Source organism: Tinamus guttatus, unplaced genomic scaffold (assembly GCF_059628265.1).
Source record: "Tinamus guttatus ecotype Peru unplaced genomic scaffold, ASM5962826v1 Tinamus_guttatus_pri_ptg000139l, whole genome shotgun sequence".
In the NCBI taxonomy this organism is placed as follows: Eukaryota; Metazoa; Chordata; class Aves; order Tinamiformes; family Tinamidae; genus Tinamus; species Tinamus guttatus.
In genome coordinates this window covers 661,184-798,800 of record NW_028288673.1, presented here as the reverse complement: position 1 = coordinate 798,800, position 137,617 = coordinate 661,184, and the positions used below count along the sequence as shown (strand labels likewise).

The 137,617-nt window shown below is 56.5% G+C and overlaps 11 protein-coding genes across 11 annotated transcripts in view; 9 read left to right on the top strand and 2 right to left on the bottom strand.

The window, feature by feature from the left end:
- The window catches only part of LOC104566007 (scavenger receptor cysteine-rich domain-containing protein DMBT1-like), a 36,913-nt gene extending 35,607 nt beyond the window's left edge, over positions 1–1,306 (bottom strand). Inside the window, 1 exon segment of the mRNA XM_088521939.1 lies at positions 1,234–1,306. Within this exon segment, the coding sequence (XP_088378065.1) occupies positions 1,234–1,306 (73 nt within the window).
- An 8,876-nt stretch (positions 1,307–10,182) lies between these two features.
- On the top strand, positions 10,183–12,468 carry LOC148595232 (uncharacterized). The gene is made up of 2 exons (XM_088521938.1): positions 10,183–10,370; positions 11,951–12,468. Exons 1-2 carry the CDS (start codon positions 10,183–10,185, stop codon positions 12,399–12,401), a joined length of 639 nt encoding a protein of 212 aa, XP_088378064.1. The 3' UTR covers positions 12,402–12,468.
- Positions 12,469–24,805: 12,337 nt separating this feature from the next.
- On the top strand, positions 24,806–97,215 carry LOC104580690 (scavenger receptor cysteine-rich domain-containing protein DMBT1-like). The gene is made up of 16 exons (XM_088521937.1): positions 24,806–24,848; positions 26,519–26,827; positions 28,232–28,584; positions 29,074–29,386; positions 30,411–30,725; positions 31,680–31,988; positions 32,086–32,094; positions 33,239–33,541; positions 34,221–34,535; positions 35,938–36,252; positions 92,269–92,583; positions 92,895–93,209; positions 94,417–94,731; positions 95,646–95,822; positions 95,941–96,255; positions 97,082–97,215. The coding sequence occupies exons 1-16, from the start codon at positions 24,806–24,808 to the stop codon at positions 97,213–97,215; spliced, it is 4,155 nt and encodes a 1,384-aa protein (XP_088378063.1).
- ATF5 (activating transcription factor 5) lies at positions 55,795–57,000 on the top strand. Its single transcript, XM_088521941.1, has 2 exons — positions 55,795–55,936; positions 56,435–57,000. Exons 1-2 carry the CDS (start codon positions 55,795–55,797, stop codon positions 56,998–57,000), a joined length of 708 nt encoding a protein of 235 aa, XP_088378067.1.
- Positions 57,472–66,003, bottom strand: LIG1 (DNA ligase 1). Its single transcript, XM_088521926.1, has 26 exons — positions 65,987–66,003; positions 65,287–65,331; positions 64,930–65,029; positions 64,016–64,115; positions 62,924–63,016; positions 62,637–62,780; positions 62,405–62,516; positions 62,151–62,249; positions 61,930–61,986; positions 61,687–61,859; positions 61,434–61,600; positions 61,245–61,321; positions 61,050–61,141; positions 60,867–60,966; positions 59,763–59,848; positions 59,579–59,694; positions 59,409–59,504; positions 59,125–59,235; positions 58,914–58,985; positions 58,647–58,791; positions 58,423–58,505; positions 58,184–58,336; positions 58,051–58,104; positions 57,827–57,970; positions 57,646–57,738; positions 57,472–57,552 (listed from the first exon to the last, which is right to left on the bottom strand). Exons 1-26 carry the CDS (start codon positions 66,001–66,003, stop codon positions 57,472–57,474), a joined length of 2,610 nt encoding a protein of 869 aa, XP_088378052.1.
- Positions 73,261–77,921, top strand: LOC148595231 (serine/threonine-protein kinase SBK2-like). Its single transcript, XM_088521925.1, has 4 exons — positions 73,261–73,411; positions 74,765–74,967; positions 76,558–77,145; positions 77,916–77,921. Exons 1-4 carry the CDS (start codon positions 73,261–73,263, stop codon positions 77,919–77,921), a joined length of 948 nt encoding a protein of 315 aa, XP_088378051.1.
- On the top strand, positions 80,852–83,893 carry ZNF628 (zinc finger protein 628). Its single transcript, XM_088521924.1, has 4 exons — positions 80,852–82,915; positions 82,976–83,047; positions 83,108–83,755; positions 83,795–83,893. The coding sequence occupies exons 1-4, from the start codon at positions 80,852–80,854 to the stop codon at positions 83,891–83,893; spliced, it is 2,883 nt and encodes a 960-aa protein (XP_088378050.1).
- Positions 85,388–87,677, top strand: NAT14 (N-acetyltransferase 14 (putative)). Its single transcript, XM_088521923.1, has 2 exons — positions 85,388–85,459; positions 87,147–87,677. Exons 1-2 carry the CDS (start codon positions 85,388–85,390, stop codon positions 87,675–87,677), a joined length of 603 nt encoding a protein of 200 aa, XP_088378049.1.
- A 227-nt stretch (positions 97,216–97,442) lies between the features above and the next one.
- On the top strand, positions 97,443–98,660 carry LOC148595228 (uncharacterized). Its single transcript, XM_088521936.1, has 2 exons — positions 97,443–97,545; positions 97,693–98,660. Exons 1-2 carry the CDS (start codon positions 97,443–97,445, stop codon positions 98,658–98,660), a joined length of 1,071 nt encoding a protein of 356 aa, XP_088378062.1.
- Positions 98,661–103,136: 4,476 nt separating this feature from the next.
- On the top strand, positions 103,137–105,124 carry LOC148595227 (CD5 antigen-like). Its single transcript, XM_088521935.1, has 4 exons — positions 103,137–103,170; positions 103,956–103,985; positions 104,319–104,633; positions 104,718–105,124. Exons 1-4 carry the CDS (start codon positions 103,137–103,139, stop codon positions 105,122–105,124), a joined length of 786 nt encoding a protein of 261 aa, XP_088378061.1.
- Positions 105,125–112,584: 7,460 nt separating this feature from the next.
- On the top strand, positions 112,585–119,053 carry LOC104568319 (serine/threonine-protein kinase SBK1). The gene is given in 5 exon segments (XM_088521933.1): positions 112,585–112,756; positions 113,080–113,282; positions 113,940–114,339; positions 114,342–114,482; positions 118,956–119,053. Coding segments are annotated over 5 exon segments (1,014 nt in total).
- Positions 119,054–137,617: the final 18,564 nt, after the last annotated feature.

The following is a 137,617-nucleotide window of genomic DNA, read 5'->3' as shown; positions in this document are numbered from 1 at the left end:
ATATACAGTCCCTCAAAACTAGCAGGGCCAAAATGAGTGCTTACTAATTCCTGTTAAAGTGCCTGGCTCCACACAGGTTTTAAGGTGAATGTACAAATCTAAATATACTGTGTAGCTGCACATGTAGTTGAGTTACAGACTCTTCACAGAAGCAATGTTGAGCAAGAATTCACAGTAGAAAAACATAGAAAGGTGGAAATACTATCACATGCCAAACATTCTCCTCAAATAGATGTCCTAGCATAAAGGTTTCCATAGAGATCTTCACTGGCCCAGACAGCAGAAGAAAACATAACGGACAAGAACTTGCCAAAACATAACATGTGCCCAGAAAATGACTAGGTCTAGTTGGAATCACCCCCTGCAGGAATTTTCCCAGAAGATCCAGCCAAAAAATACGGGTGTTGCATGGCCTCAGGTAAAGGCTTACAGATCAAGAAGAGACATGGATGAAGATGCAAACAGGGAAGATTCAGCCTAAAACTCCTGAAAGTCCTGATATGTAAGTGAACATGATTTGGTCTATTAATAGTAAAAGGTTACCAAATGATGAGGCAGAGATGCTATTCACACAGCTATACCTGACTGCCTTATTTTCTGAAAGCACCTGTCTTGGTTTCTCCTTTGCCCACTTTTTTTAACCCTCCAAACTCTGCAGCATATCATCTTGGCTGAGATGGCAGCAACACACTCATTCAGCACACTGTCAGCTCTATACTTCTTTCTTCCCGTGCTTTAACTTGACTGCCTATTTGGCATCATCTCCTTTGCAAATGACTCTCTGTGTTTTTTTTTTTTTTTTTTTTGTCTATTGACCATGATTTTGACAGTGACCTATAAGCTGTTTGCTAATTTGCTGAAAAAAAAATCTCACCTTTTGTGGCATCCATCTCCTAGAAAATGCTAGCATTTTTGAAAGATATTTGAGCCCTCTCCAGAAATCAGGTGGAACAGAGCTGCTTTTTGTCATCTGTGCTTGGTAGTTCTGCATGAACCCTCCTTGCTGCTGTACCCAGCAAGCTATGGATGTTACTCACACACCACTTTCTAAATGTTTTCCTTATAAATCTGCAGTTAACAACAATCAAACTGCACAGAAATGAAAAGGAGCAACAGCCCTCCAGTGTTGCACATCCCCAAAATATATACAACGAATATGAGGGGTCATGCAAGGAAATGCAAGAGCACAGTAGCAGGCAGGGGAACATTCTGCCCTGCATGAAAGGCACTCACCACACAGTCCTGCTAGGAGGATGAGGATCTCTGCAGCCACAGGTTCAGCACGGGCAGAAGGCCTTTGGCCCATGGGATATCCAGTCAGGAGCAGACTCATGCAGAAGCCATTCCTAGACTTGTGCAGGAAGAGATGATTCAGCAAGGGCAGAGCTCAGGTCCACAATCATGAGCTTGAGAGAAATAAAGCAAAGATCTAACAGAAGGAATTTTGTGAGGACACTTTCTACACTGCTCTTCTCTTTCTCACAGTTACGTTTGCATCACGTAGAGCCAGATTTATGAAAGGGAACTGAATCTTCTGTTTTCAGCTTTATCCCAAGTATGCTCTGGAATCAACGACTGTGAACCCTAAGGGTGATGTCCTACACAAGAGGCCATCTGAGACAAGATAGGAAGGCTTGTATTTAGGATCTCTTTTGACATCAAAAATTATACCTGGTGTAATAGCCTACTTTCTTACAATGCTGACTATAAAATCAACTGCAGGAAACATCTCTTTTTGGAGACCTCCCATAAAAATCAAGGCTTCTGACTCCTAGATCTGCTAAGGGTAACAGGAATTCCATTCAGGAATGTCTTAGAGCCCTAAGAGAGGCAGCAAGTGCTCTTGGGGAATGGGAAATGTCTCTTCCACTTCCAGCATAGAGGCAATTTCTAATGAACTTTAAGCAGGAATTCAGCCCAAACCTATTGACCCTGTTCAGAAAGAAAAGGTCCTTTTCTTGCTCTCCAGAGCAAATGTGCACAACACAGCAAGGCTGCTTCCAGCCTGAAGATGTTCTTGTGTTCTCTGAACCTCCAGTCACCACCTAGCATGATCCTGCCACGGCTGCTCTATGAACTGCAGATCAGGAGCAACACAACCATGCTGTGCTGGACCGGGGAGACTCTGACTGGCAACAGCTCTGATCAGGATTGCCTGATTATTAATAGCTGAGAAGAAAGTGCCAGACTCCCTTTCCTCCTTCCTGACTCTTGGTCTCTTTTTCATCATGTGGGGTGGAGGAAAGGAACAGCTGGAGCACAAAATATTGATGGACTGTGACATCCTCAACTCTGAGGCACTGCAGGGCTGCAGGGATGGTGGAAGAGAAACATGAATTTGGGTTCCTGAGCATCTTCCCCCATTGCCTTGCTGCTTCCTGGCTCAACATGCCATCTTCTGCATAGCTCTTCCTCCTCTTGGGCCTCCCCGAGACATGGCATGGGATAAAATCTCTATGATTTGCCCCAGGATTGCCTCACTGGGGACAAGTTAAAGAAATAGTTGGAGCTGATACTAATTTAAGGCTGTTGTTAGCATTGGATTCGTTCCTAACCACAGATCTCATGTTGAACTATGATTTCAGTTTCGGTCTTTGTTTAAGGTAGGTGAGGCAAGGCTTAGATCTAAGGCACATGAAAAAGGTAGGGATTCTACTAATGCAGAAGCTAACTTGGAGTCATCCTCTGTAACTTAAGTCAAAGCCAAACACTTGGACAGCCCTTGAAGTCAGTGGAAAGGAATCTCTACAGAAGATGGTTGGTGTGATGACTGTGATGACTGGTTGGTATAAACCACCCCCAGAAATGCTTGTCTCATTGCAAATCAGTCCAAAGAAACTTTAGAATGGAGGGTGGAAGGCAAAACAAGCTTATTTTCCTTTTTTCTTCCCCTCCTCCATTCCCTCCAAGTGGTAAAAAAGATCAGTTTGATAGACCTAAATTGGTACAAAGGCATGAAAAAATTAAGCCACAATTTGCTGTATTCATTCTGCTTGAGTTTCAAGATACTTCTTGCACTGCCTCTGCATAGGACACTGATTTCTCCTCAGCAGCCTCTTGTATTCATGCGCTGTGAGAAGTGAGAGAACAACCTCTACCTGGGCCATCCCACTAGAAGTTCCATCCGATACTATTCTCCCCTTAAATTTAGAGTACCTTGTCAGTCTGCTGGGAGAGAAGCATGTGCAGCTACAGCCCTCTTCAGAAAGGCTGGTGTATGACATGCACAAAATGAGCGTGCCCCAAACATGTGGTAGAACGTTTCTTGCAACGGGCAGGAAAGTGAAGCATCATCTTTACAAAGGACACAGCTTCGAGGAAGTCTGTGTGAGCTCTGCTGCAGAGGAAAACTGGGATCTAACTGAAGTTTTGGCATTACAGAAGCTTGCTTGGGGTGCTACACAGTTGCCACTTCCAGGATGGTTGGTAGCCACAGACTCTGCTCCTCCACTCCTCTGCTGCCTCTGTTCCCTGGGCAGCACAATCTGCCCTCCTCACAGCTGCAAAGGGGAGTAACGGAGGATGGAGCGGGGTGAAGACACCGTGGCCAAACTCTGTTGCACTCCCTGTGCTGGGTTGCTGATAAGCCGCACAGTGGCTGTCTAATGGGAGATATACGATAACATCTCCAGTGCTGAGCCAGCAAAGGTGGCAAATCACTCCTTTCAGATCAACTTGGCTTGAACTTTGCTCATTATAATGTGAAAACCACACCTCCATCCCAAAAGTTACCCGCCTCCGAGGTACGACCACCCCTCACCGAGCATGCGCTCTAGATTTTCGATTGACTGTACCTTTAAATGAAAGCGAGAATCTTTTTCACCAATCAATAACAATATTAAGTATGACTCTAGTCACTCAAGCTCCACCTGAATGTAAATAAAAGTATAAAAGGTGAACTAAGGATGAAAAGGAGGGGGGAAGAAACCATCGTAACTCCTGGGTCAGTCGACAGGCTGAGCCCCCTTCCCTCCCCTCGCACTGGGATGCTCCCTGAGGAGACTAACAAGTGAGAGGGAAGAATCCATCATAAATTCTGGATCAGTTGATGCGCTGATCCCCCTTTCCTCCCCTCGCATCAGGATGCCGCCTGAGGAGACTCGAGACTGAGAGCCCTCTCCCATCTTCTGGGGTGAGTGATGATTGCACATTTGTACATCAGAGCTAGCTAAAAAACCCCACGCTCTAGTAGAAAATTTCCTGTACTGACATCCAAAACCTGCTCTGTAAATGTTGCATTTGAATAAATCATACTGTTTATGAACTCAACTGCTTGTTTGGAGGAAGGCGATTGGACCTACGGTCCACGGACTGTTCGTGAATCCGATACTGATTTGATATCTCCTTTCCCCCCCACTACCACGGCTTTCAAACTGCAACATTTTCACAGCTGCTAAAGGGGTTTTGCCTTCAAAGCTCTGGTGAAGGCGCAAGAGCCCTTTGATATTTGGCATGAGGTGCCCACGTCCTCTTCCCAGGGAAGCCCCCAAATTGGTTTATTCCCCAAAGCCCCAGGCCTGGGTGGATGCAGGACTCTTGATTCTACTTGCTCTCAGATCTGGGGTGTTTCTCACCCAAAGCAGTTACGAGTGCTGATATTGCACCACCCTGCAATAATCTACCCTACCCACCCATGATGGGGCCTGGACAGAGACTTATGGGGCAGTGCTGGAGGCTACGGAGCAGTATTGAGTTGTGCAAGTTGTGCAAGGCTTTATAGGCCAGTGCTGGGCAGGTGTACTGAGATCTTTAGGTGAATTTTGAACTACCATATGGCAGTTCTGGATGACTGTTTGGAGAGCTGCAGAGCAGTGCTGGGTAGCACAGTGATGAGGGCAAGGGGAGCTCTGGGGCAGTGCTACAGGGTTGTGCAGAGACCTATAGGGCAGCGCTGGGGGCTTTGCAGAGAGCTCTAGGGTGGTGCTCATGGGCACAGCGCTATAGGGCAGAGGTGGGGATAGTTGGGCAGAGAAATATGAAGCAATGCTGGTGTCCCAGAGAGTCACAATTAGAGCTGGAGGCTTTAGGAGTGGGCTGCGAGGCAGTGCTGGATGGCACAGATATAGGGCAGCCTTGGAAAGCTGAGTCGAGGGCTATAAAGGTATCCCAGAGGGCACAGAGTGACACAGAGGAGTGCTGGGGGGGCAGTGTTGAAATCTATAGGGCAGAACGAGGGGCACGATGAGCTATAGGGCCATGCTGGGAGACCGTGCAGAGATCCATAGGGCAGTGCTGGATGTGGGGAGATTGACAGAGCAGAGCTAGAGGACTGTGGTAGGGCATAGCTGAGAGACGCTGATGTCTACATGGACAACTATAGGAGCACGCAGAGGGCTGAGCTGTGTGTTAACTGTGGAGTGAAGCCACTGAGAGCAGCTGCTTACTTGCTGCACGGATGGCTGCTCGTCTTTTCATAGAATCGTAGAATGGTTAAGGTTGGAAGGGACCTCTAGAGATCATCTAGACCAACCCCCCTGCACACGCAGGGTCACCTAGAGCACGTGGCACAGGACTGCATCCAAGGGGGTTTGGAAGATCTCCAGAGAAGGAGACTCCACAACCTCTCTGGGCAGCCTGTTCCAGTGCTCTGTTACCCTCACTGTTAAAAAAATTTTCCTTAAGTTCCTGTGGAACTTTTGGTGCTTCAGTTTGTGGCCGTTTCCTCCAGTTCTGTCGGTGGCCACCAATGAAGAGGCCAGCAGCATCCTCCTCACTCCCTCCCTTGAGCTACTTCTAGACACTGCTCAGGTCCCCTCTCAGCCTTCTCTTCTCCAGGCTCAACAGGCCCAGCTCCCTCAGCCTCTCCTCACAGGGCAGATGTTCCAGGCCCCTGATCATCCTCGTAGCCCTGCGCTGGACTCTCTCCAGCAGCTCCACATCCCTCTTGTCCTGTGGAGCCCAGAACTGGACACAATACTCCAGATGTGGCCTCACCAGGACTGAGTAGAGGGGCAGGATCCCCTCCCTTGACCTCCTGGAGGTGCTCTTCTTAACGCACCCCAGGATCCCATTGGCCTTTTTGGCTATGAGGAGCCCCTTTTTGCCACTCATCCGCACCCAGACAAGGCAGGAGAAAGTCATCTCTTCTTGGGGGCTGTGTCTTCTCATTGCCTGCGACTTTGGAGGGCTGAGGATGGAGGTCCAAGGAGGGCCTCCCAACAGCCTTGAGGGGCCATGTGGCTCTTGGCAGCCTCGCTGGTACCACAGCAGTTGGAAGAGGATGGGAAGAGGCACAAAGAGTCCCCTCGGTTATCTCTGCAGCCCTCTCCTTCCTTCCCTGCTGCATCGTCTTCTTCTTTTTATGCAAGCTAGGTGATAACATTATCACTTAATAGTCTTGCAGCTGGGGCTTTGAATGAGGGTGAATGCAAGAAAAAAAGAGAGAGAGGAAGGGGTGGGGAAGAAGGAAGCGGAGAGGGGGGTGAAGCAGAGAGGAAGGCTTTCCAAAACAAGTCTTTAGTAATTGGCACAAAAGCAGGCAAGACTTTGAAAGACTTATTCTGAATAACTGTGGCATTAATGACAAAGTGCGTGCTTTGTCACATACTCTAACAAGACACCCAATGCAGGGTGCACCCATGCTCCACTCCACATCCAAGTACTGAGGCCTGAGACCCGAAGCCCTTTCCCTGCCCTCCAAACCCACTCCCTGCTTGCACATTCCCCTAGCACACGTTTTGCACAATCCCTTCCTTTACACTTTCTCACCTTCCCACTTCCAGGGAAGATTCCTCAATTGCACCCTTTCCATGTCTGCTTTATCCCTATTTCTCCCTGTGTCGCTGCTGCCCCATAGCTCAGACACCTCCCTCCACTTTGCACCATTTACCATAGAGCAAGCAGATCCCCTGTGTCTCCCAAGGACATGGAGGGTCTTTCAGACCGTGTCCTCCCCTAAGTGCCACTGAGTTTCCCTCTCCAGAGCTGCTAATCACAGCCTTCCTCCTGCCAAATATAGAAACCAGCACGAAATTTGCCCTGGAGCCTTTTTATTCCTCCCAGCTTCCTCCTACCCACACACAAGATGTAACATGGAAAAATTGGAGGGGATGGGTGTTCTCCTGAGGCTTTTATTTCCCTCACTGCAGTAAAAAGGCACCAGTGCATGTTCCTGAGATTGCTCTTAAATACATGGCATGTGTATGGTCTTCACCCATCCTGGTCAGAAGCATCCCAGACCTGACTTCTTTCAGAGGGTGCACAGGGCTCTGCAAAGGCTGGTCTGCATGGAAAGGCAGAATTTCCCCATTGGAGCAGCCGTGTGGAGCACTGCAGGTGCTTTCCATTTGGAAGGCACTGAGAATACAACTGTCAGGTCTGTGAGCAGGGCCTGGCAGCAAGATGAGCAAGGGTGCATCACATTCCTACCCTGCAGTGGGAACGGGAGGTTTCTTGTTCCCTGGCATGTGATTCCTGAGAGGTTTCTTGTTCCCTGGCATGTGATTCCTGAGAGGGGAATAAAGCTTCTGGGATGTGAGCAGGGATAGACCAACCTGCTCAGAGTCTGCTCTGCAACTAGGGCAACCACAGCAGCATCACCAAGCTGATGACAAAAATCCTTTTTGTGGGGAGTAGGGCAGACTGCGCAGAAGTGGAGGACAGGACTACCCTGCAATAGACACCCTGGGACATGAGCAATCTGCTTGCAACATCTTTCAACTCACTAAATTATGCATTTTGAGTTGTTTGTTATAAGTGGTTGCAAGTTGTTTACTACAGTTCATTCTCTAAAGAACCTGGCTTTGGTATTGCAAAAAAAGCCTCCCTTACCCTCTCAGTATCTTCCAGGAAGGAATTCTGCTAAAGGAAAAGGCAAAGGTTTAGGTGCTTTTATTGTGGCAAGTCATACTCTGTATATTTTGAAAAGTCCTGTCTGCTCTCATAGCAAACACACAGGCACAGCACTTGGCTGTCAGTGTGTTTTTCATTTCAGTGAGTCAAATGGAAACCAAAAGCACTCTAGAAAAATTCTTTTCTCAGAAATAGTGTGGATTTTGGCTTCATGCCCAGAAAACAGCGTCGGAAACTCTGACAGAGTTGCTATATACTCTGTGCTTAGATGCAGCCGTCTCTGGGGCCACAGGAGACTTTCAGAGCTGCATCTTCTTGCTTGATCCTGGCTGTATTAATGTCTCAGGGCACCTGAACACACACATGCTGTTTTTTCTTGGAAAAGAGTAAGGGAAAGACTGGCAGGTTGGCTTGTCTGTTGTCAAAGTGGAAGGTGCTTGGGGCTGGGGTGATGACCATGCACTGCCAGGGTGCTGAACCATCCCTATCCCTACAAACCCTTCCTATTTGCTGCCCTGAAATTTGCTTCTGCTCCATGGAACTAACTGCCACTTCCCTCCCTGTTAGTGTCCTGCTGTAGGGGAGGATTTACAGCCTCCTCCACCCAGAATCCCACAGGGAACTGCTTGCTTGCCAAGGCACAATTCACCCTTCATGGGAGCCTGAGGGTTAGGACATATGAGACAAACCATGCTGGCCATCATGTTTTCCACTCCTCTCCAGAAGGCCTTTGATTGCATGGCCTTTACCTTTGAAATCATCATAAACTCTCCAAATAAATCTATTGCGACATGATACAGAACTTTCATTTCCTTACTCCTTTCCTTCCCCATCTGGCCAACCACCAGAGGTCAAGGAAGAAAACATCCATGCAGAAAATGATGATGTGGAGCACATTGATGCTTTTGCCACCAGGCAGCTTCTACCTCCTTCAGCCCTTGGTATGATCCGTTGCAAGGACCTTCCCCACAGCGCTCTGCACACAAAAACAAGTTATTTATCCAGTTCATTCTCTAAAGCACCTAAGGAAGGACTAAGAAGAGCTAGAGATGGGACAAGGCCACCATTGCAGTAAGATCCCCTTATCCTCAGCGCATGAAAAGATCTGCAATAGATTTGAGGATGGAGATCACATGAACCTGGCTTTGAGTGTCCTGTGATCTGCACACTGAATCCTGAGCATCTCCTGGAGCATCTCTCTAATACAACATGAGAGGGAAATACTACCATGCGTGCTCCAACATACCATAGCACTAAGGGTACTGGAATGAGTACTGACACAGGGCCAGTGGTCAGGGGATGATTGCCTGAAAAAACTGCCCACTTTACACTTACTTTCATATATATATAAGTCTGTCCATGGGAGGAAAGATGTGATCCTGGTATCCCCAACTATTCTGGGAGGGAGATTCCCTTACCCTAGAGGTACCATTTACTCCACTTAAGAACAAGAAAGAGTATGAGTTTTTAGTTAGTCCGGTGTGAAAAATGGAAGTTTTCACCAGGAAATGTGTACTTCAGACTCAAATGCACCCCTTTCATGTTCCCTATAGCTGGGATTAACAGAGTGTCACAAGCTCAGAGTCACTTGTGGCAGCCCAAGCCAGAAGGTAAGTAATGACAGATAATAGATATATAGTTAGATTGTTCATAAGGGAAATGAAAACACAAAGGTAGTCATTCAGTTTAAGAGAATCTTTTAGCCCATCACTGAAATGTAGCCATAAGCAAATGCAAAGACGAAAACAGGAAACCCAGGGCAGGCACACAGCATCCTTTCCCGTGTGAGTGCACATACTCCAGCTCAGGAACTTCCTGAATTTTATTTAATAATTCTACATGGCTTCCTGTTTCATGAACTTTCCGTTGGTGCCGAGTTTAAACAATATGTAGGTAAGCAGGCAAATCCAGGAGCTGGATGTGTAAATAGCCAGCGAATTATCTCAGCAGCATGCTTACTTGAAGAGGAAGGCTGTGGCAAAGTGGCTTATCGCTACTCTGCACTTGCTTTTGGGACTCTCCTGACCAGTGTGTGTTGCACAGTTCCTTTCCAAGAACTGTCAGCAGGACTGGCCAAGAAAACAGATCCCAGCCATGGATATTTGTGTAATAGTTTCCACTATTAGATCATTCCAGCGTCAGGGATACACACTTGGGGAGGGTTGGATGGAGCAGGAGAGCTACACTTCCCTGCTCTGTTCCAGGCAGGATCTGCCCTTTCCTGGCCCTGGGAGGTCCTTCAGGATATTGGGGAGGAGCTGTGCGATGCCTTGCACCCCTTAACTGGGCTTACGTGGGCAGTTTGATGCTCTACCCACCTCATCTGCATTCTTGCGCTGTTTGTGTTTGCTGCTCTAAGCCTTGCAATGCTCCTGTGACCGCACGGAGAAGATGCAGGAGGAAAAGAGGCGTTTTGAGAAGGTGCAAGCAGAAAAGGAGGATACAGAAGAGCCCCGGAGGTCCAGCTCCCAGACCACTATGACCAGCACAGAAAGCCTGCTGAGCAGCATCACTGTGTCTCGGGCTGTGGTGATTGAGATCACAAACAAGACCAACAGTGTGACACTGAAAGACTTCAGGTACTTGTCTCTGCTCCTCTTCCACTCCCTGTGATGCTCTCCCTCTGTTTTCTGCCTCCTGCACATAGGCTATGGCAACTCGCCCATACCCCTCTACATTACCACCCTTTCTGTGGGTCCCAGCACTTGGCTTCCTATGTTCCTCGCCGTTCTCAAGCTCCCAACATGGTCTCCTCTCTCCGTCCATGTCGAGACAGCACCGCAGTGGAGGCTCAGGGCCAAGGGCAGGGATGAACTTCTGTGAATTCCTCCAATTTCTTCGGGGCTCTCTTCACACCCCAGCTGCTGAGCTGTTCAATGCACCCCCCTGTGAGAAAGTCACCCCATGGCCATGTTTGAAACCCTTTAACTGATAACTAAGTCGGGTCTGCTGGGTCCTGGGGTGCATCAAGAAGAGCATCTCCAGGAGGTCAAGGGAGGGGATCCTGCCCCTCTACTCAGTCCTGGTGAGGCCACATCTGGAGTATTGTGTCCCGTTCTGGGCCTCACAGGACAAGAGGGATGTGGAGCTGCTGGAGAGAGTCCAGCGCAGGGCTACGAGGATGATGAGGGGCCTGGAACATCTGCCCTATGAGGAGAGGCTGAGGGAGCTGGGCCTATTGAGCCTGGAGAAGAGAAGGCTGAGAGGGGACCTGAGTAGGGTCTAGAAGTACCTCAAGGGAGGCAGCGAGGAGGATGGTGCTGGCCTCTTTTCAGTGGTGACCACTGACAGAACTAGAGGAAATGGCCACAAACTGAAGCACCAAAAGTTCCACAGGAACTTAAGGAAAAATTTCTTGAGAGTGAGGGTGCCAGAGCACTGGAACAGGCTGCCCAGAGAGGTTGTGGAGTCTCCTTCTCTGGAGATCTTCAAAATCCGCTTGGATGCAGTCCTGTGCCACGTGCTCTAGGTGACCCTGTGTGTGCAGGGGGGTTGGACTAGATGATCTGTAAAGGTCCCTTAACCATTCTGAGCTTCTGTGATTCTTCGTTCCCTCCAAGAAACAACAGCCAGTCTGCATGTTTTGATATCTATTGAGCACTTAATTGACATTTTCAGGGAATAATCCAGGTGTAATACGAAGCAGTTACTGTCGCATGGGCAAATACCTTTTTAAGGCAAAGAGCCAGGGAAGCAGAATAGAGGGAAGTCCCTGAAAGCAGCCAATGGCAACCCCTGCCAGAACTGCTGTGGTGCAACTCATTCATGAATGACAAGGGAGAGGTAGTAGTAACGCACCAAAACTAGTGGACGGCAGTGACAGAGAGGAGCAAAGGCCTGTGATTCCCGTCTTGATGACAATGAATTCTTTGGACCATGCCGCTGCTTTGGGTTCAAAGGACAAGCTTTGGGTTCAAGAAGGCTTGGTGAAGGTGGGGTTAGAAATGTCACCGATCCCCCAGCTATAGACACTGGTGATGTTTACTTTTTGGATAAGGCTGAACCTCCCTTTCTGTAAGTGGAATGTGGTATCAGTCCATAAGAGTTGTGGAAGAAGAGGTGAGAGCACATGTGAACTCTCCTCACCCCATCCACTTTTATCATCTCCTTTCCTCTGGACTCCTGCAAACGTTTCATGTCAGTCCCACTCTTTCCACAGGAGTTTTTGCTTCAGTGGTGTGACATGGATCCCTCCCCCATTCGAGGTGTGCCCTGGCTCCACAGAAAGATGTGCATTTGCAAAAAGTGCATACAGCCTTCGTGGGAGTGTGGGTGCCCTGGTGTGCAAAGTAGACTCTTCTTTCCTGGCCATCATGTTTTCCAACCCCTTTGACTACATCCTTTATAACGTTGAATTTGCACTGGAAATCTTCACAACAGATAATGACGCGGGAGGACTCTACGATATCTATCACAGAATGATGAAGAAGAAAAGCAACAACTCCACACGATTCCAGCGAGGTAAAGCTAAAGATCCTGAAAATCAAGTGCTGGAGGTCTCCAAAGGCAAAATTCGTGTCGTAGCCAGGATGTCCAATAACAGCAAAGCAATCCTGAAGGTTCAGATTCATGATGAAATCCCTCCACCTTACTCCCAGAGTCAAGTGTAGTGAAGATTAGGACAATCACCAAAGCTTCCTGCATGAGCTATTCTTTGACAGCACTGTTACAGGCTTGACTGAGCTGCCCAATCTCTGGTAGGTTAGTGGTCATCAGTGGTGAATAGTGGTGTTGGATCCAGGGTCAAATGGACAAATATTACTAGAGAGAAATCCAGCCTAAATGTTCCTGACTGTGCATGCATAGTGAGCAAAGACCCTTCTGGTATCTCCTGGGCATAGTGATCTTGCTAATAAGCTAGTAATGCTTAGCATCTTGTTAAGTCCTCATTAAATTGTTGTGCTAGCTAATAAAATATTATTTTTAAACCTTGTAAGATGCATGTATTCTTCCTCCAGAAACTCTAAATGCATAAAGTGCCTAAAGAAAGTGAAAAAGTGGAACAGTGAAACTTCTGAGAGAGTAACTCTGCACCCAACTGCACTTTCAGGTGGCCAGGGGCTCCAGAGCTTTGGGTCAGCCCCAACCAAGAAGCTGGTGCCTGCTTCCATCAGGTGTGTTACTTATTTGGGTTGTTAAGGAGACCTCAGTAGCACCTTGGGCATCGGTCTCCCACGCAGCCCTTGCACTGGACATATCACAACCTCCCCACGCTCGTGCAATGGAACTTGGGCCACATAACCCATTCCCTTTTCCCATCTTGCCCCATTGAGTGTGCTGACTCCAGCAGGTCTTTCCATAAGCCAGGGCCTACAGCAGAAAACACAATAGGAAAAGAGCCAGCCTTTCCAAACAGGCACATCTATTAAAAAAAAAAAAAAAAAAAAAAAAAACAGAGAGAACAGAGAGAGAGAGAAACCCAAAAAAACACACATACCGGAAGAGCTTATGAGACCTGATATACTGGGTGGAGTCTGCAGAGGTCCTCACCTCAGGCAAGCAAGAAATCACATTATTTCCAGGAAAAGCCAGCCCCAGAGCAGCTCATGAGCAGCAGAGCACAGCGAGTAGCAGCTCCTTGCAAACACGTGGGGCTCAAAGCACCCAGGGTCCCCACAATGTCCTATTCCCACAAGCACCTTTTTTTCTTTCATCCTAAACACTACCTGGCCCAATTTCGTCTCTGTCTCCCCACAACTATGTAGAAAACACTTTTTTTTTTTCCCCTTCTCAACCTCTCTTTTGCTTTCCTGTGAGAATTTGGGAAGGAAGGAAAAACCCCACTGCAAAAGCAGCATATAAGTTTCCCAGGAGACTTGGGAAGGGGCATGTTTCACCCTTTGTGGAAGTGTCTTGTGCGAAAAATCTGTTCTAGAATGGAGTTGTCTTATTGGGAGGATCATCTCTCCTAGCTTTAGTCATTGGCTTTGATGAGGTCGTCCCCATTCTTGTGGGCCTAGAGACCCCAGTAAGTCTTACAGGTGTCTTGACAGGCTTATGAACTCTTCACAATGTTTTTAGCTGCTTCCTGAACCCAACGAGGTACCAGGGGATCAAAGCATCACACTTTTTTTTTACAGTTGGCAGCAAATATGGCCTTGCCCATTCCTGTTTTCCCTGCTCTTTCTGGAGATATGATCAGCCAGCTCCTGGGTTTGCTAGAAGTGCTTGTCCACAGCTTGGGAAAGTCACCCAGGGAACATTAACTCTTACAGTAGTTTTTCTCTGCAAAAGATGACACGTGGACACATCTCACAGCTAAGATTTTTATTTTTATTTTATTTTATTTTATTTTATTTTATTTTATTTTATTTTATTTTATTGCATTGCATTGCATTGCATTGCATTGCATTGCATTGCATTGCATTCCATTGCATTTCATTGCATTTCATTTTACTTCATTTTATTTTATTTCATTTCATTTCATTGCATTGCATTGCATTCCATTGCATTCCATTTCATTTCATTTCATTCTATTTTATTTCATTGCATTGCATTGCATTGCATTGCATTGCATTTCATTTCATTTCATTTCATTTCATTTCATTTCATTTCATTTCATTCTATTGTATTTCATTGCATTGCATTGCATTGCATTCCATTGCATTCCATTTCATTTCATTTCATTCTATTGTATTTCATTGCATTGCATTCCATTGCATTCCATTTCATTTTGGAGGAGAGCCCCAGGGATGTCTCGCGGCACCTCCTGCACCCACCTCCTCTCCTGGCCTCCTCTCTGCACCCGCAGCGCTGCAGCGCGGCTGCCACCGCAGGGTCCCAGCACGGGGCTGTCCCCAGCTGCACCGGGGTTGGCTTTTCCTGGAAGTAACATGATTTCTCCCTTGCATGAGGTGATGCCCTCTGCCGTTTGGCAGCTGCTGTGTGCAGAGAGCCAGTCCAGCAGGAATGAGAGGAATTCACAGAAGTGCATTCCTGCCCTTGGCCCTGAGTCCCCACTGCGGTGCTGTCTCGATGGAGAGAGGAGAACAGCAGGGAGCAAAGGAAGCCAAATGCTGGGATCCACCGAAGGGGTGGTGATGTGGAGAGGTGTGGGTGAGTTCCCACTGCATAAGAGGGATGGCAGTAAAAAGAGAGAGCGCTGCAAGGTTCAGAAAAGAAGCAGGAACAAGTACCTGAAGTCTTGCAGTGTCACGTTGTTGGTCTTGGTTTTTCTCTCTTCATTGCTTCACCTGACGTGCTTGTGTTTCTAACCAGGCTTTCCTCGGTCATGGTGATCTGAGCTCTTCCTGGAAATAATGTGATTTCATTAAATAACCTCATTCCTCCTGCCTGGTCTGAGAGCTCCTTCTTTGCTTCTTTTTGGGGGGAAGAAAGGAAGCCAAATGGGGAGAGGTCACCAAACGAGTTGTCTAGGGTCTCATACTGGCCATACTCATTAGGAACTGTGAAGTGCCATAGTCTGTTGATGACAACCGTTCCACACAGCAAAGGCAAAGCCCATCCGTGAAGATTTGCAGAACCTCCTCATAGTGATCAACCAGGAAACAAACTGGCAAATAAAACCCACAGAAGGTGAATGTGTCCTTGGTACACCACCTCCATCATGTAGATGTTTACAGCATAAATCCCTGGAAGTGCTTTCACTGTAAGTGAACTAATGAAGCTAAATTGGTGTCCCTATGTTCCTAAGGTGAAAATCAGATGACCAGGCAGGTGAGAGTTGGGGTGATGATACTTCTGCCTGGCAGGTGCAAACTCTCCCTGTACCTCTCCTGTGGATTCCAGCAGTATTTTCATCTCAATCCCCCTCTTTCCTCAGCAGTTACTGCCTCAGTGCCCAGACTCCCTTGCCACTTTGGCACTTGACACCCTCCTAGGGTCCACGGGAAAGTATTTTTGCAATGTCATCAAACTTCTTCAGGTCTCCTAACCTTCAGGTCTTGCCTCTAGTTGCATGAACCTGCCCCTCTGCAGCTGTCCACCCCACTTGTTTCCAGGCAGAACTTGGTGCAATCCAGTACTGTTTGAACCTGCACAAAAACCCTGAAAAGTTGTAGGTCCATCCCAATCTACCTCAGGTAGCTTCCCCTGCACTGTCCCTGTCAGCACTCTTCACATCCATCTTTGGGGTAAATAGGGTGCTTAGAAATTGATTACACTGAAAAGTTCCCCACAAGACTTTGGAGGTCCCTTCCATCACTTCCAAAGACCTGACTTGCATGCTCCCCTTATGTCTTATTATGGATTCCTCTCAGCATCCATACTGGTCTCCCTGTACCAGGTCACTGTTATGTACTAAAACACATAAGGTGGGGACAGGAAAAGCAACACCAGAAACCTCCCAGGCTTGTCATTTCATGTGAAACCTTCCTCAGAGTTCTGGAATGGGTATTTCCTGGTGTCTTCTGACTTTGGATGACACTAAAGAATCCCATGGTCCTCAGTGCCTGTACCCCGAGCTGGATGCTGTCACCCATCCTGGTCCTGCTCCCTCCACACAGCTCCCAGTGCAGCTGCTCTCATGCCCCTAGACCAAGCCCACCATCACATCTGCCTGCACCCGAAATGAGGAAAAGGACTCTGGAAACCTGAGCCCTAGGGTGGATCAGGGGCTAAGGTATTTTCTTGTTATTTCCATGCTTACGCTGTGTTCAAGGCAATGGTTTGCCTCATCCAGAAATAAAACTCTGGCAACATGAACTCCCTCTCAGGCATGTCCACACACGCTTTGTGCAGTGGCAGAACAAATTAGTGCTTCCACTGGGCTTGATATGCCATTTTGCTGGCCATGCCAGGCTAGGGTGGTGCTGCTTCCATCCCTACGTGGTCTCCTTTGTTTTTCAAGAGCGATCCCCCCATATCACTGGCACAAATGCCAATGCTGAAACAGAGGAAGGAACTGGCTGACCTAAAAAGAAATAGCATTTCTGCCAGTTTTTTTCTCTGCCAGCTCCAGTTCACAGTGGGACTGTCTTGTTCTCTATGACTGCACAAGTGCAGGAAGGAGGAAGAAGCAGGTTAAAAGGCTGTGGGGAATGGGAAAGAGGTGCTACCAGCCCACATTCTGCAGAGCATCCTAGAGTACCTCATCAAAGGCTTTCAGTCTGCAGCTGTTAGGAAGTCTTTGTGTGAGTGGAAAGCCAAGAGGAAAATACTAATGAGGAAAACAAAAGAGAAGAAGATGTTTGCATGAAGTGGGGCTTTCCTCGGTGTAGACACCAGGCATAAGCACATATGGAGAGATAGGACAGAGACTAAATTTTATATCAACATGGGGTCTCTTCTCCAAAGCAGGTTTCCCTCTGGCAAGATGAAACCAGCTCCTGCCTTCAAGGAGCAGAGGGTGAAAAGCTGCTGTGTGGCTTCTGGTGGGCTCGACCTCTGGATACCCAGGATTTCTATATGGCAGCAAGCCCCTTCCCAGCATGAGTTTCCAATGGTGTGTGGTGCATGTATGCTGCTCCTTGCAAGCTGAGCTGTGTGCCAGGATGCAAGACCTGCTGCAGCTCTGCACCTGCGGCACCTGCAAGGGTCATAGATCAGTTGTGAGTGCTACATGATGGCAACTCTATATCTGATGCTGTCCAAGAGAGCATCTCCATCACTACTGCAGGAGCGCAGGCAGCACCATGCCTCTTGCATATTCCCATGGCTTGGCCATGAATGTCACCCCCTCTCTGTGACCTCAGTTTCTGCCACTATCCCATCTCCTTCAGAGCTATCCAGAGCTGCGGAATCCCTCTGCTCCTCATTAAAATATTTCATTGACACACCCAGGCAATGTAAACAAAGGCAGGATAAGAGCAGATGTCCACCCTGCCCAGTATCCCGTCCCCGACAATGGCCAGGAAAGGGCTGGGCCTTATCCCATCTCCTGCTGCTCCAAGACACCTCTTCCCCAGCCTCATGGGGTCTGTACTTCCTGGATATTGAGGGGGCAGATGAAGGTGCCCCAATGACGTGGTCACTTGTACCCTCATCTTCATCATCCCTGTGGCATGCCAGTGCTCGGCGCCACAGTAGAGACAAGCTGTCCTCACTGGCCACATCTACCAGCAATGCTTAAACCATCAACTTCCATAATGGGAACCAATCCTTACCTTCCTTTTTCTGCCTCACCATGCAGCTCCCAGTTTCCCTGCTTCATACTTGCATGAAATTCATTGCTACCGTAGTTCAGCCCTGCCCAGCCTCCTGCAGATTTCTGCACATCCCTTCTCATCCGTTGCCCATGCTCAATGCAGGTGGAGAAAACAGGATGTTCTGTTTTCCCTAACCTGAAACAGCTGCCCAAACATTTACATGCTGCCCTTCCCTATCTCTTCTGTGCTCCCACGAGGAATGTCTCCAACCTGTAGCTTTCCCATGAAAGGAACAGCCACTCAGGCCCACTGCAGGATGGGAGGGTGGGTGCCTACAAGAAGAAAGAGAAGATCATGTAAAAGAAGCAGGAGAAAGAAAACTGAAACTTGACAGCAGCAAATTTGCACTGCAATAGCAGGAGCATTCATGGCCCAGCTATGGAAACAGGTCCTCTCTCTCCGACCCAAAAGTTTATGGTCTATTGTCTTACCTTGCCTGGCCATATTTTCTGCCACATAGCCTCTAGTGTCCAACCCTGGAGTTTCCAGCATCTCCTGAAAACCTCTTCAACACCTTCATTGAGCTGCCCTTGAGTGGCTAATACACACATGGGGCTGGAGACCCATGGCCTTTGTAGTAGCATTTAAGAGGCCAGGTGAGAACCCCAAGACCTGTATAGGGGCTGACTTCCACCTTAGATCACATTGCATGAGGACCTGTCTAGGCAGGTTTTGAATACTTAATGGAAGTGAGGTCCAGACTTAAGTCCCAACCTGCCATGTTCTCCACCATTCCCACCATGTTACTCCCACCCAGGTCAGGCTCCAGGATAAGCTTCTGAACTACCCCAGGCCTCTGCAGGGGTCTTCACCTTCCACCAGAGGAGGGGTAAAGGATAGAGCCTTGTCCACATCCAGAGGGACCTCTATACAGTGAATTAAGCTGGGATCCCCCATGTACAAGTAGCACCGATGTCTTGGAGTGCAGGAGTGGTGTACTATTGGCCTCTTGGCCCATGAAATGGTCAAGATCATGAAGGTTCATAGCAGGTCATCTGCTGGTTTTGAGACCTATTTCTCATCCCTGGTACGTCTAGATAGCTCTGGACACCTCTAAGTGGCATTCGCAGTCAAAGGGTCTCTGCTTGTCTTCTCCAGTTTGCTAGTTTTAAACAGTAATCTACAAGCTTTAGATCCCAGGATTTCCATTATTTTCCCAAATTTTAATTTGACTTCCTCACCTCCAGCACTGTTCCCAGAAATCTGCCTCCCTTTGCCTCACTAATACCAGGCCTTATTCTGCAACTCTTCCCCTTTTTCCCACCCTCACAGTGATTTCCCTGCCTTAGTGACTTTTTCCCCCAGTACAAAGCCAAGAAAGCAATGGAGAAATAAGATGCCCTGAAGGGAAAATCATAGAGCTGCAAATATCCACTACAGGCATCTACCCTGTAGGCCAGAACAGAACAAAGTCCGAATGTGGGAGGAATACAGGGATGAGGCACCTTCATCTCATCATACTGCTGAAAAAGGACAGCATCCCTCTTACATATGTTCATCAGATGCCAGTAAAGCAAAAGGCTTACTATGCTGACTGTGACCACAGAGAGCTCTTTCAGTTTTGTTTTGTTTCCTTTTAGAGTTTTCCTGTGGAACAACAGAGGAACCGACACTCCTGAAAAATACACTGGAGTCTGGCCAAGAGCCACAAAGCAAACAGCATCCCAGACCCTTTCTAATATCAAAGATCTGCTCACTCTGAACTCCAGGAGAATATTATAGTGGTGCAAGGAGTGCACAGTAAGTGACATGAAGGACCAAACATGCAGCCACTGTGACGTGGATATGCCTGTTCACCTCATTTCTGCTGTGTGCAGAGCCCGGTTCATCATAAAATATATTATCCATGTGCTGAACTGGATGTCAAGGACTTGGATTCTGAAGCAGAAGAAACTTCACCTTGAGCGCTGCAATACTGGACCGTGTGGACATCAGGTATGATGGGAAGCAGATGGGTAAAATTATCTGATGCAAGGAACGAGTATGGGTAGTTGCATTGCCACTCCAAGAACAAGAGGTCTCAAACCTTCTGTCTCCTTTGGATGACTTATAAGAAAGGAGATAGCATGATATATATATAAGGCTGAATGAAAGGTAGCAGTTGCTGTCCATCAACCCCTATGAGAATAGGAGATGACTCACTGTGGGACTACAATATATGACCCACAGGATCTCAAACACATCTCCCTCCACAGTGTGTGAATATAAATGCTTTTCACAGACCACAGCATAGAGCACCATAAAAAAATCCTCTAGGCAAACCTTTGCCAGGACCCTGCTTCCCTTTGGGACCGTTTTTTCCGTCCCCAGTTGGGAGCAGACATTTCCTGACCTCAGAAGAGTTGGGAGGAGCCGACAAAAGCCCAGCATTGCCCTGTTGCTCTACATTGGTGCAAGGCAGCTCCCTCCACTCTCACGGTGCTGCCCCTCATCTTGCCTTTGTTGTTCCTCAGTGTCACAGCCACTATCTCCATCTGCCTGGTGTCCCTGGGGACCACCCCAGAGCAAAGTACCCCGGGAGTGAGCATCAACCGCCCGGTGGACTTGGTGGAGAACAGTCTTGAATGGGAGCCTGGATGATCAGAAGTTGAGAGATGACCCTCCAGCACCTCAGGTAAAGAGCCTCGCTGTCGGGTCCCCAGTCCCTCCTGACTGTGTTTACTCTCTGCCTTCACTGTTCGCCAGCTCCTTGCCAGCCCTACCGTAACTCTGTCCTGCAAGCTCTGTCCCTCTGCTCTGCTTCCCCTCTCCCATCCCCACCCTTTCCATTAACTCCTGCAGCACTATTCCCTTCTGCCTCAAAACAGCTCCATGCAGCTCGTGTCATACCCTATAAAAAAAAAAAAATGCGACTAAAGATCACGTACTGGAGGGGAACGAAAATTAGAAGAGTTATCCAAGTGCTCAGGGAAGAGTATGTTCCTCTCTCCCGCTTTCTTCTGCAAGGTCTGAAATGCTCCTCTGACCTAACATTAGGAAGAAATAAACTGTCCTCTGAAAAAAACCTCTTACTATCCAGTGGCTATAAGGGTAACAGGAGATAAATGGTTCTGAGTGATCTCTAGACCCATATCCAACCACTTTCAATGATCCAAGCCCAGTGACTAGGGAAGAGTATAAATAAGAGGAAAGTATGTATGAAACTCCCCCCAGATACTCTTCCAGCCTCCACTGTCAGGTTTTTCCTGATCCGGGAATGTGTTCTGCATAGATTTCTGTTCCACAGAATCTACTCAACTCCCTGCAAACTCATATGAGCTTTTAGCATCCTCCACATCTGGGAATGAAGAGTCCCACTGCTCAGTGAAAGGAAGGGCAAAAGTTTGCCTCTTTCTGCCTCTTTGATTGCTGCTTTCCAGGTTTGGTGGCACTGGTTTTTGTGTTGGACGAATGGACATTCTTTTCTTACCTAATACTTGCAAGGATTCCCATGATGGTCTAGTTCTATCCCATAGTCCTCAGTCAGCTCTCTTCTAAATTACAAAAGCCTAGTTTACTTAATTGTTCCTTGTATAGACCTACTTTGATGCCCTCTTCTGTAAGAAAGATAACTCAATTCCCAAAGCCTGGGTGCAGTCCAGTTTATAACATGGGTGTCCAGGACCATTCAAGACATGCCGTGGTTTCCTGCCTGGCCTCCACTGTTGCTTCCTCCAAACACATAAGACTGAGCAAGTTGTAAATAGTAAATTTTGCTGGAGTCACAAAACCTGCGTGAGTGCATAGCGAAAAATGTCAGGGCAAAATTTATTTAACTTGACTTCAGTCTGTGAAAAAGCCTCCTGTTTTTAAACGTATCCTTTGGATAAATCTGTGCTGCTGTCCTCTGTCCATCTGCAGTCCCTTCCAGATCCTCCCCATGTCCCAAGGCATAGAGATGTCTAACTCAGCAGAGCCACGTTACCTTCTTTGTGGTGTAATAAGGCACAAGAGAAATTCATTTCTGCATCTCTGAAACATCATTGCAGTGAGGAGCACCTGAGAAGGGTTTGCTGCAGGAGGCCATCAACGGAGGCTCAGGATGCCAAATCATTTCAAGCAGAGATTTGCCATATATCCTGTTCCCCTACAGGGTCTGCGATAGCTGCAGGGGCTACCTGGCTAAGTGTGCTGGACCCAGCCTCACAAGGACCCTTGTCCTCTTGGCAGGGCTCTGGGGTGAGTGGATTTTTTCCTCTCTTTCAGCTTTCCCGACAGCAGCAAAATGTGTCTCTTTCAGGGCTTCCAGGACTAACCATGGTCCTTCTAAGACGACAAGACTATAAAGAGCCAGAGGTTTGCCTTGTCCTGTCATTTCTAAGACTATGTAAATGATCTATTTTTTTGCCTCAAATATTAACATAAATTACTTAACACCCATTAACAGTGTTTTTTTAAGGAGAACACACCTTATGACTGGATAATGTCAACAGTCTGTGGTGTAGGGGTCTGATAAATCAGGCCACTGTCCCCATGTGCCTGGACTGAGCTATCAAGCCACTGCACTCACTGCTAATTGCCAAGATATTTGTGATTGGATTCAATCTGTGTTCAGCTGGTGTCCAGATACCAACCCAGAAAGGCACAGGTTACTCCTCTGTCCCATGTCACAGCCAACAGCTCCTGGTGCTTAGTTTCTATCTAGATGCCCATGTGTGATCAGATGAGTGGTAACATAAATTTCCATAAATTATCATGGAGATTTAGATGCCTCATTGGTGCATGAACTCTTACACGCCTCTACATCTCCATTTAAGTTTCTCCATAGATAAATGGTTCATGCTTTAAGTTCTACCCATAAATCCCTAGAGAAATTGCTAAATATCCAGACCTTTGCACAAGACTATGGTTATTTGCTTGTGTGATGCAATGCCATGAATTTCGATGTGCAGCAAGGTTTTTATTTGCATTCCGAATGGTTTCACTATAATTAGCAAATCCTACTTACCTGCATTTCCTAGCCAAAGGGAACCCCTCTGTTCACCACCTTCTCTTAGCTGGTTTCTGTATATCCCTGATTCTTTACACATTAATACATGTCTGCTAAACATGTCAACAGAACATCTAGTCAGGAGTTATCTAAATGTAGCGAAGGAACAGCAGATATGCATGAATTGTCTGAAGACGACCTGAAAAAATAATGCAAAACAAGCCCTTAAGTAATATGCATGTGGGCAGTGTTCAAGAAACATGCAGATGAGGCACTTACAGACATGGTTTAGCAGGCATGGTGGTGATGGGTTTACAGTTGGACTGGATGTTCTTGAAGGTCTTTTCCAACCATAATGATTCTGTGATTCTATGTCTTTTCCATGAATGACTGCAAAGCGGAAAAACAACTGTCTCTTAGGGGGATGTAATGGGAGCTGCTGTATCTTTTCCATCAAGAAAGCTAGTAAGATCATTCCTACAGCCCAGGATAGCCTGAAAAGACAATTTAGTCCCAAATCCACTGCAACAAGAATCACAAAGTAGCTTGTCCTGTTTTACCTCCTACTGGATAGCTTGTGTGTGAGTTAATGTACAGTGCGCAGATTTTACCAAGCTGTAGGGATAGAGACTTACAGCCTGCATTTCCTTTTTTGCAGTTTCCTTCCCTGGAGTGATGGTGGCAGGTCAGTATTAACCGTGGTGAGTGGTACATAAGGATGATGTGTGAATCACCGTGTGCAGGATGCAGTCATCCCATCTGCTGGGTGAGGAGAGCGGGATAAAGCTTGTGTAATGTTGCAAAGGGTAATTTGGATCCAAATTTAGGTCCAGTCATTGCTTCATCCTCCACCTTTAGTGCTGGTAGGAGGAGACCTTGGAAATCTACAATCCAAACTCCTACTCACAGCACAAGGATAGCACTAGGACAGGGTAGCTGTCACTTCACCCAATCAAGCCTTGGACACCTCCAAGGATGGAACCCAGTACTGGAAGATTCCAGCATCATTCTTATCATCACAGTAAATAGCTCTTTGGCCACAGTTTCCTGCAGAGCATTTTAAATGGGGAATATTGGTTAAAATGCAGTCCTCAGCTTGAAGACATCGGGAGAAGCAGAGATGGTGGCAGAAAATCCGTGGAGATTTTAGACAAATGTCATCCCAAAGGAAGAGGCACTCCCAGCTGAGCCAGGAGCCCAGTGACAAAGGCAATAGAAACTGTAAATGAGGTTATGAGCTGTTACTCATGAATCCTTGGAGTTTCTGAGAACATGTGGAGTGACCTTGGTTTGATTTAGAAACCCTACCTTCCCTCTCTGCAATTTATCAATAGGATTTGAATAGCTAAACACAAGGATCAGTTTCCACTGGAACCAATGGGATCATTTGGTGAGGCACAGCAACAAGGGAGCTCCACCATTAGGGCTCATCTCCAACTTGAAGCAATGCAGAGGTGTCTATGATGCATCCTTCAACAGGACTATAGATAAGATGATGTCCAGAGAAGAAACCAGGAAAAGCAATGCCATCCAATTCAACTGGCTTGGGATATATAAGATGCAGAAGTATGATGTAGGCATCTGGGCCATGGGACTGGCCCGGGTGCTAACTGCAGGTTCAGGCTGCAGTTGAACTGAATGGTGCATGTTTTATGGAGGCCAGATAAACTGGGCCGTGAGACTAGTCAATATGTCAATATGCTGAGACAACCTGGCCAGTGTTATCGTGAGGCTGCTCTCCACCACCTTTGAAAGGTTGTGCTTAAAAAAAAAAAAGAAATAAAAAAGAAGAAAAGAAATTGCACCATCTTCAAAGAGAGTAATGAGGAAAACTGAGAGAACTACGTACTGGTCAGTCTCACCTCAGTCTCTGGGAATGTTTAGTGGCACCTAAGAGAAAATTGCACAGCTTCTGGAAGCTATTTCCAGATAAATGAAGGACAAGAAAGACATTTGGAATGACTATCAGAAATTTGTCAAAGGCAGCTTATTTCTGAACATGGTGGATGCCTTCTGTGATGATCTGACTGGCTATGTGGATGGTGCCGTGTACCTTGAATTTAGCAGGGCATTCTTCACCATCTCCTATAGCATCCTTACAGCCAAAGTGGTCAAGATATGGACTGGATAAGTGGTTGATAAGGGAGGTGGAACAGAAGGCTAGATCACCAGTCTCAAAAGGTGCTGGTCAGGGTTATGAAGTCCAACAGGCACCTTGTTACTAGTGATGATTCTCAGGGATTGGTGCTGGTCCAAGACTGTCTAAAGTCTTTATTAACAGCACTCTAAGCAAATCTGTGGATAATATCAAATTGGAGAGAGCAATCCGTATTCTGTAGAGCAGATTAGTTATGCAGAGGGACCTCAAGAACCTGGAGAAACCATCTGAAGAACCTCAAGAAGTTCAACCAAAGCAAATGCAAAGTCATGCTCCTAGGATGCAAAAACTGTGTGCAACAGGACAGCCTGGGTAGGCAACTGCATAGAAAGCAGCTTTGCAGAAAAGGAGGTGGGAGTCCTGGTGAACAAGTTGATCAGGAGGCAACAGATCACCCTTTCGGCACGGACCAGCTGCATCCTAGGTTGTATCAACAGGAGTGCAGCCTGTAAGTCAAAGGATGAGGCTCTTCCTTTCTCTTCGATACTTCTGAGACCACATCTAGGGTACTCTGACCAATCTGGAGCTCTGCAGTGCAAGAAAGACATTGACATACTAGGGTGCATCCAGTAGAGTCCATTAAGATGACTGGGGACTGGAGTATGACAAATATGCAGAGGTTGAGTTGGATTTGTTCAGTTTGGAGAAGAGGCCTTACTGTCTGCAGCTACCTGATGGGAGGATGCAGAGAAGAGCGAGACACACTCTCCTCAGAGATGCAGTGACAGGATGAGAGGCAGCAGTCACACTCTGGAAGAACAGAAATTCCTATTAGAGAGTTGGAGGAATGTTTCCTCTATGAGGATAGTCTGACACATGGGAGCAGAAGCCCAGAGAGGTTGTGGGATTGATATCTTTGGATTATCCAAACTTCAACTGGACAAATCTGAAACAATTGGTCTAGCAGAAACTGCTTTGAGGACAGGGCTGGGCCAGAGATGAGCAGGGTTTGTTTCTAGCCTCAATTATTCGGTGATGCTGTAAGAGGAGATATTGTCTCTCAAAAAGCATTAAAAGCCTAAGGAATCCACCACAGTAGGACTAGCACTTGGACTCTCAACATACCTTTTATTTTAATATTGCTATTAAATGTGCAGCATAAAACTGTTTCCTTAGTATAGTCTATGCAACAATACTGTGTGCATAGATACATACACACACATATATATGCATATTTTGTGTATTAAAATGATGCACTGTGTATATATATATCCAATGTCCACCTTGCAGCACTAGAGTGAATAGCAGTCTGTGGGTAAACCCTGGGATACCCTTAGCAAATTTAGCACTATTTATCGTTTCTAGCTCCTGCAAACTGCCAATTACTAGAGCCTTAGGTGGGGTGAATGATACCTAAACGCAGACGTCATCCCCGTGCTCATGTCTAGCTGTGATCCTGGGACAGGATCCATTCAGGTGCAGGTGTCCAGGAATATTCAAGGAGCTCCAGGGTGCCTGTGACATTTGCACAGGGATGGCTCCCTGCGCACTTCCTCATAGTAACCTGGGAAAGGTGCTTAATTCTTTACATGTCCCCACCTCTCTCTCTTCCAGACCCAGTTCTGCTGCAACTAGTGAATGGCTCCAGCCGCTGCACAGGGCAAGTACAAGTGTTCATCGAGCAGCAGTGGGTCACAGTGTGCAATGATGGCTGGGATCTCCTGGACGCTGCTGTGGTGTGCCGGCAGCTGGGTTGTGGCATGGCCCTGCTGGCCTCGAGCTCAGCTCCATCTGGGAAGACACCCAAACCGTTTAGTCTCAGTTCAGTGCAGTGCTCGGGGGCAGAGGGGTCCCTGATGGAGTGCAGTGTCCGGAAAGTCAAAGACTGCCATCACAGAGAAGATGCTGATGTGAAGTGTGCAGGTAATCACCATTCTCCTTACAGGCGCAGCAGAGTTGAGGTCTTGGTGTTGTGGGCAGGTGGGACTGTGCTGATCTGCTCACGATGTAAGGGCTTTAAGACAAAAAGCCATAAAGCCATCTGTGGCATTTCACCACACACCCAAGCACTGAGTTACCATGAATGGGAGTAGGAACATGCAAGAGAGACACAACATGGGCAGCTGTGTGAATGAATGCTAACCCCTCTTTCAAAGAAAGCCATATCTGACTGCTTAGCCTGGCTTCACCAATCTCTGCTTTTGCTCATGAAATTCTCCTGCAACACAAACAAAATCGTACGTCAGATATTGACTGACCATGGAATAACAGCATGGGTTTGACCAAAGATAGGTAAGAGTCAAGCCAATATCAACCGAATGGCAGATCTGGCGATGGTCATTCATGGCCAGAGGGGATCAGATGGCTCAGTCAGGCAGGAAAGAGTGTGATGGCCTGGGAACCACGATGCGGGACCATGGCACGCCAGCAGACTGCCCTGGGGATCTCTGCTCCAACCATCTGCTTGGATACCCCAGTGATGCCCTGGCCTTCCCAACCAAGACAACGAAGCAAGGGGAATGCAAGGCTGAAGCAAATGCATTTCTGTGACAGCAGGGAACAGCCTTGATACTGACTCTGGGAGAAATCAGCTCACCTGCTCCATTGCGGATATCACAGAGCCTGCTGGGCATCCCTTTTGCATGTGTCTTCTGCACGCACATGCTGCATGCACTATCCTCTGCCACATCCTTCATGCATCTGAACATGCATCCTCCATGTGCTGTGCTCTTTTCCAGTGCATCCAGTACAGACTGTGCTATGGTATGTCCTCCATACTTTGCCCTCTCTCACAGTGCATCCTCCATATGGTTCTGTCCGTGTGGTGCATCCTGCACCATTCCCCTTCAGTTACCAGCCACTGAAATCTCTGCTTCTTCAAACCACAAATACCATCTCAGGCTAAAGCAGAGCATTTCCCTGACCAGTGTTTTCTGGGTCACCAGAAAGTGCCATCAAGAGCTTTCTTCTACCCAGGGCTGTCCTTGTTTTCTAGGGGCTGCTTTGTGTCCTGCCATGTCCCCAGGTCTCTGAATAAGTGGAATGAGCTGCATATAGCTCTGGGAGTACTTCCCTGCACAGGACACATTCTTTCCAGTCTATTTGTGTCTCTCGTCTTGGTTCATGTGAATGGGAATAGCCCCATGCCCAGGCCAGACAGAAAGACTCTTGACTAGAAACATGGCCAGCACAGCCAGAAATGGATGGGGATAATGAGACGTGGGGGGGGTCCCACTACTCTACAAACCCATCTCACGTTGCAGTTCCACATAATAAGTGATGTTCATGCCTCTTACCCCCATATCTCCCCTAATCGGTGCTGTCTGTGCTCCCTCATTGCAGAGCCACCCCAACTGCGCCTGGTGAACGGGCTGGGTCCTTGCACCGGGAGAGTGGAGGTGCTGCACAACGAGCAGTGGGGCACGGTGTGCGACGAAGGCTGGGACCTGCCGGATGCAGAGGTGGCCTGCTGGCAGCTGGGATGCGGGGTTGCCATCTCAGCCAATGGCTCGGCGCAGTTTGGGCAAGGATCTGGCACCATCTGGCTGACCGAGGTGCAATGCCAAGGATCAGAGGGTTCCCTGGCCGCATGCAGGGCCAAACCATGGGGAGTGCATCACTGCAGCCACCAAAACGATGCCGGTGTGGTGTGCGCAGGTACCTCCTTTCCTGCCCCATTTGCCATGATAATACTGGTCTCTGGGAAAGGCAGGTGGCAACCGAGGGAGGGTCTCTGGCCCTTTGTACTGGTGGGAACCCCGCAGGTAGGAATGCTGTGGAAGTGTGGTGTTCAAAGGGCTGGGTCTGGTGGGGAGCTGGTCATCGTTTGCAAATCCATCGTGATGCCTAGCGGAGTCCCTACAGACATGATCTTGCTGCCTGTGCAGCATGTGGAGCTGAGCATCAGGGGCCCAAGGGAGCTGGCCCCACTGGAACACGGAGCAGAGCTAGGAGCAGTCCTGCTTCTGGTCCCACCCAAGCTCCTGCTGCAATGCCTGCTCCTCTGCTGTTTGCATGGGTCTGTCCTGAGCACCTCTTTGCATTGAGTCCCATGCCTCTTCAGCCATGTGTGTGGGGGGACTGCATTGGTCAACATGGGGGTAAAAGGACAGAGGAGACGTCTGTGGCCACCGGGTCACTTAGCCTTTGTGTTTGTGCTTCTTGCAGAGCCGAGCGAGGTGCGGCTGGTGAACGGCTCCGGGCGCTGCTCGGGACGGGTAGAGGTGCTGCACGAGGAGCGCTGGGGCAGCATCTGCGGCCATGGTTGGGACCTGCTGGACGCGGAGGTGGTGTGCCGGGAGCTGGGCTGCGGGGCTGCGCTCTCTGCCTCTGGTTCAGCTCTCTTTGGCCAAGGGCATGGTCCCGTCTGGCTGGACGGGGTGAACTGCACCGGGATGGAAGAGGCCCTCTTGAAATGCCCAGCCGAGCCCTGGGGTGTCCATGCTTGCGGCCATGCAAAAGATGCTGCTGTGGTGTGCTCAGGTATCCTGCAGCTGGGTCACTGCAGCGCCAGGAAAAGGGGCAATGCTGCTGGGCTGGGTCTGCAATTTCTACAGGGATCTCTCTTTGCCTCTGCTGCACTTTTTGCAAAGGTTATTGCGTGCAGGGCTGTTCATAGAATCATAGAGTGCTTAAGGTTGGAAGGGACCTCTAGAGGTCATCTAGTCCAACCCCCCTCCACACGCAGGGTCACCTAGAGCACGTGGCACAGGACTGCGTCCAAGCGGGTTTGGAAGATCTCCAGAGAAGGAGACTCCACAACCTCTCTGGGCAGCCTGTTCCAGTGCTCTGTCACCCTCACTGTTAAAAAATTTTTCCTTAAGTTCCTGTGGAACTTTTGGTGCTTTAGTTTGTGGCCATTACCTCTGTTCTGCACGGGGAGGCTGTCGTCTTCCTCTCTTCCCCACGCGTGTGTTTGGGAGCATAAGAAGGGCCAGTTCTGGGGCAACAGCTCCAGGCCTCTGATAGCTGAGGTTGAGGCTCACATGCTAGACAACTTCCCAGCGCTGATGCTCTGCTGTCCCTGCTGCTCCAGAGCTGTGGCCTGGGAGACAGGAGCCCTAGGCAAGGTGTTCCCACCACAGCTCACGTGCTGGACACCTTCATCCCTCTGGACCTTGCTGTTACACGAAGAGTGATGCAGACCTGCTACCTCCAGGCTGCTCTGCTCCATGCCCAGGTCTAATGGGGCCAGAGTGATGTAGTAGCTCATCTCACCCAGTGCATCAGGTATCCTCTGAGGATGACCTGAAAAGCCCGATATAGATGTACCCATGCCTCTCTGCTGATGGTTAAGGGGAAATTCGGTAGCCTCCGCTATGGGAGAGCTCCCTGCAGGATGTGTGGGGAAGTGTCAGTCATTAAACCCCTTGGAATGCTGTGCCCGCTCCTCCTCATGGCCTGAAGCCCTTGCGGAGGTATCTGTGGTCTCAGGCCTGCTGGAGGTGCCAGGCCTGGACATGTGCATCCGTGTGTCCCTGTATGCTCCAGGCCTTTCCCATTGCAGATCCCACGGAGTTGCGGCTGGTGAACGGCTCCGGCCGCTGCTCGGGGAGGCTGGAGGTGCTGCACGAGCAGCGCTGGGGCAGCGTCTGTGATGCCGGCTGGGACCTGCTGGATGCCCTCGTGGTTTGCTGGCAGCTGGGCTGCGGGGCTGCGCTCGCTGCCCCCCGCTCAGCTCACTTTGGCCACGGACACGGGCCCTTCTGGCTGGACAGAGTTCACTGCACGGGGAGGGAAGCCGCCCTCTCCGAATGCCCTGCCGAGCCCTGGGGACCCCGTAACTGCAGCCGCGGGCAGGAAGCCAGTGTCGTGTGTGCAGGTAACCGTCACCCGTGCCATTTCCCTGCCTTTCTGCGCCGCGCTGCCCAGGGACGGGGAAGGTGGCAGGTCAGCACCGGGTGCTGCCAGCTGCTCCTGGCCCCGTCCATGTCCCCGTGCCAGCTCCGTGCAGCGCCTCCTGCATGCCGCATCCTCGGCCACCCCCATAGCAGGGCTGGCTCTGGGGCCAAACACCTTCCCGGGGCACAGGCAGCGGCTCCATGCAGGTTCATAGCCAGAGGCAATCCGTGCTCTGGGGACTGCCCGGTACTGAGCCTCATGCACCGGGTCCCGTCTCTGGGATTTTGCTGTCTGAAGCCACAGAGCCCTCAGTACTCATGCAGGGAGCTGGTGGCTGCAAAGTCAGTCTGGTCTCATCCTACTCAAATTAGTGCAATGCATATTGCCCTAGAGGAGTCCTTTTTACTGTTATGGTGATGGAAAATGCTCAGACAGCTTCTCAGATGCTCATTTTATTTCTCTTTCCCCAGTCTTTTGGGTGAGGCTATTTCTCCTACCCATCTTGGAGATGTCTTTGTGCATTTTATTCCCTAATGAGCACATTTCCTCTATCACCTTCAGGGCAATGAGTGCACTTTATGAACTTAGTCCATGGATAGCGTTCACTGCACAAATTGCCCTGTACACAGCCAACATCCCTGTCTCCTGGTTTCCTTTGACTTGCTCTTGCAGATCACCCACAGGCACATCCACAAGATTACTTCAATTGTAGGGGTGCGTTTTCTATCTAAAGTTGTTAAATGTGGTTCCTCAACTGCCTTTTCTTCTCAGAAGAGCAGGCTGATAGCAAGGCTGGTCCCTCCATAAAGACCTGGTCCATCTGGAAGGCTTGTGGCTTTAGCAGTAATTATATTCCAAGGGTCTGTCCTGATCGGATGTTCAGGAACATCTCAACTGCTCATTCTGCTCTTTTTTTTTTTTTCCCCTGTTTCAGAGCCACCTCCCCTCCGGTTGGTGAACGGCTCCAGTCCCTGCGTGGGGAGAGTCGAGGTGCTGCACAACCACACGTGGGGCAGCGTGTGCGCCGAGGGCTGGGACATGCAGGATGCTCAAGTGCTGTGCCGGCAGCTGGGCTGTGGGGTGGCTCTCTCAGCCCCCAAAGTAGCCCACTTTTGGCGAGGGCTCCTCTGGCTGGAAGGTGTGAACTGCTCAGGGATGGAACATACCCTTTCTGAGTGCCCGACGGGTTCCTGGGGACCCCATGCCTGTGCCCAGAAGGAAGGTGCTGCTGTGGTCTGCTCAGGTACACTGCTTCTTGTCACATCTGGGCATGCTTTACGTGCTGGGTGGTGCATGTTCCCTTTCAGGCAGCCTGGTGTGGGCGCTTGCTTGGTGCAGAGACCCAACGCGTTGCAGGAAGCCTGATGCCAGGAGGAGCAGGTGGCCACATCCATAAACAGCGGTGGTCCTTGTCCCTATTGTAAATTCCTCTTGTCTGCAACTCTGTTCCTCTTGTCTGCAACTCCTTCAGATCCACCGCAAATCCCGAGCAGGTCTGTGCAGAGGGAGGCTATCAGGCAGCTGGCCAATGGTGGCCTTGGTCAGCCCAGCTTGCAGGGCAGTTCCCATGGACGTGGTCTGCACGGAGCTGCAGGAATGAGGCTGCAAGGTGGTACACTCCCACCCCATGGCCCTGCCACAGCAGGCGTTGAGATCTCAGGAGCGGTGTCACACAGGGCTCTGGTTCCTAAGGCAACAGATAGTCTCCTAGTCTCCTAACCTGGCCATGTGTTATTCATAGAATCACAGAATCACAGAATCATAGAATCATAGACTCACAGAATGCTTAAGGTTGGAAGGGACCTCTAGAGGTCATCTAGTCCAAGCCCCCTGCACAGGCAGGGTCACCTAGAGCACGTGGCACAGGACTGCGTCCAAGCGGGTTTGGAGTCTCCAGAGAAGGAGACTCCGCAACCTCTCTGGGCAGCCTGTTCCAGTGCTCTGTCACCCTCACTCTTAAGAATTTTTTCCTTAAGTTCCTGTGGAACTTTTGGTGCTTCAGTTTGTGGCTGTTTCCTCTAGTTCTGTTGGTGGCCACCACTGAAAAGAGGCCGGCACCATCCTCCTCACTGCCTCCCTTGAGGTACTTATATACACTGATTAGATCCCCTCTCAGCCTTCTCTTCTCCAGGCTGAACAGGCCCAGCTCCCTCAGCCTCTCCTCATAGGGCAGATGTTCCAGGCCCCTGATCATCCTCGTAGCCCTGCACTGGCCTCTCTCCAGCAGCTCCACATCCCTCTTGTACTGTGGACCCCAGAACTGGACACAATACTCCAGATGTGGACACAATGCTCCAGATGTGTATTATGGATCATGGCCATGAAGTGCAGACACTTCAGAGGAATGATGGAATTTGGTCCTGTGGCAGCTACACCCGGTCGCTGACCACCCATGCAGGATGATTTTTTGAGGCCTCCTGGCACTGATGCAGGGGCATTGGAGTGTCTTCTTGTCCGTTACATTTCAGCAGCTGCTTGTCTCTTTTGTCCTAGATCTCAAGCTTGTGAACGGCTCCAGTCCCTGCGTGGGGAGAGTCGAGGTGCTGCACAACCACACGTGGGGCAGTGTGTGCGCAGAGGGCTGGGACATGCAGGATGCTCAAGTGCTGTGCCGGCAGCTGGGCTGTGGGGTGGCTCTCTCAGCTCCCAGCAAGTCCTTTGGACAAGGACAAGGTCCCATCTGGCTGACGAACATCAGTTGCTCGGGGACAGAAGCCACGCTCTCGGAGTGTCCAGGCACCCCATGGGGAGTCCAGCAGTGCCGTCACAGAGAAGATGTCAGTGTTGAATGCTCAGGTAACCCTCTCTGATGTGAACTAATTGCCAGGTTATTTGCGACAGCATGGCAGAGGGCAGGATAGTAGTGATGGAGGTGTCCACATTCCCCTATGAATCCCGTTTGACCCCGTGCCAAGGGAAGCTGCAGAAGGCTGGGGCTGCAAAAGGCCCTTGGCACAGCACCGGTGCAAACGTAGAATCATCTTCAAACCTGCCAAGAGCGTACACTCTCCTGTGTCATTAGCAAAGACATTAAATAGCTTTGGCCTCAGTATAAGGCCCTTGAAAGATGCCACTGGTAACTGGCTACCAGTTTGACTGAACTGTCTTTTCAGCCCAGCAATACAACCAAATTCCCATCCACTTCTTCAGTCTATATAACTCCAGGTTGGCTCTAATAATAGTAGGTGTGACACTGCCCAAGGCCTCAGTAAAGCCAAGGTACACAACACCTACTAGTCTTCCCTTTCCCACACAGCTGCTTAACACAGCACCAAAGGGAATCACAAAGGGAAAGCATGATTTGTCCTTGGTAAATCCCTTCTGGCTGTTCCCAAAGACCATAGAAGCTCCGAAGTTGGGCAGCAAGGCCTATGCATGCGGGAAGGGGAAGCAGAGCCCTTCTCCTGCAGTGCCTCGTAGACCCTGGGTAAATGCAGATGTCCTTCCTAGTGCTTCTCTCTCTGACCCATTTCAGACCCGACCGAGCTCCGGCTGGTGAATGGCTCTAGCCCCTGCATGGGGAGGGTCGAGGTGCTGCATGAGCGACGATGGGGCAGCGTCTGTGACCACAGCTGGGGCATGGAGGAGGCTGAGGTGGTGTGCCGGCAGCTGGGCTGTGGCCCAGCCATTTCAGCCCCCGGACAGGCACAGTTTGGGCAAGGCCACGATCCCATCTGGATGGACGGGGTGGACTGTGCTGGGACAGAAGATACGCTTTCCAAGTGCCCAGCCAAGCCATGGGGAACCCACGGATGTACCCACAGTGAAGATGCCAGTGTGGTGTGCTCAGGTAATGCACATTCAGCAAGCAGGGCCAGGGTGAGCTGGTGGGCTTGCACAGTGAAATGACCCTTCTGAGACAACGGTTACAGCTGCCAGATTGCTGCATGCCCCAAGGTCCAAGCTGGGCTCCACAGCACAAGAGGGATGTGGAACTGCTGGAGAGAGTCCAGCGCAGGGCTATGAGGATGATGAGGGGCCTGAAACATCTGCCCTATGAGGAGAGGCTGAGGGAGCTGGGCCTGTTCAGCTGGAGAAGAGAAGGCTGAGAGGGGACCTGAGCAGTGTCTATAAGGACCTCAAGGGAGGCAGTGAGGAGGATGGTGCCGGCCTCTTTTCACTGGTGGCCACCAACAGAACTAGAGGAAATGGCCACAAATGGAAGCACCAAAAGTTCCACATGAACTTAAGGAAAAATTTCTTAAGAGTGAGGGTGACAGAGCACTGGAAGAGGCTGCCCAGAGAGGTTGTGGAGTCTCCTTCTCTGGAGATCTTCCAAACCCGCTTGGACGCAGTCCTGTGCCACGTGCTCTAGGTGACCCTGTGTGTGCAGGGGGGTTGGACTAGATGACCTCTAGAGGTCCCTTCCAACCTTAAGCATTCTATGATTCTATGATTCTATGATAGTATTCAATCAAGGGGGACCAGAAACCTCACAGCTACTGGGACTGGGGCTCCCAGCTCTCTGTTGTGGCTGTGTGCAGGAGCCAGGTTTCCCTGGAGAAGATCCTTCTGGGAGCAATTTCCATGATGGTCTCTGATTCCCTGAAATAACCTGAAATTCTCAGTGTCTGCCCAACCTCACTTTATATTGAAGGCTGCTCTTTAGGATATGCAAGGACGTGGCCCCCACCTCTCCCACCAACACATTTAAGGCATTTGGCATCCCCTCTAGCCCATAGAGAGTGAGAGACACTTCCAGAAATGAGCTCCCTTAGTATGAATGACATTTGAGGGGAATGCAAGATATTTTCATGGGACTGGCAGGTGAAACTGGACTTACTGTAAGACCTGTGTCCTTTGGGAGCTGCAGGTGAGTCTCTGCTGGACATAGCTGGAGCCAAAACAACACTTCTTGATATGAGTGTTTTGCAATGTTGAGAGATTTGTTTTGTCAAGGCCTTCCTGGAAGAGTGCTTAAAAGTCTAGGGAAAGAGTGGCCTGTCCTGCCTCCAGAGGTGACAGCGAACACAGAAACCCTTTCCTGGGATTCAATACGAGGCTTTGAGACTGTTCCCACTGCTCAGAGCAGTGCTGAGTGCAGCATAATTGTCCTGGAGACTTTCCATGCAGCCTCTCAGACATCCTTTCTGAGCCCTTTTGTTGCCTCAAAGCCCTGCAGGGAATAGTTCCTTAGCTATCTTGGGTTTTGTTTTGTTGCGTTTTTTTGTTTTGCTGTTTTTCTCTTTCAGAGCCACCCACCATCCGCCTGGTGAACGGTTCAAGCCGCTGTTCAGGTCGAGTGGAGGTGCTGCACGCCCAGCGGTGGGGAACGGTGTGCGATGATGATTGGAAGCTGGCGTACGCCGACGTGGTGTGCCGGCAGCTGGGCTGTGGGGCGGCTGTCTCAGCCCCGGGGTCCGCAGCGTTTGGACCAGGGGCTGACCCCATCTGGCTGGATGATGTCAAGTGCACTGGGAGGGAGGCTGCCCTCTCCGAGTGCAGGACCAAGGCGTGGGGAGAACACAACTGTGACCACGGGGAGGATGCTGGCGTGGTGTGCACAGGTAGTGCTGTCCCCAGGTACTAGCCCAGCAGCACTGCAGGCTGGGTTTTTGCCCTCTGGATAGAGCCATGGAGACATGGATGCATAGAGAGGACCATAGAGAGGATGCTCTATGGGAGCATAAAGACATGGATGGAGCCAGGCCAAGGGCATTGGGGTGAGGACTAATCTTTGGAGGATGAGAATGAAGGTGACCTTCCTCTGATGGGCAGGGAGATAGGAAGAGGCTGCAGGTTGAGGTGTTTGGCTGCAGCACTGGTACCTGAAGGGTGCTAAGCACATTGCTTCACGTTCTCTGCCAGGTACAGCCATGTCCAGCTCCACTATCCCTCTGCCAGTGCTTCTGCTGCTGGGGCTGGTGGTATCGCTGACTCTGGTGATGATGAGTGGAGCTGTCCTCTTCCTAAAATGGAGGAGAAAGAGGTACAAAGTCCTCCATCACTCAGGTAAGATGCCTCACCATCCCCAGGAGCTGTTCTGTCAGGGGCTTTGCCTCTTCCTGCAGCGTTGCTCAGGCCCTCACGCTCCGTGCCATGGACAACATAGGAGACAGATCACCAAAGCTGTGTGCAACCACACAGCTCTTTCCTAGGGGAGAGATGCCCCATCCTGTAGGACCTAGGCTTCCCGATGAGTGGGAACCCTTTCATCCTGTGACACACTGTTCCTCTGCTTTGCAGGCAACGAGGTAGAGCTGAACCCCCAAAGGACACATTGGATCCAGGGAGGTGAGCACCACACAGACAAGGCAGAGGCTGCAGAGGAGCCTCCAAATGAAATCAGCTGGGAAACCAAGGGAATGACACTGCCCCAGGATAAGCCCCAGGAAGGACAGAGGGACAACTGCAGCTCACTCCCTGATATCGCCTCGTGAGCAGTACCTCGGTGCAAGGACCTGCCCCTCCATCCCTGCCTCTGGGGACAATGTGTGCAAAGAGGACTTCAAATCCTACATCCTTTTAATATTTGATATTTACATTAAACTGGCCCATTTTGATATGCTTGGAGAAGTTCTTACTGCTTTTATAACCCAAAAAGTACAAAAACACCGAGGGAAACACTTAGCAGACATCAGTTCTGCAGAACAAGCTGGTACAGGTTGTCCTGCCCACAAGACGTCAGCGTCTCCCTCTTACAACCAAACACAACTTTTTCCAACCTTTGCCTTGGCTCTTTGTCAGATCACCGAGCTCTTGTTGGGGTTCTCATGTTCTGCACTTCTCTACATCACCAGAGCGAGAAGAGCTGGACCCTGGGGAGGAAAAAGCAATGATTAGGTCCCCTTGGGACAAGAAGTGGTATCACCTGCTGCCTGGCCTCAGTGTCAGGAAGTCACAACAGGTTTCCAACCCCTGGATGCACAGAGCATCCAGCCTCTCTGAGACAAGCCAGGGTGGTACACTGTCTCTCAGCTTTGCAGACCATGGGCATCAGCAGATCAAAAAATGTCCCTGAAAGTCCCCTCAGTCCTGGGCAGCTGTTTTGACACAACTCTCTACAACTACCTGAAAGGAGGTTGTAGTGAGGAGATAGTCAATCTCTTCTCCAGAATAACTACCGACAGAACAAGAGGAAATGGCCTCAAGTAGCACCAGGGGAGGTTCAGGTTGGATTTTAGGAAAAATTTCTACATGGAAAGAGTGGTGAAGCATTGGGACAGGCTGCCCAGGGAAGTGGTGAAATCACTGTCCCTCTCAGTATTTAAAAAAAATGTAGATGAGGCACTTAGGAACATGGTTTAGCAGGCGTGATGCTGAAGGAGTACAGCAGAATTGCTCGAGAAAGGGGAAATAAGAGAAAAACTAGGGCCTAACAGAAGTTATGGTAATACAGAGCCTTGTTTGAGGTGAAAGATAGCTACCGCAATAACAAAAGTAAGCATGACTAGAGTCACTCAAGCTCCACCTAAATGTAAAAGAAAATATATAAAAGGTGAATGAAGGAGGGATGTGGTAGGAAGAAGAAAGAAGGAAGAGGGAAAGAAGAAAGAGGGAACTGAAAAAGAAGGAAGAGGAACTGGGGAAGAAAGAAAGAAGGAAGAAGGGAGATGGAAGATTCCATTGTAACTTCTGGATCAGTCAACAGGCTGAACCCCTTTCCTGCCCTTGGGTCAGGACACTGCCTGAGGAGACTCCTTGTGGTTGAGAGCCCTCTCCCATGTTCTGGGGTGAGCGATGACTGAGCATTTGTACACTAGACACTAGCTAAAATCCCACACTGTAGTAGAGAATTTCCTGTATTGCCATCCGAAACCAGTTCTCTAAATGTTGCATTTGAATAAATCATGCTATTTGTGAACTCAACCACTTGTTTTGAAGGTGATCAGACCTACAGTCAACAGGCAGTTTGTGAACCTGATACTGCCAGAGTTGGGCCTATAGCTGATCATACTATTTGTGAACTCAATTTGCTGTTTTGAAGGCCATCGGACCTACAGTTGACACTATGAATCCGGTACTGCCAGAGTCGGGCCTATAGTTATCAAAGTATTTGGTATCCCTATTAAGAGATGTGTCAAAGTGACCTCAGTCCTTCTAACATTTGAGGATCAGCTGGAATGCAAGGGGATTCATCTCTTACCACATTTGCCTGCCCCCATCAAACCACAACATCTCTGCTTTCAGTTCTGCCAAGATGTTGAGCAATTTGTCCACCTGCTCACACCTCAACAGGTGTTGTCTCTCCTAGTGATATCCAGACACTGGAAATGATTTGGGAAGAACTACAAGATATGCCTTGCCTCTGTGAGGACAACAAGGCTGCAGGAACAGTGAACACATGGGATCAGGTCAAATATTCCCTCAGGGATGTAGATAGCACCATCTCCTAGCTACAGACGTCTGGAGGGATCATATGGACACAAAGGGCTAACAAAACTTAGGTGAAAATACTAAAAGAGGCCAAAGCAAGCTGTTGCTGATGACAAACTTTATTCTAAGCAAGAACCATTGTGAGGAAAAAAAATAAAATAAATAAAAGGGAAATATAAATGATCAACAGGATGAAAAGACACCCCATGTTTCATCTCATTCTCTGCAGGGGAGGCATTGACCACACATCAACAAGTAACTCGCTGGAGATAAAAGTCTCACAGGACACAACACGTGTCACACATCGTCCATATGGCACCAGATGGTGCCACATCATGGAAGACATTGGATAGGATGTGGAAAATGTACCTATGCCTTCAAGGCAAGATTTGATAGCACAAAAGGTGCTGAGAGCTGACCCTACCCCAGCCCCCATCCTGGAGCATGGGGGAATCTCATTGGGCCTCCCTAAAAAGACCGACTGTGACAAGGAGACCTTGTCCTGCTACAGCCCTGCCAAAATACAGGCTGTTTGTGCTTGGAGCACTGGGCACAGAGAAGGGGGTGAAGGACTGGGGCTGTGGCAATGCAGGGGACAGGTACTACCCCCTTTCATCACAGCTCCTTGGGTGACTTCTCTTCCAGGAGGATGGTGAGGACAGACTTGGCCGCATTGGACATGGTGGCAGTGACAAGGATGTTATCCATGGTCACCTGCACTGGGGATTGGGAATACGAGAGCTTGGTCTTCTGGAAGGCAGGAAACTCCTTTACTGGGGACCTTTCCATCATATCCCTGAAGAGGTCTTCCATGCTTTGGATCTTCTGGTCCTTTGGCAACAGCTTGAGGCCAAACTCAATGTAGTAGAGGTTGTAGTCAAAGGGGTTGGAGAACATGATGGCCAAAGAGAAGGTGTCTCCCTCGTAGACCAGCACCCCCACGCTGCCACGCAGACTGTACGACCGCTTCACAAAGGCGCATCTCCCTACAGTGCCGGGAGGGATCTGCACCGGTGGGGCATGGTGGCTGTGGCCACTGAAGCAATAGCTCCTGTAGAGGAAATAAAGAGAAGAGTGGGGCTGGGGGGACCATGATGGGACCCCCTGGTGGCCTCAAACACAAAGACCAGATTGGCGGGCAGCGTAGTCATGGATGGGGGATGCAAGAACAGGACACGCAATCCCCATGAGGACCAATGGGTTTTCCTCCCCATGGGCAGGCATAGGCTACATTGCTGCAGGCACCAAGGTGGGGACAGAAGGGATAGGAGAGGGTCGTGCCTAAGACATGTGGGGAAAGGAGAGGCATCAGATCTTGTGCAGATTTTCCAACACATTTTCCCCAACATTTGAACTCTTCTGGCCTGCTGCCCACTGCTGTGGGAACATCTCTGCCTGCCCCTCAGTGGTGGAGAGCGCTGGGGCACTGCAGGACCCAGGTCTGTTGGACATGAACCAGGGACAGGAGATGCCCACAGACCCATGCAGGAGCCACCAGAGGCTATGCACATGCAGCAGTACACAGGATATTCCACTCCATGGGGCCACAGCCCCAGCTTCCCCTTCACCACTCACGATTTTCCAGTGTGGAATAACCTGGTTGGAGGCACAGGGACTTAGGGCATGGGTGAGGTATTTATTCATGGCAGGGACATTTCCTAAGCCCAGAGTGCTGCCTTGAAGAGATGATGCAATGTCACAGGGAAGGGATGATGAGGACCTGAGGAGCGGGTTGGAAGCAATATGGGCAGCTTGGCTTTCCCAGATGTTGTAGGGAGGAGAGAGGCAGTGGAAGAAGGGGGATGGACGGAGGAGTTGGAGGCACTAGAGGAAGCAAGAGTGCATGCGGAGGGCTCTGGACGCCTTACCTGGGGTTTTGGAGGGTGCCCTGCTGCAGGCCGTTGGTAATCTCGATGACCACACAGCGCCCCACGGATACCTCGTGCAGGAGCTGAGTCGATCCTTCTGCCATGGGGGGACAACACAGAGGGTTTGGTGATGGAGGAAAAACTGGGACAGATGGATGCCACACGGATGCTCCCAGATTCCCGCCTTTGGGAGTCCCTGTAGAGGAGCTGCTGGTGGAGAAGCTCCTGCAGAAGAATTGGTGCCAGGACAATCCTGCAACTGGTGCTCACTGGCTTCAGCTTGAGGGGGATGGGGGGGTAACTGCAGAGGGGTTTGTTACAAGAACGACAAGGACGGTAGGAAAGAGAGACCGAAAGAGAAAGGAGGCAGGGGAGGAGGAGCAGGAGCTGGCCCGGGACCAGGGTACGGGGCAGGGACGGGGGCGGTGCGATGAGGCTGTCTAAGCCTACCCTAGGACTTGGGGTGGAACTAAATGCCTCCTCCCACATCCTGCAGCAAACACGGTCTCCAGTGCCACTACGGACTTCAGCAGCACCATTTTCTAAAATGGGAAGGCTCCGGGACACAACAAGCATCATTAACTCTATCACGGAGAGTGCAGAGGCAACAGGCATCGCCTCCGTTGAAAATGCAGGAGCTCCTACAAAGCCGGGGCATGCAGCCAAGTCAGGCACATGCCAGTCATTGCTCAAACAAACTTGGCACGGAGGACTGTGGGGAGGAGGTGTCTGTCTCCACAGCAGCACAGCTCCTGCAGCACCTGCAGCCCGGGGCACATTGGCTGTCCCAGGTCCGCTGGCCACTCCGCGGGATGTCCACGCACGGGAAGTGCATGAGGAGAACTGCAAGATGTGCCTTGCCTCCGTGCGGAAAATCTCACTGCCAAGAACAGAATGTCCAAAAAACGAGACGGAGGAGTCCTAAAATGTTATTCAAATAAAGCAAGGGTCCACTGGACATATCCCTGTGGAGTCTATCCAATTGCTGTAGGACGCAGCCCATTAATTATCCTAATTTCGTGACTGAGGTATGCCCCCTTCTTTTCCCCATTGGCCAAGGTACTCATAAGTTACAGCCTTCCCAGCCCACCTTAACCAAACTCCTGCCTCCTTCCATCTGTTCTCACCTCAGGTCGCCTGACTCCCCCATTGCCCCTGCAAAAGAAGGGGGAGCAATTTCCTTTTTGGCATCTGCTTTTTGGTCCCACTCACTCATGGCTCCTCTCCATCTCCCCCTGCTTTGTCCTGCTCATCAGCCAGACTGTGGGGGAATCCACTTATCTGTGAATACACAAACTTGCATATTCTGCTCACCACTGAGGACAGCAAGGGTGGAGGAGCAGTGAACACATGGGATCAGGTTAAAAATGACCTCAGGTAGATAGCACCATCTCCTGGCTGCAGACATCTGCACGGACCATATGGAAACATCTATCTTATTAGGGAGAACCGGTAGGGAGGAGAGACCACCACCAGTGAACACACAGGGGGCTCACACAACCCAGGAGTGATACCAGGCAAGGCAAGCACAGATGGTTGATGCAGATGATCTTTATTCTAAGTAGCAAGCAAGATATAAAATAAGGGAACCTAAATGCCCAACAGGATCACAGACACCCCACGTTCTCATTTTCTGAAGTACAGGTATTGCCCATACACCAACAAGTAGGTGGCTGCAGATACAAGGCTCACTGGGAAGGAGACTCTCTGCCTGGATATGGCCCCAGATGGTGCCACATCCTGGATCACATTGGATAAGGGGAGGGAAATGTGCCAACGCCATCAAGCTAGGTTTTGACAACACAAGAGGTGGGACTGGGGCTGTGGGAATGAAGGAGATAGGGGCTGCGCAGGATTCAGGCTATGACAATGCAGGGGACAGGAGCTACCCTCTTCCATCACAGCTCCTTGGGTGACTTCTCTTCCAGGAGGATGGTGAGGACAGACTTGGCTGCATTGGACATGGTGGCAGTGACAAGGACGTGATCCATGGTCACCTGCACTGGGGATTGGGAATACGAGAGCTTGGTCTTCTGGAAGCTCTGCAGCTCCTGTGGTGGGGAGCTTTCCATCATCTCCCTGAAGAGGTCTGCCATGCTCTGGATGGGCCACTCCTTTGGCAACAGCTTGAGGCCAAACTCAATGTGGTAGAGGGTGTAGTCAAAGGGGTTGGAGAACATGATGGCCAAGGAGAAGGTGTCTCCCTCGTAGACCAGCACCCCCACGCTGCCACGCAGACTGTACGACCGCTTCACAAAGGCGCATCTCCCTACAGTGCCAGGGGAGATCTGCACTGGTGGTGGGTGGTGGCTGTGGCCACTGAAGCAGTAGCTCCTATAAGGGAGGGAAAGAGAAGAGTGGGACTGGGGGGACCATGATGGGACACCCTGGTGACCTCAAACACAGAGGCCCGATACACAGGGTTGGGGAGCTGTATGGTCATGGATGGGGATTGCAAGAGCAGGACACATGACCTCCATGAGGACCAATGGGTTTTCCTCCCCATGGGCAGGCACAGGCTGCATCACTGCAGGCACCAAGGTGGAGGCAGAAAGAATGGGAGGGGGTTGTGCCAAAGACATGCGAGGAAAGGAGAGGCATCAGATCTTGTGCAGTTTTTCCAACACTTTCTCCATTTGCTCCCATCCCTTGAACTCTTCTGCTTGCCAACCACTGCTGTGGGAACATCTCTGCATGCCCCTCAGTGGTGGAGAGCGCTGGGGCACTGCAGGACCCAGGTCTATTGGACATGGCCCAGGGACAGGAGATGCCTCCAGGCCCATGCAGGAGCCGCCGGGGGCCGTGCACACCCAGGACTACACAGGACATTCCCCTCCGTGCACCCACCCCAGTTTCCCCTTCACCACTCACTCTTTCCCAGAGCGCAGAACGACCTGGTTGGAGGCACGGGGGTTTAGGGCACGGGGGAGGTATTTCTCTGTGGTGGGACATTTCCAAAGCACACAGTGCTGCGTGAAAAGACAGTGAACTATCACAGCAAAGGAATCACCAAACTATCACAGGAAAGACCTGGTGAGAGGATTGCAGATAACAGGCCTAGAGCAGGTTGGAAGCAATGTGGACAGCTTGGCTTTTCCAGGTGAGGAGGAGCAATGACTGGGGGCTTGGAGGGAGAGCAGGAAGCAAGAGTGCATGCGGAGGGCTCTGGACACCTTACCTGGGGTTTTGGAGGGTGACGTGCTGCAGGTTGTTGGTGATCTCAATGACCACGCAGCGCCCCACGGACACCTCCTGCAGGAGATGAGTCGATCCTTCCACCACGGGGGGATAACGCAGGGGGTTTGGTGATGCAGAGCCTGATGGAGGACAAAGTGGGCCAGAAGGATCCCATATCAGGAGCTCCCGGCCTTCTGCCTTCAGGGGTCCCTGCAGAGGAGGTGCTGGTGGAGAAGCTCCTCCAGAAGAATTGGTGCCACGACAATCCTGCAACTGGTGCTCATGGGCATCAGCCATGGGGGGAGTCACTGCAGAGGGATTTGTGGCAGAGAGGCTGCTCGGCAAAGAACACGGATGGTGGGAAAGAGAGACCGAAAGAGAAAGGAGGCAGGGGAGGAGGAGCAAGAGCTGGCCCGGGACCAGGGTACGGGGTAGGGACGGGGGCGGTGCGATGAGGCTGTCTAGGCCTACCCTAGGACTTGGGGTGGAACTAAATGCCTCCTCCCACATCCTGCAGCAAACACGGTCTCCAGGGCCACCACGGACTTCAGCAGCACCATTTCCTGACTCGGGAAGGCTCCGGGACACAACAAGCATTGTTAACTCTATCACGGAGAGTGCAGAGGGAACAGACATCGCCTCTGTTGAAAATGCAGGAGCTCCTACAAAGCCAGGGGATGCGGCCAAGTCAGGCACATGCCAGTCATTGCTCAAACAAACTTGGCACGGAGGACTGTGGGGAGGAGGTGTCTGTCTCCACAGCAGCACAGCTCCTGCAGCGCCTGTCGCCCAGGGCACATTGGCTGTCCCAGCTCTGCTGGCCGCTCCGCGGGATGTCCATGCACGGGAAGTGCATGAGGAGAACTGCAAGATATGCCCTGCCTCTATGAGGACAGCAAGGGTGCAGGAGGGTGAACACATCGAATCAGGTCAAGAAGGTCCTCAGGCATGTAGATAGTACCATCTCCTGGCTGCAGACATCTGCACGGACCATATGGAAACATTTGCCTTCTTAGGAAGAATCAGTAGGGAGCAGGGACCACCACGAAGGAACAGACAGGGGTCTCACACAACCCAGGAGTGATACCAGGCAAGGACAGATGGTTGATGCAGATGATCTTTATTCTAATAGCAAGCAAGATATAAAAAAAAAGGAACTTAAATGCCCAACAGGATAACAGACACCCCACGTTTTTGTCTCATTCTCTGCAGCACAGCTATTGCTCATACACCAACAAATAGGCAGATACAAGGCTCACTGGGCAGTAGACTCACCCCCTGGATATGGCCCCAGATGGTGCCACATCCTGGATCACATTGGGTAAGGGGAGGGAAACGTGCCAATGCCATCAAGATGGGTTTTGACAATAAAGAGGCGCTGGCAGCTGCCCCTACACCAGCCCTGTCATGGAACATGGGGGAACCTCCTTGGGCCTTGGTAGAGAGACTGGCTGTGACAAGGAGACCTTGTCCTGCTACAGCCCTGCCAAAGTGCAGGCTGTTTGTGCCTGAAGCGCTGGGTGCAGAGAAGGGTGAGAAGGATTGGGACTATGGGACTGCAGGGGACAGGGACTATGTAGGACTGGGGCTGTGGCAATGCAGGGAGCAGGTGCTACCCCCTTCCATCACAGCTCTTTAGGTGACTTCTCTTCCAGGAGGATGGTGAGGACGGACTTGGCCGCATTGGACATGGTGGCAGTGACAAGGACGTGATCCATGGTCACCTGCACTGGGGACTGGGAATACGAGAGCTTGGTCTTCTGGAAGCTCTGCAGCTCCTTTAGTGGGGCACCCTCCAACATCTCCCTGAAGAGATCTTCCATGCTCTGGATCTTCTGGTCCTTTGGCAACAGCTTGAGGCCAAACTCAATGTAGAAGAGGTTGTAGTCAAAGGGGTTGGAGAACATGATGGCCAAGGAGAAGGTGTCTCCCTCGTAGACCAGCACCCCCACGCTGCCACGCAGACTGTACGAGCCCTTCACAAAGGTGCATCTCCCTACAGCGCCAGGGGAGATCTGCACTGGTGGTGGGTGGTGGCTGTGGCCACTGTAACAGTAGCTCCTATAGGGGAGAGAAAGAGAAAAGTGAGGCTGGGGGACCATGATGGGACACCCTGGTGGCCTCAAACACAAAGGCCGGATTCAGAGGATTAGAGGCCAGCATGGTTATGGATGGCGGATGCAAGAACAGGACACACAACCCCATGAGGACCAATGGATTTTCCTCCCCACGAGCAGGAACAGGCAGCATCACTGCAGGCACCAAGGTGGGGATGGAAGGGAAAGGAAGGGAAGGGAAGGGAAGGGAAGGGAAGGGAAGGGAAGGGAAGGGAAGGGAAGGGAAGGGAAGGGAAGGGAAGGGAAGGGAAGGGAGGTGCCAAAGACATACGGGGAGGAGGGGAGGCTTCTGCTTTCTACAGAGAAGACCCGGTGGGGACCACAAGTGAAAGCCCACGAGCTTGATGGAAACAACGTGGACAGCTTGGCATTTCCAGGTGTTGGAGGAGAGAGGCAGTAGAAGAGGAGGGATGGCTGGGAGGTTTGGAGGGAGAGTGGGAAGCATGAGTGCATGGGGAGGACTCGGGGCACCTTACCTGGGGTTTCGGAGGGTGGCATGCTTCAGTTTGTTGGTGATCTCGATGACCACGCCGCGCCCTGCGGACACCTCCTGCAGGAGCTGAATAGTTCCTTCTGCCATGGGGGGACAACACGGAGGGTTTGGTGATGGAGAGCCTGATGGAGGACAAACTGGGACAGAAGGAGGCCACATCATGTGCTCCTGGCCTTCTGCCTTTGGGGGTCCATGCGGAGGAGGTGCTGGTGGAGAAGCTCCTCCAGAAGAATTGGTGCCAGGACAACCCTGCAGCTGCTGCTCACATTTTTCAGCCATGGGGGGGGTCACTGCAGAGGGGTTTTGTGACAGAGAGGTTGCTCGTCAAGGACAACAAGGACAAGGAAAGAGAGACCGAAACAGAAAGGGGGTGGAGTAGGAAGAGCAGGAGTTGGCCCTGGACTTTGGCATAGGGCAGGGATGGGGGCGGTGCGACGAGGCTTTCTAAGCCTGCCATACACCTTGGGGTGGAACTAAAGGCCAACTCCCTCATCTTTCAGCGACGAGGGCCTCCAGGGCCACTACAGACTTCAGTGGCACCATTTCCTGACTTGTGAGGGCTCCGGGACACAACAAGCATCATGTACTCTATCACAGAGAGTGCAGAAGGAACAGGCATCACCTCCGTTGAAAATGCAGGAGCTCCTACAAAGCCAGGGAACGTGGCCAAGTCAAGCACATGGCATCACTGCTCACAACAACCTTGACCCCGAGGACTGCGGGGAGGATGTGCCTGTCTCCACAGCAGCACGGCTCCTGCAGGCTGCCCCATGCAGCGCCTGTGGCCCAGGACACATTGGCTGTCCCAGCTCTGCTTGCCACTCCATGGGATATCACACAGAATCCCAGAATGATTGAGATTGGAAGGGACCTCCAGGGATCATCTACTCCAACCTCCCTGATCCAGCAGGGACACTCAGGGCACGGGGCACAGGGTGGCATCCAGGTGGGTTTGAAAGATCTCCAGAGAAGGAGACTCCACAGCCTCTCTCAGCAGCCTGTGCCAGGGCTCTGGCACCCTCACAGCAAAGAAGTTCTTCCTCACATGGAGATGGAACTTCCCGTCTTTCAATTTGCACTCATTACCCATGGTCCTGTCACTGGTCACTACGGAGAAGAGTTTGGCCCCATCCTTGCTATGTTCTCCCCTCAGGTACTTGTACATGTTGATTAGATCCTCTCTCAGCCTTCTCTTCTCCAGGCTGAACAGGCCCTGCTCGCTCACTCCTTCCTCATCCCATAGATGCTCCAGTCCCTTCACCATGTTCGTGGCCCTGCGCTGGCCCCTCTCTAGCAGCTCCATGTCCCTCTTGTCCTGGGGAGCCCAGAACTGCCCCCAATGCTCCAGATGCCTCCCCAGGGCTGAACAGAGGGGCAGGATCCCCTCCCTGGACCTGCTGGCAACGCTCCTCCTGATGCAGCCAGGAGCCCATTGGATCCCATAGGCCCTCTTGGCCACGAGGGCACATTGCTCTCTCATGGTTAACTTGTTGTCAACCAGGACTCCCAAATCCCTCTCCACAGAGCTGCTTTCCAGCAGGTCAACCCCTAATCTGTCCTGGTGTCTGGGGTTATACCTCCCCATGTGCAGGACCCTGCATTGTCCTTGTTGAACCTCATGAGGTTCCTCTCTGCCCAACTCTCCATCCTGTCTAGATCCCTCTGAATAGCAGTACAGCCCTCGGGAATGTGGGTCACTCCACCCAGTTTGGTGTCTTGTCCACAACACAGGAAGGGACCTGAGGAGAACTACAAGCTGCGCCTTGCCTCTGAGAACAGCAAGGGTGCAGGAGCAGTGAACACATGGAATCGGGTCAAACATGCCCCGCAGCATATACGTAGCACCATCTCCTGCCTGCAGATATCTGCAGAGATCACACGGAAACATCTACCTTATTAGGGAGAATGGGTAGGGAGCTGGGACCACCACCATTGAAGACAAGGGGGGCTCACACAACCCAGGAGTGATACCAGGCAAGGCAAACACAGATGGCTGATGCACGTGATCTTTATTCTAAGCAGCAAGCAAGATGAAAAAAAAAAAAAAAGGGAACCTAAATGCCCAGCAGGATAACAGACACCCCACGTTCTCATTTTCTGAAGTACAGGTATTGCCCATACACCAACAAGTAAGTGGCTGCAGATACAAGGCTCACTGGGAAGGAGACTCTCTTGCTTGGATATGGCCCCAGATGGTGCCACATCCTGGATCACGTTGCATAAGGGGAGGAAAACATGCCAACACCATCAAGCTAGGTTTTGACAACACAAGAGGTGGGACTGGGGCTGTGGGAATGAAGGAGATAGGGGCTGTGCAGGATTCAGGCTATGACAATGCAGGGGACAGGAGCTACCCTCTTCCATCACAGCTCCTTGGGTGACTTCTCTTCCAGGAGGATGGTGAGGACAGACTTGGCCGCATTGGACATGGTGGCAGTGACAAGGATGTTATCCATGGTCACCTGCATTGGGGACTGGGAATACGAGAGCTTGGTCTTCTGGAAGCTCAGCAGCTCCTGTGGTGGGGAGCTTTCCATCATCTCCCTGAAGAGGTCTTCCGTGCTCTGGATGGGCCACTCCTTTGGCAACAACTTGAGGCCAAACTCAATGTGGTAGAGGGTGTAGTCAAAGGGGTTGGAGAACATGATGGCCAAGGAGAAGGTGTCTCCCTCGTAGACCAGCACCCCCACGCTGCCACGCAGACTGTACGACCGCTTCACAAAGGCGCATCTCCCTACAGTGCCAGGGGAAATCTTCACTGGTGGTGGGTGGTGGCTGTGGCCACTGAAGCAGTAGCTCCTATAGGGGAGGAAAAGAGAAGGGTGGGACTGGGGGGACCATGATGGGACACCCTGGTGACCTCAAACACAAAGGCCGGATTCAGAGGGTTGAGGGGCAGCATGGTCATGGATGGGGGATGCAAGAACAGGACATGCAACGCTCATCAGGACCAATGGGTTTTCCTCCCCATGGGCAGGCGTAGGCTACATCGCTGCAGGCACCAAGGTGGGGACAGATAGGACAGGAGAGGGTCGTGCCTAAGACATATGGGGAAAGGAGAGGCATCAGATCTTGTGCAGATTTTCCAACACTTTCTGCCTTTGCTCCCACCCCTTGAACTCTTTTGCCTGCTGACCACTGCTGTGGGAACATCTCTGCCTGCCCCTCAGGGGTGGAGAGCACTGGGGCACTGCAGGACCCAGGTCTGTTGGACATGGCCCAGGGACAGGAGCTGCCCCCAGGCCCATGCAGGAGCCGCCAGAGGTTGTGCACACCCAGGACTACACGGGACATTCCCCTCCATGCACCGGCCACATGGTCACAGCCCCAGCTGCCCCCTTCACCACTCACTGTTTACCTGAGTGCGGATTAACCTGGTTGGAGGCACAGGGATTTGGGGCATGGGGTAGGTATTTATTCATGGTCGGGGCATTTCCAAAGCACAGAGTGCTGCATGAAAAAGACAGTGAACTACCACAGCGAGGGACTACTGAAGACCTGGCGAGGGGACTGCAGGTAATAGCTCTAGAGTGGGTTGGAAGCAATGTGGACAGCTTGGCTTTTCCAGGTGTGGAAAGAGGAGAGAGGCAATGGAAGAAGCAGGGGTGGAAGAAGTGGTTGGAGGCACTACGGGAAGCAAGAGTGGCTGGGGAAGGGTCGGGACACCTTACCTGGGGTTTTGGAGGGTGACATGCTGCAGGTGGTTGGTGATCTCAATGACCACACAGCGCCCCACGGATACCTCCTGCAGGAGTTCCTTAATGCCTTCTGCCATAAGGGATCGCGGTGGAGCTGCTGGTAGCTTGGAAGCAGCTGGAAAACAAAGAAGGACGAGAGAGACGAGGAGAGACCCAAAGGGGAGAGAGATTGAAAGTGAAAGGAGGCAGGGGAGGAGGTCGGAGGGGTAGGAGGGAACTGGCCCAGGACAGTGGCTTGGGGGGAGGCGCAATGAGCCTTTGTGAGCCCTCCTCATGTCTTGGCGTTGGCCCAAATGCCTCCTCCCACATCCCGCAGCACACAATGGCTCCAGGACCCTTCCAGGCTTCAGCTACACCGTTTCCTCCATGCTCCAGGCTTGGTGACACCCACACACACCGTTAACCTTGCCAAGGAAGTTGCATTGCAAACAGACGCCACTGCATTTGGAGATGCAGGAGCTCCTAAAAAGCCAGGGAATGCTGCCAGGTCAGGCACAGCAGCACAGCTCCTGCCAGGGCACATTGGCTGTCCCAGCTCTGCTGGCCACTCCGCGGGATGTCCACGCACGGGAAGTGACATGAGGAGAACTGCAAGATGTGCCTTGCCTCTAAGAGGACAGCAAGTGTGCAGGAGCGGTGAACACATCGGACCGGGTCAAAAATGACCTCCAGCAAGTAGATAGCACCATCTCCTGGCTGCTATCTGCATAGATCCTATGAAAACATTCATCTTATTAAGGAGAATGGATACGGAGCTGGGTCCACCACCATGGAAGACACGGGGGCTCGCACAAACCAGGGGATGACATCAAGCAAGGCAAGCACAGACGGTTGGTGATGACGATCTTTATTCTAAGCAGCATGTAAGATGGGAGAAAAGGGAACATAAATGGCCAACGTGATAAGAGACAAGCTGTGTTTCATCTTGTTCTGTGCAGCTCAGGCGTTGCCAACACATGTGCAAGGTGGCTGGAGATACAAGGCTCACAGGGCACAGCGGGTGACACGCTGCTTAGGCATGGTCCCAGATGGAGCCACATCAAATTTTGCTTGGGATAAGGATAGGAAAAAGCATCTCTCTCCTCAAGGTTATGGTCCTTCCTGTGCCACACGAGGTCCTGGCAGCTGGTCTAACCTGTGCAGCACTGGAGCTGTGGGACTGCAGGGGACAGGGACTGTGCAGGACTGGAGCTGTGGCAATGCAGGGGACAGGTACTACCCCCTTCCATCACAGCTCATTTGATGACTTCTCTTCAAGGAGGATGGTGAGGACAGACTTGGCCGCATTGGACATGGTGGCAGTGACAAGGACGTGATCCATGGTCACCTGCAGCGGGCACTGGGAGTATGAGAGCTTCGTCTTCTGGAAGGTAGGCAGCTGCAGTGTTGGCACGCTCTCCATCATCTCCCCGAAGAGGTCTTCCGTGCTCTGGATCTGCCGCTCCTTTGGCAACAGCTTGAGGCCAAACTCAATGTAGAAGAGGTTGTAGTCAAAGGGGTTGGAGAACATGATGGCCAAGAAGAAGGTGTCTCCCTCATAGACCAGCACCCCCACGCAGACTGTACGACCGCTTCACAAAGGTGCATCTCCCTACAGTGCCAGGGGAGATCTGCACTGGTGGTGGGTGGTGGCTGTGGCCACTGAAGCAGTAGCTCCTATAGGGGAGAGAAAGAGAAGAGTGGGGCTGGGGGGACCGTGATGGGACACCCTGGTGGCCTCAAACACGAAGGCTGGATTCAGAGGGTTGGGGGGCAGCATGGTCATGGATGGGGGATGCAAGAACAGGACACGCAACCCCCATGAGGACCAATGGGTTTTCCTCCCCACGAGCAGGTACAGGCTACATTGCTGCAGGCACCAAGGATGGAAGGGAAGGTGCCAAAGACATGCAGGGAGGAGAGACCTCTCCTTTCTACGGAGAAGAGCTGGTGGGGACCACAATTGAAAGCCCAGGAGCTCGATGGAAACAACTTGGACAGCTTGGCTTTTCCAGGTGTTGGAGGAGAAAGGGAGTAGAAGAGGAGGGATGACTGGGGGGCTTGGAGGGAGAGCGGGAAGCACGAGTGCATGGGGAGGACTTGGGGCTCTTACCTGGGGTTTCAGAGGGTGACATGCTGCAGGTTGTTGGTGATCTCGATGACCACGCAGCGCCCCACGGCCACATCCTGCAGGAGCTGAGTAGTTCCTTCTACCGTGGGGGAACGACACAGAGAGGCTGGAGAGGGAGAGGCTGCTGGAGAACGAATAGGGATGGGAAGGAGAAAGAGACCAAAAGCGAAAGGAGGCTTCAGCCGTCCCATTTCCTGCATTCTCAAGGCTTGTTGACACCAAAATCAGCATTAACCCTATCATGGTCGGCGCAGACAGAACAGGCACCGCTGCATTTGAGTATGAGGGAGCCCCTAAAGGTCCGGGTGATGGTACCGGGAAAGGCACGTGCGGTGGTTGCTTCACAAGGAGCTTCACGGTGGGGACTGTGGGAAGCGGGTGCCTTTTTCCACACCGGGCCATGCAGCTCCTGCCTCCCAGCGCACAGCGGGTCCCTCCGTCTCCGGATGCCGTCCCGACCCGGTCCCGCTGCGATGTCCCTTGGGCAGCTGTGGCTCCCTGTGCCCTATGAAGACCCATCGCTTCATTAGCCTGTATGGGGGCCCGGGAAGATGCATTGGGGCCAATGCCATCCAGGGGGGCTGCCGTGTGTGGGGCAGGGGGTGCCATGGAGCCGGGGCGCCCCCCATTATTTGGGAAGGGGGTATTTGGGTAGAAGGGGCCATGGGCCAAAGGAGAGGGCTGGGTTTGAGGCAGGGAAGGGAGGACCCACATGTATATGGTGGGGCCCACAGGCTATAGGGGACACCACGTATGGGGCTGTGGTGCTGTGAGACAGTAGGGACCCCCATGTATGGGCTAGGGGGTGCCAGGGAGGTTATAGGACATGGGGGACTCCTACGAATAGGTCAGGGGCGTTGGAGAGGTCCATGGGGCAGAGGGGACCCCCGTTAACGAGGCAGGTGCCTGAGGACCCCCATGTGTGGGGAGCAAGGGGGTCACACGGGTGTCACACTGCGCATGCAAACACACGGAGACGCCTGCCAGCGAAGGGGCCCAGGCATCCGGGGTCCAACCCTCACCCCCGCCCCGCAATTCCCTGCTGCAGTGCTGGAGCGGGGACGGGACCCAGGCAACCTGCGGCTGGGTGTCCCCCAGGGAGGCCACCAAGGAAACGGGTGGCCGTTACCACGGCGATGGGTAGCAGCGAGGCCCTCCCCGCGTGTCCCCAAAGACACCGCAGGGAAGGGGGGAGGGCTGCGCCGCGTTGCCTCCCCATGCGCACCCCTTGCACCAGCCTGGGGGGGGCCCAGGCGTCCGGCCCTCCAGTGACCGCCCGTGCCGCGGTCCTGGGGCCGGTAGTCCCAGTGCCTCGATGCACAGCCCAGCGGGGTCCTGTGCCCAGAGCGCATGGTCCAGTTGTCCCAGGGCTTGCAGGGCCCCGGCGCCCGTGGGTGCAGGTGTCCAAGTACCCAGGGGGTCCCAGTGCCTGAGGGGTCCCATTGACCAGGGCGCACAGGCCAGGGTCTGGGGGGTTGCAGGGTCCCGGTGCCCTGGAACTCAGGGTGCTCTGCCCAGTCCTCGACACCTGCAGGATCCCAGTGTCCTGGGGGCTGCAGGGTCCTGGTGCCTGCAGGGGTCCTGGTGCTCTGGATGCACTGCCCAGTCCTCAACGCCTGCAGGATCTCGGTGCCCCAGGGGTTGCGGGATTTGGGGGTGCAGTGCCCGGGGGGGGCTGCAGGGTCCCGGTTCCCCAAGAGTCCCGGTGTTCCGGGTACTCTGCCCAGTCTTCAACGCCTGCAGGATCCCGGTGCCCTGGGGGGCTGCAGGGTCCTGGTGCCCATAGGAGCCCCGGTGCTCCATGTACACTTCCCAGTCCTCAATGGCTGCAGGATCCCGGTGTCCTATCCTGGGGGCTGCAGGGTCCCGGTTCCCCGGGAGTCCCGGTGTTCCGGGTACTCTGCCCAGTCTTCAACGCCTGCAGGATCCCGGTGCCCTGGGGGGCTGCAGGGTCCCAGTGCCCCGGGGATCCTGGTGCTCCGGGTGCACTGCCCGCTCCTCGCTCCCTGCAGGGTCCCGGTGCCCTGGGGACTGAAGGGTCCCGGTGCCCCGGGGTCCCGGTGCTCCGGGTGCAATGCCCAGTCCTCAAAGCCTGCGGGATCCCGGTGCCCCGGGAGTTGCGGGATTTGGGGGTGCGGTGCCCGGGCTGCCCATCCCGGTGCCCGGGGGTGCTGCAGAGGACCCGGTGTCCGCGCAGGGGGGACACCCGGCGCGGGACGGGACGGGGGGACCCGGTCCCCGGAGGTGCCTCCCCGTGCGGGGGAGGGGCAGGCGGTGCCGGGGCCCTGGGCACCCCCCCGGGACGGGACGGGGGGGGGTCCCGGTGCGCGGCCGGTGGCGCCGGGAGCCGCCGCCGCAGCTGATGCAACCGGGCTGCAATCGGGCCGGGGCCGGGGGCGGGGCGGCCGCCGCTATAAGGGACCGGCCCCGGGCCCCCCCGCGCCGACACCGCCGCCGCCGGCACCGGCCCCGCCATGGCCCTCTAGACCCCCCCCCCCGCCGCCCCCCTGCGCCCCGCGCCGCCGCCATGGAGTGAGTCCGCGACACGGGACCCCCCCCGAGCACCGGGACCCCCCTCCCCCGCGGCGACCGCCCCCGCCCCCCCGGAGCACCGGGACCCCCCTCCCTCCCCCCCTCCGGCGACACCCCCCCCGAGCACCGGGACACCCCCCGCCAGCCACATCCCCCCCGAGCACCGGGACCCCCCCCTCCGCTCCCCCCCGGTGTCCTCCCCCCCGCTCCAAGCACCAGGACAACCTCCCTGCCTCGATCCCGATCCCCTCTCCCCAGCACTGGGACCCCCTTCCCGGTCACTTCTCAGCACCGGGACCTCCCCCCCCCAGGCACCCCCGGGCACCCAAATCCCTTCTCCCTTCCTCCTCCCCCCCAGTTCAGGCCTCTCCGAGGACCCCCCCCCCAACCTGGACACCCCAATTCCCTCAATGGGCACCAGCACCCCCAGGACCTCCATGTACGAGGCAGCCCCTTCCCCCAGCCCCGTTTGACCCCCCTCCAGGATGTCCCAGTGCCCCACGGAGGTGCCCCCCTCTCCCACCACAGCACCCACCATGCCCCAAACCCACCCCACAGAGGTGCATGGAGCTCTTGTCCCCCCCCACCCCATTGTGGGGACCCCCCACCCCATTGCAGGGACCCCCCCAAACACCAGCCCCCATGTCCCCCCGCGCAGGTCGTGGTGCCCCGCGGCGCCGTGCCCCGGCCCTGCGCCCAGCCGCACCGTGGCCACGCTGAGCCCCCGCACGCGCCACCATGTCCCTGCTGGCCCCGCTGCACCCGGGCCTGGCCCCGGACGCTGCCCTGCTCCCAGCTAGCGGCCCGGCCTGGGGGGCCGGCGGCCTCGAGCAGCCCGGGGCAGGGCCCGAGGGGCCCCTGGCACAGGGCGCCCTGGCAGGTATGTGGGGCTGAGGGGGTGTGGGGCAGGCGGAGGGTACAAGGAGCGTGGGGCAGAACGGGAGGGTTGGAGCCAGAGCTAGGGGTGACAGAGCGGGGCAGGGGACAAACATGGGACAGGGGAGGGGGTAGGGGACAAACATGGGGCAGAACTGGGGGGAAGGGAAGCAGAGGTATGGGGCAAAGTTAGGGGTACTGGACAGATTGGGGGCAAATTTAGGGATGGGGGGCAGACCAGGGGCAAATTTAGGGGTACGGGACAAGAAGAGCAGGGGAAGCAGAGCTGGGGCAGGGGGCAGATGGAGCCAGGGGGGAGAGAGGGAGGTGTGGGGCAGAGCTGGGGTATGGGACAGACCGGGGCAAAGTTGGGGGTATAGGACAAAAAGGAGGCAGAATAAGGGATATAGGATAAAAGAGGCAGAAGCCGGGGTAGAGGGCACAGAGGCCCAGGGCTGGCAGAGCCACCAGCCTCCTCCGAGCCACCCCCACCACATCCCAGGCCCCGGCTTCTCGGACTGGATGACGGAGAGGGTGGATTTCTCCTCTCTCCTGATGGAGCCGGGCCTGGGCCCGGTGCCGGCGGCCCCGCTCTCCGACCTCGAGGCCATGGCCTCGCTGCTGAAGCGCGAGCTGGAGCAGCTCGAGGATTTCTTCCTGGACGAGCCCCTGCTGGCCCCGGACCAGGCGGCCCCCGGCTCGCCCGGCCCCTGCACCTTCTTCCACTTCCCCTTCGGCACCGAGGCCCCGCTCAGCCCCCCGGCCCCCGGCTGCCTGGAGCCGCTCGGCCTCCTGGAGCCTCCGCACGCGGCGCCGGGCCCCGCGGTGCCGCCCGCCAAGGGCGACCGTAAGCAGAAGAAGCGGGACCAGAACAAGACGGCGGCCCTGCGCTACCGCCAGCGCAAGCGGGCCGAGTACGAGGCCCTGGGCGACCAGTGCCAGAGCCTGGAGGCCCGAAACCGGGAGCTCCGCGAGAAGGCCGACTCCATCGAGCGCGAGATCCAGTACGTCAAGGACCTCCTCATCGAGGTCTACAAAGCGCGGAGCCAGCGGCTCCGGGCCAGCTAGGGGTGGGCACAGAGCGGGGCAGAGCCGTAGCATGGAGTAGTATGAAAAAGGGGCAATAAACGGTGCTGACCGTGATGGCCAGGCTGGACACAGAGCGGCAGTGTTTATTGGGGAAGGGGGAACAGCATGTGGGGACCCCGGGGACAAGCCCTGGGCCTCTTGTCCTGCAGTGAAACCACATGCAATGGAGCAAGGGGAGGCCACAAGGATCCTGTCCCATGGGTGTAGGGCCCAGGGAGGGAGCAGGGTAACAGCCTGGGGTCCTTGTCACGGAGGAGAGGCACGTGAGGAGCCCAGAAATGGAGTGAGACCCGGTCCCAGGCTCCCCAAAACTGCCTGCAGATGCCTCAGGAAGGAGCAGGGTGAGGCCTTGAGGTCTGCACAGCAGCGGGAGGTGACGGTTGATTCCCAAAGTCCCTGTGCCAGAGCCCCGCACGTACCCCAGGCCGGGTGTCCCCACGCCAGCCGCGGTCAGTAGAAGTCCTCGTCCTCCCCTTTCTCGGGAAGCTGCTGGTTCTGGATCTGCTGCTGCTTCTTGTAGAGCTCGGCCACCTGCAAAGAGCCCAGAGAGGAGGCCACGGCCTCCCCTGTCAGCCCACGCGGAGCACTGTGTCCCGTGCCCTTCTCATCCCCGCAAAGTGGCACCTGGGAACTGCTGGTGGCCTCTTCGGGCTTCTTGTCCTCCCGCACGCGCAGGAAGCGGGGGAAGCGCAGGGAGATGCCTTTGTCCTCGTCCACCTGGGGGAGAAGGACGGGGAGAAGAACTGAGATGCCACCAAGGGCGACCCAAAGGATGTCCCCCCCCTCTCCTTGTACGCCCACTCACCAGGCCCACGGCTGCCTTGTAGATGGGGGAGATGGAGAGGTCGCCACATTTCACCTCCCAGACCTGCACGGCCGCCAGCCAGTGGTCGGGGGCCGCCCCGCTGTCCCAGCGGTAGTAGGGCCGCGGCTGGGGCAGGACGTGGTCCTGGGGGAGCAGAGGGAAGGAGGGCAGAGACCCGGCTCCACTCAGCTCCCCCGTGCAGCTCCGGGAAGCCAGCGAGGTACCTTGAGGAAGCTGTGGTGCTTCTCCAGGCTCTCCTCGGTGAAGCCGGTCCCGATCTGCGTGAGGAGAGAGGCAGGAGCGGGTCAGGGGCTGCTCCAGCCCCCTGCCCGCACCACCGCCGCGCGCGGCGCCCACCTTGCAGATACTCTGGTACTCCTCGCTCTCCTCGTCGTAGCAGGCCAGCAGGAAGCCCCCGTACATGCCCACGCGCTTGCCCTTGCCCAGGTAGGCGCCGATGACCACCAAGTCGAGCGTGTCGCCCACCCCTTCCAGGTAATCCTTCTTCAGCTGGAGAGAAAGGCAGCGCGGGAGGCAGGGCCAGGAGGGAGGCAGGGGGGCTCACATCACTCTGGCCCCTCTGCCAAGGCTTTTACCTTCAGCCACTTGTGCGACCGCTTCGCAATTTCATAGGTAGCATCCACGTCCAGCGTCTTCACCATGAGGCCCTCGCAGGAGTCTGGGGAGAGCCCACATTTATCCAAGCCATGGGGTTGGGAAACGGGCTAGGAGGGTGACGTGACGCCCAGCTCAGACATGGAGACACCCTCTGCCATGGCCCTGCTGCTCCATCCCCGGCATCCCAGCGGAGCCACCTCACCCTTGATGGACTGGTCCAAGAATTCGGAGATTTCCTCGGTGCTGCAGGCGTCCATGGAGGTGGCGAAGAGGAACTCGCCCTCCGTCTCCACGAAGGACTCGCGCAGCAGCCGCCGGCGCTTGGAGAAGGGCTCCTTCACCAGCGACTATGGGACGAGGGCCAGTGTCACCCCCAGGAGGCCGCGGTGCACAGGGCAGAGCAGGAGGACGTGGAGCTGGGCCAAGGGAGCCCGGCGGGACGGGGGCCCGGGCAGGGGCAGGCGCTCACCTCGCCGTTGAGGTACAGCATGTCAAAGGCATACAGGCACACTTGCACTTTGATCTCGGCAGCCTCCACGTCCTGAGGTCGCAGAGACCAACGAGGTTATTGCCCAGCTCGAGCTGGGGATGGATCCTGCCCGTCCCCGGCCCAGGCCGCCGCTGCCTTGCGCCAGCGAGCGGCGGAGAGGGCCCTTCTCCCTCCCCTCCGCCGGCTTTACCTTCCTCTTCCGTGTCATCAGCACCTGGAAGGGCTGGATTTGCTTCTTCTCCGGGTCCCAGGCGACAGCCTCTGCGTCCAGGATGCACGAGCACACGCTGTCCTTCTTGACCTGCCCCGAGCGAGAGCGGAGGTCAGCGCTGGCCAAGGAAGGGGACGTGCACGGCCCTAGGGCACCTTGTGCCCTACACCCTCACAGGGCACCCCATGCACCAGGGAGACTGACATGCCTTGGGCACGGCCCCAAGGCTACCCCCGAGCTCCCTCCCTGCAGACGCTCCTTGCCTTGGGGATGCGGGTGACGATGTCGGGGTACTTGGAGGTGTTGTTCTCCTGGTTGCGGCTGTAGACGTACACGGCGCCGTCCTCCAGGATGTGGATCTGGATGGAGGGAGGGCGTTGCAAGGAGGCCGGGCAGCACCCGGGCGCCCCAGGGAGCCCCCCGCAGACCCTACCTGGGCTCGCTCGCCGTCGTACTTGTACTCGCAGGTGAAGGCGGCCTCCTCGAAGCGCTTCAGGAGCTCCCCGACGCCTTTGGTGGGCTGAGCCAGCATGGGCTTCAGCGGGATCCCTGCGGGGGAGGCGAGGGGATCAGGACCTGACGAGGCCACGCGTGTCCCCTGTTGTCCTCCTCGGTACCTGGGGTGATCTTGCAATGCAGGGGCAGGCTCTCCAGCCCGTGCTCCAGCAGCACGGGAATGATGGTGCCGTAGTTGGGCAACTCGCTGGAAGGGAAAAGCAGCCCGGCCGTGAGTGCGCCCGAGGCCTGGGGAGCCCCACGAGCTCCGAGGAGCCTCAGGCCGGGAACAAGGAGCTGAGGGACTGCATGGGGAGAGCAATAGCCCGTTGCCATTCCCTGGCTGAGCTCTGCTGGGCGCTAAGTGACCCCCAGAGGCAGCAAAGCAAGGAGAGGCCCCAACGGGAGCACCGTGAGCCCAGGGCGGGAGACAAGATGGGATTTGGCACTGAAGAGAGAGCAGAAAGCCCGCGGTGACGGGCGGGACACGGCTCTGGAGTCAGACGGCTGCTGCCGAGAAGGGCCAGGGTGCCCAGGAGACTCAAGACGTCCCAACAAACCTCCCTGCATCGACTGTTTTGCGATCGCTGGCAGGGCAGAGCGCTCAGAGAGGGCAAAACGCCAACACAAGCGTTTTGTCCCGTGTTCCTGGAGTTGGGGGGGACCCTCTGCTTAAAGGAGCACAAGGACAGAACCGCCCTCCCTCCTTCCCTCCAGCTCCACCAGGGCCGGAGCAAACGGCCCCCCAGCACATCCCTCCTGAGACCCCACGTGCTGGGAGAGAGGATCCCGCTGCCCTTCGGCCAACATCACCCGGAGGAGCCGGGAGCAGCTGGGGGAGGCGGCGATCCCAGCACGGCCCCGGCCGCGTGACAGCGACCGAGGCAGGAAAAGCAGCCGCAGGGAAACACCCAGGGGAGCAGTTTATCCCCGCGGCAGCTACCGAGCCCGGGCGGAGGCCATTAAAGGCGATGGAGGCGAAGCTGTCCCCGTGCCAAGGCCGGCGCCAGCCAAGCCGCAGCGCCGGCCTTGGCACGGGGGGTGCTCGGCAGCCCCGCGCGTCGCTCCGGCGCCCGCCCGGGCTTCACCTCGACCTCGCGGACAGCGGCAGGAGCTGGGTTTGGTCTCCCAAAGCTCCTCTTGCAGCTCAAGAGAGGAGGGCAAGCGCAGGGAGTTGGTGCCAGCTGGCAGCCCCGCACAGGACAGTCACCCCGCGCCGGACTCACCAAAACGTCTGCTTGAGGATCTGGCTCCGCTCTTCCAGCCAGGCTTTCCGCGCCTCCGCGGACTTGCCCTGGCTCGCGTCCAGCACGGCCAGGGGCCACCCTGCGGGCACAGCCCCACGCTCAGAGCCCGTCGCGCCCCACGGGCTCCCCCCGTAGCCCCGCGGGGCCCTGCGCTCGCCCCACCTTGCCCTGGGGGGGTCAGCGAGGCGGCGTGGGCCAGCGCCACCAGCACCGACTGCTCCGCCAGGCCGATGCGCAGCTTCCCCTGCAGCGACCTGCGACGGCAACACGTGCTCAAAACGGGGCCATGATGGGGCCGGAGCCCCGTTTTGGGAAGGGAAGGCGCCAACGCCGCCCCGCACAAAAGCCCAGACTCACCGGGCAATGTAGCGAGCCTCGGAGTGGCGGCAGGCCACGAAGAGCCCCTTGATTATATCGATTTTCTTGTTCATCGACTGCAAGAGAAACAATACGAGCAGGGGGGCCCCGTTGGGCCTGCGAAACGGCTCCCAAGCAAGGCCAGGGCTGGACAAACCGGGTTGGACGCGGGCACCCGGTGGCACTCACGGCGTTGCCCGTCATCCTGGCCATGTCCTGCAGCTTGCCGAGCACCCCGGCCGCGCTCAGCTTGGGCGGCGCGAACATGGTGCGCTGGTTGCTGCGGCTGCTCTCGGCCACCAGCCCCAGGTCCCCCTTCTCCTGGGCCTCGCTCTTGATCTTCTCCAGCTGGCGGCCTGACGGGGAGAGCCGAGGGCTCCGGCTGCTCTTCCAGCTCGGAGCCGGAGCGGGGACGGAGCCGTGTCCCGTGCTGGCCCCTTACCCGTGGCCTGCGCGACGGCCTTCATGAGGATGCTCTCCCCGATGCCCAGCTCCAGCCCCTCGTAGGCAGGGCCCAGGCGGTTCAGGCAGAGGTAGACGCAGGCCAGGAGGTCCGACGGGGACAGGGCGATGACGGAGCGCAGGAAGTTGCTCAGGGTCTCGATGTTCTTCAGGCTGCAGGTGGGAAGGAGTTAGGCAAGGGGAGAAGCTGCCAAAGCAGCTGCCCATGGAGACCGGGCCTTACCGGGCAGAGACCTCCTCGATGCGCTCGAAGGTCCGAGCCACGGCCAGGTAGGGGACCCTGGAAAGGGAGACAGCGCTGCAGAGCCCAGGACTCCTGGGTTTTCCTAACAGCAGCCAGACAGGCCTCAGGAAGAGGCAACAACAGCCCCACAACAAAAGCCCACGGTGTATGTGGTGCTTCAAACCCGCGTGGCACCGCTACCCTGATCCTGGCACTCTCACCTCTGCCCGGGAGCCCAGCAGGCGTCGTGCACGGGGTGATAGCCGCTCTTGGAGGGGTTGTACTGGGCCGGATCCAGCGGCTCGGCGGCCTGCGAGGGGCTGCGAGGACAGGAGGAGGCTCTTGCAGGAGCCCTCGCGGTGCCCGGCGGCCTCAAACCCCTTCCTGCTGCACCGGCACCCGCTCGTGCGCCCGGAGTTAGGGATGGAGGTTGCACCCTGGGGACCCGGGTTGACCCCGCACGATCCCCCCGCACCTGCTTGCGGCCCCGTTGGTGCCTTCGGTGCCAACAGGAGCTGAATCCTTGGGGGCTGCTGCCTTCAGGGCTGCCTTGGCCTCCGTCTTCGTCCTTGATCCCTTCCTGGGGGCTAGGTGAGAGGGGTGAGAGAAGGGTGTCAAATGAGGGGGGATGGCTGCTGTGTGCCTGGACACCCCCAAACACCCAGAGGCAGCCAGCGGGTCCCACCACTCTGCTGCTTCCCGCTCACCAAAGAAGTCAGCAACAGCTTTGCTGGGCTTCGGCATCTCCGATGTCTGCACATCCCTGTCCCCGCTGCTGTCTTTTCCCTCCTTAGCCTCCTCCGAGCTCGGATCCTTCTCCTCCTCCGTGCTATCCGATTCACATTGGTCTCCTGCAGGTGCCCGGGGCTGGGCGTTAGGGCCGTGGACCCCGTTGCTGAGCACCAGCGCTCTCATTTCCAAAGTGGAGGAGCCGCAGAGGGACCCGGACGCTGTTCAGGGAGCACTGGGCAAGCTGCTCCAGTGCTCTGCTCACCTGGCTCTTCCCTCAGCCGCTTGGGATCAGGCTCCGGGACGTTCCCATTCGCGTTCGCCAGCTCCCCTTTGCGCTTGGTGACCTGCTTCCGAGCTGAGCAGCGGGAAAAGAGCAGGAATTAACGACGGCTGCTGCTTCCCCGGGCAGGACAAGCGGGGGCCCATTCCGGCACGTGGTTCCAGAGCCGCGGAAGGCAGCAAGAGGCCCCAAAATACCTGCTCTGGGCTAAATCTTACTCATCACAGCGCGGCCAAGTAAGAATGACACCTCGAGGCAAAGCCCAAACGGGCAAGACCCGGCTGGGTGTTTCAGCACCTGAAGCATCAGGGCACGGGGGAGCGGGTGGCACCAAATGGCACCAAAACTGCCCCTTGATGCGGAGAGAGAGGTCAGCAGAGAATCATAGAATGCTTAAGGTTGGAAGGGACCTCTAGAGATCATCTAGTCCAACGCCCCTGCACACACAGGGTCACCTAGAGCACGTGGCACAGGATTGCGTCCAAGCGGGTTTGGAAGATCTCCAGAGAAGGAGACTCCACAGCCTCTCTGGGCAGCCTGTTCCAGGGCTCTGGCACCCTCATTCTTAAGAAATTTTTCCTTAAGTTCATGTGGAACTTTTGGTGTTTCAGTTTGTGGCCATTTCCTCTAGTTCTGTTGGTGGCTACCAGTGAAAAGAGGCCGGCCCCATCCTCCTCACTGCCTCCCTTGAGGTACTTCTAGACACTGCTCAGGTCCCCTCTCAGCCTTCTCTTCTCCAGCTGAACAGGCCCAGCTCCCTCAGCGTCTCCTCATAGGGCAGATGTTCCAGGCCCCTGATCATCCTCATAGCCCTGCGCTGGACTCTCTCCAGCAGCTCCACATCCCTCTTATACTGTGGAGCCCAGAACTGGACACAATACTCCAGATGTGGCCTCACCAGGGCTGAGTAGAGGGGCAGGATCCCCTCCCTGGACCTGCTGGAGATGCTCTTCTTAACACACCCCAGGATCCCATTGGCCTTCTTGGCCACGAGGACACACTGCTGCCTCATGGTCACCTTGTTCTCCATCAAGGCACCCAGGTCTTTTTCTGCAGAGCCCCGCGGGCCCTCACCTGTCCTGCGCCGGGGGACACGGGGGACGGAGGAGCCACCGGGACTCTCTTCAGCCGAGGAGGTGCTGCCAGCGGAGCTGCCACCCGGGGACGCGGCATCCTGGAAGGAGAGGACAAGAGAGCAGGTTATGGGGGCAGGTGCTAGAGGGGTTATGACAGGGCAGGGATTTATTGGTACGAGACGTGACAGGGGGATGGATCCACCTGGATGGGACAGGACAGGGTGCTGGAGGCTCCAGGGTGGGATAGGACAGGGGTTGGATGCAGCAGGGCATAACCAGGAGATGTTGAAGGAAGCAGCGTGGGGCGAGGAGCTGCAAGGCGGGATGGGGAGGTGTGTGAGGAGCAGGAGGGATCCATGCGGGATGAGGTGGAGCCAGGACAGGAGCCTGAGGTGCCAAAGAAGCTGGGCAGGATGGGGAGAAGCAGGGGAGGAACAGGGAGGCTCCAGAGCAAGGTGAGGAGGTACCTGGAGATGGGAAGGGAGAGAGGAGGACGGGGAGATGCTGAGGCAGGATGAGGCTCTCCAGTGGTGAGAACGGGAAGTGCTGGGACCATCCGGGTAGAACCAGGGCAGCGCTGGGAGCTACTGGGGTGGGACTGGGACAAGCACAGGGAGGTGGTGGGGCAGGAATGGGGGACACGAGGCAGGAATGGGGGACACGAGGCAGGAATGGGGGACACGAGGCAGGAATGGAGAATGACAGAGGGTGCAGGGCAGGAGTGAGGAGGAGGAGGAGGAGGTGGTGCAGGGCAGGATGGGGACGACGCGGGACAGGGCTGCAAGACGATGGGGACGACGCAGAGCGGGATGCAGCAGAAAGGGGCAGGAGCAGGAGGTCCGGGCAGCGCAGGGAGCCGCAGAGCAGCACGGGGAGGTGGCAGCGAAGGACCCGGGCAGAGCGGGCACTGACCGGCACGCGGGGACACGGGGAGGCGGCGTCCTGTCCATCACGGTCCCCGCGTCCCGGGGGCTCCTCCACAGGGTCCTCGTCCTGCTCCAGTGCAGGCGGCCTGAAATGGAAGGAGCTCGGAGCAGCCCTAAGCCCCCAGACCTCCCGAGACCCCCAACTCCCCCCAGGGCTCCCCAAGCTCCTCTGGCCACCCCAGCCCTCCCTGAGCCCCCAAGTCCCCCTCAGGCCTCCCCAAGACCCCCAAGTCCCTCCCAGCCCCCTCCAAGTCCCCCCAGGGCTCCCCAAGCTCCTCTGGCCACCCCAGACCTCCCCGAGCCCCCCAGGTCCCCCCAACCCTCCCGCTCCAGCCCCACTCACGGCACGGGGCCGGGCTCCGGCGAGCGGGCGGCCGCGAAGAACGACCTGCGGGAGAGGCACCGTCAGCCGGGCCGCAGCGAACCGGGCCGGCGGCACCAGGACATCGAGGAGGCCCAATCGGTACTGGGACAGCGTCAGGTCCCAGGGCAGCACGGAATGGGCAGCACCGATACTGGGACACCCACCAGCCTGGGCAGTACCAGGACTGGGTCATCACTGGGAAGTACCAGGACCAGTACCGGGTCTGTGAGACCACCCAGACAGGCGGTAACAGCAGCACCTGCCAGGTCGGGCAGTGCTGGTACCGAGACACCACTGGGCCAGGCGGTACCGAGAGTGGGACACCAGCAACCTGGGCTGGAGCGGTACTGAAGGACCACCAGACCAGTACCGGTACTAGCAGAACAGGGCACCGCACAGCCCAGAAACGGGCAGCACCGGTGCCGGGACACTGTCGGGTTGGGCGGTACCGGGACACCGCCGAGCTGCAGAGTACCGGTACCAAGGACAGGGAGGCCCCAGGCTGGGCAGTACCAGCTCCAGGACAGCGCCGGGCGGGGCAGTACCGGTACAAGCAGGACAGGGGGAGCTCGGTATCGGGCCAGCTCCGGTACCGGGCCGGGCTATGGCGGCGCGGGGGGGGATAGAAAAGTCCCGGGTCCGGGTCCGGGTCCGGGTCCGGGTCCGGGTCCGGACTCACGTGATGCTCCGCTGCATGGCGCGCGCGCGCCCGTCCGTCCCGCGCCGCGGCGCCTTTCGCGGGAAAAAATCACACCCGCCCTGACGTCACTGCCGGCGGAGCCGCGCGCGGGACGCCGGGAAACGTAGGCGGCACCGGGGCATGCTGGGAAGTGTAGGCCGTCCGCTGCGTGAGCGCGCCGCGGGGCATGCCGGGAGGTGTGGCCTGGCTCGCTGGGCACAGCCCGCAGGGCATGCCGGGAGGTGTGGCCTGGCTCGCTGGTCAGGGCCCGCGGGGCATGCCGGGAGGTGTGGCCTGGCTCGCTGGGCGCAGCCCGCGGGGCATGCCGGGAGGTGTGGCCTGGCTCCCGGTCCCCGTGTCCCTCCGGGGCCGCGGCTGCACCGCGGGGTGTCGCGGCCTGGTTGTCACCCCGTGCGCGGCGTCACCCCGCCCATGGCAACGGCTCGTCCTGTGTCAGCCCGGGGAACACCCCGCGCTGGCGTCACTCCGGGCAACCGGAGCGGACACAGACATGGACACCCCCTGGGATTCCCATTGGGATTCCATCCTCTTCACACCGTGGGGTGACAGGTTACAGGCACCTGGTTACAGGCGGCCGCGTGGGTGCCAGGGCTACAATCATCTGCTTACAGGCACCTGCTCCTTGTGCCCGGCTGACAGGGCTACAGGCAGCACGTTACAGACAGCTGCCCCCTGCGCCGGGGCGATCCGGTTACAGGCACCTGATTACAGGCGCCCCGGGTGACAAGGTTACAAGCAACTGGCTACAAGCATGTGCTCCGTGTGTGCAGGGTGATACGGTTACCGCCACCCAATTACAGGCACCCGCTCCATGCCCAGATGACAGGGTTACAGGCATCCAGTTACAGGCATCTGTCTGCTACATGTATCCAGCTACAGGCACCTGCTCCGGCTGCCCAGGGTGACAGGGCTACACCTGCTCCATGTGCCAGGGGTGACACAGGCACCTTGTTACAGGTACCCGCTCTTGCCCCCATGGTGACAGGGCTACAGGTGGCCAACTAGACATCTATTCCATGCGCTAGGGGTGACACAGGGGCCTGGTTACAGGTACCAGCTCTTGCCCCTAGGGTGACAAGGCTACAGTCGGCCAATTAGACACCTGCTCCACGTGCTGGGGGTGACACAGGCACCTGCTTACAGCTACCCACTCTTGCCCTCATGGTGACAGGGCTATAGGCATCCAATTAGACACCTGCTCCACATGCTGGGAGTGACACAGGCGCCTGGTTACAGGTACCGCTCTTGCCCCCATGGTGACAAGGCTACAGGTGGTCAGCTTTACACCTATTCCATGCAGTGGGGGGTGACACAGGTGCCTGGTTACAGGTACTCGCTCTTGCACCTGGGGTGACAGGGCTACAGGCACCCAACTAGACACCTGCTCCACGCGCTGGGGGTGACACAGGCGCCTGGTTACAGGTACCCGCTCTTGCCCCCAGGGCGACAGGGCTACAGGAGTCCAATTAGACACCTGCCCCACACACTGGGTGACACAGGCGCCTGGTTACAGGTACTCGCACCCGGGATGACAGGGCTACAGGCGGCCAACTAGACACCTGCTCCACGCGCTGGGAGTGACACAGGCACCTTGTTACAGGTATCAGCTCTTGCCCCCACGGTGACAGGGCTAGAGGCGGCCAACTTTACACCTATTCCATGCAGCGAGGGTGACACAGGCACCTGGTTACAGGTACCGCTCTTGCCCCCATGGTGACAAGGCTACAGGTGGCCAACTTTACACCAATTCCATGCAGCGAGGGTGACACAGGCACCTGGTTACAGGTACCGCTCTTGCTCCCATGGTGACAAGGCTACAGGTGGCCAACTTTACACCTATTCCATAGAGCGGGGGTCACACAGGTGCCTGGTTACAGGTACTCGCACCCGGGATGACAGGGCTACAGGCGGCCAACTCAACACCCGCTCCACGCGCTGGGGGTGACACAGGCGCCGTCTGGGCCCACGGGGAAGCAGCGGCCGGCGCCGCGGGGCACGGAGCCATCGGGCCCCTCGTCCACGCGGAGGTCGGCGCGCTGGGCGAGCTGCAGCTCCTCGAGCTCCTCCGGGAGAGACGGAACGGACGAGCGGCGACGGAGGGACCCAAGCGGACCTGAGCGGCGCTGAACGGAACCAAACGGAACCAAGCGGTGATGGATGGACCCAAGCGGCGGATGGACCCGAACGGCCTTGAATGGACCCGAACGGTCTTGAATGGACCCGAACGGTCTTGAATGGACCCGAGCGGCGACGGATGGACCCGAGCGGACCTGAGTGGCGCTGAACGGAACCAAACGGACCCAAGCGGTGATGGATGGACCCAAGCGGTGGATGGACCCGAACGGCCTTGAATGGACCCGAACGGTCTTGAATGGACCCGAGCGATGACGGATGGACCCGAGCGGACCTGAGTGGCGCTGAACGGAACCAAACGGACCCAAGCGGAGACGGATGGACCCGAGCGGTGGATGGACCTGACTGGCAATGGATGGACCCGAGCAGCCTTGAATGGACCTGAATGGCCTTGAATGGACCCGAACGGTCTTGAATGGACCCAAGTGGCACTGAACGGACCTGAGCGGCGACAGATGGACCCGAACGGACCTGAGTGGCGCTGAATGGACCCGAACGGACCTGAATGGTGTCAAATGGACCCAAATGGGATCTGAGTGGCACTGAATGGACCCGAGCGGTGACGGATGGACCCGAGAGGCGTTGAATGGACCCAAGCGGGACCTGAGTGGCGCTGAACGGAACCTAATGGACCCGAGAGGCGCCAAATGCACCCAAACAGCCCTGAACAGACCCAAGTGGTGCTGAATGGACCCGAATGGACCTGAGTGGCGCTGAACAGAAACAAACGGACCCAAGCAGCACTGAACAGACCTGAATGGACCGAAGCAGTACCCAACGGACCCAAACGGCCTTGAATACACCTGAATGGCACTGAACGAATCTGAACAGCTTGAATGGACCCGAGTGGTGCTGAATGGACCCGGGTGGACCCAGGTGGACCTAGGCCGCCCCAAATGGACCCACATGGCCCCAAACGGACCCGAGCGGCCTCGAATGGACCCGAGCGGCGCTGAACGGACCCAAGGGTTTTCCAGCGGACCCTGAACGGCTGCAAATGGACCCAAGTGATCTCCAATGGACCTCGGTGGTGCTGACTGGACCCAAGTGGTATCGATCAGACCCAACTTGTCTCCAGTGGACCCAAGGGGTCTCAAACAGACCCGAGTGGTCCCGATCGGAGCCAAGCTGGGCCCACCTAAACCCAACCAAACCGAACCGGACGTGACCGGCAGCACCAGACCCGTCCGGCCCCGGCCCGGCCGGACAGCGCCGAGGGAGCCGGTCCTGTCCCGGGCGGACCCAATTGGGCCAAGCCCGGCCCTAGAGGGCGCTGCTGGGCCGGGCGCACCGGGCGGGACCCGCTAAACCCAACGGGACTGGACCGAACCGGACCCGAAGGAGCCAAACCCCGCCGAACGGGACCGGCCCTCAGTGCAGCAGCCCGGACCTGCGCAGACCCAGGCCTGGCCCGGTTCGCCTCGGCAGCCCCGGCGCCCTCTCGCGGTCCCGGTTCCCTTTGGATCCGCTCCCGCCTCCGCTCCCGGTCCCGGTTCCGATCCCGGTTCCGATCCCGGTTCCGGTCCCGCCGTGCGCCTCGGCCCCGCCCCCCGCCGCTCCCACAATGCCCCGCGCCGCCCCGCCCCGACGGCGGCTCGGAGGGGTCGCGGTGGGGGGGGTGCCCCCCGCTTCTACCCCCCCCCCGGAAACACAGACCCTCCCAAAACGCCCCCCCCCCCGAGCGGGATCCCCCCGAGGGACCCAAATGGGGACCCCGAATTAGGGACCCCCCGGCGAGGGGACCCCATGGGAACCCCTAAATGGATGGAGAGGAGAGACCCCCCCACACAATGGGACCCTACAGAGGCCCCTTCCCAAGGACCCTCCTGGGGGGGGACCCCAGATGTCGCCCCCCCCCCCCCGCAGACTGCGACCCCCTTAAAGGGGCCTCCCTGCAGGGACCCCCAATGGGGGCTCCCACTGCCCCCCCCAATGGGGACTCCCTGCAAGGACCCCAAATAGGGACCCCCTTGGGGCCCTGTAGCCCCCCCCCCCCTAGGCAGGGACCCCTAAATGGAGACCCCCTAAATTAACCCCCATTAAATTAACCCGGAGGGGGACCCCTTAAAGGGACTCCCCCGAGGGGACCCAATGGGACCCAGTAAAGGGTCCCTGAATAGAGACCCCCTCCATGGGACCCCATGAAGGGCCCTGTGCAAGGACCCCCCTCCCGGACAAGGGAGAGCCCCCCAGACAGGGACCCCTCAACAGGGACCCCAAATACTGACCCCAATCCCAACAGAGTCCCCCCAAAGTGTCCCCAAATAGAGACCACCCACAGAGCCCCCCAGACAGGGACCCCTCAACAGGGACCCCAAATACTGACCCCAGCCCAACAGGGTCCCCCCAACGTGTCCCCAAATAGAGACCATCCACAGAGACCCCCAGACAGGGACCCCTCAACAGGGACCCCAAATACTGACCCCAAACCCAACAGGGTCCCCCAAAGTGACCCCAAATAGAGACCATTCACAGAGACCCCCAGACAGGGACCCCCCCACAGGGACCCCAAATACCGACCCCAAACCCAACAGGGTCCCCCCAACGTGTCCCCAAATAGAGACCATCCACAGAGCCCCCCCAGACAGGGACCCCTCAACAGGGACCCCAAATACCGACCCCAAACCCAACAGGGTCCCCCAAAGTGACCCCAAATAGAGACCATCCACAGAGCCCCCCTGGACAGGGACCCCCCCTCAACACCCAGCCCCCCCATATGTCCGTGAGCACCCACGGGTGCCCCCACGAGCGCTGCCCACACCCCCCCCCCCCGCCCACGCAGGGGCCCAGGCGTCCGGGGGGCGTCTCCGGGAGGGGGGGGGCTAAAAATAGCCCCGCGCGCGGCGGCGGCGGCTGCTCCTGGCGCGGGACGGGGGGCCGGAGCCGCGGGGGCAGGTGAGGCCGGGAGGGCAAATCCAGGCCTGGGGCAAATCCATGCCCGGGGGGGCAAATAGGGCCTGGAGGGGCAAATGTGGCCTAGGGGGGCAAATCTGGGCTGGGGGGATCGGGCAGGGCTGGAAGGGGGTGAAAATTGGGCTGGTGGGGGGTAAATAGGGCAAAGGGGGCAAATTTGGGCTGGGGGGGGCAAATGTGGGCTGGATGGGGGCAGGTAGGACAGGGGCAGAGGGGCAAATGTGGGGTGAGGGGGTGGGGGCAGCTTGGCCCCCAGGGGCACAAATCTGGGCTGGGGGGGTCAGGGAGGGCTGGGGGGGTGGGGCAGAAATTCGGGCGGGGGGCAAGTGGGGCAAATCCAAGTACGTCGGGGGGCAGTTCGGGCCTGGCGGGGGGGCAGTTCGGGGCGGGGAGGGCAGATGGGACCGGAGGGCACATCCAAGGCTGGGGGGGTAGGTGGGGAGCAGGGGGGGCAAATCCCGGATGGGGAGCGGGGGGGCAAATCTGCCCCAAGCAGGGGCAGGGAGGGCCCGGCGGTGCCTCCCGCCCGGCCCGGACGCCTGGGCCCCCTCCAGGCCCCGGGGGGATGGGGGGGTGGCGGAGGGCCAGGGTGCCAGGCTCCTATTTCGGGGGTGTTGCTGGACGGGCAGGCGGGAAGGGGCCAAGAGGAGGAGCCGGGAGCCGCTGGGTGCCCCACGGGGACCGAGGGTGCCCAGGGCGCCCCGTGGTGCCCCATGGCATAGGGTGCCCTGTGATATAGGGTGCCCTGTGGTATAGGGTGTCCCTTGTTATAGGGTGCCCCGTGATATAGGGTGCCCTGTGGTATAGGGTACCCCATGGTGCCCCTTGGTATGTGGTGCCCCTTGGTATAGGGTGTCCCTTGGTATAGGGTGCCCCATGGTATAGGGTGCCCTGTGGTATAGGGTACCCCATGGTGCCCCATGGTATAGGGCACCTCATGGTATAGGGTGCCCTGTGATATAGGGTGCCTCATGGTGCCCCTTGGTATAGGGTGCCCCTTGATATAGGGTGCCCCCCATGGGTGCGGTGGGCACTCTGGGTGCCGCGGATGCCTCCCCAGGGTGCTCTAGGTGCTGCAGGTGCCTCCCAAGGGTGCAGTGGGTGCTCTGGGTGCCTCTCCAAGGTGCTCTGGGTGCTGCGGGTGCCTCCCCAGGGTGCAGTGGGTGCAGTGGGCACCGCGGGTGCCTCTCCAGGGTGCCTCCCCGCAGGTGCAGTGGGCACAGTGGGTGCTCTGGGCACAGTGGGTGCCTCCCCAGGGTGCAGTGGGTCCTCTAGGTGCTGCGGGTGCCTCTCCAGGGTGCCGTGGGTGCAGTGGGTGCTCTGGGTGCTTCCCCAAGGTGCTCTGGGCGCAGTGGCTGCCTCCCCAGGGTGCAGTGGGTGCCGTGGGTGCTCTGGGCACCGCGGGTGCCTCTCCAGGGTGGCTCCCTGTGGGTGCACTGGGCGCAGTGGGTGCTCTGGGTGCAGTGGGTGCCTCTCCAGGGTGCAGTGGGTGCAGTGGGTTCTCTGGGTGCCTCTCCGAGATGCTCTGGGTGCAGTGGGTACCTCTCCAGGGTCCTCTGGGTGCCGCGGGTGCCTCTCCAGGGTGCCATGAGTGCAGTGGGTGCTCTGGGTGCTTCCCCAGGGTGCTCTGGGCACAGTGGGTGCCTCCCCAGGGTGCAGTGGGTGCTCTGGGTGCCTCTCGGAGGTGCTCTGGGTGCCGTGGGTGCCTCCCCAGGGTGCAGTGGGTGCCTCTCCAGGGTGCAATGGTGCAGTGGGTGCTCTGGGCACAGTGGGTGCCTCTCCAGGCTGCAGTGGGTGCTCTGGGTGCCTCTCCGAGGTGCTCCGGGTGCCAAGGGTACCTCCCGAGGGTGCCATGGGTGCCTCTCCAGGGTGCAATGGTGCAGTGGGTGCTCTGGGTGCAGTGGGTGCCTCTCCAGGGTGCAGTGGGTGCCGTGGGCGCTGCGGGTGCCTCCCCAGGGTGCAGTGGGTGCCTCCCCAGGGTCCTCTGGTGCCGCGGGTGCCTCTCCAGGGTGCCATGGGTGCAGTGGGTGCTCTGGGTGCTTCCCCAGGGTGCTCTGGGCACAGTGGGTGCCTCTCCAGGCTGCAGTAGGTGCTCTGGGTGCCTCCCCAGGGTGCTCTGGGCACAGTGGGTGCCTCTCCAGGCTGCAGTGGGTGCTCTGGGTGCCTCCCCCGGCGCCGCAGCACCCACGCGCGCCCGTCCCGCAGCCATGGCGGCGGCCGCGCGCTGGCTGGACGAGCTGGCGGCGCTCACGGCGCAGAACCTGCCCTGCCTGGACGTGGCCGACACCTTCCTCGTGCTGGGGCCGCTGGGCCGCGGCGCCTTCGGCCACGTCGTGCTGGCCCTGCACCAGCAGCGCGGTGCGCGCGGGGGCCCATGGGGGCTGCTGGGGTCCCATGGGTGCTAGTGGGGTCCCATGGGTTCTGCTGGGGTCCCATGGGGGCTGCTGGGGTCTCATGGGGGCTGCTGGGGTCCCAAGGGCTCCGATGGGGTCCCATGGGGGCTGCTGGGGTCTCATGGGGGCTGCTGGGGTCCCAAGGGCTCCGATGGGGTCCAATGGGTGTTGATGTGGCCCCATGGGTGCTAGTGGGGTCCCATGGGGCACTGATCAGGTCCCATGGGTGCTAGTGGGGTCCCATGGGCGTTGATGGGGCCCTATGGGTGCTAGTGGTGTCTTATGGGTGCTAGTGGAGTCCCATGGGTGCTGATGGGGTTCCATAGGTGTTGGTGGGATCCCATGGGTACTGGGGGGGGTCCCATGGGCTCTGATGGTGTCCCATGGGCGCTGGTGGGATCCCATGGGCACTGATGGGGTCCCATGGGCGCTGATGGGGTCCCACAGGTGCTGCTGGGGTCCTATGGGTCCTGGTGGGGTGCCATGGGTACTGGGGGGGTCCCATGAGCTCTGATGGGGTCCCATGGGGTGCTGGTAGGATCCCATGGGTGTTGGTGGGATCCTATGGGCGCTGGTGGGGTCCCATAGGTGCTGGTGGGATCCTATGGGTGCTGGTGGGGTCCCATGGGCATTGATGGGGTCTCATGGGCACTGGTGGGGTCCCATGGGTGCTAGTGGGGTCCTGTGGGTACTGGTGTACTGGTGGGGTCCCATATGTGCTGGTGGGGTCCCATATGTGCTGGTGGGGTCCCATGGGCTCTGATGGGGTCCTATGGGGCACTGGTAGGATCCCATGGGCGCTGGTGGGGTCCCATGGTTGCTGGTGGGATCCCATGGGTGCTGGTGGGGTCCTATAGGTGTTGATCGGGTCCCATGGGCTCTGATGGGGTCCCATGGGGTACTGATGGGGTTCCATGGGTGCTAGTGGGGTCCTGTGGGTGCTGGTGGGGTCCGATAGGTGCTGGTGGCGTCCCGTGGGTGCTGGTGGGATTCCATTGGGCGCTGATGGGGTCCCATGGGTGCTGGTGGGGTCCCATGGGTGCTGGTGGGGTCCCATGGGCGTGATGTTGGGGTGACAGGTAGAGACGACTGTTACCTTGTTATCGGGGGTGTTATGGGGCTGCCACTGGCGGCGAGGGGGGTGTTAGCAGGGGTGTCACGGGCTCTTCACACCCGCGCGGCCCTGGGGACCCCCCTGTCCTCAAAGCCGGGGCCAAGCCAGGTGTATGCGGGTGAAATGGGGGGTGGGCAACGGGCCGGTCCCCTTGGCCGCTCATGCCAGGACGTCGCTCCCGTGTCCCCCCCCGCCGTTTCCCAGGGACTCCCCTGGCGCTGAAGTTCGTGGCCAAGCGGGCCGGGGGGCTCGAGGCCTTCCTGTCCGAGTACTGCATCGCGCTGAGCCTGGCCGCGCACCCCTGCGTGGCCGGCGCGCTGGGCATCGCCTTCCAGACCCCCCGGCACTACGTGTTCGCCCAGGAGCTGGCCCTGGCCCGCGACCTCTTCTCCATCCTGCAGCCCGAGGTGGCACCCGGAGCGGCCGGGATGCGGGAGGGCTTGGGGGGGGTGCTCAAGGTGCTGGGGACACTGAGGGCACTGAGTATGGGGACAGCGCGGGGACTGGAAGGACTTGGGGGGACGGGGAGTGTTGCAGGGAACTGGGAAAAGAAAGGAAGATTCCAGGGGTCCAAGAGTGAAAAGGGTACGGGGACGGGGACACTAGGAGCGCTGGGGGCTGGGAACCCATGGACACTGGTGGCACTGGGGGGCAGCGATTGGGGGGCACAGGGACATTGGAGTGCAGTGGCACTGGGGGCACTGGAGGAGAGGGGAATCCAGGGCACTGTGTGCACAAGGGTGCAGGGGAGCGGGGTGCACTGGGGTGCAGGGGCATGGGGTGCACGGGGTGCAGTGGTGACCAGGGACACTGGGTGCCCTGGGGAGCAGGGGCAATGGGTGCACAGGGTGCAGTGGTGACCGGGGACCTGGGTACTCGGGGTGCAGTGGTGACTGGAGACACTGTGAGCACTGGGTCTGGCCGCAGCAGGTGCACAGGGTGCAGGGGTGACCAGGGACACTGGGTGCACTGGAGACCAGGGACAATGGGTGCCCAGGATGCAGTGGTGACCAGGGACCCTGGGTGCCCCGGGGAGCAGGGGCAATGGGTGCATGGGGTGCAGTGAGGACCAGGGACACTGGATGCACTGGGTCTGGGCGCAGCAGGTGCACAGGGTGCAATGGTGACCAGGGACACTGGGTGTCCTTGGGAGCAGGGACACTGGGTGCACGGGGTGCAGTGGTGACCAGGGACACTGGGTGCCCTGGGGATCAGGGGCAATGGGTGCATAGGGTGCAGTGGGGACCAGGGACACTGGGTGTCCTTGGGAGCAGGGACACTGGGTGCTCGGGGTGCAGGGGCACAGGTTGCCCGGGATGCAGTGGTGACTGGGGACACTGGGTGTCCTTGGGAGCAGGGACACTGGGTGCACGGGGTGCAGTGGTGACCAGGGACACCGGGTGCCCTGGGGAGCAGGGGCAATGGGTGCACGGGGTGCAGTGGTGACTGGGGGCACTGGGTGCACTGCGTCTGGCTGCAGCAGGTGCCCAGGGTGCAGTGGGGACCAGGGACACTGGGTGTCCTTGGGAGCAGGGACACTGGGTGCTCGGGGTGCAGGGGCACAGGTTGCCCGGGATGCAGTGGTGACTGGGGACACTGGGTGCCCTGGGGAGCAGGGGCAATGGGTGCCTGGGGTGCAGTGGGGACCAGGGAGACTGGGTGCCCTGGGGAGCAGGGGCAATGGGTGCATGGGGTGCAGTGGTGACTGGGGGCACTGGGTGCCCTGGGGAGCAGGGGCAATGGGTGCCTGGGGTGCGGGGGCAATGGGTGCCCGGGGTGCAGTGGGGACCAGGGACACTGGGTGCCCTGGGGAGCAGGGGCAGTGGGTGCCCGGGGTGCAGTGGTGACCAGGGACACTGGGTGCCAAGGGGGCAGGGGCAATGCGTGCCCGGGATGCAGTGGTGGCCAGGGACACTGGGTGCCCCGGGGTGCAGTGGTGACTGGGGACACCGGGTGCCCTGTGGCCGGGCGCCGCGGTCACCGCGGGGCCGCCGCAGGTCGGGGTGGCCGAGGTGCGCGTGCGGCGCTGCGCCCTGCAGCTCGCCAGCGCCCTGGACTTCATGGGCGCCAAGGGGCTGGTGCACGGCGACGTGAAGCCCGACAACGTCCTGCTGCTCGACCCCGAGTGCCGCCGCGTGAAGCTGAGCGACTTCGGGCAGAGCCGCCCGCGCGGCCGCCCCGTGCAGCGCCCGCCGGCCCTGCTGCCCTACGCGGCGCCCGAGCTCTGCCGCCTGCCCCCGGGGCGCCAGCTGCCCGCGCAGCCCAGCCTCGACGCCTGGGCCTTGGGCGTCCTCCTCTTCGTCGCCCTCACCGGCTACTTCCCCTGGGCCACGGCCACCGACGGGCACTACGGGGCCTTCGAGCGGTGGCTGCGCGGCCGGCGGCCGTGCCCGCCCCGGTGGCAACGCTTCAGCCCCCCGGCCCGCGAGCTGCTGCGGGGGCTGCTGGCGCCCGATGCCGCCCGCCGCAGCCCCCCGCGGGCCGTGCTGCCCGTCGTGCGCCGGCCCTGGCTGCTGCCTGGCCCCGGGGACGCTCCGGCGGCCCCGGACGTTGCCCCGGTGGCCTCGGGGGGGACCCGGGCGGAGGTGGCGACGGGAGCCCCGAGTGTCCCCGTGGCAGAGCCAGGGCCCCCGGGTGAGGGGGGGGGGGACCCTGAGGTGCCCCCCAGATCTGACCCTCTGAGATGATGGTTTGGGGTGGGCAGAGGGGGGTTGTGAAGCGGGGGGTGCGTGTGCCAGGGGGGTGCGTGTGTGCGTGTGCAAGGGGGGTGCGCGGGGGTGTGTGGGCCGGGCTGAGCGTGCCCTGCTGTGCAAGGAGGGTCGGAAACGAGAGATTTTTTGGATGCATCAAGACGGGTCTGAGGGAAGGATGGGCTGGATAGCTCGGGACGTGGCGGGTGGATGAGCGGGCAGCGACGTGGATGGAGACATGGAGACGTTGTGGTGGGCGGCACGGAGTCGAGTCGGGGCAGCTGGAGATGTCTCCCCGTGTCAGGACTGGGTCCAATTCAATGACCTGGAGAAAGGGCCAGGGCGTCACCTCGGTGAGTTGCCCCGGAGCTGCCAACCAGGGGCACCCGGACTGGCCGGAGAGATGGGCACAGAGGAACCTCGTGATGTTCAACGTGGACAAGAGCAGCAGGAATCGCCCCAGGCACCAGGACAGGCTGGGGGGACCTGCTGGAGAAGGACCTGGGCTCCCGGGCGGCTCCAGGCTGACATGTCCTGGTGGCCAAGGAGGCCGGCGGCCGCGCGAGGAAGAGCGTGGCCAGCGTCGAGGGTGGCCCTGCTTGTGCCGGAGGTGGCACCGGGGGCTCCCTTTGCCCCTCCGCGGTTGTGTGACACTGCCAATACAGGTGTGACGCTCTCCTGCCTCCAGGGATGCCCTGTCTGGTGCCCGGTGTCCCTCCAGGTGTCCCCTCCGGCTCCCGACAGAGGTGACGCCACCCCCTCGGGAATCGATGTCCCCTCCCTGTGTCCGGTACCAACCCGGTGTCCCTGTCTCCTCCCACTGGGGTAACAAGTGTCCCCTCCCAGTACCAGGTGCCCCCACCGGAAAACGATGTCCCCCGCCGGGGACACCCCGCGCCCCGATTCCCGTTGTCCCACGTCCCCCTCCCCGGACGCGCCCTCCGTCAAGATGGCGGCGGCGTGGGGACTACAACTCCCAGGCGGCTCCGCGCGGAGGCCAATGGGCGGGCGCGGCGGCCAATGAGTGGGCGCGGCGGGCGGAGGAGGCGGGGCGCGACGGCGCGCGACGGCCAATGGGCCGGCGGGGGGGGCGGGGCGCGGCGGCGCGAGGCGGCCGTTGGCGTGAGGCGCCGCCGGGGGTGGGTGCAGGGGAGGGGGTGGCCGGCGCCCGCCGCCGCCGCCGCCGGGTCGCAGCGGCCCCTCCCCCGCCGCGGGAAGGCCCGGGGCACCGGTAGCCGCGAGGGGGGCCCCGTCCCCCTGCCCAGGTGAGAGCGCGCGGGGCGCGGCCTTGGCATGGACGCCGGGGTGGGGGGGGGTCGGGGCAGCTGCCGCCTCAGAGGCGCGGGCGCCTGCGCAGAGGGGCGGGGGGGGGCGCTTAAAGGGCCCGCGGCCGCTGAAGCTTCTGGGGTTGGGGGGGGGGGGCGGAGTGGGGAGGGGCGAGCGGAGCGCCCACTTCCTGGCCCCGCCCCCCGCCATGGCCTGTCTTACCCCCGTTTATAGCCACGCCCACTGAGCGGCCCCGCCCACCGTCGTGGCCTGCCGTAACCCCCCGGAATTGGCCGCGCCCGCTGCTTAGCCCCACCCCCTGCCTGGCCCCGCCCACCACAAGACCCTGCCCACTAGCAGGCGGCCCTCATCCCCCGCCCCCCGCTGTTGGCCCCGCCCCTCGCCCCGCCCACCCATGCCCCCCCGGGTCCACTGGTGCTCCCGGGTCCGTGTCCGTCAGGGCCCCCCTGGGTGCTGGGGACGGCTCCAGGTCACCATTGTCGCCATCCCCATCCCCATCCCCAACCCGTCCCATCCTCGTCCCCATCCTTGTCCCATCCCCATCATTGTCCTGTCCCTGTGCCTGTCTCCATCCCTGTCCCCATCCTGATCCCATCGCCATCCTCGTCCCATCCCCATGCCGTCCTCATCCTCATCCCATGCCCATCCTGTCCCATTCCCGTCCCATTCCCGATCCCATTGCCCTCCTCTCCCTGTCCCCTCCCCATCCTCATCCCCATCCCCTCCTCCTCCCCATTCCCGTCCCATCCTCGTCCTCATCCTCATCCCTGTCCTCAACTTGTCCCATCTCCATCCTATCCCCATCCTGTCCCATCCCTGTCCCTGTCCCCAACCTGTCCCATCCTTGTCCCCATCCTCATCCCATCCCCATCATCGTCCCATCTCCATGCCCATCCCCATCCTGTCCCATTGCCCTCCCCTCCTTGTCCCCATCCCTGTCCTGTCCCAATCCTTCTCCCCATCCTCATCCCAACCCCATCCTATCCCCATCCCTTCCCATTCCCATCCCTGTCCCCCTCGCCATCCCCATCCTTGTACCCAACCCATACCATCCTCATTCCCATCCCCATCCCAACGCCATCGTCATCCTGTCCCCGTGCCTATCCCCATCCCCGTCCCATCCCCATCCTCATCCCGTCCCATTCCCCGTCCCCACCCCATCCCTGTCCCCATCCTTGTTCCATCCCGATCCTCATTCCGTCCCAATCCCCATCCCCACCCCATCCCTGTCCCTGTCCCCATCCCTGTCCCATTGCCATCCTCATCCCGTCCCAATCCCCATCCCCATCCCCATTCCTGTTCCTGTCCCATCCCCATCCCGTCCCCACTCCATCCCCATCCCATGCCCGTCCCATCCCTGTCCTGTCCGCATCCCCATCCCCTCCCCGTCTCCGTTCCCATCCCTATCCCTCTCCCCATCCCCTCCCCATCCCCATTCCTGTCCCCGTCCCCATCCCCTCCCCACCCCATCCCCATCCCTGTCCCATCCCCATCCTATCCCCCATCCCTTCCCATTCCCATCCCCATTCCTGTCCCCATCCCCATCCTCATCCCGTCCCAATCCCCGTCCCCACCCCATCCCCACTACATCCCCATCCCTGTCCCCGTCCCATCCCTATCCCCATTCCTGTCCCCATCCCCATCCCGTCCCAATCCCTGTCCCCACCCCATCCCCATCTCTGTCCCCGTCCCATCCCTATCCCCATCCCTGTCCCTATCCTCATCCCATCCCAATGCCCGTCCTCACCCCATCCCTATCCCCATTCCCATCCCTGTCCCCATCCCCTCCCCGTCCCCACCGCATTCCCATCCCTGTCCCCATCCCCTCTCCGTCCCCATCCCCATTCCCATCCCTGTCCCCATCCCCTCCCCGTCCCCACCGCATTCCCATCCCAATCCCCATCCTCACCCCATCCCGATCCCCATTCCCATCCCTGTCCCCATCCCCTCTCCATCCCCATTCCCCTCCCCGTCCCCACCGCATTCCCATCCCTGTCCCCATTCCCCTCCCCGTCCCCACCGCATTCCCATCCCTGTCCCCATCCCTTCCCCGTCCCCACCGCATTCCCATCCCTGTCCCCATCCCCATCCCCTCCCCGTCCCCATCCCCATTCCCATCCCTGTCCCCATCCCCACCCCATTCCCATCCCTGTCCCTGTCCCCATCCCCTCCCCATCCCCATCCCCATCCCCATTCCCATCCCATCCCTGTCCCCATCCCTTCCCCGTCCCCACCCCATTCCCATCCCTGTCCCCATCCCCTCCCCGTCCCCACCGCATTCCCATCCCTGTCCCTGTCCCGCAGGTCCCCGGCCATGGTGGACGCGCAGCAGCTGGCGCCGCCCGGGCCGGCGCCCAACGCGGCCCCCGGCGAGCACCACTACGAGTGCCCCGAGTGCGGCAAGGCCTTCAAGTGGTCGTCGCGCCTGGCGCACCACCAGCGCACGCACACGGGCGAGCGCCCCTACAAGTGCTCCGAGTGCCCCAAGGCCTTCAAGGGCTCCTCGGCGCTGCTCTACCACCAGCGCGGCCACACGGGCGAGCGGCCCTACAAGTGCACCGAGTGCGGCAAGGCCTTCAAGCGCTCCTCGCTGCTGCAGATCCACCAGAGCGTGCACACGGGGCTGCGCGCCTTCAAGTGCGCGCTCTGCGGCATGGCCTTCAAGTGGTCCTCGCACTACCAGTACCACGTGCGGCAGCACACGGGCGAGCGCCCCTACCAGTGCCCGGCGTGCCCCAAGGCCTTCAAGAACTCGTCCAGCCTGCGGCGCCACCGCCACATCCACACGGGCGAGCGGCCCTACGCGTGCGCCGTGTGCGGCAAGGCCTTCACGCAGTCCACCAACCTGCGGCAGCACCAGCGCATCCACACGGGCGAGCGGCCCTACGCGTGCGCCGTGTGCGGCAAGAGCTTCACGCACTCCTCCAACCTGCTGCTGCACCAGCGCACGCACGCGGGCGCCCGGGCCCACGCGTGCGCCGCCTGCGGCAAGGCCTTCGTCTCCGACGCCTTCCTGCAGAAGCACCTGCGCACGCACGGGGCGGCCCGGCCGCCCGCCGGTCCCCCGGCGCCGCCGGAGCCCGCGGAGCCCGCGCCGGGGCCGCCCTGGCCGTGCGCCGGGGCGCCGGGCGGCCCCGAGCGGGGCGGCGGGGACGCGGCGCCCGCGGGCGCGCACAGCTGCCCCACGTGCGGCAAGGCCTTCAAGAAGGGCTCGGGGCTGGCGCGGCACCAGCGCAGCCACGCGGGCGAGCGGCCGCCCAAGCGCCCCGCGCGCGCCCGGGGCCTGGCGCCGCTCTCGCCGCCCGCGGGGCCGTGTCCCCCGCCGCCCCCCGAGCGGCCCTACCAGTGCACCGAGTGCGGCAAGGCCTTCAAGGGCTCCTCGGGGCTGCGCTACCACATGCGGGACCACACGGGCGAGCGGCCCTACAAGTGCTCCGAGTGCGGCAAGGCCTTCAAGCGCTCCTCGCTGCTCTCCATCCACCAGCGCGTGCACACGGGGCTGCGCGCCTTCAAGTGCGCCGAGTGCGGCCTCACCTTCAAGTGGGCCTCGCACTACCAGTACCACCTGCGGCTGCACACGGGCGAGCGCCCCTACGCCTGCCCCGAGTGCCCCAAGGCCTTCAAGAACACGTCGTGCCTGCGGCGCCACCGGCAGCTGCACACGGGCGAGCGGCCCTACGCCTGCGCCGTGTGCGGCAAGGCCTTCGCGCAGACCTCCAACCTGCGGCAGCACCAGCGCACGCACACGGGCGAGCGGCCCTACGCGTGCGCCGTGTGCGGCAAGAGCTTCACGCACTCCTCCAACCTGCAGCTGCACCAGCGCACGCACTCCAGCGCCCGGCCCTTCCAGTGCCCCGTGTGCGCCAAGGCCTTCGTCATGGCCTCCTACCTGCAGCGGCACCTGCGCACGCACGCGCAGGGCGCCCGGGCGCCGCCGCCGCCGCCGAGCGGCCCCCCGGCCACGCAGACCTTCCTGCTGCTGCAGACGCCGCAGGGGCTGCAGCTGGTGCCCGGTGTCCCCGCGCCGCCTCCGCCGCCGCCGCCGCCGCAGAAGCTCCTGCTGCTGCCCGCGCCGCCCAAGGGCGCCGGGCCCGGGCTGGCGCTGCTGCCCGCGGGGCCGCCCGCCGCCCCCCGCCGCCACCGCGAGGGCCCCAACGCGGCGCCCGGGCAGAGCTTCCTGCTGGTGCCCGGCGCGGCGCAGGGGCTGCAGGTACCGGCGCCGCGGGCGCCGCCGCTGGCCCCCGGCGCCAGCGTCCTGCTGCTGCACAACGGCCCCGAGCAGCCGCCGGCCGAGCTGGGCGCGCTGCGGCTGCAGGCGCTGCCCGCGGCGCCCGACGTGGCCGGCGTCCGGCTGCAGGCGCTGCCGCAGCCCCCCGACGTCGCCGGCGTGCAGCTGCAGGCCGCCGAGGTGACCAACGTGCAGCTCCAGGCCACCGAGGTGACCAACGTGCAGCTGCAGGCGCTGCCGCAGCCTGCAGAGGTGACCAGCATCCAGCTCCAGGCCACAGAGGTGACCAACGTGCAGCTCCAGGCCGCCGAGGTGACCAACATGCAGCTCCAGGCCGCCGAGGTGACCAACGTGCAGCTCCAAGCCCTGCCGCAGCCCGCAGAGGTGACCAACATCCAGCTGCAGACGCTGCCACAGGCCGCGGAGGTGACCAGCATCCAGCTGCAGGCTGCTGAGGTGACTAACGTGCAGCTCCAGGCCACCGAGGTGACCAACGTGCAGCTGCAAGCGCTGCCGCAGCCCGCCGAGGTGACCGGCGTCCAGCTGCAAACCCTGTCCCAACCCTCCGAGGTGACCGGCGTCCAGCTCCAAACGCTGTCGCAGCCCCCCGAGGTGACCGGCGTCCAGCTGCAGCCGCTGTCGCAGCCGCCGGAGGTGGCCGACGTGCAGCTGCAGAGCGCCGAGGTGGCCGACGTGCAGCTGCCGAGCGCCGAGGGGCCCCGGCTGCAGCTGCAGGCGCTGCCGCAGCCGCCGGCGGCGGGCGGCGAGGCGCAGGACGTGCTCGTGGTGCAGAGCGCGCCGCCGGGCGAGGACGCGGGCGCGCTGGCCGCCGTGCAGGACGTGCGCCTGGAGATGCTGCAGACCCCCGAGGGGCTGCAGAAGGTGCTGGTGCTGCGCGAGCCGCCGCCGCCGCCGCCCGCCGAGGCCGCCCACAAGCTCCTCATCATACGCGGCGAGCCCGGCCTGCAGCTGCTCGAGGAGGCGGCGGCGGTGACGCGGGGGACGCCCGCGGGGACGGCGGGGGGCGGCCCGGCGCTGCTGCAGCTGCTGCCCGCCGCCGAGCTGCCCGCGGCCGCCATCCAGATCGTTCAGGCGGTGCCCAGCGTGCAGCTGGTTCACACCTTCTGAGCCGCCCCGGGACCCCCGTGTGCCCCGGGACCCCCGTGTCCCCCTGTGCGGATGCCCGGGGGTGGGATGCAGGGAGAGCCCCCGGGTGCCCTCACACACAGCACGTGGGTCCTCTTGCGAAGGCAAAAGTGACCCCGGGAGGGTCCCGGCTCCAGGACGCCGGGGCCCTCCGCTCCCGGCTCCCCGTCAATAAACGCGGCTGTCCCGGCGGGTGTCGCCTCGTGGCCTGTGCGCATGCGTAAGGGGGGGGGCGGTGGGGGAGCGCCCTAGCAACCGTCGCCAGGGGCGTGGCCGGCGGACACAACCGGGGACGATGGTGGGGGGCGCCCTAGCAACCGTCGCCACGGGCGTGGCCACCGGGCACAAGTGGGGAGGAAAGTGGGGGGCGCCCTAGCAACCGTTGCCAGGGGCGTGGCCGGCGGGTGCAAGCGGAGGACGGTAGTGGGGGGCGCCCTAGCAACCGTTGCCAGGGGCGTGGCCGCGGGTACAAGTGGGGGAGGATAGTGGGGGGCGCCCTAGCAACCGTTGGCAGGGGCGTGGCCACGGGCACAAAGGGGGAGGATAGTGGGGGGCGCCCTAGCAACCGTCACCAGGGGCGTGGCCGGCGGGTGCCAGCGGGGGACGGTAGTGGGGGGGCGCCCTAGCAACCGTCGCCAGGGGCGTGGCCGCAGGGCACAAGTGGGGGAGGATGGTGGAGGGGGCTTAGCAACCGTTGCCAGGGGCGTGGCCACGGGCACAAGGGGGAGGATAGTGGGGGGCGCCCTAGCAACCGTTGCTAGGGGCGTGTCCGCAGGGCACAAGCGGGAGACGACGGTGGGGGGGCGCCCTAGCAACCGTCGCTAGGGGCGTGGCCACGGGCACAAGAGGAGAACGATAGTGGGGGGCGCCCTAGCAACCGTCGCCAGGGGCGTGGCCGGCGGGCGGCGCGTGCGCGGTGCGGCGCGGCTCGGCGGTGAGAGGCGCGGCGCGGCCTGGGCGGGTCCATCGGCAGGGCCGGAGGGGGGGAGACGGGGGTGGGGGGGAGCGGGACGGGCCCATCGGGCAGCGCGCGGGGGGGGGGCCGGGGGCAGCGGCCGCAGCGGGGCGGCCCCATTTTGGGGGGGTGGGGAGGGGGCTGCGGTTGCGTCACTGCCGCTATGGCCCGGGGGGGGGGCGGGGAGGGGGCTGGGGGGGGCACTGGGTGCGGGGGGGGAGGGGAATGGGGTCGATCTGGGGGGAGGGGGGACATGGGGGGGTCCCTGAGGTGGGGGGCCGGGGGGAAACGCGGGTGGCCCCGGGATGGCCCCGAGACGCTGGGGGCGCCGTGGGGTCACGGTGAGGGGCACTGAGGGGGGGCGGGGTCTGTGCAGGAAGGTCCCCGGGGCTGGGGGGGGGGGAGGGGGCAGGGTGACACCGAGCTCCGTGTGACCCTGCGGGTGTCACCGCCCCCCCCCCAGGACGACGCGGGGGAGCCGGGACGGGGGTGCCCCCCCCCCCACCCCCCCCGTGGCCGCCATGGCGGCCGCCCCGCTCACCATCCGGCCCATGCGGCCCGACGAGGCGCCCGCCGTCCTGCAGCTGCTCCAGGTGCGCCCGCGCGGGCCGCGTCGCCCGCCCCAGCAGGGCACCCGTGGGTGCTCAGCGCGTGGGACCCTGGGGTGTCCGCAGCCACCTCGTGATGCACCCCCCGGTGCATGCAAGCAACCCCTGTTGGCCTCGTGGCTGCCCCCGTTGCACCCCGCGGTGCCTTGTGACCAGCCCCAGGTTTGCACCCGTGGGTGCCTTGCATGTAGGCACCCAGGGGTGTCCACAGCCACTGCTTGATGCACCCAGGGGTGCCCACAGCCACTGCATGATGCACCCCAGGGTGCCTACAACCACATCACGATGCACCCTGGGGTGCCCACAACCAACCCATGGGTGCCTTGTGGCTGCCCCAGTTGCACCCTGGCGTGCCTTGTAACCAGCCCTGGGTCTGCACCCATGGGTGCCTTGCATGTAGGCACCTTGGGGTGTCCACAGCCACCTCCTAATGCACCCCAGGGTGCCTACAACCACATCACGATGCACCTTGGGGTGCTGACAGCCAGCCTATCAGAGCCTCCTGACTGCCCCAGTTGCACCCTGGGGTGCCTTGTGACCAACCCCAGCTTTGCACCCATGGGTGCTCTGCACATAGGACCCCGGGGTGCCCACAGCCACCTCATTATGCACCCCGGGGTGCCCGCAACCAAACCATATTGGGGGTTCCTTGCACGTAGGCACCCTGGGGTGCCCACAGCCACCTCCTGATGCATCCTGGGGTGCCCACAACCAAATGATATTGGGGGTTCCTTGCACGTAGGCACCCTGGGGTGCCCGCAACCACCTCCTGATGCACCCTGGGGTGCCCACAACCAACGCATGTTGGCCTCGTGGCTGCCCCAATTGCACCCCGGGGTGCCTGGCCACCAGCCCCAGGCCAGCACCCATGGGTGCCTTGCATGTAGACACCCCGGGGTGCCCACAACCACCTCCTGATGCACCCCGGGGTGCCCGCAACCAACCCACACCGGCCTCACGGCTGCCCAAGCTGCACCCCGGGGTGCCTCGTGACCAGCTCCAGGCCAGCACCCATGGGTGCCTTGCACGTAGGCACCTTGGGGTGCCCACAGCCACCTCCTGATGCAGCCAGGGGTGCCCACAACCACCTCATACACCTTGGGGTACCCAGAGCCACCTCTTGATGCACTCTGGGGTGCCCGCAACCACCTCCTGATGCACCCCAGGGTGTCCACAACCAACCCATGTTGGCCTCGCGGCTGCCCCAGTTGCACCCCGGGGTGCCTCGTGACCAGCTCCAGGCCAGCACCCATGGGTGCCTTGCACGTAGGCACCTTGGGGTGCCCACAGCCACCTCCTGATGCAGCCAGGGGTGCCCACAACCACCTCATACACCTTGGGGTACCCAGAGCCACCTCTTGATGCACTCTGGGGTGCCCACAACCAATCCCTGTTGGCCTCGCGGCTGCCCCGGTTGCACCCCGGGGTGCCTCATGACCAGCCCCAGGCCAGCACCCATGGGTGCCTTGCACGTAGGCACCTTGGGGTGCCCACAGCCACCTCCTGATGCACTCTGGGGTGCCTGCAGCCACCTCACGATGCACCCCGGGGTGCCCACAACCAACCCACGTTGGCCTCGTGGCTGCCCCGGTTGCACCCCGGGGTGCCTGGCCGTGCCTGGCGAGCAGCCCCAGGCCGGCCCCCGCGCCACGTTGCCGCCGTTCCCTTGCAGGACGCCTTCCAGGACGCGGAGACGCGCGTGATCCTGCACGTGCTGACGCGGCCGCCGGCGCTGCTGCTGCTGGCCGTGGCGAGCAGCGCCCTGCGCCTGCTGCTGGGCTCGCTGCCCGCGGCGCTGCTGCTGCCGCTGGCGCTCAGCGGCGCCCTGCTCAAGGCGGCCGCGTGGCGCGGGCCGCACCGGCGGCCCCTGCCCGCCGCGGGGCTCTGGGTGGCCGTGGCGCCCGGCGAGGCGGCCGTGCGGGGCTGCGCCGCGCTGGAGCCCCGCGCGCGGCCCGACGGCGCCGCCGAGCTCTCGCGCTTGGCCGTGGGGCGCCGGCACCGGCGCGCCGGCGTCGCCCGCCGCCTCCTCGCCTTCCTGGAGGGCCGCGCGCGGGCGCAGGGCTGCGGGCGCCTGGTGCTGCGGGTGCCCGCGGGCGCCCCGGCCGCCCGCGCGCTGCTCGAGGGCGCCGGGTACCGCTGCCGCGGCGGCCCCCGCGCCTGGCTGGGCTGCGCCGTCATGCTGGAGTTCAGCAAGGAGCTCTAGCGCCAATAAAGCGCCCGCTGCGCCCGCCGCGTCGCCTCCCGCTCCTCCTTGGGCCCTGGGGACCCTGGGGTGCCACTGGGAGGGCTCCATGTGCCCTGGGGGGGACACAGCGGCTGCCCCGTTATGGCCAGCGGGGCCCCGTGTAGCTCCATCGTCCCCTTCTAGTATGGTCCTGTGGTTGCCCTCAGTGGCCTTACTGGTGTCCCCAATGTCATCCCCGATGTCCCCTTCCATGATGAGCCAATGACTCCAGTACAGCCCAATGAGCCCCTCTATGTCCCCAGTGTCCCCCTCCAGTATGGCCCTGTGGTTGCCTGGGTGGCCCCACTGGTGTCCCCAGTGTCATCCCTGATGTCCCCTTCCATGATGAGCCAATGACGCCAGTATGGCCCGGTGAGCCTCTCTATGTCCCCAGTGTCCCTCTCCAGTATGGCCTTGTGGCCCCACTGGTGTCCCCAGTGTCCCCTTCCATGATGAGCCAATGACTCCAGAACAGTCCAATGAGCCCCTCTATGTCCCCAATGTCCCCCTCCAGTATGGCCCTGTGGTCCCCAGTGTGGTCCCACTGGTGTCCCCAGTGTCGTCCCCAATGTCCCTTTCCAGTATGAGCCAATGACTCCAGTCAGCCCCCCTGCGTCCCCAATGTCCCTCTCCAGTATAGCCATGTGGTCCCACTGGTGTCCCGAGTGTCCCCTTCCATGATGAGCCGATGATCCCAGTACGACCTAATGAGCCCCTCTATGTCCACAATGTCCCCCCTCCAGTGATCCCCCATGTGGCTCCACTGCTGTCCCCAATGTCCCCTTCCAGTATGAGCCAATGACTCCAGTACGGTCCAATGAGCCCCCTATGTCCCCAATGTCCCCTTGCAGTATCGGCCACGCAGCAGCAGGACACACATGTGCACACGTGTGTAGCACGTGTTTGCTCCTGCACTAGCAGGACACACACGTGTTCACACATGTGGCTGGGTGTGCTTGGCCATGCAGCAGCAGGACACGTGTGTGCACACACGTGTAACGCGTGTTTGCTCCAGCCGCAGCAGGACGCATGCATGTGCACACGCATGTAGTGCGTGTTTGCTCCCACAGCAGCAGGACACACACATGTTGACATGCGTGGCTGTGTGTGCTCAGCCACGCAGCAGAAGGACACGTGTGTGCACACACATGTAGTGTGTGTTCGCTCCTGCACTAGCAGGACACACGTGTGTGCACACATGTGGCTGTGCGTGCTTGGCCATGCAGCACCAGGACACACGTGTGCGCACACGCCTGTAACGCGTGTTTGGTCCTGCACTAGCAGGACATATGTGTGTTCACACACGTGGCTATGCGTGCTTGGCCACTCAGCAGCAGGACACACGCATGTGCACACGCGTGTAGTGCATGTTCGCTCCTGCACTAGCAGGACACATGTGTGTTCACATGTGTGGCTGTGCATGCTTGGCCATGCAGCAACAGGACATGCGCATGTGCACACGCATGTATTACGTATTTGCTCCTGCACTAGCAGGACACACACGTGTGCACATGCGTGTGGCGTGCGTTTGCTCCCACAGTAGCAGGACCCATGCGTGTTCCCACATGTGGCTGTGTGTGCTTGGCCATGCAGCACCAGGACACATGTGTGTGCACACGCATGTAGCGCATGTTTGCTCCTGCACTAGCAGGACACATGCATGTTCCCACGTGTGGCTGTGCATGCTTGGCCATGCAGCAGCAGGCCACACGCGTGTGCACACACATGTATCACGTGTTTGCTCCCACAGCAGCAGGCCACACGCGTGTGCGCACACGTGCCCGCGCACGTCCTACGTGCGGGCTGCCCATGCACCGTTTGCACTCGCACGCTCGTGGCCCACGGGCGCCTGCAGCGACTTGTGCAGCCGCCCCCGTGCAGCTGCGCGCGGGCGGCGCGGGCGCACGTGGCCGCCGGGCCGCGCCGCGAGGCGCACGTGTGTCCCCGCGGTGCGCGGCGCTCCCGGCCTTAACTCCTGCCTGCCCGGCCTGGGGCCATCGGGTGCCCGGGGGGCGGCTGCCGCACGCGGGGGTGCCCGGGGATGGGGGCTCCGTGGGGTCCGTGGGTCCCCCCCGCGCGCGCTGCCCCCGCCGGGGCAGCCCGGGGTCCTGTGCGTGGGGGCGCGCGGTGCCGCGTCCCCGCTCCCCGGGAAGGGCAGAGCCGGACGCGTTGAGTCATCCTTGGCCCGGGCGCCGGGGCCGCCCGCGCGGCCCCATCCGCTCTCCCCTGCCTTGCGGCGCCGGCGCCCCTGGCCCGCCATGGCCCTGCGCCTGCTGCTCCTCGGTGAGTGCCAGCCCTGCGCGCGGGCAGGGGGCACGGCCCGGGGCTGCCCGCGCTGCATGGGCGCTGCACGGGCACTGCACGGGCACGGGGCACTGCATGGGTGCTGCATGGGTGCTGCCTGTGCTGCATGGGCATGGGGTGCAGCGCCGGGCACTGCACAGGTGCTGCCCTCACTGCACGGGCACTGCGCGGGCATGGGGCACTGCGCGGGTGCTGCATGGGTGCTGCCTGTGCTGCATGGGCATGGGGTGCGGTGCTGGTCATTGCACAGGCACTGCACACGCTGCTCGGCAGCTGCATGGGCACAGGGTACTGCACAGGGGCTGCATGGGCACTGCATGGGTATTGCACTGGCACTGCATGGGCATGGGGTGCAGCACCGGGCACTGCACAGGGGCTTCACGGGAGCTGCCCACACTGCACGGGCACTGCATGGGCACGGGGCACTGCACAGGGGCTGGATGGGCGCTGCAGGGGTGCTGAATGGGCACTGCATGGGCATGGGGCGCAGCACTGGGCACTGCACGGGTCCAGTGCAGAACTGGATACTTCCCTGGGCAATGCCCGGCACTTAGCACAGCAGCGCTGGGCACTGCAAGGACACAGTGTGTGTCACCCAGGCAGCGTGGGGACATGGTAGGGGTGCTCTGGGCACTGCACGGGCATGGTGAGGGCACTGGGGGGGGGCTGAGCACCGCATGGGCACTTGGCAGGCTCTGCATGGCACGGGCGCTGCATGGGGCTTGAGCACTGCCCTGGCACTGCTGGAGGGCTGGACGCTGCATGGGCGCTGCAGTGGGCACTGCAATGGGCACCGCACATGGCAGAGCGTTGGGCAGGCCGGGGGAACCCACTGCAGGTGGGTTGAGCGCTGCAAGTGGCCTGGGCACTGTGTGGGCAATAGCGAAAGGAGGAGCAGCGTCCTGGGCACCGCGGGGATGTTGGGCACCTCGATGGACTGGGCACTGTCATGGGGGGCCGGGCATTCTGCTGGGCACTGCAAAGGGCAGAGATGCTGCCCTGGGCATTGCGAGGGCCCTGCGAAAGCGCTGGGCGCTGCACGGGGGCACGAATGCTTTGGGGGCACTGTGGGGAGGTGCAGGAGGGCACTGCGGATGTTGGGCATTGCAGGGGACACCAGGCAACGCAGGGGGCACTGTAAAGGGACCCTGCGCCCACTGGGGAAGGGCATGGGGCACCACGGGCTCTGCAGGGCACTGGGGTTTGGGGCATCATGGGCTGTGCTGCGTGGCAGGGAAGGCCCTGGGCATGGGGAAGAGCAGCGGGTGCTGAATGGGGCAGAGGGGCTGCAGGCTCTGGGCTCTGCGGGTCCTGCTGGGCGCTGGGCCCTGCTGCTTGGTGCCATGGGGCAGTTGCGCACACCCGGGGGCAGCCCCCGGCGCCAGGAACCCGGGTGCCCGGTCCCGCTCCGCTCATCCTCACGTTCCCATCGGCAGGGCGGCTCCTGGCACTCGCCGGCGCAGGTAATTCCATGGTCGGACGCTGGTGCCGACCCGAGAGGGCCCTGGGAAGATGGGGGGGCTCTAGGGGGCCCTGGGAGGGAGCCCTGTGGGTGGGATGGGGACTTCGGGGTCCCAGTATGGGAGAGACCCCAGCGCCTCCAGGGACAGCCCTTCCCAGCACAAGCAGAGGATCCTGGTGGGACTCAGCATGTGGGAGGAATCCCAACAGGTCCGAGCGGTTCCCAGTGTGCGCAGAAAATCCCAGTGGATCCCAGTTGGTCCTGGTGCCTGCAGAGGCTCCCAGTGGATCCCAGTTGGTCCCAGTGTGTGCAGAGAATCCCAGTGGATCCAGTTGGTCCCGGTGCCTGCAGAGGCTCCCAGTGTGCAGAGCCTTGCAGTAGATGCCAGGGATCCCAGTGCATGCTAAAGATCCCAGTGGGTCCCAGGGTGTGCAAGGCATCCCAGCATGTCCCAGTGGATCCCAGGGTGTGCAGGGAGGTCTCGTCAGCTCCCGGTGGATCTCAGCACATGCAGAGTCCTCAGCAGGTCACCTCACGCCCCAGTGTGTGCAAACTCTCCCAGTGGGTCCCGGTGTATGCAAAGGATCTCAGGGGATCCCAGCAGATCCCAGCAAGTCCCCTGAAGCTCCAGTTCATGCAGGGGTCCCCAGGGCAAGTCCCAGCAGGTCTCAGTGGGCCCCAGGGTACTCAGTGGCCCCACCTGGAGTGGGCGGGTCCCGGTGTGTGCAGGGTCCGGTCCCCGGTTGGCTCCAGCGGGTCCCGGTGCGCGGCGGGTGCCAGCCTGAGCGCGGTGCCGTCCCCCAGGACCCTTCGCCGTGCGCCTGGCCGGGGGGCCCAGCCGGTGCGCGGGGCGCGTGGAGGTGCAGCACGAGGGCCGCTGGGGCACCGTGTGCGACGACGACTGGGACGTGCCGGACGCGGCGGTCGTGTGCCGGGAGCTGGGCTGCGGCACGGCCCTGTCGGCCCCCTCCGGGGCCTGGTTCGGGGAGGGCTCCGGCCCCATCTGGCTCAACGGGCTGCGGTGCCGGGGCACCGAGGAGCGCCTGGCGCAGTGCCGGCACCGCGGCTGGCGCAAGCACGTGTGCGCCCACGAGGAAGACGCCAGCGCCGTGTGCTCAGGTGGGCAGCGCCGGGAGGGCACCCGGCATCGCCCCCCACAAAAAGGGGGCTCCCGAGCTGCGGAGTCCCCCCGTACTCACTGCCTCCCCCCACAGCCCACCCCTTCCAGCCCCTCAGCACCGCAGAGCCCTCCTTGTCCCCGACGCCAGTGCGTGGCCGGGCACCCACTGCCGGCACCGCAGCTCCAGGCTCCATCACCCGGCCGCCTGGTGAGTCGGGCCCCGTCGATGCATCCCCAGGACGCCCTCCTGCCCCATGGCACTCTGTGGGCTCAGGGGGCAGCGGTGGTGACGCTCGGGGACACTTTGCAGGTGACCTGCTGGTGAGGCTGGCCGGGGGCCCCGGCCGGTGCGCGGGGCGCGTGGAGCTGTGGCATGAGGGGCGCTGGGGCACGGTGTGCGACGACGACTGGGGGCTGCCCGACGGCACCGTGGTGTGCCGGGAGCTGGGCTGCGGCGCGGCGCTCGAGGCCCCGCGCGGCGCCCGCTTCGGACCCGGCGCCGGGCCCATCTGGCTGGACGACGTGGGCTGCAGCGGGGAGGAGACGGCACTGGGGCAGTGCCGGGCACGGCCGTGGGGCCGGAACAACTGCAACCACGAGGAGGACGCCAGTGTGGTGTGCACAGGTAGGGGTTGCGACGGGGCTCCCTGCACGGGTACAGTGTGCACAGGTATAGCCTGACCGTGCAGGTTGGTATGCATGGGTACAACGTGCACAGCCCAGCTGTACAGGTTTGGCGTGCATGGGTACAGTGTGCACAAGCACTGCCTGACCGCATGGGTTTGGCATGTATTGGTACAACATGCACAAGTACAGCCCACACAGGTTTGGTATGCATGGATACAGTGTGCGCAAGTACAGCCCGACTGTATGGGTTTGGCGTGCATGGGTACAGTGTGCACAGGTTGCAGGTGGGTGTGCATGGGTACAACGTGCACATGTACAGACCAGCCTTACAGGTTTGGCATGCATGGGTACAGTGTGCGCAAGTACAGCCTGACCGTTGCAGGTTGGTGTGCATGGGTACAATGTGCACATGCACAGCCCAACCTTACAGGTTTGGCATGCATGGGTACAGTGTGCACAGGTACAGCCTGTGCAGGTTGGTGTGCATGGGTACAACGTGCACATGCACAGCCCAGCCATATAGGTTTGGCATGCATGGGTACAGTGTGCACAGGTACAGCCTGACCGTGCAAGTTGGTGTGCATGGGTACAATGTGCACATGCACAGCCCAGCCGTACAGGTTTGGTGTGCATGGGTACAACATGGACAAGTACAGCCCACACGGGTTTGGCATGCATGGGTACAGTGTGCACAAGTACAGGCGGCAGAAGTGTTTGTGGATGCAGTGTGCACAAGCAGAGCACGAGTAGGGTAGCATGCACAGCTGTGGCCTGCACAGCTGCAGCGTGTGCAAGTGCAGTATGCACAAGTACAGTGTGTGTGTGCAGGGGGGTCCAGCATGCACAGGTACAGCGCCCACGAGTCCGGTGTGCACAAACACGGCAGGGGTGCGCGTGGCGCTGGCCGGGTGTGTGCAGATGCCCAGGTGCATTATGTGCACGCAGCGATGTTTTGCACAGGAAAGGTGTGCACGGGCATGGTGGGTGCAGGGTATGGGGTGTGCAGGTGCAGCGTACACGACTACCCCCCTGCCATCCATCCCGCGCTACCCCCTGCATCCCGCCGCTTCAACAACCTCACCAGGCACCTCTGTACCTGTTGCCTTCTGCTTTCCTGCATCCACGTGTGGCCCTCTGCCCCCTCCGCGGACGTGCACCTCCAAACACCCCTGCGTGCCCGGGGCTGACGCCGGCCTCTCCCCCAGGCGGCCCCATGGTGCGGCTGACGGGCGCCGAGGGCCGCTGCGCCGGCCGGCTGGAGGTTTTCCACGAGGGCCTCTGGGGCACCGTGTGCGACGACATGTGGGGGCTGCCGGACGCGGCCGTGGTGTGCCGGGAGCTGGGCTGCGGGGCGCCGCTCTCGGCACCCGGAGCGGCCCTTTTCGGGGAGGGCTCCGGCCCCATCTGGCTGGACAACGTGCGGTGCCAAGGGAACGAGTCGGCCCTGCTGCAGTGCCCGGCTGCCCCGTGGGGCGTCACGGACTGCCAGCACCGCGAGGACGCGGCGGTGGTTTGCACAGGTACCCGTGCGCGCGCGCGGGTCGGGAATCCCGTGCGTGTTGTGTCCAGTTCTGGGCTCCACAGTATAAGAGGGATGTGGAGCTGCTGGAGAGAGTCCAGCGCAGGGCCACGAGGATGATCAGGGGCCTGGAACATCTGCCCTATGAGGAGAGGCTGAGGGAGCTGGGCCTGTTCAGCTGGAGAAGAGAAGGCTGAGAGGGGACCTGAGCAGTGTCTACAAGTACCTCAAGGGAGGCAGTGAGGAGGATGGTGCTGGCCTCTTTTCACTGGTGGCCACCAACAGAACTAGAGGTAATGGCCACAAACTGAAGCACCACAAGTTCCACAGGAACTTAAGGAAAAATTTCTTGAGAGTGAGGGTGACAGAGCACTGGAACAGACTGCCCAGAGAGGTTGTGGAGTCTCCTTCTCTGGAGATCTTCAAACCCGCTTGGACGCAGTCCTGTGCCACGTGCTCTAGGTGACCCTGCATGTGCAGGGGGTTGGACTAGATGATCTCTAGAGGTCCCTTCCAACCTTCAGCATTCTATGATTCTATGATTCATGCACGCATAGACTCCGGTGCAGTACGCGCGGGGTGTGCGGTGCCTGCGCAACCTGCGCCTGTCCTTGCACAGCCCTGATCTGTGAGCAGTGCATGCAGTACTTGTGCAGCAGCTTGTGCGTGGGGCAGTGCCCATGCAGTGTCAGAGAGAGGGGTGCGCGGATCACATTTGTCAGTAGGGAGCCCAGTGCAAGCGCGGGGGCACAGAGCTCTTGTGACTGATGTGCAGAGAGCATTAGATTGCGGATCAGGGGTGCAGCTGTGCTGCAAGCAGCAGGATTCAAGCGCAGCGCGTGTGCAGCGCACGAGGACTGCAGCGCTCTGCAGTGTGTGCAGGTTAGGGCTCACCCTGCTCTCCTGTGCGCACAGGGGAGCTGAGCGCCCTGGACGTGCGGCCTGCAGAGCCCACTCCTCACCAGCCACCGGCGAAGCCACCACCACAGATGCCACCCTCGGCTGTGCCACGCAAGAAGACCCCGTCCCGCGTGCCTGGCTCTTCCAAGATAGCCATGGCCAGCAAGCCTGTGGCAGGGACAGCACGGAAGGGTAGGTGGATTGGGTGGGTGGATGGGTGCCCATTGCACCACCCAGGGCAGCTGGAGGGGGACACAACCCTGTGCCCGTTGGTAACGTGGAGCATGTGGCTTTTTTTTTTTTTTTGCAGCACCAGCCCAGCTCCGCCTGTCCGGAGGCCCCGGGCGCTGCGCGGGGCGCGTGGAGGTGCTGCACGCCGGGCGCTGGGGCACCGTGTGCGACGACGGCTGGAGCCTGGCGGCTGCCGCGGTCGTGTGCCGGGAGCTGGGATGCGGGGCAGCCCTGGAGAGTCCCGGCAGGGCCCAGTACGGCCCAGGCACCGGCCCCATTTGGCTGGACGAGGTGAACTGCACGGGGACGGAGCCTGCCCTGCGGCGCTGCCCGGCGGAGCCCTGGGGCAGGCACAACTGCAACCACCACGAGGATGCGTCCGCCGTGTGCCAAGGTGGGGACCCCCTGGGAGCTGCTACAGCAGGAACCCCAGCTTGGGAGGCAATTCCCACCTCCCACAGTCCCTGTCCCCATAGCGAGGACCCTTCCCCGGCCCGTGGCCCTGGGTGCCCCCCAAGTTTCCATTCCCAGGGTCTGAGTGTCCCTGCATGGAGAATGGTTGCAAGGGGCTCTGAGGGACTGACCAGGGGCCACTGAAGCTGCAGAATAGCAGGGACCCCCTGTGCTGAACAGCTCCTGGTAGGAGCATCACTCTGGGAGCAGGCGTGGGGCTAGGATGAGGCCCCGGCACTGCGGCTGTTCTGGATGGAGAGGCCCCGGGATTGGTAAGCCCAGGGCAAAGGCTGAACTGTCCTTCCATCTACTGCAGGGCAAAGGGACCTGCCATCCGCGCTGGGGACCCTGCCACCAACCAGTAGCACCCCAAGCACTCAGCGTGTTGCGGGACAGACCCCAACCAGCAGCACTCGGAGCATCCAGCACGTTGCAGGACAGGCTCCAATCAGCAGCACTCGGAGCATCCAGCGCCTTGTGGGACAGACCCCAACCAGCAGCACTCGGAGCATCCAGCGCGTTGCAGGACAGACCCCAACCAGCAGCACTCAGAGCACTCAGTTGCCAGCAGGATGGGACGCAACTGGTACCACCCTGAGTGCCCAGCACCCTGCAGAGCGGGATCGAGTTGGCACCACCCAGGGAAAAGGCAGGCGGGATCCAGTCAATATCATTAGGATCACACGGCTCAAAGCCGAACAGGACCCAGTTGGTGTCATCCAGAGCACCAAGCCCAAATCAGGTCGTGAACCAGGCGGCTCCCTCAGGTCCAAAGCAGGATGGGATCCTGCTGGCACCAACAGGTCCAAAGCAGGACGGGATCCAGTTGGTGCCACTAGGTCCAAAGCAGGGTGGGATCCAGCTGGCACCAACAGGACCAAAGCAGGTCGGGCTCCAGTAGGCACCATCCACATCAGTCGGCCCAAAGCAGGGCGGGATCCTGTTGGTATCATACGGATCACTCGGCCCAAAGCAGCCGGTGCTATCCGGACCACCAGGAGCCCGTCAGGACATGGTTTGCATGGGACCACACCGAGCACCAAGCCTGTAACGAGACAGTATCCAGTTGGTGTAATCCAGATCACCCAGCGTCCATCAGGACAGGATCCCATTGCTGCCAGGCTAAACATGAAGCCCAAAGAACGACAGAGTCCAATTGGTACCACTGAGAGCCTCTCAGGACAGGATCCAGTTGTTACCACCCAACTTCAGGCAGAGCAGGATCTCACAAGTACCACGCAAATCATCCAGCACCCACCAGGACAGGATCCCATTGGTGCCACCCAACCCAAAGCAGGGCAGGATCTGGTTGGTACCAAAACAAGCACCAGGCCCAGAGCTGGGCAGGGTTCAGCCCGCACCACGTTGCTCCCAACAGGACTGGGTCCAGCTGAAACTGAAGGCATCCAGCCCCAGCCTGAATGGGATGTAGGTGCTATTACGTGGAGTAACCAGAACTTAACAGAACTAGGTCCAGATGATGCCACGCAGAGAACACATCCTTCAGTAGTACCAGGTCTGGACTCAGTAGCACTGGGTCCAGACAATAACATGCAGAACACATCTCCTGCAGTAGAACTGGGTCCAGATGATACCACACGGAGCACACGGCCTTCAGTAGTTCTGGATCCAGGCTCAGTAGTACTGGATCCAGGTGACATCACACAGAGCACACATCCTGCAGAACCAGGTCCAGATGATACCACATGGAGCACACATCCTGCAGGAGAACCAGGTCCAGACGATACCACACGGAGCACATATCCTGCAACAGAACTGGGCCCATATGGGCTCTTGCCGAGCACACACCCTACAGCAGAACCCAGTCCAGATGGTACCATGAAGCGCACACTCCCTGAAGCAGAACTGGGTTCAGGTGATACCACACAGAGCACACATCCTTCAGCAGATCTCCGTCCAGATGGTACCATACAGAGCACGTACCCTACAGCAGAACTGGGTCCATATGGCACCACATGGAGCACACATCCTTCAGAAGAACGTGACTCAAGTGATCCCATGCAGAGCACACATTTTGCAGCAGAACTGCATCCAGATGATACCACATGGAGCATTCATCCTGCAGTGGACTCAGTTCCAGCTGGTGCTACTTGGAGTACACGTCCTGCAGCAGAATTGGGTCCAGACAGTACCTTGAGGAGTACATATCCTGCAGCAAAGCTGGGTCCGGACAGCAGCCTGTGGAGCACATACCCTGCAGTGGAAGTGGGTCCAGATGGTACCATGCAGAGTACAAGTCCTGCAGCAGACCTGGGTCCAGAAGGTACTAAACTGGACTGGAAAATCTCAGCAGATATTTTTAGGAAGAAGATAGATGAAGTGTGAGAGGGCATGAGGGGAGTGGAGAATGACTGGAGGGTGGAGGGAAGGACAGCAAGGACTGTGCATGGTTAGATAGGGAAGGGACAGCAGGAGGGTTCGACTGGAGAGGGAGCTGGAGGAAGGGATGATGGGTGGATGGATAAAGAAAGGACTGATGGAAGAATGGATGACTTAGCAAGGAAGAGGATCAGATGGATGTTCATATGGACAACAAGAAAGAGAGAAGGAAGAATGAACAAAGAGATGGCCAAATAGGTGGTAGAGGAGGGCTGGATGGATGTATGGACAGCAAGGAGCAAGGGTGGATGGATAGACAGAAGACAGTGAGCAGAAAGGGATCAATGGAGGAATGAATGAGCGAATGAATGAATGAACAAACGAACGAATGAATGAGTAGCCAGGAGGCCAGGAAGATGAATCTACAGGACATGGAGAAGAGATGACTGGGTGGACACTGAGCAGGAGGGAAGGATGGAGGAAAGGATGGACTGACAACAAGGAGGAGAGTATGAGCCTGGGCCAAGCACAGATCCTTTTCACCTAACCCCTGGGGCAGCAGGCTTGGGTGGCACTGGAGGCCATGACATGAGGGCCTCATGGACCTGTGTGTCCCTTCCCTCCCCAGATGCTGACCTGGACCCTGGCCCTGCTGGGATCTCTACTTACCCCACAGAGCCCTGCTCAGGCCACCTACCTCAGCACCCAACTCCTAACCCTGAGCCCCTTGCCCTTGAAGTCCACCATGGACCAACCTCCAGCAACCCTTCCCTGAACCCCACAGAGACCCCCAGCACCCAGACACCCCCAGCACCCATCCAGCCCTCTACAGGGACATCCATCATCCAGAGCCCCCCAGCACCCACGCAGCACCCCATAGAGCCCCCAAGCACCCAAAGCCCACCAGCACCCAGCCAGACCCCTACAGAGATGTCCATTATCCAGAGCCCTCCAGCACCCACACAGCACCCCACGGGGATCCCCATCACTCAAAGACCCCAGACATCCATCCATCCCCTTACAGAGAGCCCCAGCACCCAGAGCCCCCCAGTACCCACCCAACACCCCAGAGGGACCCCCAGCACCCACCCAGCACCCACACATCACCCCATGATGACTCCCAGCATGCAGACATGGCCTGACCCTTTCCAGCCAACCATAGAGCCCCCTGGTTCTCAGAGGCCCCTGGACTTTTCTCAGCACCCCACAAGGGTCTTCAGCACCTCACAGGAGCCCCCAGCACCCACCCAACACCCCACAGCCACAGGGACTCCTAGCATCCAAACAGAGCTTATACCATCCCAGAGTCCAGCTGGAGAGCTTCCCGTTGCTTGGACAGAGACAGCCTCTATACAGCACCCTACAGAGACCCCCAGCACCCAAAGGCCCTCGGCACCCACAGAGATCTCCAGCACCAAGAGAACCCTAGCACCCACCAATGCCCCTACAGCATTTTCTAGGACCCAGAGATCCCCAGGACCCACCCACATTCCCAGCCCTCAGAGCCCCCCTGCACCCATCCAATACCCCACAGCATCCCCCAGCTCCTGGAGCCCCCAGCTACCCACACGGAACCCCATGGAGGGCTCCAGCACCTGGACAGAACCGGTACCTAGAGAGCCCCCCATGGAGACCCCCAGCCCTTACATGCATGTCACCCCCTCCAAGCCTCCCACGGATATCCCCAGCACCCAGAGACCCCCAGCACCCACCCACCCCACCATGGAAGACCCCAGCACTCAGAGACTTCCAAATCCCATGCAGGATCGCATGGACAGTTCCAGCCTTTACAAACATCCCTCTGAGCGCCCCACAGAGATCTCTAGCACACAAAGACCCCCAGAAACAACCCAACACACCATAGGGCCCCTCACCACACAGAAGCTCCCAGCACCCACCCAGTTCCTCATGGATATCCCCAGCCTTCCCACACAAACTTCTCCCTCCAAGCCCTCCATGGAGACCTCTGGTCCCCAGAGCCTTCCAGCACCCACAGAGACCTTCAGCACCCATCCTGCTGGCACCCCGACGGGCCCCATGGAGCCTGGGGCCGTGCACACAGGTACGGCCTGTGGGGAGAACTGGTGTCCTGGGGTGTCCCATCTGCAAATCCCAAACTCTGGGACTGTTCTGAGCTGGGACACATGGGCCTGGGGGCAAAGCAGGGAAAGGCTGTGGGAGGCAGCCCAAAGGACCTCTGGGGAGGTGCTGGGTCCTGCTCTGAGCCCTCTGTGATGGATCCTGAGGGGTACAGAGGATGGGTTTTGCTGTCTGAGTGTGACAGGGATGATCTTCAGAGGGCCCTTCCAACCTTGACCATTCCATCATTTTGTGGGTCCCTTTAAGAAGGCCAATGGGATCCTGGGGTGTGTTAAGAAGAGCATCTCCAGCAGGTCAAGGGAGGGGATCCTGGCCCTCTACTCAGCCCTGGGAAGGCCACATCTGGAGTATTGTGTCCAGTTCTGGGCCCCACAGGACAAGAGGGATGTGGAGTTGTTGGAGAGAGTCCAGCGCAGGGCTACGAGGATGATGAGGGGCCTGGAACATCTGCCCTATGAGGAGAGGCTGAGGGAGCTGGGCCTGTTCAGCCTGGAGAAGAGAAGGCTGAGAGGGGACCTGAGCAGTGTCTAGAAGCACCTCAAGGGAGGCGCCACCAACAGAACTAGAGGAAATGGCCAGAAACTGAAGCACCAAAAGTTCCACAAGAACTTAAGGAAAAATTTCTTAACAGTGAGGGTGCCAGAGCCCTGGAACAGGCTGCCCAGAGAGGTTGTGGAGTCTCCTTCTCTGGAGATTTTCCAAACCCGCTTGGATGCAGTCTTGTGCCACATGCTCTAGGTGACCCGTCTCTAGAGGTCCCTTCCAACCTTAAGCATTCTGTGATTCCATGATTCAGGATGTGCTTTAGGCGTTTCTGTTTATCTCCCCACAGATCTGTCTCCGTTGGCGCGGGAGGCCGCATCACCAGCCCTCCCTGCAGCGGGGACCTCCACGGCGGGGCGAGCCGGGACTCCGTTGGGCTCGGGGCGCTGCGTGTCCTGCATCGCGCCCGAGCTGCACGGTTTGCTGCAGGAGGTGCGGGAGCTGCGCGGGGAGCTGCGGGAGCTCTCCCGCACGCAGCGCCAGAGCAGCCAGCACCTCGAGGCCATCGCGGGCAGCGTGGCGGAGCTGGCGAGCTCCGTTCGCCACCTCCTGGGAGGCCTTTCCCTGTGGTCCCGGGGCCGAGGGCCTCCCCCGTGTCCCCGGGAGCCCCCTCCGGCTCTGGGGCCGTGATGGTGCCTCTTGGCAGTGCTGTGCGCCGGCCCCTGAGCGCGGATCCGTGGGTCAGGAGGATGCCGGGTGACTGTGGCCACTCCAGGCCCCTTGCAAAATGCTGGCTGCAAGTCAAATAAAACAGGGCTGGTTCTCTGGAGCGTCTCTGAGCGTGCACCAAGTGAGGTTTCAGGAATTATCCCCGATTTCAACCACTCTCATACCAGCGGACAACCGCTGGAGTCCAGGGAGTCCCTTGGGATGGCGTGAAGACCAAGCAGCGCAGGGTATCCAGCTGGGTTAGGTGTCCTCGGTGTTCCCAGGCTGGGGCAGGACTTGACTTTTGTGCATGCATTGGGGTGGTTTTTATCTCTCTGGCCTCTTCCACGTGAGGGTGTCCCTAGTTTTGGCTCCAAGCGCTTTGTCTCTTTATCCAGGTGGATGGCTTCAGTCTTGGTCTTTATCTCTTGTCTTCTCGGTCTGCTATGGCTGGAATCTGCTTAGTTTTGCTTCCCCAGGCACTTGTTTTAGCGTGGGACAGGGCTGTACCTCGCTTGTTTTTAGCAGTCTTTCTGTCTGTCTCCTGGGCCCTTAGGGAAGCCCAAGGCTGAGTGTGGCTCTGTAGGGCACAGCGGTCTCTGGTGTGCAGAGGTGACAAGACTTGCTGGGACAACATTGCATTAAAAGGGCACAAGATGTACCCTTCGGCATTGCCGCTTGTGCCTTGCTGCTTTCAGCCCTAGCCCCACGTTTTGGGGGACCCGTCTCTGCTCCCCTCTGCACTGCTCTGTAGCCGCACACACGAGTACCCCCTTCCCGAACACTGCCCTCCCCGTGGGACTCTTCCCGGATCTGCGGCGCCTGCCCAGCTTGCTCAGCAGTTCCTCCTTCCTCCCCGCGTGCTTTCGCTTCCTCTCTGGATGCCCCGGCGCCAGGGCTTGCCCCAACCCTCCCCAGTGGACCCCCAGGCCTTAACTGGGGGGATGGCGAGCCAGGAGCTGGGCGATGCTGGGTCCATGGCCGGCAGGCGTAGGGTGATGCTTGCCCGCAGCTGGTGGGCACCTCGTTGTGTCCTGCTTGCATCCCTGGTCCCATCTGTGTCCCTGTGAAGACATCGGGGACTCCTGGCTCTTCCCAGCCCTGTCCTTGGGCTGTCCCAGCCCTGCCCCTCACTGGGACGGGAGGTTTAAAAGGGTGGCTCTCGGGTGCTCCCCCAAGGCAGCAGGAGACATGGGGTGGCTGGACAGCCTGCGGCTGTGCCTGGGTGAGGGACCGCAGGCCACCAGGGTGGGCAGGGGACAGGGGCAAGATGGGGATGAGGGGGTGCAGAGCTGGGTGTGCAATGGGGTGTTATGGAGCTGGGAGCACAATAGATGGGTACAGGACTATGTGTGCACGTGGTGGGGTTGCAAAGTTTTGTGTGTGGGGTTATATGGGGAGTACAGAACTTGTTGTGCACATGGGGCCTGTGGAGGTGGGTGCAGAACTGGGTGTGCACATGGGGAGTTTACAAAGTTGCATGTGTGTATGTGCTGGATGGCTTGGAGACCTGCTTGGGAGCATGGGGGCTTACAGGGGTCGTTATGCCCCTGGCTGGGTCACAGAGGTGGGTGCACACATAGCTGGGCATGGAGCTGGGTGTGCAAACCGAGAGGCAGAGCTGGGAGTGCTCACACGAGTGTGCACGCATGGGGGTACAGAGGCGGGTGTGCATGTGGGGGGAACTATAGGGGGTGTGCATGGGGTGTGCATGGGGTGTGCATGGGGGGTTGCGGCGGTGTGTGGGCACATGAGGGTACAGAGCTCTATGTGTGTGTGCACGGGGTTGTCAATGCACCTGGGGGAGATTATGCATGAAATCGTCACCGAGAGCGCACGCTGTGGGTGTACAGGGAGGACTGTGTGTGGGTGGGGAGGTTGCTGGGTGTATTAGGCTGTTTGTGGGGTGTGCTGGGGCGCAGCGGGATTTGTGGTGGGGTGCTGGGTTTGCAGTAGGGTGAGGTGCTGCTGTCTCAGTTCCACTCCCAGATCTTCTCTGTCTTCTTCCAGCTCTGTGCTGCAGCGCTATCATGGGATCTGGTATGTAGGGGGTCCTCTGGCTTCTCACGCGTGTCCCCAGGGTGCCCCTTGGGTGTCCCTAGGGTCACTGGCTGCAGGATGCAGCAGCTGCTGGGAGATGGGCAAAATCCGGCTGGGGCCAGACCAGGCAGCCTGAGGCTAAACTGGGCAAGCGGGGGCCAAACTGGGTAGACCGGGTTCAAGTTGAGCAGCCTGGGACTGCATGGGGCAGCGTGGGGCTGAGTTGAGCATGTGGAGATGACCAGGGTCTCCCAATGGGCTGCGATGTGTGCCAAGGCCTGGTGCAGCAGGGCTATAGCTTGGACATGTCCCCGTGTCCCTTCTCCAACACAGAGGCTCCTGTGCGGCTGTCAGGCGGCCGCTCGCCCTGCAGTGGACACGTGGAGATCTTCCACGGTGGCCGCTGGGGCACCGTGTGCCGCCGCGGGTGGGACACGGTGGCAGCCCGTGTCCTGTGCCAGCAGCTGGGCTGCGGGCGCCCCCGCCACCTTCCCGTGCAATGCAGCAACTTCGCACCCAGCCTGGAGCCGGTATCGCTGAGCCAGGTGCATTGCACAGGGCACGAGACGGCCCTGGCACAGTGCATCCTCCAGCCGGAGAATGGGCAATCCTGTGCCCCGGATCAGCTCGCGGGCGTTGAGTGCCATGGTGAGCATGCATGGGGGCTGTGTGGGAGGTTCTTTCCAAGCAGGCCCATCCATCGCCTTGACTTGAGGCCCGCTGTCCCCGCAGAACCCTTCCGGCTGAGGCTGGTGAGTGGCACCGGGCGGTGTTCGGGGCGCCTGGAGGTTTGGCACAACAGCACCTGGGGCACCGTGTGTGATGACGGCTGGAAAACGGCCAACTCCCAAGTCGTGTGCCGGGAGCTGGGCTGTGGAGCGGCGCATCCCGTGTCGCGGCTGCCTGTGGACTGGCCCCGTTTCGCGCCGGGCAAGGGGCGCATCTGGCTGGACGACGTCCGCTGCAAAGGTCACGAGCGGAGCCTGAGCGACTGCGCTCACCGTGTCTGGGGGTATCACGACTGCACCCACACCGAGGACGTCGGTGTGGTTTGCCAGGTGCGGGCCCTTTCCCCAGAGTGGATGCGCACCAGGCTGGATCAGCCCGCGCTCATCCTCTCCTCTTTGCAGGACGCCTGAGGACCGCACGTCCGCCTCCAGGGCCATCCCATTCCCGGATGGAATCCCATCCCCATCTGGTCTGCAGCGTCTCCGGGGCAGCCCGCAGTTTGTGGCTCCAGGAAGGATCCTGCACATGGTGGTCTTCCCCAAAGGGAGCCAACGAAGGGAACAGGGGCTCCCTGCAACATCTGCACTGCGGTGCCTGATGGATGCACCCTCCCACCACCATCTCCCCCCTACCGAATCATTAAACTTGGAGTACTCAGCGTTGGTGTGCATGGCTCCTGCACCTGGGGCGTGTGGGCACCCATCCCAACAGGGCAGGATGGGGCTCTCCACACCATAGTTCAGTGTGGGGGGCTGTGTCAGGGCCATGTGTCGTGGAACAAGTTGGGGGAGAGAGGGTGAGTGACACAATGCATTTCACTCATGGGTAAGAAATAGCAATAGGTTTAATGATAATGACAATGGTTTCATGAGATTCGATGGCAAGGTCACTTATTTACTGCATGGAGGTTCAAAATACACACAGAATTATCAGGACACCCTCTCGTTGGGTCACGAGGTTCAGATTGGACCCTTTTGCTTTCCAAACTCCTTCTGAGAGGAGTCTGGGTGCGACTGGATCCAATCCTAATCCCAGACCTGGTCAGTGGTTTATGACTAAGGGATTTGTGCACAGTTACAAAGTAAAGTTTACAAGTTCAGAACCATGAATCTGTAGTGGGAAGGATCTCTCAATGCTGAGGAGTATCCTTGAGAGATATCCCTGCTCAAGGGGAGATCCTGCTGTGCAGCCTGCTGTGATGCAAGGAGAGCTCAATGGGCTCTTGGGCTGTCCCCATATTTGTGGGATAAGGTGATTGACTTACAGTCATTCTTTCAATCCAGAAATGACTGTTGGCCTGTGTACTCGCAATTAGACTTATCCCTCACATCAGGATGCAGCCATCAGGGCTGTTGATGGTTGATGTCTGAGTAGGGGAAGAAATCAAGGAGGCAACTACCAGGATCAGATAATGTGGTAGTTAACACCTGAATAGGCCTACGTGTGAGGAGTCAGGATGAGCTGGGGATGGAGCACATCCATCCTCAGTGCTGGGCCTGAGCTGCACCCAGGGCTGAGTCGTGTCTTGGACTGTGCCTTGCTCCAGGTCTTGTCATACCATGGTTGTGCTGTGCCCTGGGCTGTGCTATCCGTGCCCTGGGCTGTGCTCTCCATGCCCTGGTCATGCCATGCCCAGAGTTGGGCCATGTCCTCAGCTACCCCATGCCCGGAGCTGTGCTATGCCCAGGGCAGTGCCATGTCCTGGGCTGTGCAGGGTCAGCATCATGCCCTGGTCTGGGTCACATGGGCTCTGTGCCATCCTACATTGTCACATGCTGGGGCTCTGCTTTGACCAGGCCTGCGCCATGCTCCACACCTTGCAATTGCCAGGACTGTGCCATGCTGGTGCCACAATGACCCATTGCTGTGCCGTATTTTGGGCTGTGCCACACAGGGCCTGTGCTCCAGGCTTTGCCTTGCCCAGGATGATGCCAAGCTGATGCTGTGACACCTTAGGACCCTGACAGTGGAGCAGGGCTGTGCTGTGCCCACTTCTGTGCCACATCCTAGGATGCAATGTGCAACATGAGTGCTGTGCCCGGGGCTATGCTCTGCCCTGGGATGTGTTTGTCGTGCAGGCTCTGTGCCGTGCCAGGTCCTGCAGCAGATCTGGGTGCTGCGCGGAGGCTGCAGTGGGTTCAGCGCGGGAGAGTCATAGAATCATAGAATCATAGAATGCCTAAGGTTGGAAGGGAACTTTAGGGATCTAGTCCAACCCCCCCCTGCACACGCAGGGTCACCTAGAGCACATGGCACAGGACTGTGTCCAAGTGGGTTTGAAGATCTCCAGAGAAGGAGATTCCACAACCTCTCTGGGCAGTCTGTTCCAGTGCTCTGGCACCCTCACTGTTAAGAAATGTTTGGAAGTCCCTGTGGAACTTTTGGTGTTTCAATTTCCAGCCATTTCCTCTAGTTCTGCCGGTGGCCACCAGTGAAAAGAGGCCAGCCCCATCCTCCTCACTGCCTCCCTTGAGGTACTTCTAGACACTGCTCAGGTCCCCTCTCAGCCTTCTCTTCTCCAGGCTCAACAGGCCCAGCTCCCTCAGCCTCTCCTCACAGGGCAGATGTTCCAGGCCCCTGATCATCCTCGTAGCCCTGCGCTGGCCTCTCTCCAGCAGCTCCACATCCCTCTTATCCTGCAGGAGTCGGCGGTGCCGGAGCAGGTGGGATGCCGGCCGATCCAGGCAGCCCAGGTGCGGAGCAGAGCCAGGGCCTGGCGCCCGTCCCGGCTCCTCCTCCGCGCTGCTCCCCGAGCCCATTATGAAACAACCCATGAGCACTAATCCCTGCCAGGCCCTGGCGCTGCCACCTGTCCCCAGCTCCTGAGCGGATGGGGCTGCTGGGGGGCCCTCAGCTTGCAGCTCTGCCCTCCAGCTCCCTGCCCATAGGGCATGGGCAGGGGACAGGCTCCAGCCATGGGGCAGGCATGGGCACAAGGTGGGGGAAGTCAGGGGACAGGACAGCGTGGAGGGCACTGTGCCATGGGGGGTGGGAACAGGGCTTGTAGGGGGACTGGAGGGTCTGGGGGGTACCAGGGCCACACTGGGACAGGGTGTGGGTCATTGGGGTCCGTGGGTGCAGAGACCAGCAGTTCAGGAGGGATCAAGACTAGGAGTGGGAGGGAGAAGTGCACAGGATAGTGGTGGCAATGGGTGCAGAGGGCAGGAGTGCAGGGGGGGACCAAAACTGTAGAAGAGAGGAGCACGGGGTGCAGAGGAAGAGAGGTTTGGGGGCCACATCCCCTCCATGATGTGTCTGAAGGGCAACAACGCTAGGGAAGGGGCTGGAGCACATACCATACGAGGAGAGGCTGAGGGAACCAGGGTTGTTTAGTGTGGAGAAGAGGAGGCTCTGGGGAGACCGTATCACTCCCTACATCTACCTGAAAGGAGGTTATGGTGAGAGGGGGGACAATCTCTTCTCCAGAATAACTGCTGATAGGACAAGAGGAAATGGCCTAAAGTTATGCAAGGGGAGGTTCAGGTTAGATACTAGGAAAACTTTCTACATGTGAGGAGTGGTGAAGCATTGGAACAGGCTGCCCAGGGTAGTGGTGGAGTGACTGTTCCTGGCAGTGTAGGTGAGGCACTTGGGGACACGGTTTAGCAGGTTATGTTGTTGAAGGAGCAGGATTATACTCGATGATGTTGAAGGTCTTTTCCAACCGTGATGATTCTATAACGACAGAAGGGACAGGAGGCAGTAAAGGAGAGCGCAGTGGGGGAACAGCACGAAGCAGAACAGCCCTGGCCCCTCTGCTGTGCGGGGCAGGACAGCGCCCGGGCTCTCCTGCAGCCCGGGCGGCCGCGGTGTCACACACGTCACCTGGCCCAGCTGCCCGCGGGCTATTTCCAGCGCCCCCGCACCTGTTTGTACCTCCACCCCCGGCCACCCCCGCGGCCCGGCCGCTGCGCTCCCTCCCACGCTCCGGGGACGCGCGCCAGCAAAGGCCACTGCCCCGTCCCCGGGGGACAGGCGCCTACATCCTCCGCGTGCCACCAGGGTCACAGACGTGCCCTCGGGGCTGCTGTCGGCAGGGCCGCGGGCATGCGGGCAGCCGGAGCCGGGGGCAGCCTCAAGCCCTGGGTATGCAGGAGGGTGACGTGGTTGAAGCGGGGCATGATGCTGACCCCAAGGATGCAGCGCTGCGGGGGTCCGGGAAGTGTGTCTGCCTGGCTCTGTGTCCCCCTGCTATCCATCTCCGCTCCCGAGTAAACAGGCGGAGAAGGGCAACATGAGGAAGTCTTTAGGACGTGGCTGCATGACCTTTCCCGGCTGGCTGCAGGCCAAGCGGTCCTGCTAATGTGCTGTCAAGTATTAATTACCTTCCAGCAGGCTGGGGTCAGGGCAGCTCCGAGCAGCTGGGATGGGGTGAAAGAGCAGCTGGGGAGAGAGCAGTGGGAGCAATAACAACCGCAGAGCTGACACGGGGGGACAGGGAGGGATACGGCCTGGAAAACTGGGGGAAATGGGAGGGATATGGCCTGGGAAACTGGTGGAGCAATGGGCACTGTCCCAGGAGCTCAGGGAGAGGGAGGCATCTGACCTGGGAATGAGGGGGAAGGGAGGAATATGGCCTGGGAACTGACAGAGAGGGAGAGGTACCGCCTGGGATCTGGTGGGGCAAGGGGCTGGCACAGCACTAGGGTACAAGGAGAAGGATGAGCAGGATGCCTTGCCCCATCACACGTTCTGTTCCAACCCGGTGTGGGAGGCGATGACCACCCCTTGCTACATTCACCCCATCACTGCATCCTCCTCCAGCAGAGCCCGGGGATGTGGCTGTGCTGGGCTTAGGTAGGTCAGGAGAGGCCCCACCACCTCCTGCCCCAGTGACAGCCAACACATTTCAAAGTGGGACTGGTTCCTTGGCAGGACAACGTATGCGTGTGCCGCCAGGAGGGCTTTGTCGGCCTCATCCCAAAATAGACCCCAGGAAATCTCCCCACAGAGATGCCCAGATGTGAGTCAGACCAGGGCTCTGTGGGTTCACACGGCAGGGTTGGTGGGGCTGGGAGCTCCGGAGACACAAGCAGAGAGGGGACAACATGGGGACAACTGACTGATCCCTTGGGGCACTTTGCCCCCCTCCCTCACATGCACTGCATGGGACCAGAACACTATGATCACTATGAGCAAGGAAAAGACCTGGCCCTGTCACATCTGTCCTCCCCACAGCAGTGATCCCAGCCCCACACCCCCGTGGGATCCTTGCCCTACGTGGCAATGGGATACCAGACAAAACTCAAGAGGGACCAGTGTGAAATGCGTCATGGTGTGAGACCAAGTCATTGTCCCCACCTTACGGCTCCTCTTGCAGAGCAGACTTGGAGAAGGGAAACTGAGGCACGCAGAGGGATGGCCATATACTGCTGCGTTCTCACAGCCCTGGCCAGCCCCTCACCCTGTGGGTTGTGGTGTTGCTGGTTTGTGGGTTGTGCAGGTCCTTGTAGGGCTCTTGCAAGGGAAGACTTATGGGGTGCAATTGCAGTTGGGCTGGGGAGGGTGGCCCTGGAAGGTGCCTTATGGCTGTGGTATCGTTGGGGCTGGTGATGAGCTGTAGCATTTGGTGTATGATGTGCTGTGACATTTCCAGCGCTGTGCCGTGGCTGGGCAGCGTCGTGGCATCGACGGTCACCCACACTGCCCAAAACAGGCTGTGCATTGCAGCGGTGCCCCGAGTGCATTGCATCGACAGCTCCAGCTGTGCACTAGCTGCCTAGCTCCATGTGTCTGTCCATGAGTGTTACGTGCTCGCAGCCACCCCACAGCATGGTGCATGACCCAGCAGGGGTTGAACCGCGAGTAGAAGCAAGCCGCAGCTCCTGCAAAACAGCTGTGGCTCCAGGGCACCGCGTGCTGAGCCTATATTTAAAAGCTGGGTGCTGCAGCTGGGGATGGCACAGGCAGCAGGGCACGGTGCCAGGCATGGGCATGGCCCTGGAAAAGTGCAGCAGCCTCTCACGTAAGGGGTATGGGGTGGCCGTGGGGCAGATGGGCTGCAGGTGACAGAGCCAAGAAAGGCACAGCCCGAGCCATTCCAAAAGCAGCAGGCCCAGTGCCCCACATAGCCCCACGCAGGGAAGGAGGCCCCAGGATGCCTCGTCCTGGCAGGGCTAGGGCTGCATGTCTGTCTGTCTGTGCCCTGCGCTCAGTGACCAAATGTCTGTCTGTCCCTGTTGGACGTGCTCTGTGCTTTCTGTCTGTCCATCTGCCCATCCAAGCAGCACTGCGCATTGGCTCTCCATCCCATGCATGCCTGTCTGCACAAGCTGTACTCTGGACTGTCCATCCATCCATCCATCCATCCATCCCAGTTTTGCTCCTCTGTCTGCCCCTACCTGGTTCTGGGCTCTCCATCCCTCGTCCCCCTGTGCCATGCTCCATGCTGGGTGTCTGTCTGTCCTTTCTCGCAGTGCTCTCTGTCCATCTGCCTGCTGCACAGCGCTGTTTCCCCATGCCATGCCCCGGGCCATCTCCCTGTCTTCACGTGCCACGGTCTGCTGCACGGTGCCCATGCCCTGCTCCAGCCTGTCCGTCTGTCTGCACACACGGTGCTCTGTTTAGTCCCCCGTGCTGTGCTCTGCACTGTCCGTCTGTCCTGGCACAGCACTCCGTGCTGTCCGTCTCCCCGTGCCCTTTCGCACGCCGACACCAGGCTCCTAGGCCATGCTCCGTGCTGCGCGTCCATCTGGTCGTGCTGGCTGTCCCTGCCAAGACGGGGGCTGGCGGGGTGGCCTATGCATCCCCCGGCCATCCTGCACGGCCCAGGCGATGCCGGGGACTGTCCAGCGCCTGCCTCCTGCCTATGTTTGGAAGTCGGCATGAATCGCGCCTGACACATGTTCCCTGCGAGCGAGCGGGAGATTAGCGCAGGCCGGCGCTGCCCTGGGGACGGAGGCCACGGAGAGCGCAGGAAAGTCTGAGTCACAGCTCGGAGCGCCCAGGGAGGCTGTGGGGGGTCAGGGGCACCGAGCCGGGCCCTGCGCACACCTGGCTTTGCCGGCGGCACTGGGGCACGGCGAGCTCCCGCGCGGGGACGCAGGTGAGGCTGCAGCTCTCCCGACTGCCCGGCTGCTTGGCTGTCCCCGTGCACCCCTGTATCCCTGCTGCAATGCCTGCCCGGCCACGTGTCCTGCCGATCTGGGCACCCCTGGATGCTCCCCAGCCTTTTGCTTGCGGCTTTTAGGCACGGCGGAGCCCTCTCTGCTCAGCCCCCCAGCACTTTGCAGGGGGGACGGGCTGCAGCGTCGGTGCTCCGTGGTGGCCCGTGGGTCCAGCGGGCACTGGTGGTGCTGGCCATGCGTGTCTGGAGGAGCTGATGCCGGTGGTGACGCTGCTGTGGCTGTGCTGGTGCAGGTGGCTGCAGCTGGCAGCGCGGCGGAAGGGTCCTGGGTCCTGTTTCACGGCTGGGGATGGAGGAGCAAAGAGCTGGGATATGGAACCAGCTCTGGAGACGCGAGGTGGGACAGAGCAACCCCCCAACCCATGCCATGCGGGATGCTGAGTGGGACAGAGCCAGCCCTGACCCCTGCTACGGGACAAGGTGGGGTGGGACAGAGTGAGCCAGGACCTCTGTGTGCTGGGATGCACTGGGAGAGACCGGGATGGGCTGGGAGGGACTGGGATGGTTGAGACTGGTCTGGATGAGGCTGGATTGAAATGGGCTGGTTGGATTGGGCTAGGTCGGACTGGGCTGGCCTAGGCTGGGGTCTCTGTGCAGGGTCCGTTGTTATCCCTCGAGGATGTCCTGCAGCTTGGGAGTGGAGCAGACAGCTGCCTCTTTAGACCTGAGTGGGGCTAAGATCCCTGAAGTGGCCCTGAGGGGCGGCCAGGAATCTGATCATTTGCTTGGGCAGTCGCAGGGTGCATGGATTCATCAGAAGAGGACGGGGAGGAAAACGAGGCCTTCCTGGAGTGGCTGATGACCCGGACAGGACAGAAGCTGCCGCTGCGGGAGCTGGAGGAGCAGTACGAGGTGCTGGAGGAGCTGGGCAGCGGGACCTACGGCCGCGTGGTGCTCACGGAGCCCCGGGATGGCGGTGAGCAGTTCTGGGGAGCAGGGGGAACCTGCTGCTGGGGGATCTGCATCCAGCTGTGTCCATGTCCAGCCGCAACCGCGCCTGCACCCCAAACTAGCCAGCCCTGCAGGTGCGAGCCTCCTCTTTGCCCAACAATATTTGTGTCCAGCCTGCCCATTCCAGCACATCCATTCCCATCTCTGCCCAACCCCTTCAGAACCAGACCCTGTGTGTGACAGATCCTGCTCTCACCAGTGCCCAGTGCTTCCCATGCTGCCCCAACCCCAGCTCTGCTCCATCTCCTCCTTTCCACCCTGATGGGGCTGACTGGCTTCCTGTCCCAGGCTCACCAGTGGTTCTCAAGCTGATGGCAAAGGAACAGACGGATCGTCGGACATTCCTGCGGGAATACTGCATCACTTTGTGCCTCTCAAGCCACGACGCTTGCATCCGTGCGCTGCCCATTGCCTTTGAGAGTGCCACACACTTCGCCTTTGGGCAAGAACTTGCTCCTGCTGGGGACCTGTGTGACCTCCTCAACCCGGGGGTATGTGTTGCTGTGGGGTTCTGCTATGGGTCTAGGGTATGGAGAGACGGTCAAAGGTTCAGAAAAGGGATGAGAGCCATGAAGTGTGGGGATATGCAATAGGGTGTGAGGAAGGGGTGCAGGGACAGCTTTGCAGAGAGGGCAGTGACAATGTGTGAGCAAAGAAATCCTTGTAGCTGGGTATGCTCGCAGCGAAAGTGTGTCTGCATGTGCATGCCTCGTGCATGCCTCCGTAGGTTATGAAACTTGCGGTGGGTGGAGTGATGCTATTGGGGACACCTTTTGCACTGGGGTGTGTGTTCACTCTGTGTGGGGAGATCCTTTGCACCGGGTTGCACACTGATTCTGTGGGGAGACCTTGTGCAGCAGGTACATGATTACACCGTGCGTGGGGAGGGCTGTTGCAGCAATGCACACCCACAGTGTGTTTGGGGATACTCTTTGCGCAACTGTTAGATAAAGAAGGTGCAGGAGATGCTAGCCAGGGCATTGGGAGCAATATCAGTGTGGGATAGTTCTGTTGTGTGGTGGCACCAAGGCAAGAGTATTGGTACCATGGGGAGGAGTCCTGGGAGCAATGTGGACAGCAGAGCTGCTCTGAAGCTGGTTGCCCGGGGTCATCCGTGCATCAGATGACAGTGACCCTCTTCCATGCAGGAGGGCCTTCCAGAGGTGCTGGTGAAGCGCTGTGCGTCCCAGGTGGCCGAGGCTCTGGATTTCATGCACAGCCGGGCCCTGGTACACCGGGACGTGAAACTGGACAACGTGCTGCTCTTCGACAGCGAGTGCCGGCGGGTGAAGCTGGGTGACTTCGGGCTCACGCGCCTGCAGGGCTCTGCCGTGTGTGCCATGACCAACACGCTGCCCTACGCCGCTCCGGAGCTCTGCCTGCTGCAGGGCTCCGACACGCTGGAGCTGGACTCCAGCCTGGATGTGTGGGCTTTTGCCGTGCTGCTCTTCTGCCTCTGCACGGGCTGCTTCCCCTGGGCTGCAGCTCTCAGCTCTGACCCGCAGTTCGAGGACTTCAGCACTTGGCAGGGCAGTTCGGTGGGACGGGGGTGCCGTCATCCTGGCAGACCTTCGGCTCTGGGGCTCAAGAGATGTTCCGCCGCCTGCTCACGCTTGACCCTGACCGCCGGAGCCCGGCCATCGAGGTGCAGAAATACCTGTCACTGACGTGGGTGATGGCCCGGAGCCAGGGTTCGGAGAGCGCCGGGGCTCAGCCTGCAAACCGTGATGGACAGGAACCAGCACTGAGCAGTTCCCAGTCCCCTCTTGCCCATTGCTCAACCAGCAGCCAGCCCAGTGCCCGGGAGGGATTTGGGGCTGATCTGGGAGGACAGGAGGCTGCCAGCAGGAGGGAGCAGGTCCACAGTGGCCAGAGTGCAGGGAATGGGGTTCCCACAAGCTCTGCTAGCACTCTGGCCCTGTGCCACTAGCCAGCATCTCCCTTCCTCCCCCAGGCTGCCAGCAAGTGCTTCCTGAGAAGGGAGAGAGCACGAGGAACGGGACAAGGGGAGACTCGCAGGATAAGGGCACGTGGGCGGCAAGGCAGGCTAGAAATGTGCTACAAACATAGGAAGGAGAAGCACTGCCTAGAAGAGCCTCTGGAGGGGCTCAGGGATTCTAACCCCCTGGCTCCGACCTCTCATCCTGAAGATGAATGATAGTGATGACCAGAAACAAAACTCCGCCTGAGCAACATGTGCTGGTAAAGCTCAGAATGCAAAAGGTTGACAAAGGTTCCCCAAGGCAAAACAGTCATCAGGGCAATGAATACTTAAAGGAAAGCAATTAATTAGAAAACAGGCACATTAAGACTGAGATAAGATCTTCATAATGTGGATATTAAAACTGCTCAGTAACTCACAAAGATATTTAGAATTATGTCTAGCCTGAACTCCCTTCCTGCATCTCGTATTCAAGGAAGTTGTTATCATTATACTGGCTGCTGTAATTAAGGAAGACTTGTTTGGGGTTAATGAAAGGAGGAAATAAGTACTTACCCTCGAGGCATAGGCTTGGTGGTTCTCTAGTACTGAAGGGCAGACTGGATAAACCTGGGATTGAGCTCTGCCTAAGCAGTGTAAGGACCTGCAGTAGGAGCAACTACAAGTGGGGAAGGACCAGTCAGAGGTGATTCTGTACGCACACATACACACAAAACAAATAAAACAACAGCAAAAAAGCAACAAAACAACAACAGAAACTTCTAGAGCACACTGGCCTGCATGTGGGTCAGTAATGTTTTACGTTATTGTGAACGTGAATGGAGACAGGAAGAGAAAATTGAGGTGGTTCTGGGTATGGAGGAGACAGAGGGTAAACAGGAAAATAGATATCAGAGACTGAAAAGGCTGCAAGCACTTTCCATCTCCAGTGGGACTGTACCTAGATATCTTAAGTGATGAGACTAGCTGGGCAGTTTGCATTAAGATGGTTTTTCTGGGGCAAGTTCCTAGTTTAGGAGTTGGACAAACTCTTGCTAAAACACACTGGACTTTTGGGGAGGGCAGCAGGACTGGGTGACCTTAAGCTCCTTGCTGGCTTTCACAACGAGATTACTTGTACCCAGGGCTGGATGGACCTGTGAACCAGCATCCCACTGTCCTGCAAATGCTTGAAAATGACAAACAGTGAAGTCCAAGTTATTATCTGTCTCGGGCAAAAGCAGGAAATATGACAGATGCTGTCCAGACATTGAAATCTATAGAACTTGGGAAGGGATATTTTCACCCTGCAGTCTGCCCCATCCCGGCAGAGGCAAGCATTGGCACCCAACCTTGAACTAATGCTCTGTGCAAGCAAAACTCTGCCTGTGTCCTGCTGTGCACCAATTTGGGCTCCCCTGTGCTTCTCCAAGCAGTTTGCACCTCTGGGCTCCCAGGACTTCAGCAGGTCTCCCCTCCGCATCCACAGTGCTGTGCCTGGAGAGCACATCCCTCTCTCTGTCTGCGAGGGTCCCAAAAAGGCAGGGAGATGCTGCCCTCTACCATAAACAGGCCTCATCCATCTCTTGCAAAGCAGAAGCAGAGGTGGAAATTAGCCAAGACGCTGAAGCTTAATAAAGTTCTCTGCAGATTTGTCTTTTTGTAACCTCATCCCATCTGTGCTGTCATATGAGCCTGCTGTTCTAGCCCTATCCCCTAGCCTGAGAAGGTACAAAGCTTGCAGAGAAGGGTATTTAAACGATCTTGTCATCGTCTCTTCATACTGCCAATCCTCACGGCCCCCTGCACATGCGCTTTCCTGCAGACAGAGCAAAGGGTAAGACCGGGAAGGGCTTTAGTCCGGCTCACACAACACAATCCATGGAATAGGAACCAAAAGAGATTGCAATCCTGGGACACCATCCTTGAGAGAAGGGAGGAAGGAAGAGAACAGGCAGAGGGCATGGACTGTGCATGAGGTCGCTGGCACTCAGGAGGCATTCTGATTGTCTGAATTGTATGCGGTATTTTTTAATCTTTAGCTGCATCAAGTTAATTCTGAAAAAATCACAGTGCAGGAGCCGAAGGGCTCTGCACCCAGAAGCTGTTTTGCTGACCTGGCTGGCATTGCACACCGCCTCCAAAGGTGACAAATGCCATGCTCCTCAGATAACATGCAAAAGCTGGAGAAACGGCTTTGATTGCTGTGGGGTAAATGCAGCAAGTCATTTCTTCATGAAGATTATTCTTCTTTGGGCTCACGTTCACACAGACAACTAGAAAGTCCCTTCAGTAGATCAGTATTAGTGGTACGAAATTCTTATATGAGTCACTTGTTGCTAGTATGAATTATCTAATGCATTAATTCATTTAAAGAAAGCACAGCAGGCGCTGTGCCAGAGAGGCTGCACTGTAAACTATATGAATGATTCTTTCCCAGGAAAACTTCTGTCACTCTGGGCTCCTCTTCAAATGAAAACACAGGGCCGCTCGGGAAGAATTCAGCTACTTGTTGCAGGAACCCCTGTGAAATGACTGTCTCTTCCCCTCTGGTACAGCGAGCTCCTGGATGCCTCCAGGCAGTTTGGACGTCTAGAGTTTCAGCAGTGAAATCCTAGCGCAGCACGCGACTCCTGGCTCGATGCACAAGCTGCCAGGGCTGGAACGTGGCCCCGTGCACCCGCCTGGCCCGTGGCTCCCAACTCGCTGCGGGGCACTGCAGGACTGAGGCTGGAGCTTGGTGCTTAACCTGCACCTTGCTCTCCCTTAGAACTGCAAACCGTCCCCACTAATTGCACCCCTCATCCACTCCCCCACCGCAGCAGCTATAACTGTATTACGAAGTGAAACCATCTCCCCTGGGAGCAACCTGAACCCTTCCAGTCCCCGGGTCAGGTTGGATGCATCCAGGCTGCCTACTGGGAAAAGTGTCTCAGTTACAGAACATGCCCAGGAATTGCTTGTGGCTGCAAGCAAAAGGAGACAAAATGCGATGCTGCACACTGGTAATTTGTCAGTCAAGCAGAACTGTGCATGGGGAGCCGCAGGCTGTACGTGCTTTTCTCTTTCAAGGCTGTATGTGCTTTTCTTTTTGGCCTATTCGCATTAAGTGCCTGATCCTTGGCCTTTGGGCTGCCCATCCCTAGAGGCACGATCTCCCCGCACTGGTTTTGCCTGATCCCTCTTGTTTGTGCATTTACTGCCACATGCAGACCCTTTGCAAGCAGGATGTGCGTTGCACACACAGCAGTTGTGCATATGTTAATGCATGCAGAAGATTTCTTTAGTTCTAGAGCTTTCCAAAAGTTCATGACAGCTTTTTCAGTAAAGCTCATCAGACTGACCCAGCTGTTCTGCACAGGAGCATGTTTGGTTGCAGCCAGCTGTACTGGAATGGATTGGATTTCACAGATGTTAAGGGGGAGTCTTATAAGAGACAGCCAAGCTTCACAGATAATTTGAGGAGAGTGTTGGGGACATTTTGTGGAGTGCAATCTTGCAATAAAAACAATACGTTGGGAGTCATATCAGTTATGAGGTGAAACAGCTGGAACAGCAATTGGGAACAGCAGCATTTGCCTCCGTGACAACAGGATAGGAGAAAACTCCTGGGTATCAAAGTTCAATAGATTTGGCTACTCCTTAACACACACCAGGTAAATGCTCCCATCTCCAAACTCTATTATCATGATAAGGGGGAAATTGCAACTCCAGGGGATGCAGTGCTAAACTAGGGGTCAGTGGCTGGCAAAAGAGCGCACTAAGATGTGCAAATGTGTTACAGTCAGTGTATTCAAATGGACACATTAAGAGCAAATGCAAGGACCCCTGTTTAGTTGTCCTAGAGGTAAGAGTGTCTGATGGTTGCAGAGGCATGAACAGAAGCAATGTCATTCCATTTCATTCCTCCTTCTCATATGAGACTGTCAAGAAGCCAGTTTGCACACGACAAGTTGGAGGACTTCTGAGGTTCAATTTACTCTGTCAAAGAGGGCTTTGCACAGGCTGCCCCACTCAGTGTGACAGGCCAAGGTACAGGGCTTGGGCACAGGACCAAGCCGAGTGCCAGGTCTGCATCTCCTCTGGGCATGAATGTCGCCACTTGCACTGGCTTTCCACTAACGTGAGGTCACTGTTTTCACGTGTAGGTCTTGATTTACACTGTTTTTGTGGATTGCGGCACGTCCTGCTGGAACGCTCCTATTCACTTAAGACGCACGATTACGCTCACTTCCTCTTTTAGGAAGAACACGAAGAAACCTCTGGTTGAAAAAAAAAAGAAAAAGAAAAGACAGCAATACATCTGCAGAGGACACCAACATCGTTCAAGCTTGGGCCTGAGGCTGAGAGTGGCTGCAAGGATTGCTATAGAAATATTTTCCCTGCAGACGTTCTTGGCAGTGTTTCATGAGAGGCAATGATTGTTTGAAGACAGACAGCTGGATGCAAGCTGCGTCACGGTTTGTCTCTCTCATAGAAGTTACTGGGGTTGAGGACGTGTTATTTTCCATGTCCAGCTTTATGCGGATTGCACAAAGGATACTGAGACAGCATTACACGGCAATAAAAATTAACAAGGTCCATATTGTATATATCAACTCTGATGTTGAAAGCTATTTGAGGCAGAAAGTTAAAAATAAGGAAAAAAAAAAAAAGAAGAAGAAAAGAAAAAAGGGAAAGGCAAAAAACTCCCCAATGGATGTCTGGGAAGAAAGAGAAGGGACTGATGCCAGACAAGTAGCCTTGCTTGTGGGTTCTCTCCAATGGAGCAGGTGGTGAGGTTAGATATTAGATTAGATATTAGGAAAAAATTCTACATGGAAAGAGTAGTCACGAATTAGAACAGGCTGCCCAAGGAAGTGGTGGGGTCACCATCCCTGGTAGTGTTCAAGAAACGTGTACATGAGGCACTTGGGGACATGGTTTAGTAGGCTTGGTGTTGAAGGTTTTACGGTTGAACTTGATGATCTTGAAGGTGTTTTCCAACCATGATGATTCTATGATTCAATGAGGATTAAGATGAGAGACACTCTGCTCCAATGGCTTCACTGAGAGGGTAAAAAGGTTGCACAACCTGCTCTGGTCTGAAACTGATGCAACATTTTACTGGGGCCTGTGTGAGGTGGCTGAAGATGAGCAGTTTGCAATGAGAACAGACTGCAGAAATCCGGACAACATACTGCTTAAATGCCTGATTGACAGACCAGGTCTATTGACATTATTGTTTCTTAGTATCTATTGATATTGATCAACAATTTGATCCCAATCCTTTGGTCTAGGCTCCTGGCCACTATCCGATACTGCTGGCTTAGTGAAATGCTCTGCTTTCCCTCCTCCTGTCACTGAGACACTGGGAAAACCCTAGGGACTCCTCACAATCCACACAGAAACACATAAGTCCCTGCTTCAAATACACCCCAAACCTCCAAAATCAAATGCAAATACTGAGCCTATGAGGCAGAAAATCTCAAAATGTCATTTTTTTTTCTTGGCTGACCATGATTCCAGAGGATTCCAGACCATATGATTTCTCTTTTGGAAAGATGTTAAATTCTGCTGTTCTGAGAAGATTGTATTTGTAAGGCTTGTTGAGCTTCTAGACCTTCGTGTCTAGAAGAAAGAACTGAGTGAGAGAAGACTGAGCTCTGTCCACAGCCAGATGTATTAAGAGGCACACTGTTTTCAAACTTACTTTCTCAGTAGCTTCTTAAAGGACTTCATCTGAAGAATACCTGTATTGAATTTTTATGGTACGAGAAATTTACAAGCTACAAGAAAAATGGTGAGATGCTGCAAAAACTTAGAATTATTTTGAGAATCTGATAGTTGTTTAAAGTGCTTTTATGGTGCATAACTACTTGTTGCATTGAAGCAAAGAAGCCTGTTGACAGTTCTGTTAGCATTTATTCAATTCTGAAAAAGTCCTTTAAACTTAGCTATGAGTATACTCTGAATGTAAATGAAGGACCTCCATATTCTCAATGGAATTCAGGAATGCATTTTTTTTAATGTCTCTAGTGTGAAATTGCATAAAAGTACTGTCCATTCAGCCTGTTTTTAAAGGGAGGTTTTACTTCTGTTTCATATAGATTCCTCCAAAGAATGTGATCTGCCTAGATATGCTCAAAAAAGGACCTGCTTCTTTGCTAAACATCTCTTTCTCTTGCCATTTTGCATAAAAAAAGGGACAAAGAAATGCAAAAGTCAGTAATTACAGAGCTATACTGTCAACTATATGCAATTGTCTTGTCTCTATCTCTCTGCAAGATCTTAATAGGCAATCAGCACTTACTAAGCTTTTTCCAGTTTGAACTGTATTGCTTCCTCTGTTTCATGGTTGTGTTTCCTTGGAAAGAGCTGCAAGTCACTGGATGTGTTCTGTGCATGCCCTGGTGGTGTGCATGGCTCCGATCTCCATCCCTGTTTTGTCAGGGAGCCATGAGTCTAATGGTGCTGGGAGTGTTCTTATGGGCTTGCAGGGGAGTCATGTCCTCTAGAAAACAAGTGACTCATCATAAAAATAGGTGTTTACTTCCTAATAATAGCCTCTGCATACACTTGGAGATGTTTTATTGTACGTGATGTGGGCTGTGACTTTGTGTCTTAAAAAAACCCCACAGCATTCCAGTAAGTGTTCTTTCAAGTAGAAACATTTCAGTTCAGAAGGTAGAAAAGGGAATTTTCTCATGTCCTATATCAGAATTTTTACAAGATAGGGTATCATCTGGAGTTGTCTTTGATGGATTTTCCTTAAATCCTTTGGCAGTAACATTGGAGGAAATGGGCAAAAGTTTCCAGGGTAAGAGGGAAATTTCTCCCTGGGAAGGGGGCAGTTGTGGGCAGCTCCTGGTGATGCCACCTTGAAGCCCCCCTGCCCATTTTGCCGCCAACCTGGCTGGGTTGAGATGGATGAGGGGGCCCCTGCATTCTCGGAGGTCACAACAGGATTCTCCTGCATCACAATGGAAATTCCTTCTCCCCATGGCACTGTGGGTTCTCCCCACACTTCTCTGCTAGGCAAATCCTAGGTGCTACCTGCTGTTTTCACATCCCCTCTTCTCTTTGGAAGCTGCTCTGAAGTGAGAGGGAGGTGTTTGGACAGCGTTGGAACCTGACCTAGTGCAGCCAAGGAGAAGGAAGAGGCTGGAGAGGAGTTTCTTCTCCGGGAGAAAGATACTTTTCACCCTCTAGTCCCAGTGCTACCTGAGAGCAGGGATTATGAAGACGAACATCCTGGCCACTGGCCTCGATAGTCATGGCAAAATGATGTACTCAGGTCTCAAACAGGTCACTTCTTTCGGTAAGGCCCTCAGAATCTATTTCATGAGTGTTTTTGTAGAGAACCCTGATGACAAAAATGGCCATGGAATCATAGGGTTCTCTGAGGGATGGCTGAACAGGGATGGTGGTTTTAAGGAGAACCCAGGTAAATCCAGCAGCCATCCTGGGTCCTGCTCCTCTTTCTGACTCTTTGGGGCACTCATAAGTCCCTAGCAGGCAAGTTAATTCCTTCCTGTTAGTGTGGTTACCCTGAGCCTACCCTGAATTCCCATGTGTGTGCAAGAGCTGCAGCAGTTCCAGTGGGAGTGCAGCATATGACTATATAGCAAAATATTTGGGAATGGGCTGATGCTGAGCTTGACATCTCTGCCCCTCACTTTCTAGAGTTCACTTATATTTGGGATGCAGTTTTTCAGTACATTCGACAGCAGCTGGATCTGAATAAGGTGAGATGACATCCTATCCCCCTGTTTACCCTGACGTGGCTTCAGTAATCCTGGTAGCCCTTTGCCATCAAGTACAATTATATTTCCCTTTCTTTTAAATTGGAGAAAAAAATCCCAGAAATACACAGTGATCTACAAATATGTCACAGACCAGCTTCTCTATAAATTCAGAGATATTGTAAAGTTAAAGAAGTAAAAAAGAGTAGTAGTAGTCCACCTCATTATGCAAAATATTCAGCACTTGCTGGGGCTTCTCTGCTACTGACTCCCGAATTTGGGGGTGGGATAGATTTTTTTTATGTTTTACTTCGCCAAATATTTTCTTAGAGAGCAAAGGAAAGGAAGATAAACTGTCCAAAAAATGGGACCCAAAACTGGGACCAAAGTGACCCAAATGGGGGTCTGTTGTGCATTCCTAAGTGCTTCTTCAGGTGGTCAGGGCACAAAGTAGCATCCCTAGGTTTTAACAAAACCTCACTCAAATTTGGCAGCTAAGAATTGCTTATTAATACTCCTTTGTTTTTGTTTTTGTTTGTTTATTTTTCTATTTTCAGGGCGTTAAAATAAGTGGATTGGGAACTTTCTTTCCTTTTAAAGGAAAATTATACACTGGAGAAAATGAGTTTTCAATTGTCCACAGACCTGTTTTCAACCTGTGCAAGAATGTTGCACGTATCCATGGACTCAAATATGCAAAAGTGAAAGTCCCTGGTAAGAAAACCAATTAATATCTTATTTGCACACACATGCAAGAAAAGCACTGTGCTAAGACAAACAACCCCAAAAGGACCCTGTCATTTAGACTAGTTTTTATTAATGCTGTCCAAAATTAGCCTCTCTCAATGACCTGCTTTGACAACTGGTTTTGTGCCCGTCTTGTTTATTCACTACCAGCTGATGCAAATTTAGCAGAGATTTTTACTAGAATGACATTTAGACGGAGCTGATGCTATGTACTTACACAGCACTAGACTTCGTTAAAGAAAATACATGCATTAATGCTGGCCCTTACAGTCACCTTAATCTAGAGAAATGGTTCAAAGCTAGCCATAGAGAGCCTTGAAACAGAGATGTAAGTGATAGCAGGTACAAAAATAGATTGATGGACAGATTTACTGTGATTTCTGGCCATTACTGCTATCAATGTATCCATATCAGATTGCTGGTATTCTTTCTTCCTATCTCTGTTTGAAGAAATCACTGCAGTGGACTTGGCACATCAATAGAGTCCTTTGAACTTCCATACATATTTGTTTTCTAGGTGTTACACAAATCTCTCCATTAAACTATGCTCAGATATCCGTGGACACAAACATTCCTCGAAAATTAGTCCAGACGTGCATACAGGAGACCCTGAAGGTTTTCTCCAGCATCCTAGAGAGTGGAAATGATGTTGTCTTTATCTTTAAATACATTGGCATTCTCGATATACAAGGAAAAGAAGTGACAATGAAATTTTACAAGAAGTTTATTGAATCTTTTGATAAGTCTGGAAAGCTGGTAGATGCTCTTCTTACTGTAAGTATATCATTTTTCCAGGGCTACTTGAGAACTGCTCTGAAATCTCATCAAAGGACTCTATATAAAGAGTCACTTGACTCTTAAGATACAATCTGCAGCAGTGAAAACTCCATAGTGTTATTTGCTGCTGTTCAGGGGTGCTGGCAGTGTATGCAAAACTCTCTTGCTGTGCAAGGGCTAGCCTTGGAAGAGCCTTGCAATAGAAAGGAATAAGCCAAAGTAGTGGCAAGGGTAATAACATGTTGCTGGCATGGGGTCAGGCTGCTTGTCCTCCTGACCTGAAGAAAAAGAAGGTTGCTGGGCTCCTCCACTCTGCAGATGCAGCCTCTTGACTCTTAGGAAAGAGTTTGAGGAGAAAAACACCTCAGAAGCATTTGCTTTCAGTGCAGGAGCAGTGAGCAGTTAAAGCAAGCAGCTAGATTGAAACCAGGAGCCAGGAAGCCACACTCATAATGTATCTTCCCTTGAGTTTCCCTCCACTGATACTTTTACAAGTTAATGACAACTCACTGAATTGGTTAACTCTAGAGCTTTGGGAAAAGCTGGCAATGTCATTAGCCATAAATGTTTATATGCTGAGCAGCTTCTTACAAAGAGGAGCTAAAGCAAGTGAACTTGGTGAGAAGGCTGCTGAAGGGCAGGTAAATCTTTGAGAGGTAGAAAAGCCTCTGTAAGCACTGATCTCATTTTCCTGAAGTCATCCCAGATTTGTCTGTCATTGTTGCAGTGCCCATGGATAAAGAAATTGCTCATATCAAGCAAAGAAGAAGCTCTTGCTCTGATCTATTCTCGCTGGGTCTTCCTGTTTCCACAGTAAGTATTATTTGCATCTGCCACCCTTGTCTGACCAAGCAAGTGCTGTCTGCTTTTGAAAACTGTGGACTTTCGCAGAATTTTAATATACTGTAATGACCCTAGTTATTAATGTAGGCCACGGATGAGATGTTCTCTTTCTGAGTGCTTTCTTCCTTTTTTTCAGCATGCAGGCTGTTACAGCACATGCTAAAAATGCTGAGAAATTTTCCTTCGCAGAATTAGTGAAGGCCAGAGAAGAAAATAAACCAAGAGTACAAACTGAAAGTAACCAGAAAGGTAATGAAAATGCTGATTCCTGATAGCAGATTGTACCTCTATTACAGAGTCAAAATTTGGGAGGTCCAAGAGCTCTGGGAATAACAAACTCTGCTGGGAGTTGCCATAGATATGGATGTTGACATATCTCTTGGCATCAGGGGGTTGTAATTTGGTGAGAAAAATCACATAGAGAACAAGTGTACAAAGGGTGCCAAGCTGTGACAAGACTCCATTTCTCTTTTCAAGCAGGAAAGCCCAGATCTTCTTCCTTAATCCCCCGTAAACATCATAGAAATGATGGGTTTCTGTTGAATGCACATGATAGCAAATTTGGGTACAAAGACATAGATACAACTCCAATAATTTCTTCCCCCAATAGTCTTGACAAGCAACAATATTTATCTGCACCCCAATATCACTATTTAGATGATGGATTAGGTAACCAGCTAGGCAAACAGATGAAGTAATACAGCACTGTAGATAGTAAGCGTTGCATAGGAGCTGGTGTCAGGAAGGGCTGAAGACCAACTAGCAAATAGGTCACCCTGGGAATCACAATGATACCTCAGAGAGCTTGTAAGAGCAGACCTGCACCCCCTGTTCTGAGAGATTTCGTGTCATCCTTGCAGGGCATCCTCTCCACAAGTTCTGCAATTTGCGGGAGAGCCTTCCTCCTCGGAGACTAGCCAGGGCTGAGACAAAGGAGGAAGCAGAGGAGAAAACCAAGGGAAAAGAACCTCCCATCGGGTGAGACACATAGTATTTCTTTGCTTTGCTGGGGAGGATGTTGCTTTATGGGGAAAGTGAAATGCGGATCATGCTGTCCCAAGGAGGCTGAGCAGCTGTTTGTTCATATTTAGCTTCTGAGGAGCATCTTCTTTTAGACTGCAGCCTGTGTTGGTGGCCAGCACAAGAGAAGGGCTAGATTGTGGTGAGATTGTTCTTCTCAGTGAATCAATTTCTGTGTTGGACACTGCTCACCACCAACAGTCCATTGTACACTGACAAATACACAGTATTGCCAAAAACACACTGTCCCACCACAATTCCCGCTGGGTGTCCAGCAATAATCTCTCCATACGGTGTCCTGGTGTCACATTTGAGTTCTACAGCTCTGTGTTATTCCTGTCTGTTGATGGGAAGACTTGTGAAGGGACCTCATTGTCCTGCGAAATATCTACTGCTGCAAAAGCAAGTACAGCCCTTTTAAATACCAGCTGAGGATGAAACTTCTCATGCACTCATACCAACTCATGCTGGCTTGTATTTTTAGAGTGTTCCCACCATGCCTGCGTCCCCCCAAGGAAAAAGAGGAGGACAAGAAAAGACGCAGAAAAATTCATCCTGACAGTACTCTGGCTGCGGCCCCTCAGTGTGGAGATCATAGAAGGGCAGGACAAGTACGTGATATAAATCAAATAAATTTTTCTGTTACATTAAGTGGGGGAAAACATATTTACAGTGATACTGATTCTGAAAGGTTGTCTTAGTATGTGTGGATTTTAACATTCAACCAACACTTTTGAAAGTAAAATTCACAGATACAGATTATCCTGCATTTTTACAATTTTTTATTCATATCTATAGACCCATGAAAAGCATAACACTTAATGCTGAAAATAACTGTTTTCTTCTTAGTGCACTGACAAGTTGATTCACTGATCATGTCAGAGGGGCTTTCAGTTTGCAAGTGTAAGAACTTAAGGCCAAAATAGTAGACAGAAGCCCTCTAAACAAGGGTCAGAAGAGAGGGTAAGGAACGTTATTAAAAGAAAAGTAGTAGTGCATGCTGTTGGACTTTTGTGGCCCTCCAGGAAGTGTGCTACATATGCATGCAGAGGGAGGAAAGAATGCGCCGGGAATCCTTGGCTGAAGAGAGGAGAAGAAAAGAACTTGAAGAATGGAGAGAACTGGCAGAACATCAAGCTAGAAGAGAAAGGAATGAGATGTGGAGGGCTCAGGTACTTGAGGCACTTTAAAACACCTGCAAAAGTGGCATTATTCTCACTGTGGGGAGCTGGGCTGTGGCAGTTTCCAGGCCACATCTGCAGAAAGTAGAGGAGGTGGCCGTTTTCGTGCTTGAGGACTCATTGCTATGGGATAGAAATCACCAGGGGAAGCCATGGAACAAAAGCAGCAGCCTACCAGCGCAAGGGCAAAACTGCACGGTTTGTTCCTTGTAACAAGGCCACCTTTACTCAGTTTCTTAAGTGCAGTATTTGGACCTGCTCCAAACTGGCATAAAGAATTCTTTGCATTGCCTTCAGGGGCCAGAACATGATATGTTTCATGTTCCCTTTGTTGGAAAGGAAGAGTTTAGGGCATGTCCTGAGCATCTCAGCACAATCTCTAGATATCCTCAAGGCTGTTGAGGGCAATTCCTACTGTTCAAACTCCAAGTCAATATGCGCTATACTTTTTCTTGCATAACAGGTGAAACCTTTGTTAGAAAATTTGGATCAACGAAAGCATTTTGCCTTTTGTACCGGAAATGCTGAGATGAAGAGAAAGGCTATTGAAGAGAGGAGGGAACACTTGGTAAGATTATGTTTTAAAAAGAGAAGGTACCTTCCACCCTGGGAACTTCTTTGTCAAAGTTCTGGCTGACATTTGCGGCTGCAAGCCCCAAGTTTGGCAGAGAGCATGGATGCCCATGGCAAAACCTGAGGTCAGAATGGATCAGGAGATGCTTGGTTTGCCTTGTTGAACCCCCTCTGCAACAGAATTTATTTAATAAATCCTGCTCCGCAAATGATAACCACCTGCCCTCCATGATGCAGATTTGCTCATGATTATTCTACCTCAGAATGAGGTGAAGGTTTCCCACCAGACTTTGCTCTCACCCTGATGGTACATTGAGGTGATGCTTCTGGTTCCCTTGCTCCCATTAAGTATCCCTGCCAGACATACTCTGTGGTTTCTGTATTTGGGAAACAGCCCCATGTATTTTCAGGATTGTTTGAGAAGGGTCTCTTTCTTTGCAGAAAACGCTCATCACTAAGAATAAGATTCCTGGTCTTCTGGACCCCCTTACGAGACCAACATAGTCTCCAATTCAGGAGAGAAAAATCAAGAGACGGCTGCGACAAGGCTACCAAAGCAAAGCCAGACAAGCCAGAGATAAAAAAAAACAGCAGATAAAGCCTGGCAAAAACTCCAGGTCCAAAAGGAGGCCTTTGCTTCCTTAACAGCAGTGGTTCACAGCAACCAGCCAGGGGTATCTTTCTAATGCTAATATCCACTTACAAATGCAAAATGAAGAGCCATTTCTGGTTTCACAGCTGGCATGACCACACCATGCTTTTCAATGTATGCTTCTCTCCATGGTTTTTCTCCAAACTATGATTTTCTCTGCAGGAACAATGAAAAGAAGAGCTGATAAAACCACATATGCTACTGCACACTTATTTGCATGTTGAAAATAAAGTAGATAGCATTATCTGAATTGTTGCTGCTTTATTTCCAGGGAGCTCAGGCATAGGAGTGTTAGGCATGCTTGTCTATGCTTCATCTTGAATGGAAACTTTGGAGGTGAATTTTCTGTTAGATGAGGGCTTTTCTTAGTGTTAATGGAAAACACTTGAAAGACTGAGGTTTTTAAAACATAGCTTTAGTGGAGAGAAGTCAGGCACAGGAGTGCAGTTGTTGATGAAGGTGAGAAATATGCTAATACAAGAAGAGCTCAGCTCATACCACCAGCTCTGGAGCTCATCCCTGCCTTTCAGGGCTCTCACGCATTCCTGCAGAGGCTCCAGGGCTTTGAAAACCTCATCCTGCAGCCTTCATATAGGGCTTGCTGAGCTTCACGGGCAAGGAGGGCACGCATTTTCTTCCTGACTTGCCATTCTTTCTTCTTCCTAGATGTCTACTCCATCTGAACCCTGTAAACTGACATTACTGTCAGGTTTGTTTTTGTGTTGCCTCAATACCTACAGTTCTTAGGGCTTTTCTAGTTTTTAATGTTGTCTTGCAGACATGGGAAAGGGGACACCATGGGACACCAAGGGACACCAGTAACCTGCTGTAGTGTGACCAAGCTAAAATCTAAGCTACTCCATAGCTCTTAGATACACAACAAAACCCACAGTGGGGCTTTTATTTGGTGTAGATGTTTTTTGACTGCATTGCTCAGCAGACAACAGCTGAAGATTGTCCAACTGAGCTGAAAAAGGTGAAAATGCCATGGAATATGTGAGATGGGATTAGGCTGGACTGCCACGAAGCCCCTGAGCTCAGAGGATTCCAGGCATAGAACTCAAGGGCCTCTAAAGGCAGCTTGGAGAAGGGAATGAATGTGCAGTTTGTTCTGCATAGTGTCACCGAGCAGGTTTGGTGGGACTGTCTTACTACTATTGCTGACTTGGATAGAAATCAGCAGGGCAACCACATCACATATAATAAATAACAGCGTGAAGTTGCTAAAGATGGGACTAGTGAGGAATGGAGTAACCAGGATGGGCTGTTGTCATGGGATAACCAACTATCTTTACAGTCCCAGACTGTGTAGGTTCTGTGTGGTGCGAGGTAGGGGAAGAAGATTCACTGCATGACTTCACAACTTGTTCAAAGATCAAAATTTACTACAGAAGTTAATTACAGTGGTGCAAAGCAACCATTCTTACTAACAGTAACTTAGCTGAACTAGAATACTTATTTTGGTTGAACTAGATGACCTGTAGAGGTCCCTTCTGACCTTAAGCATTCTATGATTCTATGATTTTCTAATTACACTAGAAGTTATGCTAACAGTGATTACTTAGTAAATTATACTAATTGTAACTACCCAAACAAATGAACTGACAAACCAATTCTGATTGATCTTACTTATGGGTTACTTCAATAGCCAATGTACACTCCTTCATGGGGATACACCAGTAGCAGGGCAAGCCCATTCCTAGGAGTTCGGCAAGTTGGCAGGCCCACTGTCACCCACGGAGAGAAAAGGTGGCCTCTGGGCCAATCCATTTACACCCTTCAGGGGAAGGTGGAGATGGAGTCACTAAGTCAACTGCAAGTCTCTTCACATAGTCGCAATCCCTCACCTTAGGCTGCTGCAGTGTTCCACTCTCTTCCATCATTCTTATGAAGATCACATGCACAGACACAGGATGGGATGGCCAAACACCACATTGACAGGCTAGCTGCCTTGAACAGTCTTCAGCACTGAAGAAAGGAGTTTATGGATGACTGCTTTACTCTCACAGTGGTGGTCCCAAGGAGAGATCCCGTAGCTGGGGTAGCAGGAGCTAGTTCCTGTCCACAATAATTAAAACTGCCCTAGCAGTGAGAGGAGGTTGTCCTTCCAGGTCCGGGTACCAAAGTAGGCCTTATCTCAAAGCCTTGGCATCTTCCCTTTTGGAATGGGAAGCACAGGAATACTTGTAATTGGCACCAGATGTGGAGGTGAAACTGCGAGCAACATCCACAGGTATTTATTATGGCCAGGGTGAAGAGTGTGGGTAGAGAATAAATACTTGAGAAGGGAAAATGGGGAAAAATGGAATTCAGGGAAAGCAAATCCTCTTCCTGGGGCTGCCTGGTGGTTGCATTCAAGCAGCCCTGCGCCTAATCACCAACGCTTGAAGAGTGCAATTAACCGAAAGCTCATGGTTACTCCACTTGTACATCAATTTAGCTCACTCCACATCTGGGAGGATCTTGGTGCCTTCTCTAATGATAGCAAGGAAACACCCAGACATCCTGACATACTGACAGTCACTCGAGGGGGCAGGACTCTGAGTAGATGGTGAGGTGGACTGAGAACTGGGTGGATGGCAGAGCTCAGAGGGTAGGTGAGGCTGAGTCTATTTGGAGGCCTGTGGCCAGTGGTGTCCCACAAGGGTTAATACTGGGCCCAGTGCTGTTCAACTTGTTCATCAATGACTTGGATGAGGGCACAGAGGGCACCCTGAGCAAGTTTGCAGATGACACCAAACTGGGAGGAGTGGCCGACACTCCAGACGGCTGTGCTGCCATTCAGAGAAACCTAGACAGAATGGGCAGTTGGGCAGAGAGGAACCTCGTGAGATTCAACAAGGATAAGTGCAGGGTCGTACAGGGAGGAATAACCCCAGGCACCAGCACAGATTAGGGGTTGACCTGCTGGAAAGCAGCTCCGTGGAGAGGGATTTGGGAGTCTTGGTTGACAACAAGTTAACCATGAGGCAGCAGTGCACCCTTGTGGCCAAGAAGGCCAATGTGATCCTGGCTGCATCAGGAGGAGTGTTGCCAGCAGGTCGAGGGAGGTGATCCTGCCCCTCTCCTCAGTGTTGAGATACTACTTAATTGGCTACAATGACTTACATTTCTTTTCCAAATGAACAGTGACTTAATGGCAGCTGTGGTAGAGAGGAAAGGGAAATATTTCCCTGTTATACCACCGTACCAAGCAGGGACAGTGAGTTGTACCACTCCTATTTCTTTCCCAGAAGAACAACATCATTTCTGTACATGAGCCATCTACAGAGAGAGATTGTTTCTACCATTAGAAACAGATAGTCCTACATGGCTGTCCAAAGAACAACTCCCATCAGCATAGGATGGCTTGGGCTTAAAACAAGCAAACAAACCCCCAACTTTCTCTTACTTCATGACCTCTCTCCCTTGCTTATCCTTTCATCTTTGCCCCTCTGTAGCCTCAATCACAATAAGGAAACTGATAGGTTAAAATATTAACCTTTGTTATTATAGGGAGCAAAGATCGGTCTTACACATATATTCCTCCTCCCTTCTCTTTCCACCCCTCTGCTAACTCCTTTGGCTCCCTGAGAGAAGGTAACAGCAGCTTCAGGGAGAACTGCCCATGACACCGCTTCCCCTTTCTTCCCTCATATGTCCTTGATTAAAGAGAAATCTGCAACTGACCCCTATTTGCCCTCCACTCTTGCCCTATAGCAGCAAACTGAAAAATAGCACCCTCAGCAAGATACAGGTCAAAAGACCGAATCTACCAAGGTAGGAGAGCTTCTCATTACTACTTTTCTCCAGTCGCTTTCTAATTCATATAGCTCTGTGAGGCTGTGAAGGTTTTCTGCAGTTTTGTTTTGTGTACCTGCATAAAGTAACTTGTTAAGCATGCAGTCACTGCACAGCTATGCACAAGTCATTGCAGTGTGGAGGCTGAGAAAGCAACCGAATGGAATATGTTTACTTTGATCTATTAGAATATTATATAAATGGTGGGGCCAATGTAATCCTTTTGGTCTTGAGAGAATACACACAAAATACAAGGTTTCCACTTGGGAAAAGTATTTTTAGGGAAAAGAAGAGAAATAATTGAGTGGCTCCAGAATCTGCCGGCCAGCCAGCCCTGTTCCCTAAGCTTAGCACTGAAAGCCTTCACAGTTCCTTCCACTTTTCCTATAATGTTAGTGACCAATTAGCCTTCTGTAAAGACTGAAAAAGTCTTCACAAGGGTGTTTTCTTTTCCAATAGGCAGCTGTGCAAATAATGGTAGAAATTCTGAGATTGCCTGCTTTCTAGCGACAGCAGAAGGCAGAAATTTTGCCCCCTTCTACTGAGGTGTGAAACTAGACCCAGAGACAGAAGACCGAAATCGTCACGAGGCTTTCAGCCACAGCCCTCTCTTTCAACTTTCCTTTCTGCTCCTTGTGTTGTACCAGCATTCAGTGACCAGCAAGGCAAGAAGCTCAGGACACCTGCTTCTTCTCCAACCCCCATCATGAGGCAGCTAGCGCTGGTGATCATCAGAAATCATGCAGTCTTGCCATTATCTGGCTAAGGGAGCTGATGTGATTCAGATGATGTGGTTGGTTGGGTTCAATGATCAGGAGGCTGGACGCAGCTCTCTGAAATGGCTGCCCACAAAGTCCCCTGGGTACCTGTGATTCAGCAAAGGAGAGGAATGGGGTCAGGAGACGGATCTACCCTGATCTCCTGCCGTACCAGCACTTCAAGTCTCTCTCACAGTTGCATCTGTGAAGTCTTGGGATGACAGGGGCCAACACTAAGCCGTTACTCCTTGTAATTGCTACTGTGTTAATTCTGAGAAAGCACTGGAAATTAATGAAAAGGGACTTTGATAACTTCAGTGAATTTTCCAGGAAAGAGCAATGTCTGTTCTGGTCCATTCCATCCCATTCAGTGTTGTCATAGGTGTGTTTACTCTCCTGGAGGACACTGGCTGCAAATCTATAATGCGTGGACTTTTCCTTACTCGGATACATACCTAAATTTTGTAAGGGATGTGTACTATCCTTACACATACCACCTCTGAGTGTCTTTTCTTCAGAATCACTGGAGACCTGCTGGGCTTTATTAGCTGCATGTTCTGGGAGGTGGGTTTTGGACCTCAGTACTGAATGGTTAATTCTGTGACCTTCCAGGCAATCCCAAAGTCTGATTAACTAACTCCAAAGAAGTGCAGTGTGATGGCCTCTCTAGCCTAGAGGCAAAGCAAGTTGTTCCTGAGGAGAAAAGAGTGACAAATGGGTGGACATGTGTTAATAGCTCTCTTCCAATGCTCTTCTGCCTGCATGTTCTGTGTCTTCCTCGAATGGTTTATACTTTTCTTAGGAATAAAAGCATGTGCAAGCAGAAAGAAATCTTAAAGCAAAAAAAAGGCCCTAACAAAAGCTATTTCAATTAAAAAAAAAGGGAAGTGCCATTTTGAGACGTGCATGTGGACAAGGAATGTGAAAGTGGAAGTCGTTTACATATCACCTCATGCAGTAGCAAAGGCTTAGCTCTTGCTCATTGGTTCACTCTTTATTAGGGTTAAAGTTTCTGTTTGTTATGGTACTAAGAATCATAATATGAATGGTGAAAAATGGGAATAAGATTATTATGATCATTTAAGAATAATAATTTGAATAGCACCATTATTAGGAACTTTATTCTTCATCTTTATTCCAGTCCCCAAGGGTATATACAGAGAATGAAAAAAGGGATACTTCCTTTGGTGCACAATTGTAGAGCTGGGCACAGCTACCCTTTAACATGATAAGGGATGAAGTGAAAAACTTCCTCTATGAAGTATTTAATGGAAAGAGAGGAGATATGAGATACTCAGGCTATTGGAGGACTTTATTTTGTCACTTTTCACTGTTGTTCCTATTGCAGTACACGAGACATGATGATATTCTGCATCCTTAAAGAAAGAAGCAATGGAATTCCCTACTTATTTTTTCTACTTCTACTATGTCCTTATCCAACAGGTAAGAAAACTTTTTCCAAAAGTTCCCTTCCTGTTCTTCATAGTTATGCCTAAGGAGCTAATCTCATAAGGCAGTCACCATCATTATCTGCTGTGTACTCCACGCAACAATATACTCCTACCCACTTGCAGAAATTGGAGACATGTAGAGGGTTTCTCTACAAAAAGAATCCACAAACCAACCAAAAACATAGAAACAAGCAACCCTATTCACACACGTACCCTCCAAGCCCCTGGCATTTTCCAGTCTGAAAAAAGGGGCTTTGTGATACCCTGTCTACATACCTCCCATCCCACTGGTGTTGGATGTTCAGCAAGTCCTGGGTTTCATCTGGGTGGATGAATTGTAGTTCTGCAGTATGACAGATGAGATATAGGGAAGGCCTAGGATTTCAGTTCTCCCCTGGCTTGTGGCAGAAGAACATCAGGAAAGGATTCAGAGATGACACACTCTGAGAAAGGCTGTAAGGAAAACTTCGTTGGGGACATATTCCTCTCTAGTAGAGCCCCTAAAAGGTGTATTTGAAAGCTCATGAGGCAAAAGATGATCAAAGTTCACTGCACTACATATATTGCCAGATGTGGCCTGCAGAGTGCAGCAGCAAACATGATTTACTGCAGTAGGGCACATAGGGCTAATAAAAAACAATTGTAATGTTGCAATATCATACTAATAATCCACCTGCAGCACAGATTGCTGGACTACATGAGACCTCTCTAGTAAGCCTTTTCTGTGCAAAGCCTGCTAGATATGTTAGGCAGGGGCAAGGTTTCCACAAGCAGATGTTAGCAAAGGGAAACTATGAGGGGCATATGAAAGGATTAATGATAGGAATAAGGACACATCAGTTTGTAACGGCTCTTCTGCTTTCTTTTGCAGCCCAACAGCAAGCATTGCTAGGTGAGTGCTTGCTGGCGTTGGAGAGAGGCTCCTTGTTGCTAAAGGGAAGAGTGTGAGTGGGGAGCTCTGTGTATTGGTGGGGCCAGTCCTTCTCAGGGAGGATAGGATGGAAGCCAGCTGCAAAAAAATGAGGGGACAAGTCACCAAACGCCTGGGTGGGTAATCATGCATGGGTATGAGTGCCACGCGCTGTCTTTGTTAAGCCCCTTTCTCCTACCTTTTGTAGCTCAAGTGAACAAGGACGAGGGTAAGTGGTTTCGAATGCTGGGAACTGGACCTTGTGGACCAGTCTTGAGGAGAGAGGGAATTCATGGTGTCCCATGACACTACACTCCCCACCAGCAGGGAGCTCATGGTTGTGAGCATTAGTGAGCTGGTGGCATGGTGGAGGCTGCCCAGCAAAGGTCTCCGTCTTGATCTGGTGTCTCTCCACTGGGTTTACTGAGGAACAAGAGCATGTGGAAGGGAGGCTGAGAGAGACAGAAGGCAGACCAGAAATGGAGGGAAGGAGGGTGGAAGGGGGCATGGGAGAGACTCTCCAAACACTTACACCTTTCTCTCCATTCCACTTCTCTTTGCCTTTTACAGACCAACTGCTGAAAGAAAATGGTAAGTAGCCTTTCCTTTCTGCTATTGCTTCAATAGCTGTGATCTTTTGAGACCTCCTGGGCTTCTTGCTGGGTTCAGGAAAGACTCCCAGCTTCAGACATTTTTTTTCAGGCAATAGTCTTTAAAAAAATCGTATCAGTGGAACACTTATAAAACAATCCTAATATGTTCCACGGAACCTGTTGTAAATGGCTGGGCAGCACAACCTGGAAGCAGTCTGAGCATGGCTGCACAGACCCAAGTGCAGTCTCGAGTACTTTTCCACTCTGTCTGCCTGAGGATGGCACCTCTTAGCAGATGCTTTTTCTTTGAGGGGCAGGGACAATAGCATCCGCACAGCAGAACAGAAGGACGACTGGTGCTTTGTTGTTTTGTTGTTTGGGGTACAAATCAAGTCAAGTCTCCAAACTCCTTCCTCATACATTTCCCCTTGGTGATGTAGTGGGGTACAGAGGATGGGAATGGAGAAGGGTTGGAAGGTCATTCATACACATGGACTCCTTGCACTAGGATATGTCTGTCAGCAGGAGACTGGACTTCAGTCAGAAGAGGTCCCTATGATAGGAGCAGCACTGGCGCTGAAAGAGGTCCCTTCCAGCCTTAAGCATTCTAAGATTCTGTGAAAGCAGGACCTGGAGGACCTAACGAAAAGGGTCTAACAGACTGTTGTTCCAATAAAGAGGTGAAAGGAGAGATGAACAATGTGGATCAACAAGAGGCAGCATCCCATTTTAAGAGCACCTGTAATGATTCTCCTAGCTCTGGTGAGGTCACCACTATCACCTATTACTTCCCCCCCGCCATATCCCAGGATTCCATCAGCCTCACAGGGCTGGTGGATTCCACCAGCCTCTGGGATGGTTTCATCTGTTGGGCTACCAAAGCTTCCTCTCTGTGATAAACTCAGCAGTCAGCTACCCCTCCTGGCCATTCTGTAGCCACCTCAGCAGCCCTGGTTCCCTTGTCTTCGTGCTCCCCTGCCTGCTCTTTCTCATTACCATAACTTTGGTGAGGAGAGCCCCTGACAGGAATGGTCATGGCATGGGGAAAGGAACCATCCTGGCAACAAAAGGAGAGCCTTGCAAATAACCTCTCCCCTCTGTTAGCATTCTCATTCAGTTTCCCAACCATCTCCCACCCCATGCTGTAGTCTTTCCTCAGTGTTGCTAGAGTACCTAGTGAGCTCAGGAAAGCATCTGGGCCCTCCAAAGTTGTGCAGGAAAAAGTATTCCTGGTGCCTTCTTAAAGAGGCTGAATACATATTCTATGCTTCCTCACTTTCTAACTCCTTCTTCCCCTTTAGAAAGTTTCCCATGAAATATGTTTTCAGCTCCTATGCTTCCCACTTTAGAGTTCTGTTTTGTTTTTAAAACTTGTAATATTTTTCTTGTTTTGATCTTTGCAATTCTCTGAAACAGAGATATTGTGTATCCTTCTAGCCCCCTCAGAACCAGTATCCTTTGAGAATACCTCAGGAATTAATTAGGATATCTGAAAGAAGGGTATTACGTCAAGACAACAAGCTTCTAGATGATGCAACTTGTTCTACTTACACAAAATACTCAATGAAATCTTTTTGAAAATGCAGATTGGTCTACACCATCCATCATGATTACTGGTCTGGCAATTCCAATCCTCATCTTTCTGGCCTGTTTGTGCATCTATAAATCGAAGCAGAGAGGTAAGATTTTGAAGGGTCCCTCTTGTATGTAGCAAATAGTGATTTATCTCCTCCCTAAATAATGTTTAGACATTTCACCTTATGAGCCTTGATTTCACACTGAGTCCAGTCCTTGAAGGTTGATTAGATGAATTTTGAATCGATGAAGCTCCAATTTCTTGTCAGAGTAGAAACAGCTTGACTCCACATCTGAGCTTCAGAAATAGAAGTATTCTGT

Excerpts from the sequence above, each read along its gene's own strand:
- LOC148595232 (XM_088521938.1), top strand. The coding sequence starts at position 10,183 with ATGCAGGAGGAAAAGAGGCGTTTTGAGAAGGTGCAAGCAGAAAAGGAG. Across the intron at positions 10,371-11,950 it reads GTGACACTGAAAGACTTCAG|GAGTTTTTGCTTCAGTGGTG; the intron begins GTACTTGTCTCT and ends CTCTTTCCACAG.
- LOC104580690 (XM_088521937.1), top strand. The coding sequence starts at position 24,806 with ATGGTGGATGCCTTCTGTGATGATCTGACTGGCTATGTGGATG. Across the intron at positions 26,828-28,231 it reads TGCTGATGTGAAGTGTGCAG|GCTCCCTCATTGCAGAGCCA; the intron begins GTAATCACCATT and ends GGTGCTGTCTGT. Across the intron at positions 94,732-95,645 it reads CGCGGCGGTGGTTTGCACAG|GGGAGCTGAGCGCCCTGGAC; the intron begins GTACCCGTGCGC and ends CTGTGCGCACAG.
- ATF5 (XM_088521941.1), top strand. The coding sequence starts at position 55,795 with ATGTCCCTGCTGGCCCCGCTGCACCCGGGCCTGGCCCCGGACGCTGCC. Across the intron at positions 55,937-56,434 it reads GGCACAGGGCGCCCTGGCAG|GCCCCGGCTTCTCGGACTGG; the intron begins GTATGTGGGGCT and ends ACCACATCCCAG.
- LIG1 (XM_088521926.1), bottom strand. Across the intron at positions 62,250-62,404 it reads ACCAACGGGGCCGCAAGCAG|CCCCTCGCAGGCCGCCGAGC; the intron begins GTGCGGGGGGAT and ends CTGTCCTCGCAG. Across the intron at positions 58,105-58,183 it reads AGTACCAGAGTATCTGCAAG|ATCGGGACCGGCTTCACCGA; the intron begins GTGGGCGCCGCG and ends CTCCTCACGCAG.
- LOC148595231 (XM_088521925.1), top strand. The coding sequence starts at position 73,261 with ATGGCGGCGGCCGCGCGCTGGCTGGACGAGCTGGCGGCGCTCACGGCG. Across the intron at positions 73,412-74,764 it reads GGCCCTGCACCAGCAGCGCG|GGACTCCCCTGGCGCTGAAG; the intron begins GTGCGCGCGGGG and ends GCCGTTTCCCAG. Across the intron at positions 74,968-76,557 it reads TCTCCATCCTGCAGCCCGAG|GTCGGGGTGGCCGAGGTGCG; the intron begins GTGGCACCCGGA and ends GGGCCGCCGCAG.
- ZNF628 (XM_088521924.1), top strand. The coding sequence starts at position 80,852 with ATGGTGGACGCGCAGCAGCTGGCGCCGCCCGGGCCGGCGCCCAACGCG. Across the intron at positions 82,916-82,975 it reads CGCTGCCGCAGCCCCCCGAC|GTGACCAACGTGCAGCTGCA; the intron begins GTCGCCGGCGTG and ends CAGGCCACCGAG. Across the intron at positions 83,048-83,107 it reads TCCAGCTCCAGGCCACAGAG|GTGACCAACGTGCAGCTCCA; the intron begins GTGACCAACGTG and ends CAGGCCGCCGAG.
- NAT14 (XM_088521923.1), top strand. The coding sequence starts at position 85,388 with ATGGCGGCCGCCCCGCTCACCATCCGGCCCATGCGGCCCGACGAGGCG. Across the intron at positions 85,460-87,146 it reads CCGTCCTGCAGCTGCTCCAG|GACGCCTTCCAGGACGCGGA; the intron begins GTGCGCCCGCGC and ends GTTCCCTTGCAG.
- LOC148595228 (XM_088521936.1), top strand. The coding sequence starts at position 97,443 with ATGAAGCCCAAAGAACGACAGAGTCCAATTGGTACCACTGAGAGCCTC. Across the intron at positions 97,546-97,692 it reads GGCAGAGCAGGATCTCACAA|GACTGGGTCCAGCTGAAACT; the intron begins GTACCACGCAAA and ends TGCTCCCAACAG.
- LOC148595227 (XM_088521935.1), top strand. The coding sequence starts at position 103,137 with ATGGGGTGGCTGGACAGCCTGCGGCTGTGCCTGG. Across the intron at positions 103,986-104,318 it reads CAGCGCTATCATGGGATCTG|AGGCTCCTGTGCGGCTGTCA; the intron begins GTATGTAGGGGG and ends TCTCCAACACAG. Across the intron at positions 104,634-104,717 it reads CGCGGGCGTTGAGTGCCATG|AACCCTTCCGGCTGAGGCTG; the intron begins GTGAGCATGCAT and ends CTGTCCCCGCAG.